Here is a 144,179-nt window from a genome sequence, read left to right on the forward strand (position 1 = left end):
TTACATATCTAATATGTAAATTTAGATATGTAATATCTTTATTTATACTGTTACCAAATTAATCTACTTTTTGTTGTCATCTTCTTGTTCAAAAATGAACATAGCTTTTTACACTTATCATATATCATAGTCAATTACTCTATATGAATCTTTTTTTGTGGCAGAGACAGAGAGAGTCAGAGAGAAGGACAGATAGGGACAGACAGACAGGAAGGGAGAGAGATGAGCAACATCAATTCTTTGTTGCAGTTCCTTAGTTGTCCATTGATTGATTTCTCATATGTGCCTTGACCAGGGGCTACAGCAGACCAAGTGACCCCTTGCTCAAGCCAGCGACCTTGGGCTCAAGCTGGTGAGCCTTGCTCAAACCCGATGAGCGCACACTCAAGCCGGCGACTGTGGGGTCTCGAACCTGGGTCCTCTGCACCCAGTCCAATGCTCTATCCACTGTGCCACCGCCTGATCAGGCTCTATATGAATCTTAAGACTTTCATATAATCTGACTTCCACTTTCTATTCTCCCACAAGACTACTTATTTAACCATATGGTCCACTAATCTTTAATTACCACCCACCCATCAAGTCTTTCAGACAGGTTTTCTTACCATTCTCTGGACAAGCCATGTTCATTCAATGTTTTGTCTTCATATTATTGCATAATCTGTTCTGCCACCTTTTCCAGAACAAAGAAACTAATGCATATTGTTAAGACCAACCACTCCAAGTCTTAAAAGTTATCCAACTACTCAAACTTATGATAATTTTACACTTCTCAGAACAGTCAACTTTTTGAAGGTATCCCACATGGGAATTTTATCTCGCAAGTAGGTTCTCCTCCCACCTCCTAATAGCGCATAAATGTTGGTTATTTAGAGGAAAGTGGAAGTTTGCAGGTCAAAATATTCACTATCCTTATAAATGCTTCTAAAGTATTGAATATTTTTTATAATTTCCAAATGTATTACTCCATTTATCTCACCTACACCCAATGGTGTATATCTACTGCTTGCCTGGTATTCATTGTAGAGACTAGGTATTGAGCACAGAAACATGTAAAAAGGTGTGACCATTGCTCTAAAGATCCTGGTAAACTGAGAGTAGAGACGGATGCAAACAGAAAGATGCTGTGTGATGAGTGAATCCACAGAGGCAACTGCAGAGTTGATGTAAAGTGTTCGACTCTGCTTTCTGGATGAGGGAAGGGACACAGTAGGAGAGACACTTGACTCAACCTTGAAAGATGAAAGGAATTCATTTGGTTTATAAGGTGAAGACTGTCACAGAGTAGAAAACAGTCATTTCTTTGCAAAAAACATACATAAGGTATTTGATTGATGCTTGTCTGGGTTCAGTACTCACTGACTTCCTTAACAGAAAAAAGGATTGAAAAGATCTTATAAAACATAAAAATAAATTTAAGTAAAAAAAAAATTGAAGGTGGGGAGGAAGACAAGGAAGATATCAAGACTAGAAAAAAGATAAAAGCTAACATGGCAAATAGGAAAAAAATACAGCTATTACATTTTACTATAAAATTTAGCATTATGTAAACTGGCAGACGGAGAAAAGAGAGAAATGTAAGAAGTTATTCAAGTCTTACAGGATAACAGTGAATACAAATATATATCTATCCCAAACTCAAAGAAAATATCTTTTATTGGAAATTATAGAGGGAGATCTGGGAGATATAATAAACAATGTTCTCACAAGTATGTTTAATAGCTAACACAAAAGCAATGTATATAAATATTTCTTACTTTTTCTTAGATATTTAACTTAAAATTTTATCTACAAAGAAAGTACATTGAATCATTGTAGAAGAAAACAAATAAGTCCCTCATTAGAAAATAAGATCAGATACAAGACTCTCTAAAAAACAGACTTTTTAGTCAGTAAAATTTCTAGTTGGATCTTTAACATTAAGTAGTCTCTTCAAAATTATTTTTAAACATCTGACATGCCCCCTAAAATAAGAAATTCCCTGGTACAAATAAACACAATTGTTTTACTTATTTTTTAAATGCATTAAGAGTACTCTCCTTTATTTTTTTTTAATAACAGTGTTTCAGATGCTTGTGAAAAGGTCTTAAATGATAGCCTCAAATGTTATTAGTTGAGTATTTTAGAAGTAAGCTTACCAATATATTCACAAATGCAATTTCTTTAGAAAGCCATCTCACAGTTCTCTTTCTGCTACAGAATTTTTTCAAATAAAATTTTGGGGGCTCTGGCAGGCTGGCTCAGTGGTAGAGCACTGGCCTGGCATGGGGATGTCCTGGGTTCGATTTCCAGTCATGGCACACAGGAGAAGTGACCATCTGCTTCTCTACCCATCCCCCTGCCCTTCTTTCTCTATTTCTCCCCTCCCACAATGATGGCTCAATTGGTTCCAGCAAGATGACTCCTGGCCTCTGCCTCAGGTGCTAAAAATAGCTTAGTTGCCAAGCAACAAAGCATCTGCCTATTATGAGGGCTTGCTGGGTGGATCCAAGTTGGGGCACATGCGGGAGCCTGTCTCTGTGCCTCCCCTACTCTCACTTAAAAAAATTGTATCTTTACTTTTTTGTGAAACTTAAGCAGAGGGCTATGCTTTTTCTGTAATGGTTTATAAACATTTACTCCCACTTGTTTACCCTTGCTTTCTTTGTTAGTTCACAGCATCTATTATGTATGAGTTACATTTTACGTAAGGAGCACAGAGCAAAAAACCAGCCCTGACACTGTGGTTTGGCCTGGTAGACTGGTTAGAACCCAAGTCCTCTGAGTGTCATTCTTTCATTTTCTATTTGTATTTATAAGAGATTGTCTTATTGGTCTTCATAAGTGCCTCTACTTAAGTCATTTAATCAAGAAAGAAAATTTGGGAAAAACATTTGGGCTGCTTTCACCATGTTCCCAGAATAAAATAAAAAAATTTTCTTAACTCTATTGTTTTCCGTTTCTATCACCTGTTTAGGGATTTTCAAGTAAGAAAAAATATCACCTTTCTTCTCTACATTTTAGTCCACTTATTATGCCAATTTTTTCTAGATTTTTGTTTAGATTTTGTTTTCTTAGTCATGAAATGTAACATAATTGTGAAAGAAATAGTAAAAAACTGAAAGTGATACTTCTGTCAGTGGAAAGCTCGTACGCATCCTGGTGTACCAGCCAGATACCAGGAAGCCAATTGTCTGAAACCAGAGAGCAGAATACCTTTCTTTAAACTATGAATGAAAAGCTTCACTTGAATAGGAGATACGGAATTTCAAAGGCCAAATTAGTGTCTAAATTACAGGAAATATTGATAGTTTTGTATTTATCCTATTTTATTTTTATAAACATTTAATTTAAAAATTTAAAATTACATTTATAAACCTTTACGAGGTAAGTATGTTCTATGGAGACAGTGGAAGTTTCAGTGACTGGATGGAAAGTTATACCAGTACATCTTAAAGATCTTTAACAATCCTAGATCCTAGGATTCTTTTTAATATATTATAAACTTTATTTGCTATATTGTTAATAATCACTATAAAATTTTAAGACAAATAATAAAAAAACATAGAGGTGCAACTTTAAAAGCTTTGATTATTAAAAATTTTTATTTTAAATATATATACAAAGCACCTACACATATACACACACACTTTTATATATTCAGTCAATAGTTATAATGGTTGGTGAAATTACCAAAGGGCCAATGTGCTAGGACTATAAATTAGTAGAAGTTTTGAGTTTCTACAGAATGTCTCTGAGAAGTCTAATTTTTATAGATTCAGAAAAAATCTGTTATGTAAGAAAAAAATCTTTTGGTATTACCATTTTTTTGTATTTGACAGGTTTCAGAATCAGTTATATAAAGCAAATATATTCATGCCTCCCATGAGAAGATTTTGTCTTAGAAGAAATCCTCTACCTGTGCTGTGCTAAAGTCCACAACACAATTTTTCACACAGACACAGCTTTTCTTTTTCTCCTTTTAGCCTATAAACTTTATTTCTAACTCACCATTAGAGCAATTATGTTTATGAGCTATTACTGAAAATGTTCTTAATTTCATAATCTGTATTTTTTTCAATAAATATCTCCTTTTAAAATGAATAACTTTTAGGTATACTTGAGAGGAGAAAGTTATGTATAAACATATGCCTCTAAGCCCTAGCTGGTTGGCTCAGTGGTAGAGTATCAGCCCGGAGTATGGAAGTCCTGGGTTCAATTCCCAGCCAGGGCACACTGAAGAAGTGCCCATCTGCTTCTCCACCCTTTCCCCTCTCCTTTCTTTCTGTCTTTCTCTTCCCCGCCCACAGCCAAAGTTCTACTGGAGCAAAGTTGGCCTGGGCACTGAGGATGGCTTCATGGCCTCTGCCTCAAGCACTAGAATAGCTCCAGTTGCAATGGAGCAATGACCCAGATGGGCAGAACATTACCCCTTGGTGAGCATGCCAGGTGGATGCCGGTCAGGCACATGAGAGAGTCTGTCTCTCTGCCTCCCTGCTTCTCACTTAAGAAAAATACAGAAATAAATGAATAAAATTTGCCTCTATTCCTTTCTTCTTGCCCCACAAAATGATTCAAAGGTTATAGACTATAGCAGAAAACTGACAAGTTTAGCTCTACTAACAAAATTGCTCTAAAAAAATCTATTGCCAGTTACCTACCAGTTCCAAGAGACTTGGGGAAAGAATGGATTTATTTTGACATTAACTTGTTCCATACTATAGACTGGTGATTTGAAGAATTATTTAGAACTTTACTCAACTGTAGAAACCAAAGAGACTTTTTGTGACTACTCTACAGCTAGTTTTTACATTCGCTTTCCATTGGCCCTACTTTCTCTGCACTTGTTAAATGCCCTGCCCTAGAATTAATTTTGAAACCTGGTGGGTATTACTCTTCTCAGGCCCTACAAAAAGGCTTGGTAGCTTTAAGCAGTGTAATTATCCAAACCAAAACTAAAAATTTCAAGAAATCTACATTTCATGTGTTATCAGAAAGAAAATTTGCAATGGCAGATGTGTTGTTCATAATTATGTTTTTAATGTTAACTTCAAAGTAAAGAAAAGCAAATCCAAAATATGAGAATTAAGAATAAAAAGCCATCTTTTGTGTTGTTTTTAATAGCTTCTTCTCCATAGCCCACAAACCAAATCTGGTTTACTTACATCTAACCCCTCTTTTACATTACAGACCTATAAATAGATAAACCAGTCCCTCATTTGTCATGGGAGTCTTTCCTCCATGTCTCACTTGATTGCTTTATTGATTATGAAGATGAATATTCCATTCTCTTTGGTGTATTAGGGTTTGGGAGTAGGCTACATTTCAACTGGGTTTTGGTCTTTCTGAATTTATCTCTACAGTTTAATGTTATTAACTGTAATCCTTGGTTACATTCCCCTTTCCATGTCTTCTTAATATACATATTGTCTTTAAATTAAAGCCTAAGTACTCTAGTGTTTTCTTATATAAAATAATTTTATGTCTCCCCTTTTCAAGTAGTTCAACTTAAATTCTTTTACTTTCTTTCCTTAAATATAACCTGAGAAGTAAATTCTTTGTTCTAGTGGAATAAATATGGGCTTTAGTTTGTAAAATGAAGAGTGTAGTCAGTGGAGAATTAGTTCCAATGAGAGAATTTGAATGCTAACCATCAAGAGATGTTGGTAAGTTTAGGAGAAATTAGGTTACATTATTCAAAACCTTGTGGAGAGAGAGAGAGAGAGAGAGAGAGAGAGAGAGAGAGAGAGAGAGAAGGGAGGGAGAGATATTGCAATTATAATATGTGTAGGTTAACTCTGTTCCATAAATTTATCACCTTTCGTGGGTCTCAGTTGTCCCTTTCCAATATTCATTCTCCTGCTTTCAGAATAAAGATTAATCTCCTTAAAATACATGGAATATATCTTTTTTTTGTCATCCATCATTATTATATAATTCATCTGTCACTTTAAATTCTTGTTCCAAATAAAATATTTTAAAGTTCAATTGAGGATTTAGGTTTTACTACAATACTTGAGTACATCAAGTCAATGAATGAATGAATCAATCAATACTGTGTGTGAGTACTACTTTAGGCAAGAGTGGATCCAGATTTGGGGGCCTTAAAAGTTATATAGTTGATGGTGGTAGTAAGACTTCTTTAAGAACAAAAATACTAAGTTATATATGAAAAATAATATTTGTTTAGAATATCAAAGTACAAATTTTTAAAATGTAAAAACAGGAAAACTCAAAACTCAGAAAAAAACAATAGTTTCATAAACTAACCTCTCTAAAACACATTTTTTACATATTTTTAGCTATAGATGCTTTAATCATCTTTGAAATGGCAATGATTTTGTTATATAGAAAGAATATAAAAATATAATCTTCTTTAATAGTCAGTGTATCTTTATATTCACCGACAGTCTTATCAATGTCTTTGCTCAGCACTGCTTTTATGAAAAACAGGATATGCCTTTTCTTTTATTCTTTTTCCTTTTATATTCCTCTGGAAAAATTTATAATATAAAGATCTAAGTGAAGGGTTTATTAGGTGTTAGTTCTGTTCTTGTAAAATCAACATTTTCAAAATAAAATGATAGAAATTAAAATATACATACATAATCTTTCATCTAACATGTTTAATAGTGATTTGTTTTATTATTGATTGTTAAAATATATAAAACATAAAACAAACATAAGTTTATTTATTGTGAGAAATATAATTATATGTTTAGGACATACAAATGCAGTCATCCTGAAAAGAATTAATTCACTTACTTTTTATTATTAAAATATCTATCTATATCTGTACCTATATAGTTTTATTAGATTCCATAAATCCATCTCTAATACTGGGTGCTAAGATACAAGGGAAAACAATTCACATACAGTAACTGCATTTCTGGGGTTTGCATTCTAAGAGGAATACCCTGAGAAACAAATACATTAAAAACTAAAGGTTGTGATTTTATCCTTTTCATGAGCAAATTCTGAAAATGTGATCTGAGGCAATTTGGGAGAGAAACTATTAAGGGGTCTATGAGGTCATATCTATTTTCTTTAATAGTATTAAGATATTTGCATTTTGTACTGTGCTGACATTTGCTTTAATGATACAAAGCAATGATAAGCAAAACTTTTGGTACCTTTGTATGAATCAAGGAACTACTCCAGTATGTTAAGATAGCTGGTCTTCATAGTTAAAAAAACAAAACAAGGCCCTGGCCGGTTGGCTCAGCGGTAGAGTGTCGGCCTGGTGTGCGGGAGTCCCAGGTTCGATTCCTGGCCAGGGCACACAGGAGAAGCGCTCATCTGCTTCTCCACCCCTCCCCCTCTCCTTCCTCTCTGTCTCTCTCTTCCCCTCCTGCAGCCAAGGCTCCATTGGAGCAAAGTTTGCCTGGGTGCTGAGGATGGCTCTGTGGCCTCTGCCTCAGGTGCTAGAATGGCTCTGATTGTGAAAGAGCAACACTCCAGATGGGCAGAGCATCGGCCCCTGGTGGGCATGCCAGGTGGATCCCAGTCGGGCTCATGTGGGAGTCTGTCTGACTGCCTCCCCATTTCCAACCTCGGGGGGAAAAAAAAAGCCAATTTCATTTAATTATGTCCTTGCTGAAGCAGTAAAACTGTTAATTTAATTAAATCTCAAGTCATGTACACATATTTTTAAATAATCTGATGCCATGAAAAGTATGCATAAAGTGATACTGTTATATACTCAAGAATAATGGGGAAATTTCTTGTGCATCTGTTCAAGTTGCAAGTTGATCTAGTCACTTTTTCATGAACATCATCTTTATTTTAAAGAGCAAATGAAAAACTAAGGTTATTGACATGGAAATTTAGAATATATTTTGTCCAAAATGCAAAAATGGGCATGTTACTTGAAGAAAACAACTAAGAATATGTTAACAATAATAACATTTAGAATTTCAGGCAAAAAAACAACAACAATTAAACATAGAAAACTTTCATCTTGCCACCATGAACTTAAAAGCTTCCCAATACTCAAAAACTTTTCTAGTGAGGTAATAATATTAACAAATTTAACTAACATTTCACACCTTTTGAATCACAAAATCATTCAACTATAAAAATCCATTCAAAGTTGAATGCCTTTAAATTTAATCTAACAGAGTATGTAAAGTTCATTGGTAATACCTCAGGTTCCACATCACAAACTTTGTATTACTACCATTTGTTAAGTTTTGTTGTAAATCAAGAGAATATATACACAACTGTCTGTAAAGTTATTAAAATACTTCTCCTTCTTCCATCTATAATTTGTGTGTTGCCCAGTTTTCTCCAAATACTTCAAAACAACATATTGCAAGAAATTGAACACGTAAGTAGATATGGAAATACAATAAACATCTATTACACCAGACATCAGTTTTTAAAAATGCAACACAATTCTCCCCTATTAGTTTTGTTTTTGAGAATATAGTATTTTTTAAAATATGTTATTTATGTAATATTTATTCTTTTTATACTTAAATAAACTAATAAACAAACATTGAAAAGTATTCAGTGTTAATTTCTAATATGTTAAATAGCAACATCTATAATGCACATTTACTAAAGTGCTTTGGAGTTCTCAAATTTTAGTAGTATAAAGGTCTCTGAAATAAAAAGTTTGCTCAATAAAACTAAAACTGATTTAAAAAGTCTAATTTTTGAAAATAGCACTGAAGAAAATTATGCTTATCCTCAAAATTGTGCTAAATGTTTCGAAGTCTCTGAAAATATTCTGAATATCAGAACCTAGTTTTATCTTTTGCTATTCCCACCATACAGTTTCAGATTAATCAAACATATAAATAATGAACTAGAGTAGCACTTGGAAGCTCTTCTACAGTTCCAGTTTTTAATATTTATTTTCAGCTAACGAGTGTTTGTTTGCAATATCATTTTTTGCAATGCATAAGACATTCCATTAAAAAAGAAAAAGAAAACAAAGAATGTAGTTTTTGATGTAGTTGTGAAATCAGTTTGCTTCTGGGGAGACAAGATGGCCATAGAGTAGGCGGATGTTCCAACTCCCACATCCCAGAACTAAAGTGGATTACAACTTAATTTTGAGAACAGTCATCTTGAAAGACCAACCTTGGACTAAACTAAGAGGATTCTATAGCCAAGGATCACCAAAGAACCCACTCTGAGACTTGTAGGAAAGGCAGAGATGCAGAAAGGGCTGCCTCACTCCTGGGAGCCAGTGGTGGGCCAGAGGGACTCTCGCCATAGGGAGGAGTGCCCAGTGAGTTGTGGGTTGTGGGTCCTCAGCCCAGAACTGGAGTCCTAGCCTAGAGCCCTGGAGCCTGGAAGGGAGAATGGAGCCTAGATAATGTTTGAGAGGAGACAGAAGTCTTGGAGCCAGGCTCTATATTAAAGGGACCACACAGAGAGCCTCACTCACAGCCACTTGCCTGGAGCTCTGGGAGCAGGGAGCCTGGGAGGACTGAAGTTGCCAGGGGAGAGTCTGGTCTTGGAGGTCAGGGGAGACACTTTGAGAGGTGGACACTGTTAGATTCAGGGAGGTGTGCTGTGGCTGCCAGGGTGTAACATTTTGGAGCAGGAACAGGGAGGTGCTGATAGGGCCCCTTTGAGGCTGAGAACAAAGAAGGTCAGAGACCCTTATCAGAAGTTTATGTTTGAAATTCGCCACTAAGCTAAACCCAGCCCCTGTTGCTATGCCGGCCCCTGTTGCTATGCTGCATGCGACCTCCCCTGTGAATAGCTAACTGCCACATCTGCTTCTGTATAATGCTTGCTCACTTAGGATATATAAGGACCTAGCTGTAAGTGCCAGGCGCGACTCTCGTTTGCAGCTCCTTGTGGGTATGGTGTCTCCGGACATCTTGGGAGTTCGCCCCTGCACAGGTTAAACTTGGCCAATAAAGTACGATCTAAGTTCCTGAAAGTCTCTGATGTTTGCTCTCGTACCCGGTGGATGCAACAGACACCCTAACCCTTGGGCTGAATCATGCTCCAAATCTAAAGTGAACATATTTCCTCAGAAAAGAGAACACCAGCAAAGAGAAGAAATTATCCTGCCCACTGGTGGCTCTCCTGCTCCAGTCAGAACAAAGAGGTGCTTAGAGGCAGGCAGCACATTAGGGACACAAGTAGTTAGTGCTGAGGTCTGAGCTACACCCCCCCAACTCTGCTGAGTGCTCACTGGGGGCGGGTGAGCCAGTGATGGCGGGGCACAGTTTCAGGAGCCAGGGAGGTCTGGGTGAGTGTGTGTGGGCCTGCCCCTGAAGGCAGAAGCCACAGCGGTTGCTGCAGAGGTTAGAGCGAGTGCGGAGGCCTGCCCGGGTGCAAGCCCAGGGGACTGCAGAAGCAGTACAAGTGAGAGTGGAGGTGAGAGTGGAGCCGGGAGCTGTGGCAGCCACGGCAGAAGTCCAAGCTTGAGCGCAATCCTGCCCACCCTTGGAGGCGGAGGTGATCTGAGCGGCTACTCACAGGCCCACCCACTGAGGCAGAGGCCACAGCAGCTGCTGCAGAGGTCCAGGCTGCTGCAGAGGTCCAACCTCGCATGCAATCACGCCTGTGTTGTGAGCCTGCCCCTGGCAGCAGCTGAGGCCTGGGCTACAGCAAAAGCGATCCAAACTGGTGAGCACCGGCTACCGCGAAGGCGGAAGCCGTGGCTGGTTGCTGCAGAGGTCCGAGCTCGCACACAATCTAGCCTGCCAGTGTGAGCCCACACTTGGTGGTGACTGGGGCCAGGGCGACCTCGGGGGCAGTCCGAGCAGGCCCACGTGGGCCCACCAGGGGTGGCAAAAGCCACAGTGGCTGCAGAAGTGGGCTGGCACTGGCAGTGCTTGAGCCCAAACACCCTAGGCTTGGGCAACAGCAGTGGCAGGGGCCAGTGGATAGACTACACATTGGGAGCACAGAGGCCATACCCACTGGACCCCTGGGACCACACCCTTCTGAGTGCTGAAAAAGAAGAAAAAAAACAAAACAAAATAAAATAAATAAAAAGTATGGATAGAAATATATCTGAGACTAAGGGGCAAGCCACACCCAGTACTATATCTAATCACTGAATTACAGTACTGAATCCAACAGGTAAGCAGCAGAAAGTGGATGTCAGGGGAACTTGAACTTTTAAAGGAATTTCCCCTACATCAAGAGTAGATAAAAGCTAGCCTAGGAGTGCAGCTGATATTTACAATGGTGTCTGGGCTAGGCAGAGGCAGCCACAAGATCTGGATCACCTGTAGCTCCAAAAGGTTGATAATAGTCAGAGGTAGTGAACCCACTGATCTATGCCAGGCTGTGGCCAGGGAGGTCCAGGGCAGGCACATCCAGTGGCCAGATATGGAGAGCATCAGTTTAGGACCTAACAACCCTTGTTAGAGTGGGAGCTTAAGAAAGGGCTCCTCACACCTGACCCAGCTAAGACACAGAAAATACCAAAACAAATAACAAAAAGAATAGTGATAGCAGATAAGTAGTCCACACCAGATTACAAGCAACAGCTGATGCCAAACCAAGAAGACCTAGAAACAACACAACTGAAAATTGGGGGCAGATAATACCAACCCTAGACTCAGCTAGCTTCACAGACAACACACTCAAAGAAAGAGTGTGTACACAGACGAAATGGGAAGGCAAAGAAATGCAATCCAAATGAATCAACAACAGAAATCACCCAAAAAAGAACTGAGTGAAATGGAAATAACCAAATTACCAGATACAGAGTTTAAAATAATTATTGGTAGGATATTCAAAGATCTTAGAGCAACAATGGATGGACATAATGAACACCTAAATAAAGAGATAAAAAGCATCAAAAAGGACATTGAAATCATAAAAAAGAACCAGACAGAAATGACAAACACAATATCAGAGATGAAGACTACACTAGAAGGAATTAAAAGTAGGCTGGATGAAGCAGAGGATCAAATCAACGACATAGGGGACAAGATAAGCAGAAGCACAGAAGCAGAACAGTAAAAAGAAAAAAGAATCAAAAAGTCTGAGGAAACTAAGAGAGATCTGTGACAACATGAAGAGAAATAATATCTGCATAATAGGGGTTCCTGAAGGAGAAGAGAAAGAACAAGGGATAGAGAACCTGATTGAAGAAATTATAGCTAAAATTTTCCCTAAATTGATGCAGAAAAGAGTCACACAGGTTTAAGAAGCCGAGAGAACCTCATTAAAAAAGAACCCAAAGAGACCTACACCAAGACACATCATAATCAAAATACCAAAGCTAAAAGATAAAGAAAGAATACTAAAAGCTTCAAGAGAAAAACAGTCAATCACCGACAAAGGAACCCCTATAAGGATGACATCCGACTTTTCAACAGAAACACTAAAGGCCAGAAGGGAATGGCAAGAAATATTCAAAGTAATGCAGAATAAGAACCTACAACCAAGACTTCTTTATCTAGCAAGGCTATCATTTAAGATTGAAGAAAAATAAAAAGCTTCCCAGACCAAAAATAAATAAATAAATAAATAAATAAATAAATAAATAAATAAAAACAATTCAAGGAATTAATCACAACCAAACCAATGCAACAAATGTTAAGGGGCCTGCTGTAGACAGAACAAAGGGAGAAAATAAATCTAGTAAAAAAGAAATGTAGATTTAAAGAAAAAAATGGCAATAAACAACTACATATCAATAATAACCTTAAATGCAAATAAATTAAATACTCCAATAGAAAGACCTAGGGTAGCTGAATAGATGAGCAAACATATGCTGTCTACAAGAGACCAATCTCAAAAGAAAAGATACATATAGACTGAAAGTAAAAGGATAAAAAAAATATTTCATGCAAATGAAAATAAAAAAAAGCTTGGGTAGCAATACTTATATCTAACAAAATAGACTTTAAAACAAAGACTATAGTAAGGGATAAAGAAGGTCACTACATAATGATAAAGGGAGCAATCCAACAGGAAGAGATAACTATTATAAATATCATGCACCTAATATAGGAGCACCTAAATCTATAAAGCAGACTTTGATGGACATAAAGGACAAGATCAACAGCAATACTATAATAGGAAGGGATTTCAATACCCCACTCACATCACTGGATAGATCCTCAAGAAAGAAAATTAACAAAGAAACAGCAGAATTAAGGGACACTCTAGATAAACTGGATTTAATAGATATCTTGAGAACCTTTCACCCTAGAGCAGCAGAATATACATTCTTTGCAAGTGTCCATGGTATATTCTCTAGAATAGACCACATATTAGGGCATAAAATGAGTCTTAACAAATTTAAGAAGATTGAAATTATATCAAGCATCTTTTCTGACCACAATGGCATGAAACTAGAAATCAACTACAACAGAAAAACTGAAAAACACTCAAACACTTGGAAACGAAACAGCATGTTATTAAATAACGAATGGGACAACAATGACATCAAGGAAGAAATCAAAAATTTCCTTGAAACAAATGAAAATGAGCATACAACAACTCAAAATCTATGGGACACAGGAGACTTGAAGATGGCAGCAGAGTAGGCAGATGCACACACTCCCAACTCACACCACTGAACTGGATTATAAACTAATTTATAAACAATCAGCGTGAAAAACCAAATCTGGACTACAAGAACAGCTTTCAAAAACCAAAAAGCAAAGAAGCCACAACAAACCTGGTAGGGAATGCCTGAATCTCCCCTGCTTACAGGAACAGAGCAGAGGGGGGTGAGGCTGGGCTCTCACTCCAAGGAAAAGAGAAGTAAATACTGCTCACAGCCACTTGCCTGGTGACCAGGGAACAAGGTGTGTTGAAAGGGCCTGCTTGTCTTCCAAAAAGAAGGAGAGAGAGAGAGACAGATAGTGAGGGGGAGAGAATACAGGTGATGATCTGAAAAGCTGACTCATTCAATGCTGGAGGCGACCATATCTGGGGGAGGGGCTGATCCTTCCACAAAGCAAAATACAAAAGTACTTCCAGGTCACAGAGATAAAGACATCTCTCCAGCTCCAATCAGCAGAACAATACACAGCTGAAAATAAGAAGTGGGGAGGAGGGGCAGTAACTCAGGTCTCCATGGAGATCTGAGATATACCTCCCCCTACTGAAGCTGAGAAAGCCACTTACTCCCAAAGAGATTAACTGGCAGAAGAGGACTTCAGAGCCTCAGGTCACACCCACTGCATTCCTGGACACAATTTCAAATAAGCCCCCTGCTGAGATCAGCAAAAAAGACAATCACATGTTAAGAAAACAAACAAATCAAGACTTCAAAGTGGCCCAAATCCGAAAGTGGATTACAAATAATAGCTGATGCCAACTCAAGAAGACCTAGAAACAACAAAAGTGAAAACTGGAGGCAGACAACACCAAGCCTACACTCAACCAGCTCTACAAAGAAAACACCCAAACACACAGACACAATGAGAAGACAAAGAAATGCAATCCAAATGAAAACACAAGAGAAACCTTCAGGAGATGAACTGAATGATACAGAAATAATCAAACTTCTGGATGCGGAGTTCAAAATAATGATTGTAAGGATGCTTAGGGATCTTAGAACAACAATGGATGGTCATCATGAACACCTAAATAAAGAAATAGCAAGTATAAAAAAGGATATTGAAATATTAAAAAAGAATCAGTCGGAGATGACAAATACAATATCAGAAATGAAGATCACAATGGAAGGAATTAAAAACAGGATGGATAGAGCTGAGGATCAAATCAGCGAGTTGGAGGACAACTGGAATGAAGGCATAAAAGCAGAGAAGAAAAAAGAAAAGAGACTCAAAAAGTCTGAGGAAACTCTTAGAGAGCTCTGTGACAACATAAAAAGAAATAACATTCGCATTATAGGGGTTCCGGAAGAAGAAGAGAAAGAACAAGGGATAGAGGTTTTTTTCAATCATATCATAGCTGAAAACTTCCCTAAATTAGTGCAGGAGAAACTCTCACAAGTTCAAGAAGCACAGAGAACTCCACTAAAGAGAAACCCAAAGAAACCTACACCAAGACACATCATAATTAAAATACCAAAGCTAAGCGATAAAGAGAAAATATTAAAAGCTGCAAGAGAAAAAAGGCTATCACCTACAAAGGAGCCCCATAAGAATGACATCCTACTTCTCAACAGAAACACTTGAGGCCAGAAGGGAATGGCAAAAAATATTCAAAGTAACACAGAACAAGAACCTAAAACCAAGACTACTTTATCCAGCAAGGCTATCATTTAAAAATGAAGGAGAAATAAAAGGTTTCCCATACAAAAAAACTTCAAGGAATTCATTACAACCAAACCAATGCTGCAGGAAATGTTAAGGGGCATGGTGTGAACAGATCAAAGTGGGAAAAGAATATAGCAAAAGAGGAATACAGCTTTAAAGAATAAAATGGCGATAAACAACTACATATCAATAATAACCTTAAATGTAAATGGATTAAATGATCCAATCAAAAGACATAGGGTGGCCCTGGCCGGTTGGCTCAGTGGTAGAGCATCGGCCTGGCGTGCAGAAGTCCCAGGATTGATTCCCGGCCAGGGTACACAGGAGAAGCGCCCATCTGATTCTCTACCCCTTCCCTTCTCCTTCCTCTCTGTCTCCCTCTTTCCCTCCCACAGCCGAGGCTCCACTAGAGCAAAGATGGCCCGGGCGCTGGGGATGGCTCCTCGGCCTCTGCCCCAGGTGCTAGAGTGGCTCTGGTCACAACAGAGCGATGCCCCGGAGGGGCAGAGCATCACCCCCTGGTGGGCAGAGCATCGCCCCCTGGTGGGCGTGCCGGGTGGATCCCGATCGGGCACATGCGGGAGTCTGTCTGACTGTCTCTTCCCGTTTCTGGCTTCAGAAAAATACAGAAAAAAAAAAGACATAGGGTAGCTGCATGGATAAGAAAACAGGATTTGTACATATGCTGTCTACAAGAGACACACCTTAAAACAGAAGATGCATATAGATTAAAGGTAAAAGGATGGAAAAAATTATTTCACACAAATGGAAATGAAAAAAAAGCTGGGGTAGCAATACTTATATCAGACAAAATGGACTTTAAAACAAAAAATATAATAAGAGATAAAGAAGGCCACTACATAATGATAAAGGGAGCAATCCAACAGGAAGATATAACTATTATAAATATCTACGCACCTAATATAGGAGCACCTAAATATATAAAGCAGACTTTGATGGAGATAAAGAGCAAGATCAACAGCAACACTATAATAGTAGGGGATTTCAATACCCCACTAACATCACTAGATAGATCCTCAAGAAAGAAAATTAACAAAGAAACAGCAGACTTAAAGGACACACTAAATCAACTTGATTTAATAGATATCTTCAGAATTTTTCACCCTAAAGCAGCAGAATATACATTCTTTTCAAGTGCTCATGGTACATTCTCTAGGATAGACCACATGTGAGGGCACAAAAGTGGTCTCAACAAATTTAAAAAGATTGAAATCATATCAAGCACTTTCTCTGATCACAATGGCATGAAACTAAAAATGAACCACAACAGAAAAGCTCAAAAATTCTCAAACACATGGAAACTAAATAGCAGGTTGTTAAATAATGAATGGATTAAGAATGAGATCAAAGAAGAAATAAAAAAATTCCTAGAAACGAATGATAATGAGCATACAACAACTCAAAATTTATGGGACACAGCAAAAGCAGTACTGAGAAGGAAGTTCATAACACTACAGTCACACTTTAAGAAACTAGAAAAAGCTCAAATAAACAACTTAACCCTGCATCTAAAAGAACTAGAAAGAGAACAGCAAGTAAAGTCCAAATGTAGTAGAAAAAAGGAAATAATAAAGATCAGAGTAGAAATAAATGACATAGAAACTAAAGAAACAATACAGAGAATCAATGAAACTAGGAGCTGGTTTTTTGAAAAGGTAAACAAGATTGATGAACCTTTAACTAGACTCACCAAGAAAAAGAGAGAGAGGACTCAAATAAATAAAATTAGAAATAAGAGTGGAGAAATAACAACTGACACAACAGAAATACAAAGGTTTGTAAGAAAATACTATGAAGAACTGTATGCCAAAAAACTAGACAACCTAGATGAAATGGACAAATTTCTTGAAACATACAATCTTCCAAAAGTCAATCTGGAAGAATCAGAAAACCTAAACAGACCAATTACACGAAATGAGATCAAAACAGTTATCAAAAAACTCCCAACAAAGAAAAGTCCTGGGCCTGATGGCTTCACAAGTGAATTCTATCACATATTCAAAGAAGAACTAATTCCTATCCTTCTCAAGCTATTTCAAAAAATTCAAGAGAAAGGAAGACTTCCAAGCTCTTTTTATGAGGCTAGCATAATTCTGATTCTAAAACCAGGCAAAGACAACACAAAGAAAAAAAATTATAGGCCAATATCCCTGATGAATATGATGCTAAAATCCTCAACAAAATATTAGCAAACCGGATCCAACAATATATAGAAAAAATTATATACCATGATCAAGTGGGATTTATTCTGGGGAGGCAAGGCTGGTACAATATTTGCAAATCTATCAATGTTATTCATCACATAAACAAAAGGAAGGAGAAAAACCACATGATAATTTCAATAGATGCAGAAAAAGCACTTGATAAAATCCAGCACCCATTCATGATCAAAACTCTCAGCAAAGTGGGAATACAGGGAACATACCTCCACATGATAAAGGCCAACTATGACAAGCCCACAGCCAACATCATACTCAATGGGCAGAAATTAAAAGCAATCCCCTGAAGATCACAAACAAGGCAGGGGTGCCCCCTTTCACCGTTCTTATTCAACATAGTCCTGAAAGTCCTAGCCATAGCAATCAGACAAGAAGAAGAAATAAAAGGCATTCAAGTTGGTAAAGAAGAAGTAAAGCTATCATTATTTGCAGATGATATAATATTGTATATAGAAAACCCAAAAGTTTCAGTCAAAAAACTACTAGACATGATAAATGAATTCAGCAAGGTGGCAGGATATAAAATTAATACTCAGAAATCAGAGGCATTTTTATACACCAACAATGAATAGTCAGAAAGAGAAATTAAGGAAACAATCTTCTTCACTATTACAACCAAAAAAATAAAGTATCTAGGAGTACATTTAACCAAGGACACTAAAGACTTGTTCTCAGAAAATTATAAAACACTGATAAAAGAAATCAAGGAAGACACAAGTGGAAGCATATACCGTGCTCATGGTTAGGAAGAATAAACATCATTAAAATGTCTATATTACCCAAAGCAATTTATAAATTCAATGCAATACCAATTAAAATTCCAATGATAGCCTGACCCGTGGTTGTGCAGTGGATAAAGCATTGACCTGGAATGCTGAGGTGGCTGGTTCAAAACGCTGGACTTGCCTGGTCAAGGCATATATGGGAGTTGATGCTTCCTGCTCCTCCCCCTGTTCTCTCTATCTCTTTCCTCTCTCTCTCTCTCTCTCCAACGAAAATGGATTAATAAAATCTTTTTAAAAATACAAATGACATACTTTAAAGATATAGATCACATATTCCAAAAATTTATATGGAACCAAAAGAGAATATGAATAGCCTCAGCAATCTTAAAAAAGAAGAATAAAGGAGGATGTATCACACTTCCTGATATCAAGTTATACTACAAGGCCATTGTACTCAAAACAGCCTGGTACTGGCATAAGAACAGGCACATAGATCAATGGAACAGAACAGAGAACCCAGAAATAAACCCACAGCTCTATGGACAACTGATATCTGACAAAGGAGGTAAGGGCATACAATGGAGTAAAGACAGCCTCTTCAATGAATGGTGTGGGGAAAATTGGACTCAACCTGCAAAAAAATGAAACTAGACCACCAACTTACACCATTCACAAAAATAAACGCAAAATGAATAAAAGACTTAAATGTAAGACGTGAAACTATGAGCATCATAGAAGAAAACATAGACAGTAAGCTCTCCAACATCTCTCTCAGAGATATATCTGCTGATTTATCTCCACGGGCAAGGGAAATAAAAGACAGGATAAACAAATGGGACTATATCAGACTAAAAAGATTTTGCACAGCCAAAGACAATAAGAACAGAATAAAAAGACAAACTACACAATAGGAGGACATATTTGACAGTACGTCTGATAAGGAGTTAATAACCAAAATTTATAAAAAACTTGTAAATCTCAACACCAGAAAGACAAACAATCCAATCAAAAAATGGGCAAAAGAAATGAATAGACACTTCTCTAAAGAGGATATACAGATGGCCAATAGGCATATGAAAAAATGCTCAATATCACTAATCATTAGAGAAATAAAAATTAAAATCACAATGAGATATCACCTCACACCAGTTAGAATGGTGCTCATCAACAAAACAACACAAAATAAATGCTGGCGAGGATGTGGAGAAAAGGGAACCCTTCTACACTGCTGGTGGGAATGCAGACTGGTGCAGCCTCTGTGGAAAATAGTATGGAGATTCCTCAAAAAATTGAAAATCGAACTGCCTTTTGACCCAGCTATCCCACTTTTAGGAATATATCTCAAGAACACCATAGAACGGTTCCAGAAGGAAAAATGCACCCTCATGTTTATAGCAGCATTGTTCATAATAGCAAAGACCTGGAAACAGTCTAAGTGTCCATCAGAGGACAAGTGGATTAAAAAGCTTTGGGACATAAATACTATGAAATACTACTCAGCCATAAGAAATGATGACATCGGATCATTTACAATAACATGGATAGACCTTGATAACATTATACGAAGTGAAATAAGTAAATCAGAAAAAACTAAGAACTATATGATTCCATACATAGATGGGACATAAAAATGAGACTCAGAGACATGGACAAGAATGTGATGGTAACAGGGAGTGGTGTGGAGGGGTGAGGAGGGGGCGAGGAAGGAGAGGGAGGGGGTATGGGGAGGGGAGGGTCACAAAGAAAACCAGATAGAAGGTGACAGAAGACAATTTGACTTTGGGTGAGGGATATGCAGCATAATCAAAGGTCAAAATAACCTGGAGATGTTTTCTCGGAACATATGTACTCTGATTTATCAATGTCACTGCATTAAAATTAATAAAAATAAGATAAAAAAATCTATAGGACACAGCAAAAGTTGTCCTGAGAAGAAAGTATATAGCTTTGCAGGCATACCTTAAGAAGGAAAAAAAAAGCTCAAAAAAACAACTTAACTCTGCAACTAAAAGAACTAGAAAAAGAACAGCAAGTAAAGCCCAGAGGAAGTAGAAGGAAGGAATTAGTAAAGGCAGAGTGAAAATAAATGACATAGAGACTAAAATAAACAATACAAAGGATCAATGAAACCAAGATCTGGTTCTTTGAAAAGATAAACAAGATTGATGAACCCTTAGCCAGACTAACCAAGAAAAAAGAGATAGGACTCAAATAAAATTAGAAATGAGAGTGGAGATGTAACAACTGACACAGAAGAAATACAAAGGATTGTAAGAAAAAACTATGAAGAACAGTATGCCAAAAATTAGACAACCTAGGTGAAATGGAAAAATTCCTTGAAACATATAATCTTTCAAAAATCAATCTGGACGAATCAGAAAACCTAAATAGACCGATTACAACAAATAATTTCAAAACAGTTATCAAAAAACTCCCAACAAACAAAAGCCTTGTGTCAGTTGGCTTCACGGGCGAATTCTACCAAACATTTAGAAAAGAATTAATTCGTATCCTTCTCAAGCTATTTCAAAAAATTTAAGAGGAGTGAACACTTCCAAGCTCCTTTTATGAGGCGAGCACAATTCTGATTAAAAAACGAGGCAAAGACAACACAAAGAAAGAAAACTATAGGCCAATATCTCTGATGAACTTACATGCTAAAATCCTCAACAAAATATTAGCAAACTGGATACAGCAGTACATGAAAGAAATTATACATCATGATCAAGTGGGATTTATTCTGGGGTGGCAAGGCTGGTACAGTATTCACAAATCAATCAATGTGATTCATCACATAAACAAAAGGAAGGAGAAAAACTATATAATAATATCAATAGATACAGAAAAAACATTTGATAAAATCCAGCACCCATTTATGATCAAAACTCTCAGCAAAGTGGGAATACATGGAACATACCTCAACATGATAAAGGCCATCTATGACAAAACCACAGCCAACATCATCATACTCAATTGGCAAAAATTAAAAGCAATTCCCTGAAGATCAGGACCAAAGTAGGGGTGCCCCCCTTTCTTCACTCTTATTCAACATAGTTCTGGAAGTTCTAGCCACAGTAATCAGACAAGAAGAAGAAATAAAAGGCATCCAAATTGGAAAAGAAGAAGTAAAACTATCATTACTTGCTGATGATATGATATTGTACATATAAAACCCTAAAGTCTCAGTCAAAAAACTACTGGACCTGAAAAATGAATTCAGCAAGGTGGCAGAATATAAAATTAATACTCAGAAATCAGTCATTTTTATACACCAACAATGATCGTTCTGAAAAAGAAATTAAGAAAACAATCCCCTTCACTATGGCAACACAAAAATAAAGTACCTAGGAGTAAATTTAACCAAGGAGGTTAAAGATTTGTACTCCAAAAATTATAAAACTTTGATAAAAGAAATCAAGGAAGATACAAATAAGTGGAAGCATATACCGTGTTCATGGTTAGTAAGAGTAAACATTATGAAAATGTCTATATTACCCAAAATAATTTATAAATTTAATGCAATACCAATTAAAATACCAATGACATACTTCAAAGGTATAGAACACATATTTCAAAAATTTATATTGAACCAAAAAGAACACGAATAGCCTCAGCAATCTTGAAAAAGAAGATATCAAGTTATACTAGAAGGCCATTGTACTCAAAACAGCTTGGTACTGGCATAGGAACAGGCATATAGATCAATGGAGCAGAACAGAGATCCCAGAAATAAACCCGCACCTTTATGGACAATTGATATTTGACACAGGTGGTGATAGCATACAATGGAATAAAGACAGTCTCTTTAACAAATAGTGTTGGGCAAATTGGACAGCTATCCGCAAAAAATTAAACTAGACCACCAACTTACACCATTCACAAAAATAAACTCAAAATGAATAAAAGACTTAAATGTAAGTTGTGAAACCATAAGCATCCTAGAGGAAAACATAGGTAATAAGCTCTCCGACATCTCTCGCAGCAATATATTTGCTGATTTATCTCCACGAGCATGTGAAATAAAGGACAGGATGAACAAATGGGACTATATGAAACTAAAAAGCTTTTGCATAGCAAAAGATACCATTAAGTAAATAAAATGACAACCCGCACAATGGGAGAATATATTCACCAATACTTCTGATGAGGGGTGAATAACCAAAATTTATAAAGAACTTGTAAAACTCAACATCAGGAAGATAAACATTCCAAATAATGGGCAAAAAAATGAATAGACACTTCTCTAAAGGGGATATACAGATAGCCAGTAGGGATATGAAAAAATGTTCAACATCACTAATCAATAGAGAAATGCAAATTAAAACCACAATGAGATATCACCTTACACCAGTCAGAATGGCGCTCAGTAACAAAACAACACATAATAAGTGCTAGTGAGGATATGGAGAAAAGGGAACCTTCCTGCACTGCTGGTGGGAATGTAGACTGATGCAACCACTGTGGGAAAAAGTATGGAGATTTTTCAATAAATTAAAAATGGAAGGCCCTGGCCGGTTGGCTCAGTGGTAGAGCATCGGTCTGGCGTGCAGAAGTCCCAGGTTCGATTCCTGGCCAGGGCACACAGGAGAAGCGCCCATCTGCTTCTCCACCCCTCCCTCTCTCCTTCCTCTCTGTCTCTCTCTTCCCCTCCCGCAGTGAGGTTCCATTGGAGCAAGATGGCCTGGGCGCTGGGGATGGCTCCTTGGCCTCTGCCCCAGGCGCTAGAGTGGCTCTGGTCACAACAGAGCAATGCCCCGGAGGGGCAGAGCATGGCCCCCTGGTGGACAGAGCGTCGCCCCCTGGTGTGCGTGCCAGGTGGATCCCGGTTGGGCGCATGCAGGAGTCTGTCTGACTGTCTCTCCCCATTTCCAGCTTCAGAAAAATACAAAAAAAAAAAAAAATGGAACTGCCTTTTTACCCAGCCATCCCCCTTTTAGGAATATATCCCAAGGACACCACATCAATGATTCAATAGGAGAAATGCACCCCCATGTTTATGACAGCATTGTTTACAATAGCCAAGATCTGGAAAGAGCCCAATGTCCATCATTGGACGAGTGAATTAAAAAGCAGTGGTACATATATACAAAGTAATACTATGGGGCTATGAAAAAGAAGGTAGTCTTACTTTTTGCAGCAACATGAATGGACCTGGAAACTATTATGTTAAGTGAAATAAGCCAGGCAGAGAAAGAAAAGTACCATATGACTTCACTCATTTGAGGAATCCAGTGAACAACATGAACTGAGAAAGAACAGAGACAGAGTTTGGATCAAAGGATCCAGAGGGAAAGGGGATGATAGGATGGGATTAGAACAGAAAAGCAAAGCCAGGGGAAGGTGTTGTGGGCAGGAGGGCAAGGGGGTTGTGGTGGGGAACACAGGGGAGGGGGGAGGCATTTGAGGGGACAGTAGAATCTATGTACACCCAATAAATTAAAAAAACAATTTGCTTGTAATATAATAAGAACATATTAACAAGTAATTATTTTATAACTGAAATTAAGTCAAGCAAGTGATGGAGGTTTTTATTATTATTTTTCTCTAAACTTATAACCATACAAAAATCATGCAATGAGACTATCTTGTTCTTAATGCACTCATTTGAGGTCTCTTCTCTTCTCCTCTCTCACTATCTTTGTTCCCTCAGTACTTTCTCCCCCATACCCAACATTTAAAGAAGGATTTTTAAAAAAACTCCCAGCTGTGGATTTCAGACTTTATTTTTATGCTGGCTTAAGTCCAGATAGTGCTATTCTTTCAGTTTGGGAATGGTGCCTAGTGGTAAAACAGAATTCAAAGTACTTTTAAATTATATTTCATTCTCTGGTTTTCAACCTTTCCATTGCTCCTGAAGAGACCTAAACTTCCAACCAACTGCTACTACTAATAGCAACAACAAGAATAATGATGATATTTGTGTAAGATGAATGTGCAACTTGACTCATTTGAAAAGACTTTGTCTATTGGTCACCAGTTTCATTTATCTTTACTTATTGCTGAAAGGATTTCATGACAGATGATACTGTAGTACTTGGAATAGCTAATTTTCTTTCTTTCTTTCTTTCTTTCTTTCTTTTTTTCTTTCTTTCTTTCTTTCTTTCTTTCTATTTTTTACATCAGTCTTGGTATCTGGAAAATCAAAGTACTTCTTCACTTAAAAATGTTAATGAGAAGATATTTATTTGAAAAAGCTAGAACCTTGGAAATTTCAGATGTCACTTGCAACACAAGACATCCTTTCCTAGTGGTAAGTACATCAAAAGTAACTTCGAAAACTACTCTGGGTCTAGGTGGTATCTTGAACACACACACTCACACACACACATACTCACACACACACGCTCTTACACACACACTCACACACAGAGTCTAAGAAGGCAAGAAGATTCTAGAATGCAGATCACCTCTCCATTGTGTATATTTACAAACAGTGTAGCTTTCTAATCTCTCTGAAATTGGAGCCTATAGTAGGAACATCATAGTTAAATAGGAAACCCTGGAGCATTTGGTTGGATAGTCACACATTCAGAGCTTAGATTTTTTCTTTTTTGGGGAGGATTGGGGTGAGGCAGCTCCTAAATCACATGTATCATTTAAATTTTTATTCAGGATTGGAATGTTATTTTGTAAATTCTCCGAAAATGATATAGTACAACCTTTGGAAGTCACTTTAGGATCCAATAACTTTGCAAACTTGTGACTCCGGACATAGGAAAACAACTTCACAGAGAAAAACTGCCACAAAGAACCAGCAGACCAAAACCCTACTTCTCGTCTACAGTCTATGATTACTGTGCTCGGAGAATCATTTGTAAAACTCCCATGCACAGAGTCTGTGGGTGATTGATGAATCTGGGGCCACCGCAGAGCACCCAGAGATTTGTCATGCTTGGATTCACGTTAGGAGGAATGAATTCCTGTCAACGCTGAGTGCAGCATCCTCCAAGTGGCCTCACAAACTCCTGGCCCTCTGGCTGCCATCGTCTCTTCACTTTTTATCATAGACTAATCATACATTCTCTTTCTTCTTCCCTTTATATTGAAAGGAAAATGCACTCCATGCAATAATAAAAAATAGCTTCACCTCCAGGTTATGCTTTCTGCCTTCTCTCCTTGATCATGTTTTCAATTCCTCTCCCATTTCTTTTATTTTTATATCTAGAATTCTCTCTCTTTGTAATGACTCACTTTCTTAGTTCTTTCTAATCTCTGTGCAGAGTCTTGTCTCTATTTCTTTAGGACTCTGAAAGTTTCCCTGTGTAACATTCTCTCCTAATTTTTCAGCCACCAAAGAACTTTCTTTCATTTCCATCATTCTCTCATTTATTTCTGTGTATATTTTATTAATTACATGCCCTACCCCTCTCACTCTGCTTTGTCCCTTCCCTCTGTTTTATATTACTTCCAAAGAAAATCCCGTCTCTAAAGCAACTGACCGTGGTCCTGGAGAAGATTTTGAAAAGAATTCAGAATGTTTTAAAATAATTCCTCTTTTTTGACAGGCATGCCAAATGGGATATTCAATTCTATCTTCGAGTTCAGCAAATTGAAATATATGTTTTCCTACATACTTACATTTGAATGGACCAGATCTCAGTAAGTTTATGACAAAATAAATATTAACTGTATGAGTTATAGGAAAACCATGAAGCAAAATATAAACATTCAGTGAAGATGAGAATAGGCTTGAGTAGGGAGACAAGAGACAACCATACCAGAATTCTGAATATACCCCTGCTTGCCAGCTGGGTACTGGAAATATCAGGAGGAATACCGTGCAAAGTGTGTAATTGTCTAACCATTATGCTGTATGCCTGAAACTAATACAAACTAATATTGAATGTAAACTATAATTTTAAAAACTTTTAAATAAAAAAAATTATATTTCCCTGATTCAACAAAAGGAGTAGGTTTTAAGTGGGCACTATATAGAGAGCCCTATTTTCTTTCTCTTTTGTTTTACATTGGAGCAACAATAGATTGTGTGTGTGTGTGTATGTGTGTGTGTGTGTGTGTGTGTGTGTGTATGTGTGTGTTTTCAGGGGTGGGGTGAGAGTATAGGAGATTTTTGGTGTGGGATTCTTCCAGAACTGTATCCTATAACCAAAACTTGTTCTTTAAAATTGAACTTTTATCATTTTAGCAACACTTATGCGTAAAATAGCAGAATAACTCTAAAACCATAACCTTAAAATCTGTTCAGTATTTACTTAGTTGAGAAGTTGATGCTGTATGCAGGATTGCTCTATATGAGAAAATGGTGGAAATGCTTAGCTGCTCTACTATTCACAGTACTTTAACTCTGTTTTAGCTCTTTCAAAAATTCCAAATCCCTCTGCTTGGATGGCAGCTCAGCAACCATGCACCCTGCTCAGTCACATCACCAGCACATTCCCAAACAAGTCACATTCAGGATTCTTTCTAACTTTTAGTAAAAAACTATTTCTCCCTGTGGCGGGCAGAATAATGGTTCTGCAGACATTCACATCCCAATTCCCAGAACCTGTGCATATGTTATGTTACATGGCAGAGGTGAATCTAGGTAACAGATGGAACCAAGGTTGCTAATTGGCTAAACTTCAAGTAGGGGGATTGTACTGAATTTTCTGTGTGGTCCAGTGTAATCACAGAGGTCCTTAAGAGTAGAAGATGGAGAAGAAGAGGTAAGAATGAGGTGATGCAAAGTAAGATGGAGAGGCTTTACTGTCAATTGCTGACTGCTAAAGGTGAATTGAGCCCCCTTCCCAAATATGGTAAAGTCCTAACTCCAGTATCCAGAATATGACCTTATTTGGAAATGGGGTCTTTAAAAAGGTAAACAAGTTAAAATGTGTTCACTAGAGTGGACTCTAATGTAATATGACTGGTGTCTTAATAAAAAGAGAATTTGGATACAGACATAGACAAAGAGAAGACTACATGAAGAGACACAGGGAGGACATCACAGGAATGTGGAGGCTTGAAATAACACATATGCAAGCCATATGTATTATTTCATAATGCCTGAAATTGCCAACAAACCATCAGAAACCAAAAGAGAGTCATGGAACTAATTCTAGCAGCTCTCAGAGGGAATCAACCCGACCAACATTTTGATTTCAGACGTCTAGCCTCCAGGACTGTAAGATGATAAAATTCTGTTATTTAAAGTCATCCTTTAGGTGGTTTTGTTATGGCAGCTCTAGAAAACTAACACACTAGTTTTCAAGAAGGAAAGAACCATAAGCCAATGAATGTGGACACCCTCTAGGTCTAGAAGCTGGAAAAGGCAAAGAAATGGATTCTCTTCTAGATACTGCAGGAAGGAATGCAGTCCTACTGACTCCTTGATTTTAACTTTGCATTATGGAATGAGTGCTAGTGTCCCTTAAACACATGTATTGAAGTTGAAACCCTCAATGTGCTGATGTTTGGAAACAAGTAGGTAATAAAGATGAAATGAGGTTATAAAAGTATAGTCATAGGGCTGGTCCCCTTATAAGAAGAAGAGATACCAGAGCTTTCTCTCTCTCCACCATGTGAGAACACTGAGATAAGGTAGCAGATTACAAGTCAAGAAGAGAACTCTCACCACAAAGCAGGCCAGAACCTTGATCTTGAACTTCTAGCCTTTATGGCTGTGAGAAAATTAATTTCTGCTGTTGAAGCCACAGAGTCTATGCTAGTTTGTAATGGCAGCCTATATTCACTTAGATACCCAGTGAGACCCATATTGAACTTCTAACCTCCAGAACTGTAAACTAATAAATTTATGTTGTTGTAAGCACAAAAATCTTGATAATTTGTTAAAACAGCAATGAGAAACTAACATATTACTTGTGTCATTAAATTTTTGTCATATCTTAGCTACCCATAGAGATTGACATTATGACAATATATTTGTTGGTTCATATTTTAAATTATCTTAGCTAAAACATCCTCAAATTAAAGGACTCATATAAACCTTGGCTCAGAAATGTAGCAAAAGGAGTGATGCCCAAGATTTATAAACATGGTACTATGTAGAACAAGCAGAGCATCACACAACCGTTATCACCTTCATTCACAAGATCAGGCTTTATTTATTTTGCTTTAAAAATTTTTAAAAAACTATTATAAAATAGTTATCTTTACTAGAACTTGTTGACTTGGTAACTTAAAATTTGTTAATAGAATGTTTCAGAAAAAATATCAAATTATATGGTAAATTGTTTGTGGAACATTTCACACCTATAATTTTATCTGAAGGCTATGAATTGTTTCCTGCTGCTTGTGAAGTATGTATAAATCATAAAATTAGCATTTCTTTAAGTTACTTTATTTTTTATTAAATTTATTGGGGTGACATTGGTTAATAAAATTATATGATTTCAGGTGTACAATTCTATAAAACATCATTTGTATACTGTACTGTATGTTTACCACTCAAGGTCAAGTCTCCTTCTGTCACCATTTATCCTCACTTTACCTTCTTCTACCTTCCCCACCCCCTATCCTTTGGTAATCACCACACTATTGTCTGCGTGTAGCAGGATTTTTTATCCTCAAACCCTTCACTCTTTTCATCCAGCCCCACAACCTTTCTCCCCTCTGACAGCTGTCAGTCCCTTCTCTATGAGTCTATTCTGTTAGTTAAAGTCCACATGTGAGTGAAATCATATGGTACTTCTCTTTTCCAACTGGCTTATTTTTCTTAGTACAATACTCTCCAGGTTCACCCATGCTATTTCAAAGAGGTAAGAGTTCCTTCTTTTTTTATAGCCCAGTAGTATTTCATTGTGTAAATGTACAACAGCTTTTTTACCCATTCATCTACTGATAGGTACTTGGGCTGCTTTTAAATCTTGGCTATTGTAAATAATGCTGCAATGAACATTAGGCACATATATTCTTTCAAATTAGTGTTTTGGGTTTCTTTGGATATATTTCAAAGAATACAGGGTCATAAGGCAGTTTCATTTTTAACTTTTTGAGGTAGCTCCATACTGCTTTCCCCAGTAGTTGCACCAGTTTGTATTCCCACCAACAGGGCATAAATGTTCCCTTTTCTCCACACCCTCTCCAACACTTTTTGTGGATTTATTAATGAAAGCAATTTTGACAGGTGTGACGTCTCATTGTGATATAAATTTTTTCCTGCTGTCCATGAAGCATGTATAAACCACAGAATTAGAATTTTGGAAAAGCAAAACCAAGATTAAAAATATACCTTGACAGAAATGAGAAAAACAAATAACTAAAGGCCTAAAATTATGTAAATCATTTTACCATCAAGTAAAAGTAACATTTTACCATCATCCAATGTTTTCTGAGGATCCAGTAAACTTAAAACTATATACCCTTGGAATTTAATCATTTATAAACTTAGAATGTCTGATGCTTAAATTTCCTCAAGTTTCTTTCATTTCTGCCAAGCAGTAACAAAGTAGTTTTAAGCAAATCTTTAACTCTTTGTTAAGTGTTAACATCTTCAAACTTTATAAGTCATAAAACTGAACACTTCTTTTTTTTAGGTAAGAAGAGGGGAGATAGTGAGGTAGACTCCTGCATGTGCCCCAACTACGATCCAGCAACCTCATTTAAGGCTGATGCTCAAGTATCGAGGTATATCAACACCTGAGGCTGATGTGCTACAACAGAGCTGGGGCCACACTTAAGCCAATCAAGCCACTGATTGAGATAGTGAAAGAAGAAAAGGGTTGAGGGTGTGGGAGGAGAAGCAGGTGGTCGCTTCTCCTGTGTTCCCTGACCAGGAATTGAACCCAGTATATCCATACGTAGAGCTGATGCTTTCAACTGAGTCACTAGCCAGGGCCGAAACTCTTCATTTTTATATTTTAATTATTAAATTTCTGTCATGTGAAAGTTTTACTTATATGTTAATTATTCCATGTAAAGTATTTAGCACCATGCTAATACAAAATGAGCTCTTTGCGTCGTAGCTACCATTATCATCATCCTAGGAGGTGGTGTCAGGTAGCTTTTGCTGCATAAAAATAACCACAAACAGGCTTAAAATTATTTTTGTTTACTCAGCATGGGATTTTGTAGGCCTTTGGGTGGTTGTTTTTAAGTTAGTTCAACTGCTTTTTCTGGGTTTGTGTCTGTTGTCAGCAGCTCCGTGACCTAGAATTGCTTATTCTCATGGTTGACAGTCTGCAGGCGAGGTGAATCGGGAGGATTGGAACAGTGGTTTATCATCTAGCAGGTCAGCCTGACCATCAGTATGTGGTGGTCAATCACAAAGATCCTAAGGGTAGCAAGCAGGCCAACCTCATTATACATATGTTTTTCAAACCTCTTCTGGCATCATGCTTGGTAACATCCCATTGGCAAATTTATGCCAGCCTAAAGTCAGTTTAGATGGGCACTACCAAAGAGAATGTACAGGGAGCATCATCTATGGTCATTTTTGCAATCAACCACAAGTTTGATATCTACGAATATGTATTATATTACTCAACATCCCCTTTGAGATGTCGCACATGCATCCCAACTTAATATATGGTATCTCAAGTTGAAATTGCTCATTTTCTAGAGGTTTATAATTTAATAATTGAAAATACTTTCCAGTAAGTTACTCATGATTACTACTAGAAGTCACATCTGCTCCTTTCCCTTCCTCTAATATCCAGGAGATTACCAATTTCATTGAAAATTTTCTGGAATTTTTTTAAATTTATCCACTCTGCATTCCCACAGTTACCACCCAAATCTATTTCTCCATCATCTCTTGCCTGGAGATGTGACTTGCCAATTGAAATAGCAAATAGGTACTTTGTCTAAATAGGTACTTTGCTTCCTTTTTCGTTCTATTCAATCTGTTCCTCATAGGACAGCTATGCGTATCTTTTAAAATGAAATTCTGATTATGTTGTATCACTGCAGAAAATTCTACACAAGACTAAGAGATTTGAAAAACCTTTAGCTTGTATGGAGATAATAGAAACAAGAAGACTAAACTTTAAGAAGATAAGCAGTGATGAAACTGAGAAACTGTGCGTGCAGGTTATTTTTGGATGAGAAGATACAACTGTATTTGAAAGTGGAAATCCTTGGAGAAAGGGAGAAGAACCAAGGGAACAAAGTCCAGTGGGAGGCAGAGAGACAGACTTGGGAGAAAGTGGGATTTCTGGGCCAGATTACATGGGCTAGTCAGTGTGTTTAGATTTCATTCAGTAAATATTAATACACTGCCTGGCATATATTTTTTAATTAAACAACTGTTAAATAAGTTAATAAAGGTTTTAATGAGGAAAATAGCATAATCCTATCCGTTTCCAAATATAAATCTGGCTTAAATAAGATATTGGAAAAATAAGAGATACGAGTTAGTGAAACTATTTGGTCACTATACATTATTTTGTATTAATAGTGACAAAAGTTTAGATTAAGGCTGGAGAAAGGGAAAAGAATGGTGTCAAGAAGACACTTTGCAGGGAGGTAGTGACCTGTAAGGTTTGGTGAACACATAGATGTAAAGCAAGCTAGAAGTATGAGTTGCATTCAGACAGGCTGCAAAATTTCTATACCAAGAGCCTTAGAATATTATGAAAAAAAAAGAAGAATAAACATATTTGGGGGTTGTTGACAAGAAGATAATCAACTATGATTTAGACCTACTGGGTTTGGAACCGGAGCAAACTCCATATTTAGATGCTTAGAAAACATCTGGGATAAGGTTTTCTTCCTTCCACATTCCTCTCCTTCCAAATTTCTCAATCTAAGAGCTCTACTCCAATTATTTAACTCTTATTCAATATTTAAGACATCTCTTAAATTGTCTTTTCTAATCTGCTTAGTCAGACAACATTTCTGATTCTCTCTGACAACTTTGACACTTTCTTTATGTCCCTCTTATACTACTTACTTTACAATGTCTTACACTATAGTGAGTTTACACATCTGCCTGTCTCATTAGACTGGAAACTACTTGGGGTTGAAGTACAGAAACTAAAAAGTCATCTCTTATTTATCTTTATGTTTCTGCAATATTTCTACAACTATCATAAAGCCTAAAATATACAATACACTTGGTAACTAAAAAGCTTGTTCAATAAATAGATGCTAGCATCATTTACAAATTTTCTCTTTTTTGTACTTGGCTCAGAAATGATAAAATATGTCATTTTTATAGGGTACAAAAGAAACAAATATACAGACAATTTAAAAGTGTACAGAAAAAAACTGTGAGGGAGTTAGAGTAATATATTTACTGTTAAGAATGCATTAAACTATTATCACTTATTTCTATGGTAAAAATTTTAAAAGCACTGAGTAGAAATCATGACACCTGATCTAATCCTAATCTCCTGCTGTTTGTCTCTATTAGTTAAATAAAGTCAATAAAACTCTTTGGGTCTCAATTTTTCTTAGTTACACAATGATATTGAATGGTCTCTAGAATATTAAGAAATTCAGCACTTACTGCAATTTTTGGCTTTGATTACTTATATGGGTAAAACAAATAAAATATCCTGATCTAAAGGGATTAGACGAAATCCAATACAGTCAAAATATACTGCAGTGAATGAAAGAGCAACATTTTGTCAGGTCCCAGGACAAATTTATGGATACTATAAATCTTCATTCAGATGAACACAGTTGCAGGTAATAATATCTGATTGTGAAAGGGCCATATCTAACATTTAGGACACTCTATAACCCATTCTCTATGACCAGCCTTACTTAACAACTGTGGAGTGGTTCTGTACATAATCTAGAGCAGGATACTATATATACCAGGGATCATCAAACTTGACTATAAAAGTCTGAGTTTGTGCACATAATGAAACTTCCTATTATGACAAGATGGTGAAGACATATCTGTCCATGGTTCTCTGCAATAAGTATAACTATAAATTCTAGAACTAAACTAAAAAAACAACAAAAGGAGAACATTGAGAATTGGTAGAGGTAGCTGACCTGATTAAGACACCAGAGCTAGAGGAATGGCAACACAAGAGCGTGTCTTATAAGGCTACAGCCACCAGAAAGAAAAAAAAAAAAGATTTTGGCTTGCTGTTCCTTGATTCCTGACCTAGCAACAAAGGACGTCTGAGATAAGCTCATTCCTACTGCAGATCAAATCGGAATACCTCTGAACACACCAGGAAAACCCCATAGAACTAGCAGGGGAAGGTCAATCAGGGGGCCTTCTGATAATAAGCAGGTTAGGGGAAACACTCTCTTTTCCCACTGGCCCTATGACACATCTCTTCCATCCAGAGACACCATGCATTCAGGGTAATGGTAAGGTGAATTCCACTACAACAAGTACCCAGTCCAGAAAGTGTTGATCTCTCCTGCTGGGCCTAAGCTTCTCTTCTTTAAAATGAAGACACATGCAAGTGGGGAGCACCAGTATAGGTATCATGCCCCTTACAAGTAGGAGAAACCAGCACCATAAGTTCTCAGTCCAAGAAGCACTGAGTTCCCTAGGCCTAAGAATCCCTTCACTCATCTAGAGGGACAAGGCAAACTCTTTCAGATTCCTCATTTGGCATCCCAGGGACCAGAATAAGCTTCAGTAACATGAGATGCACTAACCAGACCAACCCAGCACCACATAGTGTCTGAAAATTAGGCTGTGATTAAAATCACAAAAATAGATCAGGGTATGAATGCCAAGGCCAAACCTAAGCAGGTTGCCTTTAATTAAGTAGAGCCCAGAGTCTCCCAATAAAATAGCCAAAATATTTGGGATACAATAAAATAATCCTCATCAAACCTAGAACTGGGGCCCTGGCTGATTGGCTCAGTGGTAGAGCGTCGGCCTGGCGTGCAGAAATCCCGGGTTCGATTCCTGGCCAGGGCACACAGGAGAAGCGCCCATCTGCTTCTCCACCCCTCCCCCTCTCCTTCCTCTCTGTCTCTCTCTTCCCCTCCCACAGCCGAGGCTCCATTGGAGCAAAGATGGCCCGGGCGCTGGGGATGTCTCCTTGGCCTCTCCCCCAGGCGCTAGAGTGGCTCTGGTCGCAATACAGCGATGCCCCGGGAGGGGCAGAGCATCGCCCCCTGGTGGGCAGAGCGTCGCCCCCTGGTGGGCGTGCCGGGTGGATCCCGGTCGAGCGCATGCGGGAGTCTGTCTGACTGTCTCTCTCCCCGTTTCCAGCTTCAGAAAAATACAAAAAAAAAAACAAAAAAAAAACCAAACAAACAAAAAAACCTAGATCTGGGGAAATCACAACTTGAGTGAGAAAACACAAGAAGAAACAATCAACTGATGTTAACACTAAAATAATAAAATATTGAAACTACCATTTCCCCATGTATAAGATGCTCCTGTATATAAGATGCACCTTAATTTGGGGGCCTGAAATTTGAAAATGAATGTATTACTTGAGTTATTGAACTCAAGTTTTATTCATCATAAAATTCATACAACTCCTCATCTGCACAAAAAAGTGGGAAATGCAAGTAAAAATAAACTATAACCACTGTATTAGATGCACCCAATTTTAGACCCCAAATTTTTAGGAAAAAAAAATGCATCGTATACATGGGGAAATATGATAGCTCACAGGATTTTAAAGCAGCCATCATAAAAATGCCTTAACAAATAATTATGAATTCTCTTAAAATGAAAGAGAAACAGAAAATCTTAGGAAAGAATAGAAGTTTAACAATACAAATAACAAATATTTTTCAGCAAATGAGCTCAATAGTAGATAGAAGATAGACCTGAATCTGAGGTCAAAAAACGAAATTCATCCAATCTGAACAACAGAGAATATAGGCAGGAAGAAAACGAGCGGACTAATCCTCAGAAACCAGTGAGACAATAACAAAAGACCTAACATTCCTACCCCTGCAGTCCCAGTGAGAGGAGAAAGAAGAAACGAAAGAGTATTTGAAGAAATGAAGACTGGAAACTTCTCAAATTTGGCAAAAGACAAAAACTTATCGATACACAAAGGTGAGGAAGTCTGTACCAAGACACAACATAATTAACCTTCTGAAACCAAGTATAACAAAAAAAGTCTTGAAATGAGCTCAAGGCCGGAGTCTCTACTTAACTGAGTCCCTGGTGGCCATAAGAAAGTAAGACAATGTTTTCCAAGTGCTGGGAAAAAAACCAAAACTGTCGACTATGAATTCTACATCCAGTGAAACTAGCCTTCAGAAGTGAAGGGATCATAAAGACATTCTCAGGTAAAGGCCAACAGTTAGGATTTGTCACTTGCTGACTTTACCTTAAAGATTAGCCAGAGGGGCTGGAGCTGTGACACAAAGTAGAGTTTATATCAACCTGATATACAATAATCTGTTCTCTATAACTTTACAGTCCTTAAGTGGAGGTACTATTTAGATAATTTCAGTAATAAAAAGGGAAATAAAATGAGAGAGCAATTCATTGGGTATTAGAGGGCTCAGGAAGTACAGTAGGGCCAAGAGTTGGTGCCTGAAGGAGATGATACTTAAGCAGAGCTAGAACCAACTGCAGAAGCAGCTGGAGGGAGTATTTTGGGGAAGAGAAGAGACATGAAAAGTGGGAGCTAGCAACAAACAGATGTCTCTTGAACAGATAACAAAGGCTCTGGTGAAGGCAAAGCAAGGCCAGAGCAAGGCAAACTCCGGTGGTGGGGGATGGGTAGTGCTTAGGGAAGAGATTGGGTACTTTAGAGAAGATTTTACAACAGAAACTGATGTATAGAAAGGATTTCATTGCAGATCCTTTGTGAATTAACAAGGATCTGAAGGAATCACTTAATAGAAATGCAAAATGTAGGCACTAATTGATTTTAATGAAAAAAGAAAGAAAGAAAGAAAGAGAGAGAGAGAAAGAGAGGGGGGAGGGAAGGTGGGAGGGAGGGAGGGAGGAAGGAAGGAAGGGGAAGAGAGAAAGAAAGAAAGAAAGAAAGAAAGAAAGAAAGAAAGAAAGAAAGAAAGAAAGAAAGAAAGAAAGAAAGAAAGAGAAAGAAAGAAAGAAAAACTCACTTTCTCAAGCTATTGCACCTACAAGCAAAAACAAAAGGAAAATATTCAAAAGCCCCCTCTGGGTACCTTGTAATTTTCTGCAATGGGAAAGTTCTTAATTTCTTTCTATAAAAGCCTTACAGACACTTTTTTCTTAACATTGATACATTTTGAAACTTAAGAAAAAAATAAATTGAATAAATAGTTTATGATAAAGTTGTTTTCCATTATTGTGTCTGGAAGATGTGCATTCCCTTTCCTTTTTTTTGAAAAGGCAAAAAAGCATGTTAATGCTGTATAGCAAAACTTTTTTGCAATTTAGCTAACAGAGGAAGTTTATATTTTACTCTAAAAATATAAGTTATAAAATTATTTTTATGCAAAAACATTTGTTTGTCATCAAAGTGAATATGTATCCGTGGTATATACAATAAAATATAATGAAAATATAATGGTTTGTGGAATTGCTGGTATGTAATTTGTGGTGCTTGAATAGCTAACAGTGCGCACTGAGTGCTTTTGGAATCACAATACAATAAAATGCTTTCCCAAATGAGCCCATAATTTTGTTGAGGTCATGTATGTTTCCTTTGCTACACGGGGTAGAAAGAATGCCTGTCAGCTCTTGTTTTGAAGAATTCTCTTCTCCATTCCTACTCCTGAAATCACAATTTATTCCCTCTCTTTGTCTCAACTAACCAGCTTGCCACTGAACTTTTGTCACTTCTATCTCCTAAATCTAATCCTAAATCTCCCTTCTCATTGCCTTTAGTTGAATAACCATCGTATCACAGTGAATTCCTAGCTGACCCGTGGATCTCTAGTGCCATCCCTTCAAACCACCCTTACAGAACTTAAAAAGTAAGTGGTGTTTCTAAAACATGCATCTCATCACATTTGCTCTCTGTTTAAGAGTCTTCAGTGTCATAATTGTATTTAGGATAAAATACAAACCATATGGCATGGCACAGTATAGATCACTCCTGACCATTTATCTAAAGTTTTCCCCTGCTAGGCTGTCATGCCCCTCACATCTCAGATTCTACCAAACTTGACTACATATTAGCAACTTTACAATGGGGCTCTGCTTCATTATACACGCTGGCTTTCCCAGACTCTGCTCACTCTCACATGATTTCTGTGCTTCCGTCTTTTGTTGTACTGATGGATTTTGTTGTTGTTGTTGTTAAGAATTAGTGTATTAGTTTGTGTGGGCTGCCATAGCAAAGTACCACAAACCAAGTAGCTTAAACTTGACAAACTGTCTCTCATTTTTGGGAACTAGATGTCTGAGATCAAGGTGTCAGCAGGATTGGTTTCTTTTAAGGGCTGCAAAGAAGAATTTGTTGTTCTCTTCCTCTCTCCTAGCATCTTGTGATTTACTAGCATTTTTGGTGTTCCTTCTCATGGATTTCTACCTTAATTTTCAGTCATTCTCCCTGGGTCTGTGTCTGTGTCCAAATGTTCCTTTGTATTAGCATATCAGTCATAATGGATTAAGATCCAGGTTAATAACCCAATGTTAATTTAATTACCTCCACAATCTATCTCCAAAAAAGATCACATTCTAAGGTAGTGGGGTTTAGAAATTCAGCATATGAGTTTTGGTGGACACAATACAGCTCATAAAACTGAGGTCAGAGAAAACCTCCATGACATCTCCACATCTCCTATAATTTTTCTCTCACATAAAGGATCTCTTTTTTTTTTTTTTGCCTTTTTGTACTTACTGTACCTTTTAACACTTTTAAAATAACACCTAGAACTGTGAAACATAATTGCTGGTTACAAATTTTGTGTACTATGGTATATTACAATTTGTACTTTCCCCTGCTAAATTGGGAATATTTTAATTTAATTTTATTTTTTGTGACAGGGTCAGAGAGAGGGACAGGTAAGGACAGATAGACAGGAAGGGAGAGAGATGAGAAGGATCAATCACCTTAGTTGTTCACTGATTGCTTTCTCATATGTGCCCTGCGGGGGGGGGGGGGGGGAGGAGTACAACAGACTGAGTGACCCCTTGCTCAAACCAGTGACCTTGGGTTCAATCTGGTGAGCCTTGCTCAAACCAGATGACCCTGCACTCAAGCTGGCAACCTCGGGGTTTTGAACCTGGGTCCTCTGCATCCCAGTCCAGTGCTCTATCCACTGCACTATCACCTGGTCAGGTGGGAATTTCTTTTATTTTAAAAAGGACATCTTAACTTTTGTTTTTATATTCAGCACTTACCACAGTGTCTAGGTATATATTAGTTGTACAATAAATATTTTATTGGATATATAAATGAATGAGTAAATTGGTATACTGTAATCTACTCAAATTCAGAGAAAAATCTTAATTTCTAAAATTAAAATTTTTTAAGTAATATTACTAAGTTTAAAATAGACCAACTTTAAAAGCAAATAAATTATTAAATTTATTATTTGATAATATTTTATTTAATAACACATTTTAGTTAAAATGTTTTAAAATGTTTAATGTTTTAATTAAACTCAGACATCTAAGCAAGAACTGCTCGTCAATGCCAGATCTATGTGATGCTTTGTACTTTGCAAAGTGCTATCTTCCTATACAACAACTTGTTTGACCTCAAAACTACCTTATCCCATTGACATGATTATTCCTGTTGTTATAATAAGAAAATTGATATTTTGAGATGTTTTATACTTTTCTGAGAATAAGAACTAAAATCCATATCTTATATCTCTCCTGCATTAAAAAATTTAAAGTGTAATAATATATATCCATAATACCTTTTGTATTACTACTCCTTTATTAAAAAATTCATAAGTGCAAAAATATATATCCATAATACCTTTTGTATTATTACTGAACTGTATCTCTTAATAACTTCTAAAATAAAATTTAAGACAAATAAAGATGACATCATATAATTGGCTATATCCATAAATAGTCTAACATTCCATAAATTGAGTGATGAAAAACTTACTTTAGTTTTCTCCCTGAAATATACATGCTTCATGAAATTATGGCCTTTATATTCATTGAAACATAGACCTAAGTGCAGGGCAATAGGCTAAAGATAATAAATGGTGTTTTCATGAAGGGCTAGCGACAGTGTGTCACTAACAACCTGCACTAGATCAGGCAGGCTGTGGCATCAGTATGAAAGCACCAGAGACAGCTTAGATAACATTTAAATGATTTCAACAAGAGTATAATCTATTTGTTATTGTTTTCATATGAGCAGAATCTTCCAGCACTGGAAGAAAAATAAAAGAGAAATTAAAACATTTGGAAACTCTGGCCTGACCTGTGGTGGCGTAGTGGATAAAGCGTCGACCTGGAAATGCTGAGGTCACCAGTTCGAAACCCTGGGCTTGCCTGGTCAAGGCACATATGGGAGTTGATGCTTCCTGCTCCTCCCCCCTTCTCTATCTTTCTCTCTCCTCTCTCTCTCTCCTTTCTAAAATGAATAAAAAAATAAAAAATAAAAAAAAATTAAAAAAAAAAAACATTTGGAAACTCTGTTATCAGTAAACCTTTAAGGTTGTGTTTATCAAATTGGATTGTAATTAAAACATAAACCCTGAGGGTCTGGTCATGACGTTGGGCAGATACAGTCATCAGCTGGGTTTCAATGCTGGGGAAATTTCCACCAGAAACTTCCTAGTTCACTCACAAGATGATCATTCCTTCCCTAGGGCAATCAACACTTCTAAATAACAAATCAAGAGAAGATGAATTGTGTTTCAAGGTTAACTCAGAACAGTTCTCATTGATTTAACACAGAAATGTGATATATTTTTAGAGCTTAAGGTCTGAATTCGCTTCATCATTTTCAGTGTTCTCTTAATTTTATTTGCATTTAAGCACTTCTTTAAATCACATACAAATACATCCATTCAATTTCTTTCTCTCTCTCTCTCTCTCTCTCTCTCTCTCTTTTTGTGATGTTCAGCACAGTGGCAGCAAGCAAAATAGTGCTCGATGAATAAATATTGATGAATGGACAATTGTTTAGAGTTTCTGTAGTTCACTCCTTCATAGACATAATAAATGATAATTGATTCCAGAGCACTTTCCAATAGTTTATCCTATTTAAACTTTGCACCAGTGAGATGAAATAGATATTATTAAATGAATCTTTGAAAAAGTATAATAATTTCTGGCTGTTGGCCGTTTAGAAAACATAGAGCAGTCACTATCAAGGGGTGAGGGTTCTGCTTCTCAGCGTTGCCTGAGGGGACTATGGGGATTACAATTCACAGAGAACAGTTTGGCCATCCAGAGCCTTCTGCCCTTGTCCCCCAACATATAACACAGCAGACTGACTGATACTTTTAAACTTTAAGAAAAGTCATAGAACCTCTCTGCACAGACCCTCCAATGATGATGTCCATTGTCAGTTGGAGTAAAAGCTAAAGTTCTAACAGTGCTCTATGAGGCCCTGCCTACACTGACCCCAAGCACCTCTCTTCACCTGTTTCTACTTTGTCCTCATTCCACTACAAATATGTAAATCCTAGAGCTGCCAGGATTAAGAAATAAAAATACAGGACACTTTTATTATTACAATTATTGTTATTTGCATAAATATGCCTCAAGTATTGCCTGGCACATACTTATATTTTAAAATGATGTGTTGTCTAACAGAAAGTCATACTTCCTGTTTGTTCTATGGCAAATTCTAGTGTACCCCAATTGAAGCCTTTGTACTACTTGTTCCTGCTGCCTGGCTACCCATCTCTGATGTTTGTGTGATTCGCTCCCTCACCTTCAATCTTTTGCTCAAGTTTTATCTTGGGGAGGTGGACCCTAATCACATCAAAAATTATAATCTGGTTCTTCTCTTCTCTTTATTTTTCTCTAAAACTTATGTAATATTGGTCTCTCCCAACTACAATGTAAACTTCATGAGTACAGGGTTGTTTTTTGTTGTTCTGCTTTGTTGATCAGAGTATCCCTACAACCTAAAATCTTAGACACTAGTAAATCATCAATGAATGTCTGTTCAATGAATGAATGAAGAATGAATGAATAAAAAAACCTCTCAAAGCTGTTGATAGTAAAGTGGCCAACAACAAGAACAACTAATAATAATAATATTTTTTGCATTCTTTTCCATACTAAGAACTGATTACTATTTATGAGAATGATATTGCCATTGGAATAAAGCCAAAAATTAATGAATTAATTGTATGTGCTCACAAAGGGTAAAAATAGGCAAAGACATTCATTAATAATCTATCCATTTACTGTTGTGTTTGTTAATAAAAAAAATAAGCAAGAGAAATGATGCCGTAAGGAGTGATACCGATAAATCTCCCCCAAAATTCAACAAGCTCTTCAACCAGAGATAGAAAAATCTATCCTGGGAGCCTCCAGAAGTTCCACACTAAATGCGAAGGTATGATTGAATGAAAAATTGACTAAATATATAATCAACCCCGGAGGAAATAAGGAGGAAGAAACACTCCGCCTTCCTCACTAACCTAAATAAGGGCTGCTTTCACTGGGAACTGAGAGTATAGGAACTAAGGTGGGCATAGGGTGTGAATAGAACCAGACTGCGGCACAAACATCCAAACCAGGCTGTGGCATGGACATCCAAGCCGAGGAAAAACTGTGCTTGTGGCAACCCAGTAAACACAAGCTAATGCTCACGCCAAACCCAGACAAAGAAAGGCACTTGGGACAGCCATCTGCCCCGATCTCCTGGTAGGCGTGCACAGATAGTGGGTGAGAGATTCCTCCTAGAGCCCTGGGAGTGAGCACCTGTGTTACCCGACAGAGGGGCAGGGTCAGAGGCCTTTCTGTGGACCAAAACCGGAGTCTTGGGGTTGCCCCAGCACCCTGAAAAAGTGGCACATGGGGAGGGAACAGGAGCAAAATTCCCAACGCTGGAACTTTTCCGTGCGGGCAGGGCATCTCACCCGGAGTGAGAGGAGGCTGGCTTGATCTCCTGGTCGGTGAGTGCGGAGAGTGGGAGAGAAATTTCTCCCAGGACTGGGCGCCCGTGTTCCCGGACAGAGGGGCACAGTCAGAGGTCTTTGTGTGAGTCAAAGCCCCGCCTGATTAAACTAGCGGCTCTGACTGATTGAGCCTTACCCAAAGCCCTGCGCTGAGTGGGAATAGAATGGGGATTTGCCAGCTCTTTGAGCCTCTCACTCTCTAGGCAAAGGCAGCAGCAACCGCATAGCTGAATCATCAGGCTACCAATTCAGAAAGGAAAGACTAGGAGAGAGGTCCCAGAAACACAGACTCTCTCATTGGCGGAGCCTGCAAATGCTAATGAGCCTCAACTACCAACGAGACTGAAGCCCAATACATGACATCACCATAGAGAATTTTAAACTGCAAACTTCTACCTAAGCATGCCACAGGGGTAGAACCCAGGGTACAGAGTCACTAACCAGGAAGAGGGAGAGAAAAGAAAGAGCAAGAAGATAACCTCTCAAAATCAAGAATAATCCACAGACTTTATAACCTATCCCATTTTATTATATTTGTTTTGTTTGTTTCTCTTATCTTCTTGTCTTGATTATTTTCTTCCTCTTCCAATTTGGTTGTTTAATTCCTTGCTGGTCTTACTCTCTCCTCTCCTTGAACTACACTACCCATTAGTGTTACATCTCCCATTATCTTTTCTTTCTTCTTTCTTTCTCTCTATGAGGGTTGCACTCCAAAACCCTTAACTCTCTCTCTCTCTCTCCTTTTATTCTTTTTTCTCCTTTTTGTGTTTTCCTCTTTCTTTTTTTTCTCCCTCTATATTAGTTTCTTCTTTTCTCCTTTACTTTTCCTCTCATTCCGTCCTCAATCATGAACAAATTACTTTATCTGGGACTCAAATTTTTCTTTGTGGTACTTTGGGGGTTTTTTACTTTACTTTTTTAACTCACTAGCAGTGCTCCCCACCCTGGCTCTCCATTTTATTTAGTTCTTGTTCCACTAAATACAATAGTAATTTTTTAATTTTTTCCCTTTTTCCATTTTTTCTTATTCCTCTCATCATATCCCTTAGTCAACCATCACCTAAAAGCAAATCATCTTATTCTTGACCAAATTTTTTCCTTTTTTGCATTTTGTGGGTCCATACGCCCATTTTTGCCCCTTTATCACTTCTCCCCAACTCAGGCCCTCCATTATAGGTAATTTTTTTTCTATTTATCACGATATAATTCACAGTTCACCACAAGATTTTCTCAAGAAGGAGGGGAGAGGAGAGGACAGAAAATAAAAGGGGGGGAATAAGAATTTTTTTATTCTTTTTTATTTTTATTTTTTTAACTTTTTATTCTTTATTAATTCTCATTAATACTATCAACAAAACCACCCTCAGATGCCAATAAGAAAAAAAGAAATCAAATATCACAGATACAAAAGACAGAGAGGTAGCACAGATAGATGAGGAAAAATCTATGGAGAAAAAATTTAATATATTGGAAACCTTGGAGCTAAATGACAGAGAATTTAAAATAGAAATCTAAAAATACTCAGAGATATACAAGAAACACAGAAAGGCAATTTACTGAGCTCAGAAAACAACTCAATGAACACAAAGAATATATTACCAAAGAATTTGAAACTATAAAAACAAATCAATCAGAAATGAAAAACTCAATACATGAGCTGAAAAACAAGGTAACAAGCTCAGCTAATAAAACAGGACAGATAGAAGGTAGGATTAGTGAAATGGAAGACAAGAAACTTGAGGCACAACAGAGAGAAGAAGAAAGAGACTCAAAAATAAAAAAAGAAAATGACAAAGCCCTACAGGAATTGTCTGACTCCATCAAAAAGAATAAAATAAGAATAATAGATATATCAGAGGAAGAAGAGAGAGAAAATGGAATGGAGAACATATTCAAACAAATAATAGATGAGAACTTCCCAAGCCTGTGGAAAGAACTAAAGCCTCAAATTCAAGAAGCAAACAAAACTCTGAGTTTTCTTAATCCCAACAAACCTACTCCAAGGCACATCACAATGAAATTGGCACAAACCAATGACAAAGAAAAAATTCTCAAGGCAGCCAGGGAAAAGAAGAATACAACATTTAAAGGAAGGCCCATTAGATTATCATCAGATTTCTCAGCAGAAACTCTACAAGCTAGAAGAGAGTAGACCCCAATATATAAAGTCCTGAAAGAGAGGAACTTTCAGCTATGAATACTATACCCATCAAAGCTATCCTTCAAATACAAAGGAAAAATAAAACATTCACAGATACAGAAAAGTTGAGGGAATTTATCATCAGAAAACCCCCACTCCAAAATAACTAAAGGGGGTTTTCCAACCAGATACAAAGAACAAAACAAAAAAAAAACACAAGTAAAAGCTCCCCCAAGAACACAATAAAACCAAATTTAAACTGTAACAAAAACAAAAAAAAAGGGTGAGAGGATGGAGATTAACAGTAGCAAAGGATGATGGAGTGCAAAAGTACTCACAAGATAGTGAACTACAATGAAAAGGGTAGGAACCGTTTTCATTACTTAATGGTAACCACCATTGTAAAAACCACCACAAAGGATGATGTCAGAGTAATGGCGGGGTAGGAAGCAATACCGATAAATCTCCCCCAAAACTCAACAAGATCTTCAACCAGAAACAGAAAAACCTATACTTGGAGCTTCCAGATGCTTCGCAATACACCCAAAGGTATGATTGAGTGAAAAATTGGCTAAATATATAACCAAACCCCAAAGGAAATAGGGAGTAAGAAATGCTCCGCCTTCCTCACTAACCTAAACAGGGCGGCTTTCTCTGGTAACTGTGAATATAGAAACTGAGGCGGGCAAAGGGGGTGAATAGATCCAGGCCGCCGCGGCACAAACGGCCGAACCAGGCTGTGGCACACAGATCCAAGCCGAGGAAAATCTGATCCTGTGGCAACCCGGGCAATACAAGCTAACACTCGCGCCAAACCCAAACAAAGAAAGACAAGCGGAGCGGCCATTTTACCCAGTCTCCTGGTCAGTGCGCAGTTAGTGGGCGAGAATTTCTTCCTAGGCCCCGAGAGTGGGTGCCCGTGTTGCCCCACGGAGAGGCAGGGTCAGAGGCCTTTCTGTGGGCCGAGGACAGAGTCTCTGGGCAGCCCCAGCGCCCTGGGAAAGCCACGCACGGGAGGGAGTGAGAACTAATTCCAACGGTGGAGATTTTCCGTGCTGGTGAGGGTTTCACTCAGAGGGAACCGCGGCCGGCCTCATATCCTGGTTTGCTCACGCAGATAAGGAGTGAGTGATTCCTCCGAGTGCCTCGGCAGTGCGCGCCCGTGTTATCGCAGAGAGGGGCACAGTCAGGGGCCTTTGTGTGGGCCAAAGCGGAATCTCGAGCCGCCCCAGCGCCTTGCAAAAGCCGCGCACGGGGACGGAGCGAGACTCAATTCCAACGCTGCAACTTTTCCCTGTGGTTGGGGGTTTCACTCAGAGCGTGAGTCTGCTGGCTGGATATCCTGGTCGCAGACAGTGAGTGAGAGTTTCCTCCAAGCGCCCCCCAGAAGTGGGCGCCCGCTTGTGTTACCGGACAGAGTGGCAGAGCCAGTGGTCTTTGAGTGGGCGGAAAGCCCGCCTGATTATGCTAGCAGCTCTGACTGACTGAGCCTTACCCAGAGCCCTGTGCTGAGTGGAAATAGAGTGGGGAGTTGCCAGCTCTTTGAGCCTCTTACTATCCAGGCAGAGGCAGCAGCAACCCCATAGCTGGATTATCAGGCTACTAATTGAGGAAGGAAAGACTAGGAGAAAGGCTCCAGGAACACGGACTCTCTCACTGTCGGAGCCTATAAATGCTAATGAGCCTCAACTCCCACGAGACTAAAGCACAATACATGACATTGCCATAGAGACTTATCAACTGCAAGCCTCTACCTGAGCGTGCCAAAGGGGCAGAACCCGGGGTACAGAGTCACCGACCAGGAAGAGGGAGAGAAAAGAAAAAGCAAGAAGATAACCTCTCAAAATCAAGAATAATCTGCAGACTTTATAACCTATCCCATTTTATTATATTTGTTCATTTGTTTCTCTTATCTTCATTCTTGATACTTTTTTTTCCTCCTCCAATTTGGCCGATTAACTCTCTACTGGTCTTACTCTCTCCTCTCCTTGAACTACACTACCCATAAGTGTTACATCTCCCATTATCTTTTCTCTTCTCTATCTTTCTCTCTATGAGGGTTGCACTCCAAAACCCTTAACTCTCTCTCTCTCCTTTCTTTTTTCTTCTTTTAGTGGTTCCCTCTTTTTTTTCTCTCTCTCTCTTTCTTTTCTCCTTCTATATTAGTTTCTTCCTTTCTCCTTTACATCTCCTCTCATTCAAACCTCAATAACAAACAAATTATCTTATCTGGGACTCAAACCTATGTTTGTGGCATTTTGGGGGGTTTTTACTTCACCTTTTTAACTCACTAGCAGTGCTCCCATCCCTGGCTCTCCATATTATCTAGTTCTTGTTCCACTAAATACAATAGTAAGTTTTTAATTTGTCCCCCCATTTTTCCATTTTCCTCTTATTCCTCTCATCATAACTCTTAGACAACCAACACCTAAAAGCAAATCATTTTATTCTTGACCCAAATTTTTTCCTTATTTGCTTTTTGTGGGTCCATACACTCTTTTTTTTTTCTTTTTTCTTTTTTTTTTTTTTTCCTTTTTTTCTTTTTTGCCCCTTTATTACTTTTCCCCAATTCAGGCCCTCCATCACAGGCATTGTTTGTTATAACTCACAGTCCACCACAAGATTTTCTCAAGAAAGAGGGGAGAGGACAGGAGAGGAAAAAAGGAGGGGGGGGGATAAATTCCTTTTTTTAAAAATTTTTATTTTATTTTTCTTTATTTCATTATTAATTTTTTTAAAAAAAACAACTCTTTTCGATTTTTTATTTTTTTTATTTTTTTTAACTTTTTATTCTTTATTAAATCTCATTAATACTATCAACAAAACCACCCTCAGATGCCATTAAGGAAGAGAAAATCGAATATCATGGATACAAAAGAAAGAGAGGTAACACAGCTAGATGAGGAAAAATCTATGGAGAAAAAATTTAATATATTGGAAACCTTGGAGCTAAATGACAGAGAATTCAAGATAGAAATACTAAAAATCCTCCGAGATATACAAGAAAACACAGAAAGGCAATATAGGGAGCTCAGAAAACAACTCCATGAACACAAAGAATATATGTCCAAGGAAATTGAAACTATAAAAACAAATCAAACAGAGATGAAAAACTCAATTCACGAGCTGAAAAACGAAGTAACAAGCTTAGCTAATAGAACAGGTCAGATAGAAGAGAGGATTAGTGAAATAGAAGACAAGCAACTTGAGGCACAACAGAGAGAAGAAGAAAGAGACTCAAAAATTAAAAAAAATGAGATAGCCCTACAAGAATTATCTGACTCCATCAAAAAGAATAACATAAGAATAATAGGTATATCAGAGGGAGAAGAGAGAGAAAATGGAATGGAGAACATACTCAAACAAATAATAGATGAGAACTTCCCAAGCCTGTGGAAAGAACTAAAGCCTCAAATTCAAGAAGCAAACAGAACTCCAAGTTTTCTTAACCCCAACAAACCTACTCCAAGGCATATCATAATGAAATTGACACAAACCAACAGCAAAGAAAAAATTCTCAAGGCAGCCAGGGAAAAGAAGAATACAACATATAAAGGAAGGCCCATTAGATTATCATCAGATTTCTCAGCAGAAACTCTACAAGCTAGAAGAGAGTGGAACCCAATATTTAAAGTCCTGAAAGAGAGGAACGTTCAGCCATGAATACTATACCCATCAAAGCTATCCTTCAAATACGAAGGAGAAATAAAAACATTCACAGATACAGAAAAGATGAAGGAATTTATCATCAGAAAACCCCCACTCCAGGAATTACTAAAGGGGGTTCTCCAATCAGATACAAAGAAGAAAAAAAAAACCGAGCCACAAGTAAAAGCTCCAAGAAGAACACAATAAAACCAAATTTAAACTGTGACAACAACAAAAAGAAAGAGGGGGAGAAGATGAAGATTAACAGTAGTAAAGGACGATGGAGTGCAAAAGTACTCACAAAATAGTTCACTACAATGAACAGGGTAGGGACCCTTTTCATTACTCAAAGGTAACCACAATTGAAAAAACCACCAGAGAAGCACATGAGATAAAAAAGATAGCAACAGAGAAAAGATGTATGGAATACAACCAAATAAAAACAAAAGATAGAAAAACGAAAGAGAAGGATCAAACAAGACACAAAACTAACAGAAAGCAAGATATAAAATGGCAATAGGGAACTCACAAGTATCAATAATTACACTAAATGTAAACGGATTAAACTCACCAATAAAAAGGCACAGAGTAGCAGAATGGATTAAAAAAGAAAATCCAACTGTATCCTGCCTACAGGAAACTCATCTAAGTAACAAGGATAAAAACAAATTCAAAGTGAAAGGCTGGAAAACAATACTCCAAGCAAATAACATCCAAAAAAAAGCAGGTGTAGCAATACTCATATCGGATAATGCTGACTACAAGACAGGAAAAGTACTCAGAGACAAAAATGGCCATTTCATAATGGCTAAGGGGACACTGAATCAAGAAGACATAACAATTCTTAATATATATGCACCAAACCAAGGAGCACCAAAATATATAAGACAGCTACTTATTGATCTTAAAACAAAAACTGACAAAAATACAATCATACTTGGAGACCTCAGTACACCGCTGACGGCTCTAGATCGGTCATCCAAACAGAGAATCAACAAAGACATAGTGGCCTTAAACAAAACACTAGAGCACCTGGATATGATAGACATCTACAGGACATTTCATCCCAAAGTGACTGAGTATATATTTTTCTCCAGTGTACATGGATCATTCTCAAGAATTGACCATATGTTGGGCCAAAAAAACAACATCAGCAAATTCAGAAAAATCAAAGTTGTACCAAGCATATTTTCTGATCATAAAGCCTTGAAACTAGAATTCAACTGCAAAAAAGAGGAAAAAAATCCCACAAAAATGTGGAAACTAAACAACATACTTTTAAAAAATGAATGGGTCAAAGAAGAAATAAGTGCAGAGATCAAAAGATATATACAGACTATTGAAAATGACAATACGACATATCAGAATCTATGGGATGCAGCAAAAGCAGTGATAAGAGGGAAGTTCATATCGCTTCAGGCATATATGAACAAACAAGAGAGAGCCCAAGTGAACCACTTAACTTCACACCTTAAGGAACTAGAAAAAGAAGAACAAAGACAACCCAAAACCAGCCGAAGAAAGGAAGTAATAAAAATCAGAGCAGAAATAAATGAATTAGAGAACAGAAAAACTATAGAAAATATTAATAGAACAAGGAGCTGGTTCTTTGAAAAGATCAACAAAATTGACAAACCCTTGGCAAGACTTACCAAGGAAAAAAGAGAAAGAACTCATATAAACAAAATCCAAAATGAAAGAGGAGAAATCACCACGGACACTGTAGATATATAAAGAATTATTGTAGAATACTATGAAAAACTTTATGCCACTAAATTCAACAACCTAGAAGAAATGGATAAATTTCTAGAAAAATACAACCTTCCTAGACTGAGTCAAGAAGAAGCAGAAAGCCTAAACAGACCTATCAGTAGAGAAGAAATAGAAAAAACCATTAAAAACCTCCCCAAAAATAAAAGTCCAGGCCCTGACGGCTATACCAGCGAATTTTATCAAACATTCAAAGAAGACTTGGTTCCTATTCTACTCAAAGTCTTCCAAAAAATTGAAGAAGAAGCAATACTTCCAAACACATTTTATGAGGCCAACATAACCCTCATACCAAAACCAGGCAAGGATGGCACAAAAAAAGAAAACTACAGACCAATATCTCTAATGAATACAGATGCTAAAATACTAAACAAAATACTAGCAAATCGAATACAACAACATATTAAAAAAATAATACATCATGATCAAGTGGTATTCATCCCAGAATCTCAAGGATGGTTCAACATGCGTAAAAACGGTTAATGTAATACACCATATCAACAAAACAAAGAACAAAAACCACATGATCTTATCAATAGACGCAGAAAAGGCTTTCGATAAAATACAACACAATTTTATGTTTAAGACTCTCAACAAAATGGGTATAGAAGAAAAATATCTCAACATGATAAAGGCCATATAAGATAAACCATCAGCTAACATCATATTAAATGGCACTAAACTGAAGGCTTTCCCCCTTAAATCAGGAACAAGACAGGGTTGTCCACTGTCTCCACTCTTATTTTATGTGGTACTAGAGGTTCTAGCCAGAGCAATCAGACAAGACAAAGAAATAAAAGGCATCCATATCGGAAAAGAAGAAGTAAAGGTATCACTTTTTGCAGATGATATGATCCTATACATTGGAAACCCCAAAGAATCCACAAAAAGACTACTAGAAACAATAAGCCAATACAGTAAGGTCGCAGGATACAAAATTAACATACAGAAGTCAATAGCCTTTCTATATGCCAACAATGGAACATTTGAGAACGAACTCAAAAGGATAATCCCCTTCACGATTGCAACAAAAAAAATAAATAAAATACTTAGGAATAAACATAACACAGAATGTAAAGGACTTATATAATGAAAACTATAAACCATTGTTAAGGGAAATCGAAAAAGATATAATGAAATGGAAGAATATTCCTTGCTCTTGGATAGGAAGAATAAATATAATCAAGATGGCTATATTACACAAAGCAATATACAAATTTAATACAACTCCTGTCAAAATTCCAATGACATTTTTTAAAGAAATGGAGCAAAAAATCATCAGATTTATATGGAATTATAAAAAGCCCCGAATAGCCAAAGCAATCCTAAAGAAAAAGAACAAAGTTGGGGGCATTACAATACCTGACTTCAAACTATATTATAGAGCCATGACAGTCAAAACAGCATGGTATTGGCAGAAAAATAGACACTCAGACCAATGGAACAGAATAGAAAGTCCAGAAATAAAACCACATATATATATTCAAATAATTTTTGATAAAGGGGCCAACAACACACAATGGAGAAAAGAAAGCCTCTTCAATAAATGGTGCTGGGAAAACTGGAAAGCCACATGCAAAAGAATGAAACTGGACTACAGTCTCTCTCCCTGTACAAAAATTAACTCAAAATGGATCAAAGATCTAAACATAAGACCTGAAACAATAAAGTACATAGAAGAAGACATAGGTTCTAAACTCATGGACCTTGGTTTTAAAGAGCATTTTATGAATTTGACTCCAAAGACAAGAGAAGTGAAGGCAAAAATAAATGAATGGGACTACATCAGACTAAAGTTTTTGCTCAGCAAGAGAAACTGACAACAAAATAAACAAACAGCCAACTAAATGGGAAATGATATTTTCAAACAACAGCTCAGATAAGGGCCTAATATCCAAAATATACAAAGAACTCATAAAACTCAACAACAAATAAACAAACAATCCAATAAAATAATGGGAAGAGGACAGGAAGAGACACTTCTCTCAAGAAGAAATACAAATGGCCAACAGATATATGAAAAGATGTTCATCTTCATTAGTTATTAGAGAAATGCAAATCAAAACTACAATGAGATACCACCTCACACTTGTTAGATTAGCTATTATGAACAAGACAGGTAATAGTAAGTGTTGGAGAGGCTGTGGAGAAAAAGGAACCCTCATTCACTGTTGGTGGGAATGTAAATTAGTACAACCATTATGGAAGAAAGTATGGTAGTTCCTCAAAAAACTGAAAATAGAACTACCTTATGACCCAGCAATCCCTCTACTGGGTATATATCCCCAAAACTCAGAAACATTGATATGTAAAGACACATGCAGCCCCATGTTCCTTGCAGCATTGTTCACAGTGGTCAAGACATGGAAACAACCAAAAAGCCCTTCAATGGAAGACTGGATAAAGAAGATGTGGCACATATACACTATGGAATACTACTCAGCCATAAGAAATGATGACATCGGATCATTTACAACAAAATGGTGGGATCTTGATAACATTATACCAAGTGAAATAAGTAAAATAGAAAAAAACAAGAACTGCATTATTCCATAAGTAGGTGGGACATAAAAACGAGACTAAGAGACATTGATAAGAGTGTGGTGGTGATGGAGGGGGGGGAGGGGAAAAGGGGGAGGGGGAGGGGCAGAAAGAAAACTTGATAGAAGGTGACAGAGGACAATCTGACTTTGGGTGATGGGTATGCAACATAATTGATTGACAAGATAACCTGGACATGTTTTCTTTGAACATATGTACCCTGATTTATTGATGTATCCTAGTAAAATTAATGAAAATAAATAAATAAATAAATAATCAAACAAAAATAACTTAAGTGGGAACAGAATATGAGAATATGTCATCCCAAGATGCACCCCTTTGACATGTGGATTGCTTTGAGCTGAAGGCGATTTAGATTGAGCAGACTCAGAAATTTTCTACCTTTCTCTTAACCATCTAAAAGAATTGAGACAAGGGTCTGTAAAGAAGAGAGCTATTACCAGAGAAAAATTTTTATATCAGAAAGACTTATCTGCATGATGTGGCAAACATTTATTCACCAAACATTTGCTCTACTCATCTTCCTGTGAATTGTCTTCACCCATTTGAAGTCCCAGACCCCTTCTCCTGAGCTCAGGACTGCCTTTGAGTTTCATGTCTTTGTAGAGTTCCTGTAGTGTGTATTTATTTATTATTTCTGTTAATCTGTCTTAAGTCAAGGTATTATGTTAGTTAAGAACCTAAAAGGGAAGAAGGAACAAGTTTTCCTCAGCTACATATGCTTTCCCTCTCCAAATCAGTTACTAATGATAGAATTGAAAACACTGCAACCTGTGTTTTGAATATTCTAATGATAGAAAATGATGAAATGTCATTAGCAAGCATTTTTGCCCAAATAGAAGGTGACTGAATATATCCCTTTTTTAAGAGATCTTGGTAGAGAACAAAAAATAAATAATATTTTAGTATATATGTGGCTAAACAATGAGAATTTATTAAATATTTATATGCTGTAAAACCAAGGTAAGTATTTGCATATCTCTGGCTATATTTTCTAAACAGGCTGTACTGGGGACAGTCAGTTTGCTTCTGATTGGTAAAGAAAGACCTCAGGAATCATCCAGGCAATGTGAGAGGAAGCTTTGGTATATTTGGATGAGGAAAGTGACACTGGCAATGAACTTAAGGAGTAAACATAGTTTTTTATTATTTTACTCTCAAAGGTTTATTTTTTCCTTTTTTGATTCTTCAATTAGTTAAAATGTAATACTACTGTATATTAGTTTCATGTGTACAGCATAGTGGATAGAGATTCATATAATTTACAAAATGAACTCCCCATGAATCTAGTATCCACTGGGCACCATACATAGTTATATAATATTATTGACTATATTCCTTATGCTGTACTTTACATCCCTGTGACTATTCTGTAACTATCAATTTGTACTTTTTTTAACTGATTTTATTGGGTGACACTGGTTAACATATTTATACAGGTTTCAAATGCCCAATTCTACAACACTGAATTGTATGTTCACCTACCCCATCCCATTTTGTACTTCTTAATCCCTTTACCTTTTTCACCCAGTCCCCAACCCCCCACCCATCTTGCCACCATCAGTTTGTTCACTGTCTGCTTCTGTTTTTTGTCTGTTTATATTGTTCTTTAGATTCTACATGTGAGTGAAATCATATGGTATATGTGTTTCTTTGTCTGACTTATTTCACTTAGCATAATACACTCTAGATTCATTCATGTTATCTCCAATGGTATAACTTTGTTCACTATTATGACTGAATAATACTCCATTATATATATATATACCACATCATCCTTATCTAATGCTATATGGCCAGTGGAGATGCTTGATATGATTTTAATCTTTTTAAATTTATTGAGGTTTGTTCTGTGTCCTAACATGTGGTCTATCCTGGAAAATGTTCCAGGTGCTCTTTAAAATGATATTTAATCTGCTGCTCTGGGGTAAGATGTTCTAAAAAAATATCAATTGAATAAATTTGGTCTAATGTGTTATTCAAGATTACTGTTCCCTTGTTGGTTTTCTGTCTAGAAGATTTAATCATTGATAAGCATGAAGTACTAATTTCCCCTAGTAGGATAGTATTACTGCCCATCACTCCCTTTATGGGATTTGTTTTATACATTTAGGCACTCCTAAATTAGATGCATAAATGTTTACAAGGGACATATCATATTTCTTCATGTACAAGATGCTCCCATGTATAAGACACACCTTAATTTTGGGGCCCTAAATTTGATTAAAAATATATTACATAAAGTTATTAAACTCAAGTTTTATTTATCAAAAAATTTATACAACTCCTTATCTGCATGAAAAAGCTAAATATAAGTAAAATAAAAAACTACAACCACTGCATAATATGCACCCAGTGTTTAGACCCCAAATTTTTTTAAAATGTGTGTCTTATACATGGGGAAATACTGTATCATCATGTTTGATTGATCCCTTTATCATTATGAAATGTCTTTCTTTGTTTCTTATTATAGCCTTTGTTTTAAAGTCTATTTTGTGGCCATGACCACAGGGTTTGAGCAGCTGTGCAGGGGCTGACTTCACAGAGTGGAGTTTGCCCCTCCAGGCTCTAGTGCCTATGGAGCTAATCCGGTATGCTGCTTGTGGAGTTTACTGGGTGGTGCTCTGTAGTGGTCTGAAGCCAGCCACTGAGTATGTTGGTTCTGGGACCACTTGGGAGGGGCTCCAGTGCAGGCCAAGGTCAGCTGCTGCTTGAGATTAGACAAGGGCTACCTGATAGGAGCTACAAAGCACTCTGCAGTTGGTAGCCACATGTTCTGGACCTGGAGATGCATGGGAGAGGCCACCCTATGAATCAAAGCAGGCTGCCACCAGTACCAGGCCTGGTACCGCTTAGCAGAAGGGTACTTCGAGGCTTGCCTCTGCCTACCAGCTGCCTGTAAGATTCAGTCATTGAAAGAGCCTTGGGTGTATGTTAGTCAGGTGAGGCAGTGAGTGTCTCAGAGAGTCACAAGGGTAGGGTGAGTGGTGTTTACCAGGTTAATATAGATTCAGATTTGGCCATATAGAAAGGAGAGCTCACCATAGGGATAATAGCAGCTCTCCTTCCAGTCCTTGCCTTGAAGCCACACAGCTCAGTTTCTCCCAGTATGTTTCTGGAGCTCCTTAAGTTGCTATCTCTCCATCAGAGCCCAAGCTGAGTGCCTGTGAGAGAGCAAGTCTGTGTGTGAGCCCTTTAAGAGGATACCTGAGTTTACAGTAGATTTCTAACTCATGCAGACAGATGGGATCTCCACTGATTTTTACAGTCAGATATTGGGTGCTTTGGACTGGGGAGCCCGATATGGGGCTGGGACCCCTCACTTTTAAGGGGGGTTCTCTACAGCAGATTTTAAATTTTCAACTACATACATGGGTATAGAGCCAGCCTATTATTCTTTGTCTCTGCCCCTTCTACCAGTCTCAACTGGCTTCTTTATATCCATAGTTATAAGACTTCTTTTCAACTAGATTTCAGATGGTTCTTAAAGTTGGCTGTTCTATGATTTAGTTATGATTTTAAAGAGGTCATGGGAAGACATGAGCACAATGTTTACCTACTCCATCATCTTGACTGGAACTCCCTGGACATAGTTTTAACCTAAATTTCCCACACACCAAAATTTTTACCTTGGAAAAGCATGATCTAATACAGTGGCTCCAATGGAGCCTCGGCTGCGGGAGGGGAAGAGAGAGACAGAGAGGAAGGAGAGGGGGAGGGGTGAAGAAGCAGATGGGCACCTCTCCTGTGTGCCCTGGCCAGGAATCGAACCCGGGACTTCTGCATGCCAGGCCAACGCTCTACCACTGAGCCAACCAGCCAGGGCTAATACAGTGGTTTTTAACTGATGGTCCACAGACAGGTGCCAGTCCACCAGAAATTTCATGCCAGTGTGACAAAGAGTTAAGTGCGCTGATGTTGCATGAAAAACAGGGTGGTTAACTCAAGGATGGGCATGCCATTTCTGGAAGACTGGTGGTTGAAAACCACTGATCTAATCTACCATGGATATGTAAAGTTTGCCTCAAGTTTCCCAAAGAATGTTTAAAAAGTCTTATAATATGTAATAAAATGACAACATAATAAAGAAAATAATACATGGGTAGTAGAGTGGGGTGACTGGGAGTGGATGTAAGCAGTCCTGCATAATTAAACTTAGAAACAGTTGTCAGGCTTGTTTTCCAAATGTGATAATGTGTTTGTATTGAGTCAGAGACATTATTTCCATGAGGGGAATGGTTTAAGGACTCATCAGTTCTTTTCTCTGTAACTGAAGGCCTTAAATTCTGTAAAGTACAGAATCTAAGGAGAAATGTGCTAAATATGCAATCCCAGATCAGTATGTATAAAAGTGAGTTACATCGTCAAATTTATGGTTACAGGCACAGATAGAATTGTGATCTTTTTAAAGGAAGTCTGTGTTTTTTTGCTTATGTTTTGAAAAATGCCTTAGATACATAACTTTTGTACTTAAATTTAAGGATAACAGACGTTTTATGTGATCTAAATATTCATGAAATCATCACAGCCCCTATTGTTATACAATATTCTACTCATATTTCAGAAAATAGAACTGAGAAATAATGAATTAAATGGTTTGACTTAAAGTAAAATAATAGCTAGTATTTCTTGAGCCTTTATTATGTGCCACCATAGTGCTAAATACTTCAAATACATTATCTCTTTCATATTCAGAACAACCCAGTGACATTGGTATTATATTCATTCATATTATATAGTCCAGAAACACATAGAGAGATTCAAACACTTGATAAATAACTGAATGTAATTTGCATGAGCATATGAGTTTTTGTGCACTTTGTCCATTTTCCTACTACATTGTAAAAGATTCTAAGGTGTTGGCTTATGATTTGTTGGATAAAATAATAATAATGATACCTGTTGGGAAAATTGGACAGCTACCTGCAAAAAAATGAAACTAGACCACCAACTTATACCATTCACAAAAATAAACTCAAAATGGATAAAAGACTTGAATGTAGGCCGTGAAACCATAAGCCTCTTAGAAGAAAACATAGGCAGTAAGCTCTCTGACATCTCTTGCAGCAAAATATTTGCCGATTTATCTCCACAGGCAAGTGAAATAAAAGACAGAATAAACAAATGGGACTATATCAAACTAAAAAGCTTTTGCGCAGCTAAAGACAATAAGAACAGAATAAAAAGACAAACTACACAATGGGAGAACATAGTTGACAATACATCTGATAAGGGGTTAATAACCAAAATTTATAAAGAACATGTAAACTCAACACCAGGAAGACAAACAATCTAATCAAAAAATGGGCGAAAGAAATGAATAGACATTTCTCCAAAGAGGACATACAGATGGCCAATAGGCATATGAAAAAATGCTCAACATCACTAATCATTAGAGAAATGCAAATTAAAACCACAATGAGATATCACCTCACACCAGTCAGAATGGCGCGCATCAATAAAACAACACAGAATAAGTGCTGGCGAGGATGTGGAGAAAAGGGAACCCTCCTGCCCTGCTGGTGGGAATGCAGACTGGTGCAGCCACTGTGGAAAACAGTATGGAAATTCCTCAAAAAATTAAAAATCGAACTGCCTTTTGACCCAGCTATCCCACTTTTAGGAATATACCCCAAGAAAACCATCGCACTGTTTCAAAAGGAGAAATGCACCACCATGTTTATGGCAGCATTGTTCACAATAGCAAAGATCTGGAAACAGCTCATGTATCCATCAATGGACAAGTGGATTAAAAAGCTTTGGTACATATATACTATGGAATACTACTCAGCCATAAGAAATGATGACATCAGATCATTTACAACAGCGGTTCTCAACCTGTGGGTTATGACCCCGGCGAGGGTCAAACGACCAAAACACAGGGGTCGCCTAAAGCCATTGGAAATACATATTTTATTTAAAAATGTATTGTATAATAAATATGTATTTTCCGATGGCTTTAGGCGACCCCTGTGTTTTGGTCATTCGACCCTTGCTGGGGTCGCGACCCACAGGTTGAGAAACGCTGATTTACAACAACGTGGATGGACCTTGATAACATTATACTGAGCAAAATAAGTAAATCAGAAAAAACTAAGTATATGATTCCATACATAGATGGGACATAAAAATGAGACTGAGAGACATGGACAAGAGTGTGGTGGTTATGGGGTGGGGGGAGAAAAGAGAGGGTTGGGGAAGGGGAGAGGCACAAAGAAAACCAGTTAGAAGGTGATGAAAGACAATTGGACTTTGGGTGATGGGAATGCAGCATAATCAAATGTCAAAATAACCTAGAGATGTTTTCCCTGAACATATGTACCCTGATTTATCAATGTCACCCCATTAAAATTAATAATAAAAATAATAATAATGATACCTTAAATGTGTAGAAGCTATTTTATAAATTTACAGAATCATTTCCATGAAATATAAAGCCTTGCTATGGTCAACTAATTTGGTCTTTAGCTTTTAATACCAGCATTTCTCAGTATATGTGAGGACCATCAGCCACTTGCTTCAAAATAACCTGAAGCATTCTAAAAAGTATAGTTTCTGGGGAAAGGGCTCTTAAATCAAGCATCTAGTTTTACATGATTTAACATTTAATTTTTTTTCTTTAAAAGAAAAGTAGGGTCTTCTACTTTATTTTATTTTATAGGAAATGTTCAATTTGTTTAGCCTCTCAAGTTGCAGCCATTGTTGTTCAAATTACTTCAGTTTAATACATAGAAAGCCATATTTATGGATCATGGCTTTCAACCTGTGGGTTGCGATGTTCTGATGTTGAAAATTTGGAAACATTTTTTATTAAAAAATAAGTTCTTGTGCCACTTGCTTCAGAAGAACCTGGCATATTTGAGCCATGTAGATCCTGGGTCCCTAGTCAAGTATTTGCATTTCTGATGGTGGGGCATAGAAATTGCTTTATGTGTACAAATTAGTGGTTTTTATTGACACTAAAATCAGAATAAACTGCTTATTTCTTTGCTGTTGGGCCTAGATCTGTGACTGGATAGAGCAATAGCATCCTAGTGGGGAGCCAGTAATTCGACAGTGAATGAGTGTTTCCTAAGACAGTGCAGTCCTGGACACAGGAAAAAAAAAAACCCTCTGCATCTTTGCTAGGTTCCCTCCTCGTCTAAACTCCCTTCTACTGCACATCCCTAGGGGGCAAAATTCTGGAAGGGGCATGCGCCAGATGGGGCTATGAAATAAATAAAAAGCATAACATATACCTTGAAAACAGACAATTGCTTTACTTAATTACTGCCTGGTGTCACCCTGGGTTATGAGTATTAATGTTTCTAGAGTGGTGAGTAAGCAGAAATTTCTAATTAATTGAACAAAAAACCTTTTGTGTATCTATTTTTGTCAATAAAGAGAAACTTAAGACCTTGTCTGGGTCAACCAGTGTCATTAAACAAAATGTAATGATTATTATTAAGTAGATGTATAGGCAGGAAAACCATACACTTCATTAGTATGGGATGTTTCTGACATAAGCCTGTTCTCCTGGTTAAATTGTAATAGCACCTTCTTTCATTTTCTAGTGTCCTAGTTTGGATGATAAATTATGTGGTCATCTAGTATATAAATATATCTCTAGAAGATTGAGCAGATTATGATACATCATTGAAGTTGTGTTTATATTTTTTAAAAAATTGTATAAACTTGTTTCACAAAAGCATAATTGTCAGAAAAATGCTAATTATCTGAGGTTTCCAGTAACTTGAATTCTGATCTCTTGAAATTTCCTTATGCTATTATATATAATGTCCCTTGTCTTTGAATATATTAAACATTCCAGTGACTATGACTCAGAACCAGCTTATAACTTGTTGGGCAAATAAATTTGTAAAATTTGTGTTACCTGGTTTTGCTCACTTTTATTGTCAAAAATGGTGCTGACCATGTGAATAGCTATCACCTAGGTGATACAGCTAATTACCTTCATGCTTGAGAAGGGCCTTGGTTATACTAATTGTGCTGGAGGAGGGGTTGTCCTGCTGAAAAGTTTTAAAAGAGGAGCTAGGAGGCCATTTTGTCAGAAAGGCCACATGGAGGTTGGAGAGAAAGCAGCAAGATGGAGGCATGCAGATGGGGAAAAAGAGGTGGCTAGGCTAAAGAGGCCTTTGATTCTAGGAAAACTTGGGAAAGAGTCTCCTAGCTGTGGTACTGGAGAATGTGTGAATGGGTTTTGGTGCCGGTGTGTTTGTTTTTACTCGTTTGTTGAGTGTGAGGCTAGAAATAAAGAAAATGTTCCACCAGTTCTTGGCTCCGTTGTTTTATTCCTGTCTGTCCAAATCAAATGCAAACCTGCCTGAGCCAGGTGGCTGTGATGGTGGCCACGACTACTGGCCTTACGTGACTCCTGTCTGCCAGGCACTGAGCTAGAAAAGCAGGATGCCTTTTCCATAGTTGGGAACTAAAGTAGTTTTGATTGTACTTGAAAACTAGATGAGGCTAAGCACTCCAAAAGTAGATGATAGAAAGCAGCCTGACAACAAAGGGCAGACGAAAAAGTAAGTAAAATGATGGTCAGAGAAGACATTTAGCACTTTCTATTTCAAAGGCTCCTTTTACTATTAATTAGTTCATCCTAACAGCCTCCTGGTAGAATGCATCAGCATTATAATCCCTTGCTGCAGATGAAAAATTTAAAATACTTGAAGATTGAGGGGCTGTAGCAAAAATTGAAAAGCTAATGAATGGCACAGTAAGAATTAGAACTGAGTCTCTTTTGGGCAATTGTATTCGGAGTCTAACAGGCCAGAGTCTCTGTGGTGTAGCCAACACACCGCTCAATGATTACAGAAGAGCACCCCGAGGAGTGCCCAGTTCTGATAAGAAAAGATCAGCTGAAAGCTACTTTAAAAGCTAAGTGGAATATGTGAGTTCATGAGGCACTGAGATGCTATCTTTGCCTCAGACTTCTATGGAGAGAAAGACATGGTTCAATTCACTGTGAAAGGAGACATACACTAAGGAATATCAGCAATTAGCTTTAGTAACAGATTTTACATTGTATCATAACAAAGAGGGTCGAAGTGAACCAAAACTTACTTCTCAAGAAGTGTTTTGAAACAAATCATTGATTGGGATCATTTATCAGAAGAAAAAGTCACTGCGATATTCTTAAACTCAGATCAAAAACTGAGAAGGGGCCCTGGCCGGTTGGCTCAGCGGTAGAGCGTCGGCCTGGCGTACGGGGACCCAGGTTCGATTCCCGGCCAGGGCACATAGGAGAAGTGCCCATTTGCTTCTCCACCCCCACCCCCTCCTTCCTCTCTGTCTCTCTCTTCCCCTCTCGCAGCCAAGGCTCCATTGGAGCAAAGATGGCCCGGGCACTGGGGATGGCTCCTTGGCCTCTGCCCCAGGCGCTAGAGTGGCTCTGGTCGCGGCAGAGCGACGCCCCGGAGGGGAAGAGCGTCGCCCCTGGTGGGCGTGCCGGGTGGATCCCCGTGGGGCGCATGCGGGAGTCTGTCTGACTCTCTCTCCCCATTTCCAGCTTCAGAAAAAAAAAAAAACCCACAAAACTGAGAAGAAACTGGTTAATATGATAAAAGGTCAGAATTACTGAACCACCCTGGCTCTGCTACCTCACACTGAGCCATCAATGTTCAGTCAATTCACTGGCAAAACACAATGATAAAATAACATGAAGTGGTTTAAGACTTTTTCCAAAATTTTCAGTCTTTACTATTAAGAATTTCACGAACAATCAACACATTTTTCTACTTTATGTTATCTTAGGAAATGGAGTACCTTAGGAAAAAAGAAAAAGACTCCTAATTTATACTTACATCAAAGCAAATACCAGATATATTACAAATTTAAATGAAAAAAGAAAAGTATGAAAAGAAAATACATATAACTGTAAATAATTTTGAATGGAAAATATTTATTTAATGTTGTCACACAGGTAGAAACATATAGAAAAAAGATGTTTTCTATGTAAACCTAAAAAACACTGTATCAAAAGTTAAGAGAAAGAGTAAGTAGGATATGTGATGGCATAGAGGTTTCAGCTAATGCTGTGGTGGTAATGGGTTTTGTGGTATACTGTATAAATGTATTAGATCAATATGTTGTACCTTAGACTTACACAATATTATATGTCAATTATATCTCAAACTGGGAAAATTAGTTGAAAAAGACAAAAAAGTAAATAATTTGGAGAAGTATTCGCAGTGTATCATTAATGAATTAACATAATTAATATAACAAATCTTTTAAAAACAATAAGATAGATAAATATCTAATAGAAAGATTGGCAAATAAAATAAATCACAAAAGAAGAAATCCAATTGGCTAGTAAATTTTTAAATGTCTAACCTCACTAGTAATGAAAGAAAATTTTATTAAAAATACATAATATGTATATATAAGATAATAATTAAATTTACAAAAAAGAAAAATAGTATTATTAACTAGTATTAGCAAGCACATAAAAGAGACACCTTAAAATTTGAATAATTTAATTAGTAACAGATGTCTAGGGCACAATTTAACAATATATATCAAAACTTTAAGAAATATATATGCCTTTTGGCACAGAGATGCTATTTAAAGAAATATATCTTGAGGGAAATATTATCAAATATCTAAGTATAAGAATGCTTGGATGGGATAAACCTGAAGGAAAGGGGGGAGGGCGCTGTAGGGAGGGGGCAAGGGAGATGTTGAGGGGAATGGGGGAATGCATTCAGGGTGACCTTAAAATCTATGTAAACACAATTAATTAAATAAAAAAATTTTTAAAAGAATGCTTAACCCCTGGCTGGTTACCTTAGTTGGTTGTGGGTTCAATCTCTGGTCAGAGCACATATAAGAATCAACCAATGAATGAAGAGTGAAATAACAGTTGATGGTCCTCTCTCTCTTTCTCTCTCTCCAAAATCAATTAAAAAAAAAAAAAAAAGAGTGGTCAACACAGCAATGTTCATAATGTCCCAGATATGGGAACAATAGTGAACTGATTGACAAAATTATTATACATTGTGTAAGTACTATATAACCTTTAAGATAAAAGAAGACAACCATTAGATTAGTTTTACAAGGGGTTCTGAGTCAATTCTCAGGAAGCTCTGTAAAATGGCAGAATCTCCATAGGCCTGACAACCTAGGTGTTTTGTTTGTCTACTCCACGAGCATGCTTTGGGAAGCAGATTTTGGACAGAGCTTAAAAAGCTGCTTTTTGGGGGTGACATCCTATTTTAGTTCCTTTGGCTGCCCTAAGGACTTAAAGCAAGCTAACCATGAAAAAAGTTATCTAAAAACAACTGGTGAGCTAATTTATCATTTGAATGGAAATAATTTTTATTGAATGAACAATATGTTAAAATTGTATTCAGTAGGTTCCAACAGATACAACCAGGCTTTTAGTCTTGCTTTAAAGTAGTAAATTATATAGGCATCCATTTATTTTGAATTATACAGGGTGGGACAAAAGTAGGTTTATAGTTGTTCATATGGAAAAATAAAACAAGAATGAATAAAATAACACAAGAATGAACTCTGTTTTGTATACTCACAACTATAAATCTGCTTTGGCCCCACCCTGTATATACATGTGAATTCTAAACCTACCTTCTCCAGATCAAGAGAAGGGCAAGATTCCCATAGAAACATTTATTAACCTACAAAAGACATTCAATATGACACCATATGGGATGCATTATCTGGCTTTTTGAAACTTAATTTCAGCTTCTCTTATTTAGGAAGAGAATTTTGGAACACAGCATGGATTCAGATATACCTGTGGTTCTCACATTTGAGCTGGCATTAGAATCACTGAAGAAACTGTTATGACAGATTTCTGGGTCCCAACCCCCAGAGTAGAGTTCCTGACTTGGTAGGTGTGGGGTAGGGTTCTATTATGTACTTCCAGGTTTTCAGCGGATGCTGATGCTGCTGGACTGGGCACTGCACTTTGAGAACTATTGGCCTCAAGAATAAGCCTTAAATATGTAGTCTGCAAATGTTTCTAACAGCATGCAGGCATCTTTAAAACAGACATCCAGAAAGTGTATTTTCCTTACAATTTACATGAGTACAAATCTATTGATTTATGATATGGTAATAGATGTTGCAACAAATGAAATTCCTTATAGCATTCTTGCAGATTTTATACTTTAAAATAATAAGGGCATGAATTGCAAAGTTTAGAATAGAATTAAGTCATTTATTTAATCTAAGATTATAATTAAGCCAACTCATCCTTCAGTTCAGCATTATTCAACCTTATTTTTAGAAATTAGCTGGCCGGTGGTACAAGTGAGAGTAATGAAATCAGATATTACTTGTTAATTCTTATGTCATTATTGGACAATTCTTAAGATTAAAAAGACTTCTATTATTAAACTGTACATTGAATAGGAAGTTCTGATGAAGAGGAGGGCATAAGGGGGTTTAGCCAGCGATGGGCATGTATTTAATATATATATATATATATTTCTAAACTATAATGGATACTCAAGGAAGTCACAGACTTTACATAGGCAGCACAGCTTGAAAAACAGAAAATGTCACTCCGGGGACCACTGCACGCACTTCTAGTTCCAGAGTACTGTAGCTAAGTGGTTGCCATTGATTTCTTTTCATTTAACTTCTAGAATCAACCATTCAATCACTACTGCAGGCAATTAGTTATATAGTTGAAGCATAGTGAGCTTGCAGAATTTACAGAATTTTGTTACTATTAAGAATAATAATGATTACATTGTGTAGTTCAGAGTTAGGCAGGTAAAATCAGTATATATAAATGTGTATGTGAGATATATAGAGAGAGAGGGAGAGAAAGAAAGAAAAAGAAACGGTCCATAATCGGGACACAATTTTAATCTCTAGAACTGTATTATTAACATACTCATTAACGGTTTCTTTAAGGATACAACTATTTAACAAAAGTGTTTACCATGATTTTCTTTTTTGTGATAATTGACATTAAACTTTGTGTTTTTGCCCATACATTCCTAAGAATTCTTTGTAAATGCTTTTTATTTCCATATCACCAAAACCTTAGCTCATTATACAGTTCCTAGTTACACCCACCTAATCCTCCCTCATCCGTTTACCCAATTAGACATTTAATTTCTTAGCATGCTGTAACTGATGCCTTCTTGTTCTATTTCAGAGATCATTTCTTTCATCATTCACTAGCTTAAAAGTCTTCTGTTAGAGCAACCATTTTTTTCCCTCCTGCTGGTTTCCTAGAGAAAGAATTTTGATACCCTTTTGGCCTTTCTCTGCCCCTTTACTCAACCTGCTTCTGCTTGAATTAACTGGAGCTATGTTTCTGTTTGGAAACATCTGGACAAAGTATCTGTTCTATCTATATTTCTCTAGGGAGCAAGATGCCTGCAGTGAGTGTTAGTTTTGCTGCTATACCCGGAGGAAAAAAGATTATTCTCTGGGGAATATTCTGCAGCCCATGTTCCCTTGATTGAGTGGTTAAATCTAGAGAATTTTGGAGTTCATGTTTAGCAAACCCTCTTTCTTAACAGCCTAAAAGCCATATCTTCTAATTTAACCTCTACTAGCAATACAAAAAGCAATTTTGCCTCATTATAGAGATGCTATTGATTGTGCTCACCACAGACTCTAATACCAAGTGCAAATTTTATCCTAATTTGTATGCCTATGGGTGTTTATGAATTTTATATTATTTATAAAACGCTTGCCATAACGGTCATGAGTTTTCTTGTTTCTCTTGCAATATATATATATATATATATATATATATATATATATGCATGTTATCTATATGATATCATGTAGACATATACATATAACCTTTTTTGTCCAGCTCCCTTTGGATACTGCTTTCTTTATCAAATCTCTGTGGTTCATAGCTTTTATTTCTTCTACCTTCAATGGCAACTTCATACTTAAGACCATTCCTTATTGACCTTGCCAATGAAGATACCTGCTTCCTCTACTTAGCTATGGACTCCTATGCAAAATCAGTGCTTGGTGTTAATACAAACAGAAGAGTCATTAATAAATAAGAGACAAAAAAGCATCAAAAATTAATAAAGACATGATTTTAATATACTAATAAATATATTACTCAATAAGTAGATTGAATCACCTGAGTAGACATCTGAATAAGAAAATAAGTTGGATTTCAGCTCTGAATGATTAACTCAGTCAATTAGAGCATCGCCCTAAAACAGCCAGACTGCAGGTTTGATCACTGGTCAAGATATTCTGGAAGCAACCGATGAATGCACAACTGAGTGGAACAACAAATAAATGCTTCTGTCTCTCTCAAATCAAATAATAAAACAAAAGTAATTTGGATTCCTACATTATACTTTACAAAAAATAAATACCAGGTAGACTGAACAGTTACAATAATAAATTAATAATAACTATAATAAAAAATAAAACATCAAAATTCTAGAAAGAAATGAGAGGCTTACAATCTTGAACTGAAAAAACAAATCCTATGTATAACACAAAGCTCAGAAGCCATAAAACAAAAGATAGTGTAAATTTAATTATTACAAAATAATTTTTAAATTTTACACATCAAGAAGTCTTAATTGATAGCAATTTCTTAGAATGACAAATGCCCATACTCTTTTTGTACACCAGCAATTCTAGTCCCAGGATTCTTTCCACAGATATACTGGCTCGTGTAAGAAATGATACATTTTTTAAATGTCATTCATTTAAATATGCCATTAAATGTAAATATTCACTTTAATATGATTTATAAATACAAAATACTGGCAAGTATAACTGTCCTTCAATAAAGAACCAAGTAGATGGGATTAGAAGATGGCAGCAGAGTAGGTGGATGCACAGATGCCCAGCTTTCACCACCAAACTGGAATACAAATCAATTTAGGAAAAATCAGCGTGAAAAACCAACTCTGGACTCAAGAACAGCTCTCAAAAACCAAGGAGCAAAGAAGAAGCCACAAAAAACCTAGTAGGGAGCACCTGGATCTCCCCTGCTTACAGGAACAGAGGGAAGGGGGAGGCTGAGAGCCTAGAGGGGATCTAAACCCAGGGAAAAGAGCAGAAAATACCGCTCACAGCCGCTTGCCTGGTGACCAGGGAGCGCGGTGTGTTGAAAAGACCACTTTACCTCCCAAGTGGAAAGGACAAAGAGAGGGACAGACTGTGAGGGGCTAGGAATGCAGGAGATGAACTAAAAAAGCTGACTCATCCATGCTGGAGGTGGCCATAGCTGGGGGAGGGACTGAACTTTCCACAAAACAGTACTGAATTGTTTCCAGATCAGAGATCTCCGGACATCTCTCCAGCTCCAATCAGCGCAACAAGACACAGCTGAAAACAAGAAGTGGGGAGGAGGGGCAGTAACTCAAGTCTCCATGGAGATCTGAGATACACCTCCCTCTACTGAAGCTGAGAAAACACCCTGCCCCCAGAGATATTAGTTGGCTGAAGAGGCCTTCAGAGTCTCAGGTTACACCCATCGCATTCCTGGATACAGTTTCAAGGAAGCCACCTACTGAGATCAATAAACAAGACAATCACCTGTTAAGAAAACAAACAAATCAAGACTTCAAAGCTGCCCAAATCTGAAAGTGGATTACAAATAATAGCTGATACAAACCCAAGAAGACCTAGAAATAACAAAACTGGAAACTGGAGGCAGACAACACCAAGCCTACACTCAACCAACTCTATAAATAAAACACCCAAACACAATGAGAAGACAAAAAAGTGCAATCCAAATGAAACCACAAGAGATACCTTCAGGAGATGAACTGAGTAATATGGAAATAATCAAACTTCCAGATGCGGAGTTCAAAATAATGATTGTAAGGATACTTAGGGATCTTAGAACAACAATGGATGGTCATTATGAACACTTAAATAAAGAAATAGCAAGTATAAAAAAGAATCAGTCAGAGATGACAAATACAATATCAGAAATAAAGACTACAATGGAAGGAATTAAAAACAGGATAAATAGAGCTGAGGATCGAATCAGCGAGTTGAAGGACAACTGGAATGAAGGCATGAAAGCAGAGAAGAAAAAAGAAAAGAGACTCAAAAAGTCTGAGGAAACTCTTAGAGAACTCTGTGACAACATGAACAGAAATAACATCTGCATCATGGGGGTTCCTGAAGAAGAAGAAATAGAACAAGGGATAGAGACTTTGTTCAATCATATCATAGCTGAAAACTTCCCTAAATTAATGCAGGAGAAACTCTCACAAGTTCAAGAAGCACAGAGGACTCCATTTTAAGAGAAACCCAAAGAAACCTACACCAAAACACATCATAATTAAAATACCAAAGCTAAGCGATAAAGAGAAAATATTAAAAGCTGCAAGAGAAAAAAAAGTTATCACCTACAAAGGAGCACCCATAAGGATGACATCCGACTTCTCAACAGAAACACTTGAGGCCTGAAGGGAATGGCAAGAAATATTCAAAGTATTGAAGAACAAGAACCTACAACCAAGACTACTTTATCCAGCAAGGATATCATTTAAAATCAAAGGAGAAATAAAAAGCTTCCCAGACAAAAAACAACTCAAAGAATTCATTACAACCAAACCAATGCTGCAGGAAATGTTAAGGGGCCTGTTGTAAACAGATCAAACTGGGAAAAGAACATAGCAAAAAGGAATACAGCTTTAAAGAATAAAATGGCAATAAACAACTACATATCAATACTAACTATAAATGTAAATGGATTAAATGATCCAATCAAAAGACATAGGGTAGCTGCATGGATAAGAAAACAGGACCTGTACATATGCTGTCTACAAGAGACACACCTTAGAACATAGATTGAAGGTAAAAGGATGGAAAAAAACATTTCATGCATATGGAAATGAAAAAAAAGCTGGGGTAACAATACTTATATCAGACAAATTGTACTTTAAAACAAAGGATATACTAAGAGATAAAGAAAGCCACTAAATAATGATAAAGGGAGTAATCCTACAGTTAGATATAACTATTATAAATATCTATGCACCTAATATAGGAGCACCTAAATATATAAAGCAGACTTTGATTAACTTAAAGGGCGAGATCAACAGCAATACTATAATAGTAGGGGATTTCAATACTCCACTAACATCACTAGATAGCTCCTCAAGAAAGAAAATTAACAAAGAAACAGCAGACTTATTGGACACACTAGATCAACTCGATTTAATAGATATCTTCAGAACCTTTCACCCTAAAGCAGCAGAATATATATTCTTTTCAAGTGCTCATGGTACATTCTCTAGGATAGACCACATGTTAGGGCACAAAAGTGGTCTCAACAAATTTAAGAAGATTGAAATCATATCAAGAATTTTCTCACATCACAACGACATGTAACTAGAAATCAACCACAACAGAAAAGCTCAAAAATTCTCAAACACATGGAAACTAAATAGCAGGCTGTTAAATAACAAATGGATTAAGAATGAGATCAAAGAAGAAATAAACAAATTCCCAGAAATGAATGATAATGAGCATACAACAACTCAAAATTTGTGGGACACAGCAAAAGCAGTAATGAGAGGGAAGTTCATAGCACTACAGGCACACTTTCAGAAGCTAGAAAAAGCTCAAATAAACAATTTACCTTGCATCTAAAAGAACTAGAAAAAGAAGAGCAAATAAAAACCAAATGTAGTAGAAAGAAGGAAATAATAAAGATCAGAGCAGAAATAAATGATATGAAACTAAAGAAATAATACAGAGGATCAATAAAACTAGGAGCTGTTTTTTTGAAAAGGTAAACAAGATTGATGAACATTCAATTAGACTCACCAAGAAAAAGAGAGAGAGGAGTCAAATAAATAAAATTAGAAATGAGAGTGAAGAAATAACAATTGACACAACAGAAATACAAAGGTTTGTAAGAAAAAACTATGAAGAACTATACGCCAATAAACTAGACAACCTAGATGAAATGGACAAATTTCTTGAAACATACAATCTTCCAAAAATCAATCTGGAAGAATCAGAAAACCTAAACAGACCGATTACAACAAATGAGATCGAAACAGTTATCAAAAAACTCCCAACAAAGAAAAGTCCGGGGCCTGATGGCTTCACAAATAAATTCTACCAAATGTTCAAGGAAGAACTAACTCTTATCCTTCTCAAACTATTTCAAAAAATTCAACAGGAAGGAATACTTCCACGCTCCTTTTATGAGGCGAGCATAATTCTGATTCCAAAACCAGGCAAAGACAACACAAAGAAAGAAAATTATAGGCCAATATCTCTGATGAATATAGATGCTAAAATCTTCAACAAAATATTAGCAAACCGGATCCAACAATATATGGAAAAAAATCATACACCATGATCAAGTGGGATTTATTCTGGGGAGGCAAGGCTGGTACAATATTCGTAAATCAATCAATGTGATTCATCACATAAACAAAAAGAAGGAGAAAAACCATATGATAATTTCAATAGATGCAGAAAAAGCATTTGATAAAATCCAGCACCCATTCATTATCAAAACTCTCAGCAAAGTGGGAATACAGGGAACATACCTCAACATGATAAAAGCCATTTATGAGAAACCCACAGCCAACATCATACTCAATGGGCAAAAATTAAAAGCAATACCCTTAAGATCAGGAACAAGGCAGGGGTGCCCCCTCTCACCACTCTTATTTAACATAGTCTTGGAAGTTCTAGCCACAGCAATCAGACAAGAAGAAGAAATAAAAGGCATTCAAGTTGGAAAAGATAAAGTAAAACTATCATTATTTGCAGAGGATATGATATTGTATATAGAAAACCCTAAAGTCTCAGTCAAAAAACTACTGTACCTGATAAATGAATTCAGCAAAGTGGCAGGATATAAAATCAATACTCAGAAATCAGAGGCATTTTTATACGCCAACAATGAACAGTCAGAAAGAGAAATTAAGAAAACAATCCCCTTCACAATTACAACCAAAAAAATAAAGTACCTAGGAGTAAACTTAACCAAGGAGACTAAAGACTTGTACTTGGAAAATTATAAAACATTGATAAAAGAAATCAAGGAAGATACAAACAAGTGGAAGTATATACCGTGCTCATGGTTAGGAAGAATAAACATCATTAAAATGTCTATATTACCCAAAGCAATTTATAAATTCAATGCAATACCAATTAAAATACCAATGACAAACTTCAAAGTGGGAGGTATCACACTTCCTGATATCAAGTTAAACTACAAGGCCATTGTACTCAAAACAGCCTAGTACTGGCATAAGAACAGGCATATAGCTCAATGGAACAGAACAGAGAACCCAGAAATAAACCCACAGCTCTATGGACAACTGATATTTGACAAAGGAGGTAAGGAAGTACAATGGAGTAAAGACAGTCTCTTTAACAAATGGTGTTGGGAAAATTGGACAGCTACATGCAAAAAAATGAAACTGGATCACCAGCTTACACCACTCACAAAAATAAACTCAAAATGGATAAAAGACTTAAATGTAGGCCGTGAAACCATAAGCATCTTAGAAAAAAACATAGGCAGTAAGCTCTCTGATATCTCTCGGAGCAATATATTCAATATTTGCTGATTTATCTCCACGTGGAAGTGAAATAAAAGACAGGATAAACAAATGGGACTATATCAAACTAAAAAGCTTTTGCACAGCTAAAGACAACAAGAACAGAATAAAAAGACAAACTACACAATGGGAGAACATAGTTGACAATACATCTGATAAGGGGTTAATAATCAAAATTTATAAAGAACTTGTGAATCTCAACACCAGAAAGACAAACAATCCAATCAAAAAATGGGAAAAAGAAATGAATAGACACTTCTCCAAAGAGGACATACAGATGGCCAATAGGCATATGAAAAAATGCTCAACATCACTGATCATTAGAGAAATGCAAATTAAAACCACAATGAGATATCACCTCACACCAGCCAGAATGGCGCTCATCAACAAAATAACACAGAATAAGTGCTGGCGAGGATGTGGAGAAAAGGGAACCCTCCTGCACTGCTGGTGGGAATGCAGACTGGTGCAGCCACTGTGGAAAACAATATGGAGATTCCTCAAAAAACTAAAAATCAAACTGCCTTTTGACCCAGCTATCCCACTTTTAGGAATATACCCCAAGAACACCATAGAACAGCTCCAAAAGGAGAAATGCACCCCCATGTTTGTGGCAGCATTGTTCACAATAGCGAAGATCTGGAAACAGCCCAAGTGTTCGTCAGAGGACGAGTGGATAAAAAAGCTTTGGTACACATATATACTATGGAATACTACTCAGCCATAAGAAATGATGACATCGGATCATTTACAATAACATGGATGGACCTTGATAACATTATACGGAGTGAAATAAGTAAATCAGAAAAAAACTAAGAACTATATGAATCCATACATAGATGGGACATAAAAATGAGACTCAGAGACATGAACAAGAATGTGATGGCAACGGGGGTGGGGGGGTGGGGGGGAGAGGGGATGGGGCGAGGAAGGAGAGAGGGGTTGGGGGAGGGGAGGGGCACAAAAAAAACCAAATAGAAGGTGACAGAAGACAATTTGACTTTGGGGAAGGGGTATACAGCACAATCAAAGGTCAAAATAATCTGGAGATGTTTTCTCTCAACAAATGTATCCTGGTTTATCAAATATCACTGCATTAAATTTAATAAATTTAAAAATAAAATAAAAACTATTATGAAAAATTCAACAAAAAAAAAAGAACCAAGTCAATTTTGGTATATAAATTGAGATAAGGATAGCAGTTGAAAAAAAGAGGCCACAAGTTGTTTACTAACAGACTGATTCACATCAAATCATTTATTATAACCTGTGAATAACTTTTTAAGTAAGAAAAGTAGGGTGCAGAACAGGAGAGGTAGTAGGTTACCTCTTAAATATAAAAGAAAAATGAAGATGGAAACAAAGAAAAACCTATCTATAATTCCATAAAAATAAGAAGTCAGTAACTGTGGTTCACCCAGTGAGAGAAATTAGTGAAACGGAACTGATGGAAGCCATACTTTTCATTACATACTGTAATTTTTGGAACTATTAATTTTATATGTTATACATATATTACCTGTCAAAAGAAATATTTAAAAGGACATTTAAAGGATATTTAAAAATCTATATCTATAAATTTCCTCTGAAAATTATATAAAATTTTAAGCTTACTTCTACTTATCATAATTATGTTCTTCCACTTCCCAGGATTTGTTGACAGTGTCAAAATTTTAAGTCTAGAATATTATTAACTTTAAATTCAAACCCTGAGTTTAAGATTAGTAAGAGCTATATAATAAAATTTGTAAAATGTTAGGTCTATAACTAAAGTGTGTGTCTATGAAACATACTAATGCAGGCTTCACCCTGACTGCATTGCCACTACAAGTACAAGAGCAGCCCTGTCTGGACATAAGGACATGGGTAGCATGTGATCTATAATTATCCTAGAGATGGGTTGAGGGAGATAAAATTTAAGGAGATGAGGCTTAAAGATCACCTTGGTAAACGTGCCAGAGTATTAATCATTACTTCCCATTCTACACAGTCTGGATTGGAGAGAAAGCTCCGGGATAACCATACAGTCTGTTATGAACTACTCTGAACTCATATACTTTATGTCCCTTTCTTTCTGTGCCACTTCCAGAAGCATCTTGGCTTCCTTTTTTTTTCTCCCCTTTTACAAGGTATCTCCACAATGCAGTCTGTATCACCTGCCATGCTAGATTGCAACAACGACAACAAGCACAATAATTTCAGCCTTACCCCATCAAAAGTTGGAGTCTACTTCCTCGTCTGTTATATCCGGAGACACTTTGTGATTTCTTTGATTGATAGCATTGGGGGGCAGTGGTGTTATGCAAGTTCGCAGCCTATACCTCAAGAGACCTTTCTCTCCTGCTGCTAATGAAACCCTACATGACCAAACTCAGACTAGCCGCCTGGATGATGAGGCTGATGAGCCTTTGCCAGCCCAGCAACAGTTGTTTAAAACTGAGGAAGAGAGCCATCTAATTGACCAGCAGCTGAATGCAGACACAAGCGGAGGCTAGCCAAATCTGTAGAATCATTCACTCAGCTGCACCTCGCACAAATTTTTAAACTACAGAGTCATGATCTAATTAAATAAATATTCTTCTAAACCACTGAGTTTATGGGTGGCTGTTATGCAGCAATAGATACATTTACTGGAATAATGCCCTCACTTGTTCTCACCTCCAATGTCAGTAACTAATATCATCCTGATGAAAAATAACCTTTTCCAATACTTTTCAGAGATACATATATCATAGTTTCTAAACTTGAGTTTTGACATCATGAATAATTACTTTTTAAAAAATATTATTCCTTTCACTGAAATTCCCAGCCTCTAGACACAAGTTTGTCTCACCTAATTCTCTGCTCCCTTCCGCACTATTTCCTTTCTACCCACGCCTCCCCCTGCCAAGATTACCTCCTCCAGTCTCTTCTGACAAATCTCCTCTCTCAGCATCACTTCTCCCCAGTTACTCACCCACTGTGCAGATTACTAAACTGTCTTGCTGCTGACATGTCGTGTGTAACAGTTTTCTAGGCCAGGTTTAATGTAAGACTGGGGTCTGAGGAGCAGTAACTGACCCTTGAGACACTAATTATTCTTCAGGAAAAAAAAGGAGTAGTTTTGATCCAATATATCTGGGATATACTGGGGTAAGCAATAACAAATTCTTTTGGTTTCTGTTTATTTTTAACAGATTAAATTCTTTTCTTCAGAACATTATATAAATTGTTAACAACTGGTTCCAAATTAACTTAGGACCATTAACTTTTTACTAAACATATATTAGAAACTGTTATCTTACTAATAATACCTTAAGCTTAAACACATGAAACAAATCAAAACATCTGTTAAACAAAACCTTCAGTCCTTAAATGCCTATATGAGAAAAAACAAACAAACAAACAAACAAAAAAAAACAACCTCATTGGTGATATGGAAATCAAAGAAGCTTTTGTACTTTCCTTAAAATTCAGTACCACTAATTTTTAGACTTATAAGAACTCCTTTAGCTCTTAGATCATCCATATTTTATACTTATGCATGTTTTTGTAATATTTGCCTTTGTGGCTGAAATAGATATCTTAATAAGATATTGGTTTATCTCTAGATCATCTCAATAACTTCCATATTTACTAGAATATATGTATAAACATAACCATAGTTTTGTAAAAAAGTGAATATTATGTGTGACAGACTGAAGTAGAGCTGCCCGGTTGGGCGCTTGACACAGTGCTCTCATTTAACCTGAATTGATTATAGGTCAACCAATTTATTAATCCCTGAGGCTTCACAGAGTGCTGAGCTGCCTGGGTTCCAGAGAAATGCCTTCTATTCATGTCAGCACTTGATCTATTTACTTAATATGTTGTACAAAGAAAATCATGTTCTACAATATATGTGCTATGAGAAACAACCTCTTGGAAGCAATAATGGTCAAATTTTAGTGTGCATAAGACTCACCTGGGAAACTTGCTGAAACAGAGACTCTGAGGCCTCATTCCCAGAGTTTCTTATTCAAGTAGTGGAATCAGGAATCTGTATTACTAATCATTCCTCATATTTCAGAAGTAGATGGTGTGAGGAATTCCTTTTGAAGAAAACATTGGTTGACCAGTAGTCAGTATGTGCTAACAGGAGAAAGGAAAACATACATTTGGCATAACTGAGGGAGTGTCCCAGGGGTTCCCTCTTGGACTTCTGTCTTACTCCCCAGGTGATCTACTCTAGTTTTATTATTTAAACGCTACCTCTATGCTGATAACATCAAAGTTTATAACTTCTGTCAAGTCCTCTCCAGAGAACCTTGAAGTTTTTTCATTTTTCTACTTGTCATCTCCATATGAATTTATTACAAGTAGCTGAAATTTGACATATCCAAAGCTGAATTCTAACATTTATTCCCAAATCTTCTCTTCCGCACTTTAATTAATGGCATCACTAATCTACATTCTCAGTTGCTCCAGCCAACAAACAGTCTTGGTATCATTTTTGACATCATTCTTCATTCTTCTCACTCACCTTCAAACTGTCAGTATAACTCTCTTAGCTTTACCTTCTGAATCTTTCCAGAATTGTGAATGTCTCATCATTACCATCGCTACCCTCTCTAAGTGACCCTGCTTTCTCACCTACACTACTGCAGTTTCTTCCTCCTTCAATTACTGCTCTACTTGCAATTTATTCTTTACATAGCATCCATAGTGAGTTCTATAGTCTGAATGTTAGTGTCTAGTCAAAATTATTATATTGAAATCTTAACGCCTAATGTAATAGTATTAGGATGTGGAGCGTTTGGGAGATGATTAGGACATGAGAGCATGCCCTCATAAATAGGATTAATGTCCTTTTAAAAAGAGACTCCAGAGATCTCCTTTCCCCCTTCCATCATGTGAATTCAAAGCAAAAGGATAGCTGTTTATGAACCAGGAAACAAGTCCCACCACTAGACACTTAATCTGCTTGCACCTTGATCTTTTTAGTTTCCATCAATTCTGTTTGTAACTTACTCGGTCAATGGTATTTTCGTTATAGCAGGCAGAACAGCATAAGACAATGAATCCTTTATTTTATGCATTTAATTTCTATTGATTTGAGAAAGAGAGAGAGAGAGAGACAGGGAGAGTGAGAGGTAGAGACAGGGAAAAAAATATCATTTTGTTGTTTCATTTAGTTGTGCATTCATCAGTTACTCTTTGTATGTGATGAACCCATGACCTTGGCATATTGGTGTGATGCTCTGACAACCTGAACTACCTGGCCAGGGTGACAGTCAGGCTTTTAAAATATAAGATCACATTAGTTATCCTCTCAAATCTCCTAAGAGCTGCCATCTCACTCAGAATGTGACCAAAAGACTTCATCATGCCCTTTGAAGCCTTCTAATTTTTTTTCTTTTTCATCATCTCCACCATTCTCCCTCTTGCTCACACCCCTCTAGACACATTGTTTTCTTTATTGTTTATTGAACAAACCAAGCAGGCACCCATCTGAGGAGCCTGGAACTTGATATTTCCTCTTCATGGCTTATTCATCATTTCTTTCATATCTCTAGACATATTTCATCTTATTAGAAGCCTCTTTTTCTGGCCAAACCCCTACCACTCTCTGGTCTCATAATTTTTTTCCTTATTGAATTTATTGGGGTGACACTGATTAATAAAATAATATAGGTTCAGGTGTACAATTATACAAACATCTTCAGTACACTGTATTGTGGGTTCACCACCTCAAGTCGAATTTCCATCTAACAACTTTTTATTAGTAGTAGTAGTAGTTAGAGGTGGGGGGGCAGAGAGACAGACTCCCACATACACCCTGACTAAGATCTACCCTGCAAGCCCCCTACCAGACAATGCTCTGCCCATCTGGAGACATAACTCTGTTGCTCAGAAACCGAGCTATTTTAGTGCCTGAAACACAGCCATGGAGTCACCCTCAGTGCCCAAGGCAAACTTGCTCAAATAGTTTAAGTCATGGTTGTGGGAGGAGAAGAGAGAGAGAAAGAGAGTAAGAGAGAGAGAAGGGGAAGGGGAAGAGTGGATGAGTAGATGATCTCCTCTCCTGTGTGCCATGACCAGAAATCAAACCCAGGACTTCCACATGTCAGGCGATGCTCTACCACTGAACCAAGCAGCCAGGGCCTCCATCTATCAACTTTTATCCTTCCATACCCTCCTTCATCTCCCCCACCTTTACCCCCTGGAAATCACCACACTGTTTGTTGTTCATGTCCATGAGTATTTTCTCTTTTGTTTGTCTTTTTTTTTTTCAATCTCTCCACCCCCAACCCAGTCCCTAACCTACCCCTCATGACAGCTGTCAGCTAGCTCTCTATCTAGCAGTCTGTCTCTATTTTGCTTGTTAGTTCATTTTGTTCATTACATTTCTCATATGAGTGAAATCATGAGGTAACTGTCTTTCTCTGACTGGCTTATTTCACTTAGCATAATGCTCTCCAGGTCCATCCATGATGTCACAAAGGGTAAGATTTCCTTCTTTTTTATAGTCAAGTAGTAGTCCATTGTGTAATTGTACCACAGCTTTTTTATCCACTCATCCACTGATAGGTCACTGAGGTGCTTGCAAATCTTGACTACTGCCAATAATGCAGCAATGAACATAGTGGGGGACATATATTCTTTCAAGTGTTTTGGGATTTTTGGGATAAATTTTCAGAAGTGGAATCCCTGGGTTAAAAGGCAGGTCCATTTCTAATTTTTAAAGACAATTCCATACTATTTTAATTTGCATTTCTCTGATGAGTAGTAACATTGAGCCTCTTTTTATATGTCTATCGCCATCTGCATGTCCCCTTTGGAGAAGTATCTACTCAAGCTCTTGTCCATTGTTTAATTGGATTGTTTATTTTTTTTGTATTGAGTTCTTTATGAATTTTTCATAGTAATCCCTTATCAGATGTATTTTTGTTTACAGCTATTTCTCACTTGACATATTATTCTTTTCTTGCCTGTCTTTCTTTAAAGTCATTTTTATGAGAATTGAAAATCCATCAGTATTATTCATTGTCATATCCCACCATGGAAACTGCATTTGAATCAAAATAGAAACCCAGTGTTTCAATTAAATAAGTGTATATATGATAATATAATATAAGCTATATGTTCAGTGACTATTATAGCAGCACTAATTCATTTATTTAAATATAATCCCACACACACACCAAGAATGATATACATGGATTGAACAAATATTAAGGTAAATGAATAACTGTTAATACTTTATTTCTCTGCATTCTAGTAATAATAAGAGTAACTACTGAATATTATTATCCAGGGTTTACACAGAGTTCTTCCCTGTACCAGCCGGTTCTCACTACTACACAGACAGGTATGATTAATATCCCTTTTTATAGATGAGGAAATGTTGCCAGAGAGTTAATGTTTCTCACCCTTGCTCAAACAGAAATTATGGGGCAAGATAAGAGAAGGTGAGATTTATTGTGCTTTCAAGATGTGCCTGGCTCTGCATAAGTGCTTTTCAGGCATCAGGTCAATGAATCCCACAAGAACCGTCTGGGGAAACTGCTTATCTGGTCTGTGAATGGAAACAAAAACTTAGGTGAAGTTTACAGAGTTAGCTAACTTGGGATTCAAAACTGGAACGTCTGACCCTTGAGCATGTACTTGTCACCTGTCATTCCACTGCTTTCCACAGGCCCCAGGCATCTCTGCCCTGCTCTCTGGCACTTTCGCTAGCTCACCACAGAGGGTGTGGGTAGGCTAACCTGCATCTGTCAGATACATTCAGAATGCACTCTTGAGTAGAAGGTAGATATTGCATTCCACGTGATAGACAAAAAATGACTGTCAGGTGTTAGGTTAAATATCAAAAGCATTAAGTCATTCAGCATTTAAAGTTATTGCCCACGAACCAATTTTTCAAATACGTAAAAGAACAAGGCTCCATAAAACAGTTTAATATTCAAACATTTGACATGGCAGAAGTATTGTTGCTGTGAATAGTTTTTTTCTTAGTCCTACCTTTGACACAATTTCTTTATTTTATTTACTTAATTATTTTTATATTTGGAAACTCAGCACTGAGCAGTCTTATTCTGAATGATTCCATCATCTATTGTACAAAACTTGTATGGCTCTGTAAACTAAACTATTCCAAAGTCATTCTGCAATAAAATTACATCATTACAGTAAGATCATCTAAATACTGTCACTTCTTGAATTGGGCACATGCTTGTTCTTTTACAGCATTAAAAAGTTAGGTGGGAGGCCCTGGCTGGTTGGCTCAGCGGTAGAGCGTCGGCCTAGCGTGCGGAGGACCCAGGTTCGATTCCCAGCCAGGGCACATAGGAGAAGCGCCCATTTGCTTCTCCACCCCTCCGCCGTGCTTTCCTCTCTGTCTCTCTCTTCCCCTCCCGCAGCCAAGGCTCCATTGGAGCAAAGATGGCCCGGGCGCTGAGGATGGCTCTGTGGCCTCTGCCTCAGGCGCTAGAGTGGCTCTGGTCGCAGCATGGCGACGCCCAGGATGGGCAGAGCATCGCCCCCTGGTGGGCAGAGCATCGCCCCTGGTGGGCGTGCCGGGTGGATCCCGGTCGGGCGCATGCGGGAGTCTGTCTGACTTGTCTCTCCCTGTTTCCAGCTTCAGAAAAATGCAAAAAAAAAAAAAAAAAGAAAAAAAAAAAAAGTTAGGTGGGAGGATTAGACTTGCTGTACTATACTAATGAGAATTTCTGGATTGCAATTACTCCTCGGCAGTGGTTTGTGTTTTGTTTTTAAGGTGATAAATTACTACACATATGCTGTGTGACTTGAGTTGTTTGGTGAAGATGGTTAGATTGATGAGCCCAGATGGGTCTTTGCAATGAAGACAGAAGCCCAAGATGGTACAAGTTTTAATTAGGTCTGCTAATGAAATGTGTGTAGGAAAAAGGTTGATATAGGAAGTACATAAATTTCTGATAAATCACTCATTCATTTACCAGTGTCATGTGTCAATGTGTGTGAGGCCACATATTGAAACATTAGAGACCCAGTGATGATTACATAGTCTGGCCCTCAAGGAACTTACATTCTAATTGTACGCAGGGCTTTTAAACATTGATGCTTACTTTAATGAAGTTTCAGTACCTCCTATAGCACAGGGCAGAGCACATGGTGATGGCATACGCAATGTTGTTCCTGGCCTGTTATGTCTTAGACTAAACATTTATAATTGCATGGGTGACAAGTGAGCAGCAATCAATACAGTCTTATGCTGGATTTCCTGTCAACCCTCAAATATGTTTATCCTATGATATAGTTAACATAGTTAAATGTTCAGCTAAATTATGGGTTAGAGTGGCTTTTACAATTTTTTACAGATTATTTTTAAACTATATCACCATAAACAATTACTAAAACCATTGACAAATATCAGAGTAATTAAACATAGAGATACTAAACTCTTGAAGAAACACTATTGTTGAAGCACAGAAACTATTGTTGAAGACAGACTAGGTATATATAATTAAACTGTAAAAATGTTAAACTTTTATTAAATAAAAGAATTTTTGTGAGTCTGATTCTTAAAACTTATCTTTCTGAAAATATACCATAGTGTTAATTCTGAAGTTCTACTTGGAAGTCTTATAAAACTAAATACTCATTAAGAAAATAAATTAATGAAAAAGAATCCTAGCATAGGTAGTCTGTCATGTATAGAGATTTTAAAACAATAATGTTTGAGAATTTGTGCATTGGCTATGAAAAATATCTTTAGTAATAATGTAATGGCAAGCATAAAATTTTCCTATATTTTAGGATGGAAGCTAATGCTAATTCATAAATTGTTTTTATTCCATACATGGGTCAAACTACAGCACACAAAATGGTTGATTCTATTAAATAAATAAACATTTTAAAGTAGCTCACTAGTTTAAAAAAACATCCATTAAGCATTATTTTGGGAAGAGAGGATTGGTAAACAAAATCAAAGGTCACACATATTGTTTCTGTCTTTGTAAGTGATTTTTAGTCTCACTGCTTTGATGAGGGTCAACCCTTCTGACTTTTCCTTCAGTCTCTCACTCCAAAGCAAGGTGAATGGCATTATTTCTGGTTTCATGAGTAAAATAAAAGCCATCAGAAATCAGTGCTTTTATTTGCATCCAGAGACAACCATTCTATTTCAGTTTCTTTACATAGAAGAAAATAATAATAATAATAATAATAACAACAATAACAATGACTAATAGGAATTAAATAAATCTTAGAGGCCAGATTTTGTTAAGTGCTTTATTAACAAGCATATTATCTGTTATAGTAATTAAATATATAGAAATAAAAAAGTGGGAGATATATAAAAGTAATTAAGATATAATTTTAAAATTAATTAAAGAAATTAAATAAAGTTATGCCGTCTGGATAGGAATTAATATAGTGTGTGCAGATGTGATAAACAGACTCTGACTTTTGAGCAGGGCCCAGTTAGTGTGTGTGTGTGAAGTTATACATAGATAAGAAGTGGCTTGAAGCCCTGGCCGGTTGGCTCAGCAGTAGAGCGTCGGCCTGGCGTGTGGGGGATCCGGGTTCGATTCCCAGCCAGGGCACATAGGAGAAGCGCTCATTTGCTTCTCCACCCCCCCTTCCTCTCTGTCTCTCTCTTCCCCTCCTGCAGCCAAGGCTCCATTGGAGCAAAGATGGCCTGGCGCTGGGGATGGCTCCTTGGCCTCTGCCCCAGGCGCTAGAGTGGCTCTGGTTGCGGCAGAGCGATGCCCCGGAGGGGCAGAGCATCGCCCCCTGATGGGCGTGCCGGGTGGATCCCGGTCCGGCACATGCGGGAGTCTGTCTGACTGTCTCTCTTCGTTTCCAGCTTCAGAAAAATACAAAAAAAAAAAAAAAAAAAAAAAAAAAAGAAGTGGCTTGATGTCATAACTTTGTAAGTTAACATAAATAAGAAGCTTCCCTAGGAAAATTTTAAAAAGTAGTTTGATGTAACATTTCAGTAGATTAATATAAAAGGGGCTCCCTGTGAAGAATTCCCAAAAAGGTGGTTTGAGGTGATAATCCCAGGCGTCCCCAAACTATGGCCCGCGGGCCACATGCAGCCCCCTCAGGCCATTTATCCGGTCCCCCTAAGCACTTCTGGAAGGGGCACCTCTTTCATTGGTGGTCAGTGAGAGGAGCACTGTATGTGGCAGCTCTCCAACGGTCTGAGGGACAGTGAACTGGCCCCCTGTGTAAAAAGTTTGGGGACCCCTGCACAGACACCTGTTAGAAGGCATTGGCAGAAAAGGTACTAAAGCTGAGGGGCCCCCTGCTGAGGTAGTCACCCAGACTCCAGTGTGAACATGGACAGTCTCCATGCTGCTCTGAGCTCTGACCAAGGACAGCCGAGAGGAGCACACCGATGGGGCCCCCTTAAGCTGTACTCAGGCACGCCAAAAGGATTTGTGAGTAATAAACTGCCTGTGTGATTCTTGCAACTAACTCTGTGTGTCAGTCTCGAGCTTTTCCTCTGGAGGCAGTCAGTGTCAGCACTGATTAGTAGCATCCTCATAGCTGCCTCAAGAGTAGTCTCGAAAAGGCTGTCAGCCCTGCTGATAAGCAGGAGTGTCCACTGTGTGGGGAAGTCGAATCAGGGACACCTGATTGACGTAAAGCTTGGGCTCTGCTGGGATGCTATCTTAAGTAATCTCTTATTATTTCCACTTTTCAAATGATAAAATCAACAGCTCAAAAAGTAAAGGAACCTGCCCAAGGTCACAGGGCTAATAATAAATGATGGAGCTGGTGTGTGAATCTAGACGAGTGTGGCCTAGTGCTGAGTCCTGTCCTGAGCCTGCAGGGTATCTCCCACCCTGTTCTAGATCTCAGGCCTCCTGCTCCTCCGGAGGCTGTGATATAGGTTATAATTTTGGCTTCTGAGCACTCACTCTTTCTACATGGGCTCCCTCCTGTTCACATGCAAGAATATGCTTTCAGCAGACTAGATGAGAGGAACAAGGTCGTAGAGGTGAAAATATTATGTATATAACAGTGGTCTCCAACCTTTTTTGGGTCGCGGACCGGTTTAATGTCAGAAAATATTTTCATGGACTGGCCTTTAGGGTGGGACGGATAAATGTATCACGTAACCGAGACAAGCGTCAAGAGTGAGTCTTAGATGGATGTAACAGAGGGAATCTGGTCATTTTTTAAAAATAAAACATCATTCAGACTTAAATATAAATAAAACGGAAATAATGTAAGTTATTTATTCTTTCTCTGTGGACCGGTACCAAATGGCCCACCCACCAGTACCGGTCCACGGCCCGGGGTTTGGGGACCACTGGTCTAACTGAATCACTTACTTGCATTGCCAATTTTTTATCCACAAGAACAAGACAATTTTGTGGTAAAAAGAATAATACTTTAAAAAATGATGCTTGATAACTGGATAGCTACATGAAAAGAAAGAAATTAGACTGGCACCTTCTACCACACTCAAAAAAATAACTCAAAATTGATCACAGACTACATGTAATTGCTAAAAAATTAAAATCCTTAGAAGACATAAGAAAATCATTGCAATTTTTCATTAGGAGGTGTCTTAGATATGTTATAAGTAATAAAAGAAAATAAATATATAAATTGAATTGATCAAAACAGAAATTTTTAGACCTAATTTTTATGCACCAATAATGAACTGTCATAAAGGGAACTAAAAAATATTTACAATGGCATGAAAAAAATCTTAGATTAAATTTAAACAAGGATGTAAAAACTGTATTTGAAAAATTATAAGACACTGAAAAAGAAGTTGGAGAAGTAGAAATAAGTGAAAGAATATACCGTTTTATGGCTAGGAATAATTAACATGATTAAATTGTTCATACTTCCCAAAGTCACATTCAATGCAATTTCTATCAAAAAGGAAATGGCATATTTTACACAACTAGAACAAATTCACCACAAATTTATAGGGAATCACCAAAGACCGCAAATAGCCGCAGCAATCTTGAGAAAGAACAAAGTTGAGGGTATAACCCTACCTGATATCAAACTATAGTAATCAAAACAGCATGGTGTCACATAAAAACAAACATACAGATCAATGGAACAGTATAAACCTACTTTTGTCTATATGATCAATTAATATTTGACAAAGGTGGGTAGGACATACACAGGGTTACAGACGTTGTATTCAATAAATGGTGTTGAGAAAACTGGACAGGCACATGCAAAAGAAGAAATCTAGGCTACTTCCGTACACCATACACAAGAATTAACTCAAAATGGATTAAAGTCTTAATTGTAAGACTTGAAACCATAAATTTCTAGATGAAAACATAGGCAGTACAATCGCAGGTATTTGTCTCAGTAATGTATTTTTTCTGAAATATTTTTTGCTGCTTGGTGTAGTGAGGTCAGGAAGTGAATTCATGCATGACCAGGCAGTGGAGCAGTGCATAGAAGGTCAGACGGGGTCGCAAAGGACCCAGGTTCGAAACCCCGAGGTTTCCAGCTTGAGCTTTGCTCATCTGGATTGAGCAAGGCTCAGCAGCTTGAGCAAGGGGTCACTCAGTCTGCTGTAGCTCCCATGTCAAGGCACATATAAGAAGTCAATCAATGAACAAGTAAGGTACTGCAGCAAAGATTGATGCTTCTCATCTCTCTTCCTTTCTGTCTGTCTGTCTCTATCTGTCCCTCTCTTTGTCTCAGTCACCAAAAAAAAAGAAGAAGAAGAAGGGAAGGAAGGGAATTCACTGCTCTTGTTTGAAAAAACCTTCTGGGTAGAAGACCCAGGGTTGATCTCATAATCTGACAATAGAGCCGAACTCAACTTGGACCCTGGTAAACAAGCAACAACATTATAAAACAGCCCCTTCCCAGCTAACTTCACTGGACACATTGGCAGAGACTAGATGTTCTCATGTTTTTTTTCAGCATCAGGAGGCCACAGCCTCAAAAGAGACAGAAGTGATAGTATGTTTTCCCAAGGCTGCCGATGGTCTGGGCTCAGGCCAGACACCTGGGGCCCTTTTCAGGGCGGGACCAAGGTAACACAAGGGGGCCCAGGGTGGTTTTGTTCAGGCTGAGCCACCACTCTGATCCCATCTGAGCAGCCCTATGTCGTGTGTGTGTTTGTGTGTGTGTGTGTGTGTGTGTCTGTGCACGTGCGCGCGCACTCTAAAGGTTCATGTGGGGAAGTTCTTCCCCAATCAGAAATAGGCTGAGGAGAGATCAGCAGGTGGGTCTGTCACATTCAAACCCCAGGTCAGGGCTTGCTGGGTTGACTTAGAATGGGTGGTGCCCTCTGCCAGAAGTTCATCCTGAGCCCTGAAGGAGAATCTTATTTATTTATTTATTTATTTATTTATTTATTTATTTTTTACAGAGACAGAGAGAGAGAGTCAGAGAGATGGATAGATAGGGATAGACAGACAGGAACGGAGAGAAACGAGAAGTATCAATCATCAGTTTTTTGTTGCAACACCTTAGTTGTTCATTGATTGCTTTCTCATATGTGCCTTGACAGTGGGCCTTCAGCAGACTGAGTGACCCCTTGCTTGACCAGCGACCTTGGGTACAAGCTGGTGAGCTTTGCTCAAACCAGATGAGCCTGCGCTCAAGCTGGTGAGCTCAGAGTCTCGAACCTGGGTCCTCCGCATCCCAGTTTGATGCTCTATCCACTGCGTCACTACCTGGTGAAGCTGGAGGAGAATCTTATTTCATCTGGGAGATGATCTGTGCAGACACAGGCCTGGGCATTATCCAGGAGCAGAAGGTCCACTGGGCAGAAGCAGCAGTGGCTACAACAGGGCAAGGCTTGGTGTCTCCAGACTCACTGCTGATCATTGCAGAGTTCAACCCACAACATGGAAGAGCGGCAGGCTGCTGGTGGAAAGCCCCACCCATTTCCACCAGTTACAGGCAACTGAGCCACAGCACCAAGCTCCAGAGCAGGCACAAAGTGAGTGTGGCCACTTGGGGGTTTGGGGATCTAGGGCCCCTGGATGGCCAGAGAAGTACTTCTCCCCGGAAGCAACACAGTATCCCACAGCAGCACATAATTTCAGACATGATATTGGGAGCACAATGCCCAAGTCCAGAAACTGGCCAGGAGGACCTGGTGGCCAAGGAGGCAGAACCCACGGGTGTGACTGTGGGGGAGGTGGAGTGTGGTGGGGGGTGCGGATGTATGTGAACTGATGAGGAGGGTTTACCAGACACACAGGGAGCACCCCACGAGGCTGGCCAGGAGCAGACAGGACTCAGACCGCCCTTCTGCAGGACTGTGGGCCGGTAGGACATCCTGTGGTGGGTCCCGTGCTGTGGCTTCTGAAGAAGGCTCTGGCTGTGTTGTCTTTCGGGGGCACATGGGAATGCACGTGGGGGATCTTTTCTCCTCTCACTGCTCCAGCACCAGCTCAGGAGACAGAGCCGGCAGCTTCCACATCTTCACTCGAAGAGCCAGACAGAGGGGAGGGCCTATAGGCCGCTCCAGACCTGGAGGGGTGTCGCCTCCAGGAGTCACTCCAGCTGCAGCTCTGGAGTCAGGTGGCCTGTGCAGCATCTGCCGAGTTACCCGAGGCCCCGCCACCGCCGACTGAAGAGCCCTCTGCAGAACCTGCCCTGGTTCCTGCCACAGAGCACCTGCTTCTGACCACACACCAGGGCCAGCTCTAGAGCCGTCTGCTCTCGAACCTGCACTACTCTCATCAGAAGAATTGGTTTTATCCCCACTCTGTGACCATTCTCTTCACTTTTCTTTCATTATGATGTTTTCCTTTTCTCCTCGGATATAGGAACTGCACCCAATATTTTAAAATCCTGTACAAATTAGAACAAGAAAAGTGAAAAATGAGTAATGATCCGGGTTCCACCACAGGGAGCTTTGGAAATTCTGATGTGGAGTCACAGAAAATGCCAACAACTCTGACTGGCAGTGTCCACACCGAGAGAAATAAGGATTTGGAAGAGCACATGCCCAGGAATCCTACCTGCCAGACACCCACAGCTGCACACGCTCACACATGTGAACACACAGAGGCACCCACCAATGCACACATGGGTGCGAGAAAACAGAAGCACACACGTGCACATGCCAACACTATGTGCAAAATCCTGGAAAGAACAGGCATGGTGAGCCCCCCGTATCAGGGCTCTCCTCCCGGGAAGGACTTTGTTCTTTATTTGTTTCTGAATTCCTTTAGAATTCAATATGGTACTACAACAAACCTTTATTTTCCTTATCATAAATTCTTTAACAATAAAAACTAAATAATGTACTTTATAGATGAGTGATACACAGATAACACTGGACAGATAACTTTAATATATAATTTAGAACTGTCACAGTCACACATGCATTTTACCAAATTAGACATCACATCAAGGAGAAGGTCAGAGATTGATGTCTCCACCCCACAGGTGAGCATCATGAGTGGCTTGGTTGGTATCTCTCAGGGTCCGCCCTTCTCACTCGGTTTGTTTTGTCTGTGTTACACTCAGACTGATTTTCATATATGACTCTCTGCCAGCTGAAATCACATGGTCGTGCTCTAAGAAGTGGGATCATGGATTCAGATGTTGGGCCACATGTCTCATGTGAGAGGACACCTGAGCTCTTTTTCTGTCAACACGTGGAGACCCCTGCCCCAACTCTAGCTGCTGTCCAGCTTCCATCATCCATGTGGACCAGGATGGTGGTTCCCATCACTGTCCATGGACAGTTTTGTTTTTCTCAATTCCTGGCTATATCATCAGGGCTCTGATGGGCAGTCTTGAATATAGATCTTTGAGAAGTTGTGCAAGAATTTCTTTGGGATAATATCCTAGGGCAGTGGTCTTCAACCTGGTCCCTACCGCCCACTAGTGGGCATTCCAGCTTTCATGGTGGGCAGTAGTGGAGCAACCAAAGTATATATAGAAAGATAGATTTAACTATAGTAAGTTGTTTTATAAAGATTTATCCTGCCAAAATTAGCGAAAATCCGAAATAAATTACTTGGTAAGTAATTATTATATGCTTTAACTTGCTGTAACTATGCTTTATAAATTTTATAAAGTAAAGTTACTTCCCTACTTTATAAATCACCATTACTGTGGAACCAATGGGCAGTTAGAAAATTTTACTACTAAAGAGATACTAAAGTGGGTGGTAGATATAAAAAGGTTGACGACCCCTGCCCTAGGGTGAGCACTGCCAGGTGAAATTGAGCACCTGTGGAATTTGATGGGTCTTACACACTATTCCCCCAGAAGAGGGGCCTTTCCTACTTCTTTTCAGGGAGCTGTTGGTGCCTCTCCATCCTCACATTGTCCTCTGGGATGGTCACCACCAGACCAGAAGCCTTTCAGTCTGATGGGGACAGGGCTCGCCCACTGGCATTTACAGTGCATGTGTCCTCATCAGGGTGGGGGGCCATCATCTGACTTGCACTGGCATGTGCACTGCCTCTTATTGAAAGTGCAGGTGTTTGCCCTCTGTCCCTTTCAAAGACACCAACTTGGCCCTGACCAGTTGCCTCAGCAGGACAGCATCATCAGCCTGGTGTGTGGATGTCCCGGGTTTGGTTCTCAGTCAGGGTACACAGGAGAAGCGCCCATCTGCTTCTGCACCCTTCACCTTCTCCTTCCTCTCTGTCTCTTTCCTCCCCTCCTGCAGCCAAGGCTCCATTGAAGCAAAGTTGGCTCAGGCGCTGAGGACAGCTCCATTTACTCTGCCTCAGGCACTAGAATGGCTCTGGTTGCAACGAAGCAATACCCCAGATGGGCAGAGCATCGCCCCCTGGTGGGTATGCTGGGTGGATCTCCGTCAGGTGCATGTGGGAGTCTGTATGACTACCTCCCCGCTTCTAACTTTGGAAAAATACAAACAAAGAGAGAGAGAGAAAGAAAGAAAACACCAATTTTCAGGAAGTTCATGCACTGCAGGAATGTAAACCACTCTCTGGCCTTGCCTTATAAGGAATGCTTTCCAGCTTCTGGTTTGTCTTTGCAGATTTCTGCATTATTCTCATGTTTGTTTTATGCCCAGGAAGGTCAAGCTGTCACCTGACTACGTTCTGGCCCTGGGATCATACTTAGCAGAGTGGTCACTACCCATAGATAAAGCACAGACTTACTAAAAAAGTTTTCTTTTTATATCTGTCTCTCTATTCGACCTGGGATTTCCATTTTTAGTGGAAAAAATTTTATTTAGATAAAAACAGAATAAGTATGGGAGCACATTGAACACAGCACTATGGTACGATTCCATTGATAGAAAATGTCTAGAATAGGTAAAGGAGCAGAGACAGGAAGCAGGTGAGGTTTTGCAGGGATAGGAGGAGTGAGTCTTTTAGGTGCAGGGTTTCTATTCAGGGTGATGGAACATTTTTCAACAAGTTAGAGGTGATGCTTGCACAGCATCATTAAGGGATTTCATGCTGAGGAATGGCACAAATTAAAATCTAAATAATCACTTTTATTTTATTACTTATAATGAATTACTCTATACAGAAAAAACATGTTAACAGAAAAAGAAAAATAACAAAATAAAAGAAAACAAAACAAATCCAAAAAAAATTAATAAAGTAGAATATTCTATAAGGCCAAGGTGAAAATGGAAATATGACAATAACAGAAAATAAAAGAAAATAATCAAAAAGAGGTGGGAAAATAGATCCCTCAGATGGGCTAGGGACCGCTGATGGGACAGGAGGCTCCTCAGCTGGCCCTGAGGTGGTGTGCAGGCACAGCTCTTCCTGTGTGGGCGGAGTCAAGGCAGGTTGGTAGGAGGCTTCTTCAGGCAGCAGATTTCCCTCCTCAGTGTGGGCAGGAGGCGCAGTGGAGGCCGGCCCCACCTCCATAGCTGCACCTGGAAGAACTTCATAAGGTGAAAAGGCCACTGGAGTCAGGCACCCCTCCAGCTCTGAGTCGGCCTCCAGGTCTGCCTGTGCAGCCGGCTCTTCCAGATGTTCCTCAGGTGGAGCAGGAGCCGGTTCTGCCTCCTGGGCTGGTGCTGGAGCTTCGAGAGGAGAAAAGATTACCCCTGTGCCTGCATTTCCATGTTTTCTCCAAAGACAGAGCACAGCCGAAGGCCAGGACCCACCACAGGACGTCCTCCCCGCCAGCCATCCTGCACGTGGGTGGTCTGAAGCCAGTCTTTGCTCCTGGCCAGCCTCTAGGAGTGCTCCCTGTGTGTCTGACACCGACCCTTCCCAATTATCTCACATTCCCCTCCAACCCTCCCAACCATGCCACCATGTCCTCAACCACCTTCTCACCCTTTAGTTCTGCTTCCTTGGGCTCCAGGTGGTTTGGTTCAGTTTGATTAGCACGGGCCCCCTGCTGCAGGCTGGATTCAGACATGGTGAGCCTGGGAGGCTTTGGGGAAGGAGTCCTCTGGACCCTGGGTAGCATCAGGGGAGGAATCCTCGGGAAATTGGGTGTTGTAAAAAGAAGAGACCTCCTGAGCCTGTATGGCGTTGGGGGACGAGACCTCCTCCAGACCCTGGGTGGCTCCAGGAGAGGAGACCTACTGAGGTCATCCACGGGCCCCAGGTCCCCGGACGCCCAGGTGGCCACGCTTTCTGCAGGCCTGTATGGAACATCACTACTATGGTGCACCTGGGCCACAGTTGTGGAGATGATGTGAGGGTCTCCTTCCTCCAGCTGCTGCTCCTGGGTGCTTTTGACTGAGCTCTGCAATGACATGACCAGCAGCGGGTCAGGATGCCTCAAGCCCAGCCTGGCCCTCGACGCTGCTGCTTTTGCCCAATACACCTTCTGCTCCCAAATCAGACCCAAGGATGTTTCTGCAGAGACTCCCTCCCAGTAGAAATGAAATTCACCTCCAGGACTCAAGATAAACCTGGGGCAGTGGGTGCCACCCACACTTCCAATCCAAACAGGCAGCAGTGTGAATGTGCTGGTTTACAAGGCTTCTGACCCACGTGCTCAGCCCGTTCTTCCTAACGGCAGGCTCCTCTGACATGAAACCCTCTTACACATATACATACACTCACACCAAAACTCACACACACACACACACACACACACACACACACACACACGTAGGGGACATAGACCTGCTCAGATGAAATCACAGTGCTGTCCTGCTCTGGAACCACTGCCTCTGAGCCTCCATGGGTTATTTCTCGGTTCCTCCGAGAAAAGGGCCACAGGCGCCTGGGCCGAGTCTGGACCCAGAGGCGTCCACGGCAGAAAAAACCATCAGTGCTGTTTCTTTGGTTCCCACGGCCTTGGGACCGGGGAAGACAACACAAGGACATGTTGACTCAACTAAAGTCTCTGGCCAACTGAGCTGGCTAGCGGTTGCTCTAGAATGTGGTTCCCTGGTTACCAGGGTTCTGAGTTCTGTTGCTCTCTCTCATCAGTTAGTGAGGACGCTGTGTGGTGAGGTCATTTTCTGGCCAGGTAGTGATGTCACTGCTCTTGTCTGAGGAGATGCTTGGGGTAGGGGACCAGAGGTGAGCCGGCTCCTGCTCACCTGAGGGACACCTGGAGGAGCCGGCTGCACGGGCAGACCTGGAGGCCGACCTAGACCTGGAGGGGCGCCCGACTCCAGCGGCCGTGCTTCCTCCAGCAGCCACTCCAGCTGCAGCTCTGGAGCGGGGCCGCCTGTGCAGCGTCTCCGGACCACACTGAGGCCCCACCACTGCTGTTTCAAGAATGCCCTGCAAAACCTGCCCTGGTTGCAGCCAGACAAAAGGGGTTGCCTCTGGGCAGCGATCAGGGCCAGCTCCAGAGCTGCTTGTTCTTCATCCAGCTGTCCCCAGCATATCAGAAGAATCTGATTTACCACCTAACTCTCCTTGACAGTTTTCTTTTATTTTCTTTTAACGTTATGGGGTTTTTTCTCTGTGATGTGATTCATGTTTTTATTAATTTAATTTTATTTGGAATTGTTCTGTATTTTTATTTTATTTTGTTATTGTTCTTTTTCTCTGTTTTTCCATAGCATGATTCATTATAAGTAAAAAATAAAGGTGACTGCTTATTTTTAAAGTTGTGCCATTTCTCATTGTGAAGTCTCTTCACAATGCTCTGCAAACATCACCACTATCTTCTTGCAAAATGTCCCATCACCCCAAATGGAAACCCTGAACCAAAATGACACTCCCCACTCCTCTCGCCCTGGCAACCCCTCATCTGCTCTGTGTCTCCTCTCCAATACCTATTCTGGACTTTTCCTATCCATGAAGTATTACAATAGGTGTGTTTTGGGGTGTACTGCCATACTTTTTCTGTGTATTTATTTGAAATTCCATTTTTGTTTAAAGGGAAATCCCCGGTGAAATACAGACCAGATAGGAAAGAAAAGAAAAAAAAAGCTCTTTTAGTAAATGTGTGCCTAGGCAGTGATTTTCAACCTTTTTTGAGCCGTGGCATATTTTTTACATTTACAAAATCCTGGGGCACACCACCTACCAAAATGACACAAAATGATACTCTAACACAGTACATATTATACATATAGTTAATAATATAGTTTCTAAATGTATTTATACTTACTTAGTGTGAAACCTGGACCTGTTTTGATGAACACAAAAGGGATATCCTGGCAGGAATGGTAGAAAGACACACACGAAGCTCTTTCTCAACAGTTCTCAGTCTCTCTCTGTTTTTAGTTTTTTATCGCAGTCAAGCTTGAGAAGCTCAGCTCACATAGATATGTGGTTGAAAACGGGAGCAATGTCAAAATAGCTTTGTTGGCCAGAATGGGGAACTCCTTGGCAACAGATAACCAAAAACTGTCCAAAGGAAGATCAGCAAACTTTAGCTTTAAAGTTAGATAACATTGTGATGCATTGTGATGCATTGTATATCACCCTCTGCGGGGGCCTCTTTTAAAAAGAAAAAGGTCAAATATCTATATACACCATCAGGATAGACATAACCAGCTGAGGCCGAGGCTTCATCTAGTGGTGTCAACATTTACCTCTAGTCCTGACCAGGATTAGAAATCGGGACCATGGGGAGGAGTAGCAGCTTCAACTACTTGCTGTGGCCACACAATGACAAGTGCGCAGCAGCCCAAGCGGGGACCTTCCTGGGTGTGGATGAGAGGTGGCCTACTATTGGTTCATTGCTAGTGGTTGAGATGAATCCTAGAAGGTGATTGGTCAGTGAGCGTTCCCTGTGCCTCCACTCTTCCTGTCACTGATAGCTGGAGGGATTGTGAGGGGAATGTTTATGTTCGGATGGAGGCGGCTGGCGGCAGGCTGGATAAATAGCCTCCGTGGGCCGTATCGAGCATGTGGGCCATAGTTTGGGGACCCATGTTTAATTTCCCCATGGCACACCTGACTATGGCACACTAGTGTGCCGCGGCACACTGGTTGAAAAACACTGGTATATAACAACCACACACATTTCAGACTGATTGAAATATATGCTCCAATGATATGTCTTATTTAATCCTCTTAACAGGCAGTGTTCTGGAATTCAAATGTTCTTTCTCGTGAGACTGAAAGAATGAATATGTTCTGCTAGGTCAGAACAGGCAGTGGCACCAGGACCGCAGCCTGAGTCTCCCTAATCCCCAAGCCCATGTTCTTTGCACAATAAACACTTATCTAAAATACGTCTATTTGAATTTTTCTGCTGAGTATTGGCAATTCTGATTAGAAAATTCTATATTATGTGTTCATAGACTCCTGAGCAAACTGGGATCTGAAAGAAAAGAATCTCTGTCACCTTCCAGGCTGTTCCCAATGAAAGAATCATCATTATATTTATTTCTTGGTGACCAGAATCTGTCTCCTCCACCTGAATGTACCCTGAAGGACCAATATAGGCTATTGCTCTTTCCCTTTCTCTGAAAGGTTGATATCTCAATACTTATTTATAAATAAATGTTTCTTTTGGAGTTATTGACCCTTTTAGAACTTAATTCTCACCTCATTTTAAATGCTGCAAATTTATAAGATATTTTTTAAAACAACCATGTAAGTGACAGATCTGCACTGCTTTCGATCAATAAAGAATAATTAATTTGTCTTGTCATCAGTGAACAATGTTTGTTCTTAAATTTCAATATGTAGAATTCCATTCAAAAATAAAAATATAGTATTATCTTCACCACTGGGGGCAGTGCCATATGACCATATTTTAAAGGTGGATGCATAGCAAGAAACTGGCTAGTGGCTATTTGGGTTGGAAATTCTAAATGTTACTTATAGTTTTAGGACACAAAAATGTTTCTTACATGTCTCCTTCGGGCATAATAACTCCTCTCTTGATTTGAAGAAAAGCTTGAGCCAGTGATACCTTAGACAAACTGCTTGATTTCCCAATGCTTTGAATCTGACAAAAGCAATGATTTAATGTAATCACTTGTTAGTATATACTTAAAAGGTTATGGAATGATGCTATAAAATGGATTGATAGTCAAGGTCCTTAGAGGTCCCCATTAGTTTTATATATGAGACCTTAAAGAGTATGCACTCAAAAAGAAGCCCTTCACAATTTGTTGCCAAATTTAGATGCTAATAAATATTTCTATAGTAGTAAACCATGGTTACTAGGTGCTACACATTCTTGCAGGTGTAGCTCTTGTTTTTACATTCACCATGCACCCATCTCCAAAGCAGAATCAGGCTTTTGATCAGTTGCATCATTTGATCATTGGTCTTCCTTTCACATTCACATGGGAGGTTTCCAACAGTAACACCAAAGCACATTTTCCAAGCAGCAGCTTTTATAAAAAGAAAGCAAGAGAATATCTTCTTGCTGATATTGGCAACATTTAAAATTTAATATGTTTTGAATGTCATGACTTAGAAATATTCTGGGGATATAAATAGGTCAGTAACACAGTGGCAATATTTATATTCACTCAGAAGTTCCCAACACATCACCAGTTCATAAAAAAGGGAGAAGAGATAAAAGAGAACGTAAGTAACCCGTGCTGTTCTGAGTGAGCAGGCAGACGTTATTTCCACGACCTTTGTCTCATTTTGCCTTACACTTTTCCTAGTCTTTTAGCGGCCATCATTTTCCTGCTCAGAAACAGTGGTAAAGAAAGCTGGTATGAGGTATTTGGGGTAGTTGTTAGTTTGTTTTTCTTTAAATAAATAACCAGATTTATTCTGGTTAGAATAAAAGGGGGGAAACAAGTTACATAGTCTCCTTCCTGGGCTGGTAATGAAAACAATCTTCAAAATGTAATTGGAAGCGTGGTGGCGAAAGGCTAATCTTCCAGATATAGTTGGAACACAGGACTCCCAAGCCTCCCTAGACCTAATTATGGCTAAATTGGCAAAAGTAGCTGGAATTACTTTGGATAGTACTTTGTCCTGTGATTTTGATATGCTACAGATCAATGTAATTTTATTTGTTCTGGGTGTTAGAGCTACACATATCCCATGTTGTTTCTCTGCATTATAACAAAATTTCAAAAACTGCATTATCAAAAGCTGACAAGAATAGAAATACATAGTACTAAGGGAAAAGCAGATTTGCCACTAATCCAAGGGACCTCTGAAGTCAGACGGATCATGCCCCTGACCCTGATTTTGCCTTCTAGCAGTGATGTATCCTTGGGCAAGTTATTTGATGTCTATTAATTCTTCAAGAAAGTCGAGCTAATATTGACTACCTTGTGTAACTTTACCCCAGTGGGGGTAAGTTTATCTCTAAAATATGTTTCCCATTCATCCTCCCTTTACTGTCCATCATCACTGCTACTTGTCACCTATTTCTGGGATTACTTAATAACAATCTACCAGGTTTCACAGTCAACAGGCATTTTCTCCATCGTTTTTCAAGTTTACCAGATCCCCCTACCCATAAAAAGTTTAGATTGTATCACTCAATGTCTCAAAATTTTTCATATCTTCCCACTCCCCATCTACTGAATCAGATACAAACCCCGTTGCCCGGCACACCACACAGCATCAGCCAGATTTACTTTTCTGGCTTATACTTCATTATTCCCCTACAGTATCCTTAAATGCTCATATTTTATATCAAACTATTTCATTAGAAATCAACTCTACATGTTTTTGTTTAATCACTTGGTTTCATACCTTTGCTTAGGTAGTTTCTCTATCTAAAATGCTCTTTCTCCCAATTTTATCCCTTAAAAATTAAGTATGCTTCCATAACATTTTACTCATGAGATCTTTTTAATCTTCTGTCTTGAAATTTATCGTTTTGTTTTCAACTACCATAGAACTACAAATCACTAACAATGATGATATTATTTAATACATCTGTGCAATATTTTGCTGCTTCTAGGTATGCTTATATATATTTTATTAATAATATAATGTTTATTCTATTCTGTGTTGCTTATTTGCATATTAATTAGTATTCCCAGTGGTGATGCTATTGTCCTCAAAAGCATTTTTTCTCTTTATGTTATTGAAGTTTTATGAGAAGAGTTTAACCCATTACTTAGAGCTAGTTATAAATTAGAGAAAACTGTAAAAGCAGAAGATACAGATTCTCAGTATTTAACAAATTTTAACACACGTGCATACATACCTGTTCTAAGATCTGTTCTGTACTAAATGCTAATTATATTTTAAAAGTATAAAAGAAATAGTTATACAAATAATAATTTATTTTAGCTGTGATGAATGCTAATATTGGAACTGAGTATAATGAAGACACCATGGTAATTACAGTGCTAGAATCAAGAGTAGACCAGAAAAGAATTGTTTTAGAAGATTGATAGACAAAAAAATTTTGAATAAAAAAGAGAACTTGCGAAAGAGAGTAATATTCTCACAATAAAAGTTTTAAAATTCCTACAAAACTATGGAGATAAAATGTGATACAGAAAGAGTAGTCAAGAATAATTTTAAAATTTTATGTCTATAGAGAGATGAAACAATAAACAAAATGTGGTATATACATAAAATGGAATATTATTTATCCTTAACAAGGAAGGAAATCCTGTTGTATGCCACAACATGGATGGAACTTGAGAACATTATATTAAGTTAATAAGCTAGTCACAAAAGATAAATATCATGATTCCACTTAGATGAGGTATATAAAGATGTCAAATCATAGAAATGAAAAATAGAATGGTTTTTAACAGGGGCTGCAGGAAGGAGAAGAAAAGGAGAATTATTTAATGGGTCTATAGTTTATGATTCATAAGATAAAAAAATTCTGAAGATGTTTCATAACCATGTAAATACACTTAATTAATACTGAATTGTACATGTGTTTCATCTATAGCTAAGATGATAAATTTTGTTATGTGTTTTTTTTACCACAATTTTTAAAAAAGAATAAAAGTTTCTGCTTTGTTCATTATACCCAGTGTTACCTCTGTGGTATTATTTCTTACCAATCTCTCCCTTGCACACTTCGTAACAACTACACTGGAATTTTTTTCTTCAAACACACTTAGTATACTCTTGCCTTAGGGCCTTTGCACTGACTCTTCTGCTCTTCCCATTTTATTTGTACTAATGGCTCCCTAGTTCAAGCCCTGGTCAAATGTTATCTCCTCAGAGAGCCTTTTTCTGATGACCTAGAATGCAATCTAAATCATTTCCTGTCCTTTTACACTGGTTCATTTCTCTTTGTGGCATTTACCAAGACCGACATAGAGATTTATTTGTTAATTTTTTGTTTTCCCTGTGAGAATGTAACTGTCATCACAATCAGGGCTTTGTTAGGCTTTTTATAAATTATTTTTATTGATTTTCAAGGTAAAGGAAGGGGGAGAAAGAGAGAGAGAGGAACATACATCTGTTCCTGTCTATGCCCTGGCTGGGGACTGAATTGGCAACCTCTGCACCCTAGGACAATGATCTCACCAACTAACCTATCCAGACAGGGCTTTGTTTATTTTACTGATGGTTCCTTGCTTTAGACCCCAGTTTGGTAACAGAGCCTGATACATGAGAGACATTTATTGAATATTTGCTAACTAAAGAAATTAACAAAAGATAAGTCATTTGAACAAGAACAAGAGAAAATAACTGATACTCTGGTTTACCTTCAGATATATAAATCTCTCACCTTTTAAGAGAAAATAACTGAGCCTTACAATTTAAAATGCTGTTCAGCCTGACCAGGCGGTGGTGCAGTGGATAGAGCGTCAGTCTGAGATGTGGAGGACCCAGGTCGCCAGCTTGAGCATGGGCTCATCTGGTTTGAGCAAGGCTCACCAGCTTGAGCCCAAGGTCGCTAGCTTGAGCAAGAGGTTACTCGGTCTGCTGAAGGCCCACAGTCAAGGCACATATGAGAAAGCAATCAATGAACAACTAAGGTGTCACAGTGAAAAACTAATGATTGATGCTTCTCATCTCTCTTCGTTCCTGTTTGTCCCTATCTATCCCTCTCTCTGACTCTGTCTCTGTCTCTGTAAAAAAAAATAATAATAATAAAATAAAATGAAATGCTGTTCATAGTTATTATGAATGTTTTAAATTCCATGTAACCTGCTCTCATATTCTACTGGTGTGTACAAACTACTACGAGACTCTCCATAGTGCAATATGGCACCCACCTAGCTTTGCCAACAAATCAGTTGCCTAAAAACAGGAGTGACCTGATACATAGGTAATGGATTATGTCCACTATGAGAAATGATTTCAAATATCATATATTTTTCTGGCTCCCCATCTTTACCACCTCTTCTCAAAAAATACCCTCCAAAGGGACCAATCCTTGATCTTAAATTTGAAAGCAAGATTGAACCTTGGAACAGTTATAGACCTTACCTTACATTCACAAAAAGGAATATAAAATAAGATCATGCTGAATAGGTTTTGATGGCAATAGGCAACTCGAACTTAAGAGTTTTATATACAATAAAGAAAGGTTACTTTGGGAACAAAAAAAATTTTTTAATTTGATTATTTTACAATTTCTAATCATTTCTTTCATACAGAAATCTACCCTGATAGCGTAACTTTCTTCTTAATATTCTTCATAATTTAAGTTGACATTAACATTCACATTATAATAATAATATTTTAAATTCAAAAAATTGATATAATTCTAAACTGAATGATTTTGGATGTATTTTTCAGGAATAAATGTTTGCTTTTTATTCGGACTCAGATAGTTCAATTCACTTTGCAAACCTCTCATGTTTCCAGTTCTCGGCTCTACACATTCTACCCTCCACAGATGGCGGATGTCATTTGATCCTGGCCCTTTCTAGCAAATTCACATATGTCAGCAAATGAGTCTAAAACAACTCCAGGTTTCAAATGCAAAACATTTGTAAATTGCCCTGATTGGTAATCAGGACAACATAATAAACTACAATCTAGTTATTCTCAGTGGGCCTTATTCAGCAGAGAAAAGCCATAGAATAGAAGCCAAGAGAGGATGTTGAGCTTGGCTCTTCCAGTACTAGGCCTTTGGAAATTCGATTACTTGCCTCTGGAAAGTACTGGAATGATAGCCTTGAAGAATAAAATCCCTCATCATTTCAGAACAGAGAATAAAAGGCCCACCAAGAAACTGAATTCACAGGAACCTCCATTGTTCAGCTTGAATTAGACACATTCAAAGCCAACTAGTAATATCCTCTACTGATCCATCACCCCCACCCAGCTTGTATTAGATATTAATGTAATTTCAATTACCATTTATATTCTAGTGTCAATCAGTTTGAATTGTTACATTATAGGAATATATAAAGGCAGAACATTTCTAATGCTATAGTTATTCTTAAGTATAAGATTATTTTTTCTTACATATTGAAGGAAGAGAGTGAGCCTAAAGTCACATAACCCAGAGCCAAGACAGCATTTTAAGTGAGTTACTGCAACTCAGGTCTCAACAGGGGTCTTGTCAAGAAAAAGTCTCTGAAAGAAAAAGAGCGGGAATAATGCACATGCGAAGCATCAAATAGAATAAAATACTTAGGAAAAGAAAAGTACCTGAATTTCTTGATATTGTCTGTAACATTTTTGTATTTTCAAAGAAAAATTCTGCTGTTTCCCTTCTGAAGAAACAAATGGTCAATCCATTCTACCATTTGTGCCCTTCTGAGAATTTAATCAGATAAAACTAAGAATTTAATTGGCTAAAAAGAGCCAACAACCCACTGAACATATCTGACTAATTTGAACCACATAGAGTTAGACAATCTCAGGTTGCTATTTCCAAGACTGAACAACTCAAAAATCGTCACAGTCACCAGTGGTCTGCAAACAAAGGACGTAAGGCTGTGAGTAAACATCTTACCACAAAAGTGTTATACTTTTCTAAATCCTAAATACCCAAGACTGTTCAATCTCAGAACTCAGTGACTATGAAAGATGAGTTATCCCTCTCCTTTGGTAGGTAAGGCAAATCTAACATCCTGAAACCCTGGGTCATCTTCTGCATAGTCTGTCAATTACTGCATGATTTTTACACTCCTCAGTGCACGTGCAAATGTAGCACAGCTGCAAATATTAAACTCTGAGCATTTCCATCAAAATTTTTTTCTTCAGTTCTTAGAAAAAGCTCTCTCTGAAAATTTTATAGTGGGTTGACATGTGAAGAACAGAAAAAATAAATTTCCTTAGTGTGAAAATATAAACCTTTACATTTTTGCATTGCTCCTTTTTATCCACTCATGTAAAAGTGTTTCTTTTCTACTTGAAATAAATTCAAAATTATTCAAATTTGATATTATTACTTAAGGTATGGGTTTTCTAATTACTGCCAGAAATAAGGAACCACAAGTAAAATAAATTATCTAAATAATGTCAGTTTAAATTGATGAAATTGGGTAAATGTTGCATTGTGATATTCTGATTGTTTTATATTTTAGATGATTTATTTATACACAGTCTTATTCTGGATAATTTGAGACAGCCTACAAAGATACAAGCAACCTAAAAAGATAACTTTTTATTAAAAAGGACAAAAAACTAAAAGAAAAATAAGAGCAGAGAAATAAAATGAATCCCAGAATGTAAGCCACAAGTCATAGTGGCCTTGGAACCCTCTCCATTCGTGAGAGACGGGACACAGCACTGATTAGTGTTCAATGCTTTCCAGCAGGTGAAAGAACTGGGAAACAGAGAATCTATAAGGTAAAAGCAAACTAGCTGATTAGGACAAGCACCAGTATTCCTATAATGAGACAGGAGAGAAGTTATTCTCTGTGTCCCTGTGGAGAGATTTTGTAAGATTTATTTAACAAACACCCTTTTTACCATCCTTCGAATCAACACAGTGATGTACGTAATTGTATTGCTTCTCTATAATATACCTTAATGTAAAGTGATGACATTACATCAAAGCACAGTTTGCTAAAAATCATTTCACTCAGAGATATTGCGGTTCACACAGAGTTAACTGTAAGGTTGATTCAGAAGTGGGTTTGATTGCAAAGGTAATACATAGAAAATAAGTATACATTTCTTGGTACTTTCTCTTTTTAGAACTTAATGCATGTGGTATAATAAGCCATTTATGTCGTTCTAGACAAAGTTTTTATTTATTTATTTTTTTTACAGAGACAGAGAGAGAGTCAGAGAGAGGGATAGATAGGGACAGACAGACAGGAACGGAGAGAAATGAGAAGCATCAATCATCAGTTTTTCATTGCAACACCTTAGTTGTTTGTTTATTGCTTTCTCATATGTGCCTTTACTGTGTGGCTACAGCAGACCGAGTAACCCCTTGCTCGAGCCAGTGACCTCAGGTCCAAGCTGGTGAGCTTTTGCTCAAACCAGATGAGCCCATGCTCAAGCTGGTGACCTTGGGGCTTCAAACCCAGGTCCTCTGCATCCCAGTCTGACGCTCTATCCACTGCGCCACCGCCTGGTCAGGCTAGGCTATAAACTTGATGAGAACAGAAACAGCACTGTATCCTCAGCTCCAAGCAAAGCATCTGACACACAGTGGGCACATGAACATTTGCACAACATTGAGTAAATACATACTATCAGGAATTACCACAAATACTGTTCCCTTCACTCTAGCATTTGAGGATATTTTCCCTGACAAGAACCTGGAGGGCAGGTAATGGATATAATAGATCCTTGTGGAAGTCTATGATTAAGGCCATCAGTTGGACTCACTTGAACTTCTCACTAATGCTGCTAGTTGTTCTAAGTACATTGTTTGAAATTAGTTAATGCTAGACTTATATGGGAACAAATGATTACTGTTTATTAAAACTGTAAGCTACTGAGCCAGCACAAGTTTTGTTATTGAGCCTAATCACACTGGGGAACTCGGGGAGAAGGCATTTAGCTCTATCTCACTCAATGGGTGAGGGAACAGAGGTTTTTACACACAAATAACTTCCATCAGTTCCCGTTGGGCGGTTCCTCCCAGCGAGGTGATAATTCCCTGGCATTTCTGGCCTGTCCTATTTGAGGAAAGAGTGGTGGGTGGGAGCCAAAGAAAGTTCTCTAAATTGATAAGGCCTGTGGGAATAGAGGGGAGACATTACAGTATCTCCTACAATAACAAGTTTAAAGAGACATTGCGTATATTTTAAAAAGAAAGATTAGGTAAACTGACAACTTCCTCAAATAATATTCTATCATTAGAGTTCTAAACTTTCAAGCATAAAAAAAGGTGAAAAAAATAATAGTGTATTCATTCATTCATTCATTCATTCATTCATTCTCTTTGTCCTCCTCCCTTCCTTAGAAGGATGGTAAAGTACAGACCCATACCTGATTAGCATAAAGCTCAAAGCAGAAGACTTTTCTATCACGTGATTGATACTTTGATTTTACCCATTTGCCATTTAATTACCTTATTATTTGTATTAAACATCTTTTCTCTCTCTCTTGTTGGAAATTTTCAATGATTTACTCAGCAACTGTAGCTGAGAACAAGCTACACAACTTAAGCACAAATATGCATTTTCTTGTATCCAAAAATAGTCTCAATCAAATAAGGTTAGAATAATGGTTCCCAAGCAGCTTGCAAAAGCAAGGACATCCAACTTTCCAGCTTACGGTTAGAGAAGTTGCTGAGGAAAAACAAAATATGTTTCATTGTTAAGCAAACACTCCTTACTGAGAGTGAGGCAACAAAGTTGTGAGCAGCTTATCTGCACATACAACTAGCAAAATTTGAGCTACAGAATATTAAAGCTGAAAGCCAAGTCAATTAATTAAAAATATAAGTGGAAAATAAGAAAAAATATGGGAACTTTGGTCTAAAAAGCTGTTTCTAAATTAAGACAGTTTCGTTGATATACATACACTCCTGGGTGGTGGGGGAAAGCTGGTTAACTCTTCAAGGTTCAAAAATGACACATGAAAAGGCGATTTTATCACTTAAGATTAGGTTTGGCTGTAACAGGAATAAATATTGAGGTTCAAGGGAAATAGAAGGCTGTTATTTTCTCTATTTAGAAGAGGTTCGAAGATGGGCAGTTAGGGCCGATGTGGCAGCTTCATGCTGTCATCAGGAATTCTAATGCCTCTTTATCGTTTTCAGTACCTAACATGTCTGCTCTTTCCAAGGTTTTCTTAGGTTTCAAAGCGACTGCCAAAGCTCCAGCCATCACTTTGGCACTGCAGACCAGCTACAAGACAAAAGATAGAGCAAGAATATCTCCTTCCTAAATAATTTCAATCTATAAACAGTTTTCTTAGTTTTCTTAAAACCTTATGTACTTTTGGGCCCTGGCCGGTTGGCTCAGTGGTAGAGTGTCGGCCTGGTGTGCAGAAGTCCCGGGTTCAATTCCTGGCCAGGGCACACAGGAGAAGCGCCCATCTGCTTCTCCACCCCTCCCCCTCTCCTTCCTCTCTGTCTCTCTCTTCCCCTCCCACAGCGAGGCTCCATTGGAGCAAAGATGGCCCGGGCGCTGGGGATGGCTCCTTGGCCACTGCGCCAGGCGCTAGAGTGGCTCTGGTCACAACAGAGCAATGCCCCGAGGGGCAGAGCATCGCCCCCTGGTGGGCGTGCCGGGTGGATCCCGGTCGGGCGCATGCGGGACTCTGTCTGACTGTCTCTCCCTGTTTCCAGCTTCAGAAAAATACAAAAAACAAAACAAAACAAAAAAAAAAACTTTATGTACTTTTGTATATTTCCACTGTGGTCAGCACAACTTATCACATGGCCGTAGTGAGCCACAAGGGAATCTGGAAATGTCGTTTTTTGTTTTTGGTTTGTTTGTTTAATATCACTGGCAATGACTGGGATGTTTTGTAACCAAACCTTATATATATACCATATTCACTTAATTTAGAAGCAACTCTTTATAACCTTAAATTTCATTAATTAAAATAATTTCCACTTTATAATTTTCTCTTTTTTTTATTAATTTTTTAGAGAGGAGAGAGAGTGAGAGAGAGACAGTAAGCATTAACTCCCATATGTGCCTTGACCAGGCAAGCCCAGGGTTTTGAACCGGTGACCTCAGCGTTTCCAGGTCAACGCTTTATCTACTGCACCACCACAGGTCAGGCCAATAATTTCCACTTTATATTACAAGTTATTAACTCGGTTTTTGGCTTTAATGTTCTGTTAGTATTCAATTTTCTGTCATTGTAGTAGAAAGAGAGAGCAATTTTTGTTCTCGGCAATTCGAAGTATTGACTCTGAAGGCACGTGAAAGTAAGACCCCAAACAAAACAACACAAAACACCTGTGTGTTGCCTTTAGCTTAGAAATAAGCAGAGGAAAAGAGAATGGGCTGGATAGTACCATTCCTTAAAAGAATGGATAGTACCATTCCTTAAAAATTTTGACCAGCGAATCAGTGGAGATTCTCTTTCAGTCATCATCACAACTCCAGAAAGTGCATCCAGTTCAGTGCTGCGTTTTAATAGCCAGGGTTGGCGGTGGGGTGACTCTATGCCAAATCCGTTGCTACCTGATTAAAGTACCCCTTGAACCAACCATGTGCCATAAGTGCCACTTTGTCCATTTTACAGATGAGGAAGGGAGTAAAATGCCAAGGACATAGAGTTAGAAAGTGGTAATACTACAACGTAGGCCCAAACATTTAGACTCTAAGCCTTATTTTATACCACCATGCTCTATTCTGTTTCCTTTTTATATCTTTAACAGAGCCAGGATTTGGGAGTGGTGGGACAGATATATGTGCTGGGCACAAAATTCAAAGGGGTGTCAAAAAACTCAATAGTCAAAATGAACAATATTTTGAAGAAATATTTTGAAAATAAATATAAATGTAAAAATCCATGATACATAATATATCAAATTTTTAAATAAAGATGAAAATGTTTGAGATAGGAAAATGTCCTAGGACTTTTTACTCTGTGACATCTGACAAGAGAATGACTGGCCCCAATTTATTTCAAATTATCACATTTTCTGGGGCAAGGATTTTGAATAGTGCCACTATTGACATTTTGGGCTGGAAAATATTTGTAGAGGCTGTACATTGTCCTGTGCATGGCAGGGCGTTTAGCAATGTCCCTCATTCTAGTCATTGGATGCCATAAGCACCTCCCTCCATTGTGCCAACCAAAAAATGTCTCTAGACATTGCCAGATGTCCCATAAGAAACAAAGTCAACCCTGTGATAACCACTGACTTAGATGCAGCCGACTTATTTTTGAATTGTTAAAAAAAAAATTAAATCTCTTTAAAACTGAACAATATTTTCATAATATATTCAGCTCAGAAATGTGGTACATGACTTGATTACAGATAGGTTTGTTTTGTACAGACAAACCAAGCCTATGGGATAAATCCATTGCAATTTAAAAAGTCCTTTGCTCGTTGTAATTTAAAGTCTTCTGTAGCTTGACTGTTTACTATTTAAAGAGGAGAGAAGAGCTCAGGTGAGTTGAAACTAAATGTTTCATAATGCTACCATTACAGCTTTAGATAGCAATTAATTTTTACATCTTTCTTGTAAATATTCTTGTAAAACATAGCTAAGATCGCAAGTCTTCATTAAATAAACAAACAAATAAAATAAATAAAAAGAAGAAGGATGTGAAGGAGAAGGAAGAGGAGGAGGAAAAAGGAGAGGCAGAGGAAAAAGAAGAGAAGGAAGAAGGGCAGTGGAGAAAAAGAAAGAAGGGAGAGGTCCATGTCAGTGGGCAGGAGGAAGTGGAAAGGAAGGATGGGGAAGAGGAGGAGAAAGAAAAGGGAGAAAGGGAGAAAAAGGGGCCTGAAGAGGCCAGGCTGGTGCACAGACACCCATGATCATTCTGGCTGGTGAAATTGAAAGAATCTGCATGGGGTTCTGAAACTCGTTGACTTTGCTTTGAATCCTGACTCTTTTTCTTAATGGTGTGATTTTGGCTGAGCTACTAACTTCTCTGTTAAGTGTGCTCAGTAAAGTGTCTAGAACTGTGCCAGACACAGATAAGCAATACACATTACTTTCCATTATCCTTTTCTGTTCATGTTCAAGTGACTTCTTTCCTCACGAGGTTTATAACAAATTCTCAGCCACTCCTGAAGTCTAGGAAAGAGATGCAGGACATTACTTTCTATGCAAAATTTCAGTGTGACTAAATAATGAATATGCTCATGAATGGATCTCATGTCTGCTTGGTTGATCCTTGTGTTACTCTGTAACTCATCAATTGCAGACTAGGACAGCTGTCCTGTTCTCTAGGCCAGTGGTCCCCAACCTTTTTTGGGCCACAGACCAGTTTAATTTCAGAAAATATTTTCACAGACCAGCCTTTAGGGTGGGACGGATAAATGTATGACGTGACCGAGACAAGCGTCAAGAGTGAGTCTTAGACAAATGTAACAGAAGGAATCTGGTCATTTTTTAAAAATAAAACATCATTCAGACTTAAATATAAATAAAAAGGAAATAATGTAAGTTATCTATTCTTTCTCTGCGGACTGGTACCAAATGGCCCACGGGCCAGTATTGGTCCACGGCCCAGGGGTTGGGGACCACTGCTTTAGGCCACATAGGTACATAGACCTGGTACCAGAATATTAGATAAGATTTCCAGTAATTGAAGGCTGTGGGGAGTGGGAAGTAGCCTCAATATTAGTGTCCACATTAAAAAAAAAAAACTACTCCTAATTTAAGTAATTAATCCTCAGTTTGTATTTTTTCATTTGTTATGTAAATATTATTTTAGGAATATTTGTCTAATGTTTTCCATAATGAATGTTTCAATGGCCTGTTGCTTTTTTTTCTCATATTGAGATATTATGAAGTTAAATATAATCTGAAGTGTTCTTCAGAGATTTTCAATAAGGAAATATCTCTTTTATTTACAGTCTGTCCTTTTGCAGTTTATGTTTACATACTTTTAATTTAATGTCAAATATTGTAAGCTAAATTTATTCAAAAATGTCTATCACTATCCTTATTTTCATATTTTAATTTGATCTCTTTTTTTTTTTTAACTAAAAATGAAACAGTTGGCCCTGGCTGGTTGGCTCAGTGGTAGAGAGTCGGCCTGGCGTGCAGAAGTCCTGGGTTCGATTCCTGGCCAGGGCACACAGGAGAAGTGCCCATCTGCTTCTCCACCCCTCCCCCTCTCCTTCCTCTCTGTCTCTCTCTTCCCCTCCCACAGTGGAGGCTCCATTGGAGCAAAGATGGCCCGGGCGTTGGGGATGGCTCCTTGGCCTCTGCCCCAGGTGCTAGAGTGGCTCTGGTCGCAACAGAGCGACGCCCTGGAGGGGCAGAGCATCGCCCCATGGTGGGCAGAGCGTCGCCCCCTGGTGGGCGTGCCGGGTGGTTCCTGGTCGGGCGCATGCGGGAGTCTGTCTGACTGTCTCTCCCCGTTTCCAGCTTCTGTAAAAACATACAATAAAGAAAAAAATGGAACAGTTGCAAGATTTTCTATTTAATGATGTGCTTTTTAAAGGTAAAAAATTATGTGCTTAAAATTATATTGTTTCCGTGAATAAAGAGACTTTATAAAGCCAGCTAAACATCAAGCAGTTGAAATAATATAATCTTTAATAGCATTCAATGTCCTGTTAAATAACCTACCTGTCAAACCCTTTCCAATTAACTGGGATTATTTACAAACACTGAATTTTTAAAAATACATTTATCTGAGGAAGCCATAAATAACAAGTTCAACTTCCTTCAATAGTTCATGCATTTAGTAAATCTGTAAAGTGTAGATAATCTGTTTTACTAGGATTTATGCTGCATAGAAGAAAAACACTATAAAATGCAGCATCAGAAAACTATTTCCCAAGCACAATCAGAGGGATTTTATTATTGGAGATCAGAAAGCACCCTGTCCTAGAACCTTAGATGAGTAATGCATGACCCAGTAACAGAGGAGAGGTATTACATCTGTCTGCTGCAGGTTAGGCAATTAGGGAAGTGTATTATACCCTGGAGATCAGCATGGAAGAGGATTATTAGGGAGTGCTTCTGAGATCAGCATCTTCAGAAGGGAAGGAAGCAGAATTGGGCAGAAGAAGATGGAGGATTATGAAGCAATCACAAGGGAGGCCTTAGCCAACCATATGGGGAGCTTTAAACCAAGGATGACCCTTCTTAGTTTTCTTTTTTCATTTTTTTTTATTGATTTGAGACAGAGAGAAAGGGAGAAGGGGTGGGGGAAATGGAAAAAGAAGAGAGAGAAGCATTAACTTGTTATTATACTTAGTTGTTCCACATATTTGTGTACTCATTGACTGTTTCTCTTACATGTCCTAACTGGCGGTTGAACCCACAACCTTAGTGTGGCTAGATGACTCTCTAACCACTGAGAAACCTGACCAGGGCTGTCACTTCATAGTGTAGAATTAGGGTAGGGAGGCTGAGCCTTTACATCTCCATGTCAAGGGGACATGACTTTGGGCAAGGTGGCTCTTCCCAGCTGAAGATAACTGATTTATAACTGGGAGCTGGACAGTGCTATTATACCCAGCAGCTGAAACAATATGCCTTCCTTCCTGAAGGAGATTCTAGGAGGCACAACAATCACCTATGACTACTGTACTCCATTTCTCTTCATATTTTTGTCAAAGCGACTTCTAAAATAAACACCATTCTGTAAGCCCTTAAAAACCATCCTTAATATCTCCACGAAAGAAATGATAAAATAAGCTGTTTGAAAAATAAAGCCACAGCCTAGAATTATAATATTGAAGGCACCAGTGACTATATCTATGGCCCAGCTGACACATTTATCAGATGGAGAAACCGAGGTCTCGGGCAGTAAAGGGTGGTGTACTGAGTCACAGGGCTGGTTAGTGCAGAGGTAGGCCTTTATGCTCCACCATCCTATACCCTGTAATATCCTGCATATATCATTTCCTTTTTTCTCTAAAACAAATCTATTTCCTAGAAATCCTAAATTAAAATGATCTATAGATTAAATGTTGGGGGGAAATAACAAGCATATATACAAAATCTATAAATGTTTGGAGGATAGAATGGCCATTTTTTTCATGATCAAATCCTAACAAATTCCCAACCTTTCTAAGAATACTATAGTTATATCCACTCCTCCCTTCATCCTCCTCAATAAAGAGGGACATGATGTGTTATTGGGGAAATGGGAAATTACCTCTTTTGTTTGACCCGAGGTGTCAGAGTCAAGAAAATTGCTAGACCTATATTTTTAAGTCCTTGTACAGTGCCCCAGTCTCAGTAAATCCACTGGGTAGCTATGCTGGGACTCTATTTACTGGGATTTGTAGACATAGAAGAAAACAGTACAGTTGGTCACTCTTATTCCCTATGGATTGTAGTCTTCCATACATTTTACCCCAGGAGTTGTTTCCTGGTGTTCCATAACCTGGATTACCTGGGACGCCAAAGGTTCTCTGCTAAAGCATCCTTATCCCAGCCTAAGCAGTAAATTTAGTTCTACAATACATCTGGCATCAGTCTCTGAAATCAAAAGCTCAGGAAAAGAAATGGAGGTGTGATAATTATGGCTAGTCTAACTTCCTCTCCAAAGAGAAACCAAAAAGTGAACACAATTGCAGATTCTCCTGAAAGTATGAAATGTGATCAGTACTATATTCAGCAAATACTGGCTGCCGTAAGTTTTAGGGTGAACCAGAGGTGGAGGTGGAATGTTCATGAACTTGCATTCTTGCCACCTGAACCGAGTACCGCCAGCCATATTGAACTTGCCAGCCCACATCTCCACTGCTGAATCAAGTAATGATGCACGCTGACAACCAGAAGGTCAGCAACACTGCTGCCTCTGCTGCACACTGCAGTAGCCATATGCCTTTTCACATACATGCATGCTGTCAGTGACGGTGATGTTGGGCCTGATGCATCCACCACAGATGACACTAGCCAAGGTGCATCCAGGACCCATTCACACCGGAGGGCTTGACCTGTTGCAACATACAGAGCCATTGGGGGAAGTAAGTAAAGTGTGAGTCGCTAACTTCTGTTTTTCCCCCTTACAAACATGAGTGCCATAAGTCTCTGGCAATGATTAGTTTTTTAAAAACTTTGCCATGCATATATTCTGAGTCATTTTGCTCAAGAAAATTTAAAGTTGGTGTGGAAAATGTGAGTTAAAGTGCTTCCCCAGTCAAAACTCATTTAGAAACGAGGCTCATGGTTAGTTCTAAGGCAGGAGTTAGCCAACCAAAATGGATAGGTCAATCAGATTTTTCAAATTGAATGATGAGCTAATTTTTATGCTGCCCTCCTAGGTCAAAGACTAATAGGTGAGATGCCCATGCTGTGTACTGAGGTTGACAGACTGCACACACAGAAATTATTTAAATTGTAGCTCCAAAAATTCAATCACTTCTACTAATTGAACTGCAAGGTCTTCTTGGTAGATGATAGTGTTACACGCACTCACCATAATTCAGTACATTTTATGAATTCTATTTCTATCTAGTTAGGTTTGTTTCTGGAGGTAAGAGAGAAGTTAAAGTCAAGTTCATCTTTCTGACATTGCTTACCCCTAGAGACCCTTCCCACAAGCCAGAATCAAGTTGGCCCTAAACTCTTGAGTTTCATCACATTAATTCAGCAGGTATACTGGCTAATTAATTTTTAGAATGAGGGTGAAAAAGGTGAGTCTCCAAACTGGTCCCTAATATTTCCCAGCCATCTCACTGGCAGCTGTATTAGGAAAGATTTTAGTCAATTTCTATTCCTTCAAGTTCTTAAGTTCAACATGTTTGATATAATTGAAGCATGAGTTGAAGGAAATAAGCATTTTAATACTGACAACTTGATTCCCCAAAAGAAAGCCTAACATTCACTCTAAATTCTAACATTCCACCTCTAATTTGAGGCAGCCTGTTGCTGTGGAAATACAAACCAGAATATTAAAACCCTGACTTCTCTGCTACAGTGCTTCAGAAAATGTGCATGTCTGATTCAGTTCTTCATAAGGTTAAAACATAAATATTAGGATACCTTTAGAATTGTAAAATAAGCACAAGCAAGATTCTATGTTCTAGATTTTATTTCCAGTTCTGCCTCCAAACCCTTGAGTGACCTGGGAAACTTGTTTTTCATCTGTAAAACAGGGTAGTGGATTTTAAGATAACACAGGACCCCCGACCTCTAAGACTCAACAATTCTACATTTATATCTACAAAGGTAACAATTATAAGATAAGATAAAGTCATACATCTTGCTGATACCAGCTTTTCCATTTATGTTCTTCTTTCTTACCTGGTTGCCACCAGCTAAGTCTTTATCATCTCTTGTTTAAATTACTGTGTTGGGCAGATAAAAATATATTATGCTCACTTTGTTAAAGATGGCGCTGCCCACGTGGAAACCCATCGCCCAGGTGATATTAATGTGTGTTGGGGGCCGGCTGTGGGCAGGCAGGATCCTTGTATCCTGGGGCTTGGTTTTACGATTAAGCCTTTCCCACCCTTTTTGATGTGCGGTGGTACAATTCCATCATGCCTCAGATAAGTGAATTTGTATTAGAGACTTCCCTATTTTGTATATTGGATTAAAGGTTTTGATTTCTACACTATAAAATGGGGCAGAACGGGAGCTTGCTTTCTCTCAGTTCCTGAGATTAGCATTAGAGAGCAGAGCAGAGAAAGGCCACGTGCAAGAGGCCAGGAGAAGCAGCCAAGACGATGGAATGCTGAGGGAGAAGCCAGTTTGTGCAGAGTTTGTACAGGGAGAAGAAAGGAGATGGGGAACAGAGGTGAATAAGTCTGGTGAGCTAGAAACCTTTGATTCTAGGAAACTCGGATAAGTCAGTAGCTTTGTGAGCACTGAATGTGAGTGGGTTTTGGAGCCCAGTGTGTGTTTTTACTTGCCCTCCGGGTACAAGCTAGGATTAAGATGATGGCCCACCAGTTCTTGTCTCCATTGTTTCTTTATCGGCTGTTCGAATCCAATGAGAACCTGCATGGGCCAGGCGGCTGTGATAGTGGCCATGGATACTGGCTTTACATACTGCAAGAAATTTCTTACTGCTTTCAGAAGGTTTATAATTACTGTTTCAGTATCTTATCTTTTGCTTTATAGCATTTATCCCAAAACTAATGGGATATAGTTGGTGGGATTATTTGTTATATATATGTCTTCCTCAAAGGTTGCTTGTTTTGAAAACTTCTCTGTACCCTGAGTCTGGAATAATATCTAGCACAAAGGAAGTGTTTGAAAACAGTTAAGGTTGTTAAAATGTCTAATACCCTGGTATAATCTAATTTTGTTTGCCTCTTTGCTATCCCTTTTACTTTTCATATTGATACAGTGACTATAGATAAAAGAAAAATGAACATGTTGTTACCCATCATGTAATATTTAAATTGTTGACAGAGCTCTTTATCTTTGAAAAATACCCTGTTTCAAATATTCTCAATATTCATGACTCAGAACATATGCAAGAACCATGTTTAGTGATGGGTACACAATATAATTAAGAGTTCAAATGCTATAGAAATTTTTATCTGAAACCCAAGTACTCTTATTGATTAGTGTCACCCTGTTAAATTTAATTTTCTAAATAAAAATTATTTTAAAGAGAAGTCATGTTTGATACTGTAAAGCCAGTAGCCACGGCCACCATCACAGCCGCGTGGCCCATGCAGGTTCACATTAGATTCGGACATTGGTAATAAAACAATGGAGACAAGAACGATGGGCCATCATCTTTAATCCTAGCTTGCGCCCGGCAGGCAAGTAAAAACACACACTGGGCTCCAAAACCCACTCACATTCAGTGCTCACAAAGCTACTGACTTATCCGAGTTTCCTAGAATCAAAGGTTTCTAGCTCACCAGACTTATTCACCTCTGTTCCCCATCTCCTTCCTTCTCCCTGCACAAACTCTGCTCAAACTGGCTTCTCCCTCAGCACTCCACCATCTTGGCTGCTTCTCCTGGCCTCCTCCGCGTGGCCTTTCTCTGCTCTCCTCTCTAATACTAATCTCAGAAACCAAGAGCGAGCAAGCTCCTGGTCTGCCCCACCTTTAATCCCATATACAAACAAGTAAGTCTCTGATACAAAGTCACTTATCTGAGGCTCTCATGAGGTTCCCTCATGAGAGTGCACCACCCACATCAAAAAGGGTGGGAAAGGATTAGTCTCAAAACTAAGCCTTAGGCTATAAGGATCATGCCTGCTTACAGCCTGGCCCCCCACATCCAATGCAAACTATAAGTGAACAAACATATACATCATATTCATAAAACCATTTGACCAACAGATACCCTTTGCAAAGTATCTCTACTTAATTAGCATCTACACATGGTATGGTTTCAGGCAACTACTTAGAAAGCAGGAAGCTGAAAAACAATCTCTGCCAATCAAACATTCAACTGGACCACAAATAATTACCCTTGAAAGAGATCCCATGAACTAATGTCTCAATAAAAGAAAAGGCAAAATATGTTTCTGAAATAAACAAAAAATACAGAAATGAAGCAGCAATGAAGGTTTATCTAGAGACATATAAAGCATTACTACTAGATTTACAAAAATAATTTTTGTATGTATCAAGTAATGCAAAAAAAATGTGGCCTTTCTGAATCTAAAATAAATGAAAAACTGAAATATAAAAATATATTTCTTATTCAAATATATTATAGGGTTCCTTATTCTGAAGTGCAGATGCTTACTCATACCAGGATTTTCTCCTTTGGAGGATCTGAAAGGATAATCCTAGTTTATCACTGTCATTTCAGGCTTTCAGGTAGAAGCAAAAAGAGGAAGTCAAAAAAATTCAATTCTTATTCTCCTCTTTCTCCAATTCCTATTTCTTCCTCCATTTCTTCTTTTTTACTCTACCCCAACAGGAAAAAGAAATAGGGTAAATTGGGTTGGTGAGATGAGCAATGGAAACAGAAAAAAGAGAGTGCAGAGTAGCTATAGAAGGTATTCAGAAACTATGCTCACCTTTTCACAAGAATGAAGTCAAACTAAATAAAAGCCAAAAACACTGGAACACTATTCTTCCTTGTTCCATGCTACCTAGATGTTTTCATATATGGAAAGCTAAAGCCAACAGAGTAAATACTGAAATAACGTCAAAGAGGGCTTGACATAGTTTCTTGCAAGCACTTCTGTTGTTCTGTCTTCATGCTATCTAATATGGTCCTTTATTCTACCTTGCTGCTATTGAAACAAAATGCTTATGAAAAATAAGTAAATAGGCATCTCCAAAACAAGACAAAGTGCAAAACTATCTGTAACATTAAACTGAATAAGAGGATAAATGAAGGAAGCATTGTGTGAGGGTCTATTCATGCACATTAAGTAAACAACGATTATGGTGAGTGGAGCTTTCTCAGGCACTCCCTGATACCATGCTTATTATCATAATTGAAGTGAAAGTCTATGTTTCTGTTTTTAAGTGGTATCTGATAATAGACCTGCACTACAAGCTCCCCCAGTTTTTATTGGAAATTCATATATGCATACAATGACAACAATAATATCAATACAAACATACACACACACACACACACACCACTGTTAGGATTTTCATGCAATGTATCATAATACTAAAAGAATTTCTACTGACAACAAGGTAAATTTAAACTGACTGACATGTTCAAAGAGTAAATTATCCCTTATATGCTGCCAGAAACATAAATCACTATTCATGTAAAAGTAATAGATACATCCCACATCTTTTATCCACTCAAAAACATGCTAATCAAAACACTGGTCAGCTATGCTACTACTATTAGTGCTGTTTTAGAGATTCCAGCTTCTTTGGATAGCCTCATCTGTATCTCCCATCAGTACTTCCCATCAGTCATAGCATTCAGATAATGAATTCTGGTATGAAGTCAAGTACTATAGGGAAAAGTAGAAGCAAGAAGGCAAGAGAGTTTCAGGTTAATTAAACTTTTTCATGTGCACCATAAATTCATCATGACAAAGAAGCAAATCATGACCATAAGAGAAGCTCTCTTGTAAGATATAACAGATATCCCCTGAGGTGAAAACCACACACACACACACACACACACACACACACACACACACACAAACAAAACTGCTTTACAGTGGGAATGTTGGAACTGTGAACATCAATTTATCTTAGGATTTAAAGTGACTGTCTTTTAAGTAAATGGAGAGTAGGGCCCAAAACAATCTATGGTTTCTGTCTACTGGCAATGCCAGTCTAAATGGAATTCTACTTATTTAAGTATACATAGAGAAAGAGAATAAAATGAAGCCTGTAAAAAATGTCTGGAGTAAAAGGAAAGAAAACCTGTCCTTTAGAATTACAATCAATTTAGGGGAAAAAAGCCTCCAATTAATAGCTCCATCACTTAGAAGAATAAAAGCTATAGAGTTTGAAATCTACATCAGAAAGGAAATAGCATTATTTCAATGCAGTATGAATAGAAAGTTATATGTAAATAAGCTGAAATGCAAATATGGGATTTAAAAGGAGAAGGGTAGGATAAGGAAGAATCAAAAGGAAACTAATAATACAATATTAAATTTAAATTTGCAATGGCATCACAGAAAACCAAATACTAACATCAGAGGAACAACTTGAAAACCTATTACCAAACGCAAATTAAAAGGACAGAGGGAAAAGTTGAAAATTATCACACTTCTGAGAATTGGGAAGAATATCTGTTTTAATAGAACAGATATTAAAAATCATAGCCAAAGGAAAAATATCTAAGTTTGAAAAATTTAAGGAATCTAAAATAGGATCATAGTGTTCCAGGTGAAATAACTAAAAAGAGACAATACTTTAATAATATAAATATATTTATATATTCAAAAATTTATATATTCAATTTATATATTCAAAAATTATATATACAATTTATATATTCAAAAATTTAGGCAGGCAAACAGATTCTTTCATAAATCAAACCTCAGACTTTTCCATACCATAAAGATTGATTAGAAAACTAATCAATCAACTTAATTAATGAAATATCTTCTTAACAAGTCCCAAAGTGGATCTTCTTCCATCAAAAATATCCTTTTTATAACTATCCTTTACATCAGAATATAAAAGGTGATGTCAATATATGTAGGAAAAAATAAATTTAGAAAACATATTCAAACTTTAAGAGGCTAGATCTTTTCATAAAGTTCTAAATTATTTCTCCTACCTGTGTTTTTCAAATTTTATAGCTTTTCCTCTTAATTCCTGTACACTTATGCATGTAATATGTAGGCACAGCTATGTAAAAGTAATACATAGAAATACTGAAAAGAAAGGTAACAATGTTTATTACTGCATGGTGAAACTATAGAAGTATTTTTTAAAATATGTTTTCTGAATTTCCTTATTTTTATAATGGTTATTTAAAAGAAATAATTATAGCCTATCATCATAAAAATTTATGATAGTAGGTCATTTATGCATAGTAGGTAGAAGAGACCTCACACAAGTCCACACTCAGAAACTGCTAAAGCTCTGCCCTCTGTCGTGGGCAGCTGTTGGGTTTGCTTCCACTTTTCTGTGCTTTACCCAGACTATAAACATTTCATAGTATCAAGCCTTCTATTACACTAAACTACAATAGGAAATTCTCAAGGGGTTTTAAACCTCAAATGTGTCATCTTTTAACTAAAGCCTATGTAAATAATCTTTCTCACACATAATCTTAAGATTTTTACAAAGAAAATAATTTATTAAAGCAGATAGTGAATATTATATATTTATTTCCATAATTACCATATGTTTAAATATTAAACTTTACTGGAGTAAAGCAGCTCATATAAAGTTTATATCATTTAGTCTGAGAAATTTACTCAATCCATAGTGACAAATAAATATAGCTTTATTTGAGCTTTTAAGATTAAAATAATTTAACAAATATTTTTAAAGGAACACTTATTTGCCAGAATTCTATTAAGTGTACAAAAAGCCTCATTCTTCTTTAATATTTATGAATATGAATGAAGGAGTACACATAAATATTCTAAACAATTGTAGATGCTAAAAGGCTATTTATTGAGCCGTGGCCAGATGGCTCGGTTGGTTAAATCATCATACTGAAGCGCAGAGGTTGCCAGTTCAATCCCTGGTCAGGGCACATACAGGAGCAGACTGGTGGTCCTGTCTCTCTCTCTCACACACACATTCGCTCCCTTCTTCTCTAAAATTAGTAAAATAAACATGAAGAAATAGAATCTAAAAACAATAATAATAAAATGTTATTTATGGAGAAAATTCCAGAAAGAATATTTGAATATTTGTGTTAAGAAAATATTGGTTTCTCCTTCTTTATTGTACCTTCCAATCATCACTTATTAACTAAGAAGTAATAGCTGAAAGGATAGTATTCTATAATCCAGTCTTTAGTGAACAGTTTGGGATTAAATAGAAATCTTGAGATGAAGAATCATCTAAATTTAGTTTCAAAGACAATGCAAATCCAAGTATAATGATCATTAGTACTCAAGCACTTGTCATGAGATTGCCTTAGATATTGTGAACGGTCTCACACATTACATAGAGTCTGTGGATAAGGAAATCTACATAATTTCATTCTAACATAAAGCAAGATAAAAATTAACGCATTGAGATTTTAAGACTAGATTAGGCCTTGAATCTTAATGTTGAATTTGGACATTAGAAAAGAAAAGAAAGTTGGGGGAGAGAGAACAGGGTAAAAGAGGTAGTGGTCTGGTACCATGAATAAGATTTATTTGTTGTGACCATTTATTTGTCCATTTAAAATATTCTTGAAGAATCTAGTATGCCTTAGGGACTGAGGATGTAAAGATAAGTTAAGACAGCCAGGCTTCCAGTACTGATGCAATTCAAAATTTTCTACCTAGCAGATATAAAGATTTAATTCCTGACCCTAATTCCTTTTACCCCAAACTAGAAATTAACAGTTAAAGGTAGGAAAGGATAGCAAGTTCTTTTGAGATGTACATAAAACCATGGTTCTTCAAAAGAATTACTGTAAGCAAATTAAGAAAAATTTTACTTTAGTTACTAACTAGAACACAGACCTTTTAAAAGAAAATTATTCCAAAAATTGACAGATGGTAGAAGGAAACTTTTGGAAGAGATGAATAAATGTATGGCATTAATAGGGATAATGGTTTCATGGGTATATAATTTTCTCCAAATGCATCAGGTCATACACATTAAACATTTACATTTTTTTTGTATGTTGATCATACATCAATAAAATAGTTAAAAAAAGAAAAAAATTAAATTATTCTGACACTCGTGCAACTCAAAGATTTTTAACTATGTTAAAATGTTTTGGTTTTATTCTCTGGAAGTAATGGTCTATTTACTTGTTCCAAATTCTTCCTTTAGCTCATTCTCTCTGTTGTGAAAACCAGGCTTATCTGCTGAACTAGCATGCCTGATAATAATGTTATCTTTTAAGACCATTCAAAATCATGTACTACATTCAAATCCATTTATTTTCTATTTACTTTTGAACTTGTGCATCCTAAACATTTCATGTGTGTGTGCTCCTTGCTCTTCCCAAGCCCTTCCTGCTCCTGTTCACCTGTGGTCCTTGCACAAATGTTATATTCCTCTGATGTTATTTTTTTCGGTCTTCATCTATCAGTCTTATTATGCTAGAGCCACCTTCTTCAAGAACTCTTCTCTGAGCCACTAAACAAAATAAATTCCTACTCATAATTTCCTTGAACATAATTTGTCCCTTCCTTCCTTCTTTCTTTTGTCCCTTTCCTAAAATTCCATTTCAGTTTTAATAAATCCAAATTCCTTTCCACGACTTATATGATTGAGCCTTATGGCAGAAACACACTAATGTGGTAGCAAGTGAGCCAGGCACGTACAATCCTCTCTCTTTGAGTGAGAAGGAAACTATGACTTGCCTCTAGCTATGGAATCTGGTTAAATAAAATAGCATGATAGTCACTCCATAATTACAATGTCTCAAAACTCAGTCATAGCAGTATGGAGTGAGAGATACTGTTGGTGGTCTTGAAGAAGTCAGATGCCATGTTATCAGAGGGCCTGTGTGAGGGCCATGTGGCAAGTACATTTTGGTGATATCTAGGAGCTGAGATTCCCTGGCAACAAGAAAATGGGGTCCTCAGTCTTACAAGTACAAGAAACTTCTGAAATCTGCTCACAGCCCCATGAGCTGAGCTCCAGAAGAAATGCACTGGCCAACATCACAAGTGCTGCCTTGTAAAACTAAGACCCTAAGCTGAGGACGCAGTTAAGCCATGTCTAGACGTCTGATCCACAGAAACTGTGAAGCAGATAATAAATGTTTGTTGTTTTATAAGCCACTGATTTATTAGTCAGCAATAAAAAACTAATACAAGTCCTTACCCTTTTCTCTACTTTTCCTGACTCATTCTCCTTATATTTCTTTGAGCTGGACACAAGGGCCCTCTTCTGGTCCTCACTCCTGGGATTTAGCACAGACCCGTCTGCCGGGAACATTTTTCTCTGCTATCCCTGTGGCAAGCTCTACCTCCATCTACTTCTTTTCATCTTAAGTGCCCCCTTATCAGCTTGTGTGGCTACCCTGTCTCAAATGGATGCTTTCTTCTCCCCTTATGGTTCAGAACTAAATTTGTTTCATTTGTTTCAAATGTATAATTTTTAGTTATTTACTAATATGCTTATTTTTAGATCCTGCACTAGAATATAAGATTGTTGAAAGAAGCGTATGTGTCATACACACTATAGTATATCCAGCATCTAGCCTGGTATACACTGGGTTCGCAATAAATATGTGCTAATTTGAAGAGTAACAGAAGAGGTACGATTATGCAGACTCTTACAGTAATGGCAATAAGTGCATTTAAGCTGAGATGAACTGTACTTTTTAGAATATCTACTCTGGTGTTCTGAGGAGTTAAATTGCCATAATGGTGACACGTTTAAGATTTACTATATTGGAGATAGAATTAATGAGACATGATGATGGGTTAAATATGGAGAATAAAGGAACAAAAAAATTATTTATGTATGACTGTAAGTTGATAGGTGCGTAGTTGTAGTTGATAGTAGGTAGGCACAAGATGTTAAGGAACAGCAGAGATGAATGGTAGAGAATAGAGTTCACTAAAATTGGTGGCTGTTTTTGAAGGAGAAAATGGGAGGAATTAGTAAAATGATCCTCCAGGCTGATTACTTGGGTCCCTAGATGGTTAAGGGTACCATTCACTAAAATTTAGAATTCAGAAAGGATGAATCATTGTCTTTCTGACTGTACAAAGATATTTATGTATATATCTTTTCAAACATTATGTGGTTGTTAGTTGTAATTGTTAGCACCTAGAACAGTGCTTTGTAAACAATAAATATCAAATAAGTGCTCTTTAATTTGAAATGTTGAATTAACTTTAGGTCTGATTTACCTTTAAATGTTTTAATATACTGCATTATTAAAAATAAGTATTTTATTAGAATTAAGAACAATACTTGGCAGGAAAGAGAATTCTGGAAGAAAATAAGAATAGCAAGTTTTGTCTAGTGCCAGAATGTCTTTGATTGCAATATAATATTTCTATAATGTCTCTTGCATCCTACATTGCCTCATTTTTCAACTAGATCCCCTTCCTTGGTATTTATGTCTCCACATTTTTCTCATTTTATTAAAATTACTGAAATATAAGCACTAGAGGTAAAACTAGGATTTATAAGGACCATGATAGATTGAGATTGAAAGTAAAATGTTTCATAAATTACCTTGTGGATAGACATCTTCCAAAAATACAATTGAAACAGAGCCAAATGGATGTGGTACAATTTGATCTCTCACTCAGGGGCATGCTGATCTAACTAAAATGGACAGCAGTCAGCTTTACACTGCCCTCTGATAATTATCAGTTCACAGTCAATAAAACCAACTGCAATATGGTGATACCCTAAGATATATGTGTGTGTGTATATATAAATATATACCCAAAATATACACCAAAAATGGAAATATATATGTGTGTATATTTGATACATATCATATATATTTCTATCACTCACAGGGAATAGATGATGATAGATAAATAGATAGATAGATGTACTACAATATGCAAAGAATTGTGTTAGTGAGATTTCTATGGATTATCAAGGAGTTTGGGTCTTATTTTAAAGTCAATGCAGAACTTGTAAAGTTTGCATTGTATAAAAATGACTGACATGATAAAAATTGTTATCAATAACTGGAAATAGGGTACAGAATATTTTAGAGCATCTTATTACTCAACTATTCTGCCAGAACAACACCCAGTGAAGTAAAATGATCAATTCTGAGATATAATTTTAGTAAACATTTCATTTTAATTAATTGCAGCAGTCAGTGTTGTTAACATACTAATGTGATCTTCCTACTCTTGTGTTATGATGTTCTTTCACTGAAGACAAATGAAGGTCCAGGCATTGCACATGAGACCTGCAAGTGAGGAAAGAATGGAGTTGAGCAATTTTGGAGAGATTGTATAGGTGGAATTGACAGAAATTGGTGAGAATAAAGTTTAAGGATGGAGGAGCTATCAAAGATGGTAACAGAGTTTCCAGGTTGGGAGACTGAGTAATGGTAATTAGTGAACTGATAAATTGAGATAGAGAGTAAATAATATTACATTTGGGGGGAGTATGAGAAAATGAGCTCAATTTAAGTCATAATAAATTGCCAAGATTTTATTGCTAGGGTACCAACACTCTCATTTGAAATGTTTTCACTGGTTGGCCCCTAAGAGTAGCAGTGCATAAAGGCTTTAATATATATACTTGTGTATTTGAGCAGAAAATCTTCTTGTAAAAAAAACCAAAAAAACAACAAAAGATAAGGAAAAAAATCATACATATTTCAATCTACTCTACTACTACTTATTATGTAAATTTTAAAGGACCAAGAAACTACATTACTTAAACAATTTACAATGCACAGATCTTACACTCAATATACTAGACCCCCAGGGACATTTTACTTCAATAAAATCAGTGCGGTACAGACATTGTCTAATAATCCATAGCTACTATCAGATTGTGATTAGCCTCAGGCTGAACCCACAAATGCAAAATAATGTCAAGAATTGTAAATGCAAAATATAAGTCTAAGGAAAACAAATCCCAAACATCTTGCCTCAATTATAAACTATTTCATACAAAAGTAGAGGTATAATAATATTCTTGACTGTCTCCCACAGTCCATTGGCATATAGATGACACTCTTGAAATACCTACTGGATTTATTTATGAATCATCTAGGTAACTATTCTCATAGTTATGTTGCCTGTGTGAAGTGTAGGTTATTAAAGTATTTTTGTGTGTATGTCTAAACTGTAGCACATTTTCACGTGTCCTCACCGCTGTCGTGCACACATCTGTGATTCTACAGCCACAAATGACAACTAAAGCTGGTACAGAAACCTTTCCTTTTCTTGGCCCAAAGGGAAAAATGATTCAGTGTAAAGGATCTAATATGTTGAAAGAAATTTTTTTAAAACTTGCTCAATATAATTTATTACTTTTGGTATAACCAGACTTGGTTAATCTAAATCAGTTAGCAAATTTCATCTTGTACATTAAAATGTGTCTAAAAATTTTAAATGGAATGGAATATTATTTTTAACTTTCTAGTTACTATTTCAATACAACAGGCAAGAAAATAGAAAAACGTGAAAATAGAAAAACCATGAAAATAGAAAAACAAGTAAGCAGAAATTAACACAGTTGATTTAATTCTTCTTATCTATTAAAATAAATGCTTTATTGTTTTCAAATGAACATTTTGCTCTGAAATGATACTCTGTGAATTTTGATATTTACTGTGAAGGGGTCTCCATTTTATAGCTTTCACTGTAAGAAGCCCATAATGTATGAAGCATTACAGATACAGTGAGGTTTACCTCAAGGTCACTTTCACACAGATAGAGTGCTCATTGCTGATAGCAGATCAGTGACTCATAAAAGTGCTCTGCCGGTGTTCACTTGATAATCTAACAGTGATGCACCTACCTTGTTTTCATGTTCAGTAATGATACTAATACAGAGTGTGACAATCCTCTAACGAGACCTGAAGAAATGATTACCTTCCGTAATAATGTATGACCATGCCATTAATAATATATTGAAAGCTTTAATGGAGCCTTGGAATTCTGCCCTATAAATAGCCAGGTTGCCACTCATTTACTGAAGGAAAGTGGATAAAAGGCAATCTTTGACAAGAATATACAAAATACAGCCTACTCCTTTCAGAAGTTAAATGTATTTGTCCTTGAACTCCAGCTAGTTCATAAATATTGCCTTTGACAGATATTTTTTATTTTCACATATTTTTCTGTTTGTGGTTAATAGTGTAAAACTTTCACTTTTTTAAATATCAAATTATGATTTTTATTCATACTTTCTGACAATTGCTACTTTCTAAATATATTATTTAGAGTTATTTGCAGAGTGTTGCAAAACTGTATAGTCACTATTGTATTAAAACTTTTAAACAAAGATATATTTCCTTAAATCAATTTTTTTCTCAGTATGAGATACTGTATTATAACATGCTGCTAGAAGATTATTATAAAATGTCAAAAATCTATAGGGTCTATATTGCTTTTCATAATAATACATATTTGTTAAACACCTACTGTGAGTGCTGCAATGTATTGTATACTATAGCAGTATATAAAGTGCAGAGAAAACAAGTTCCTAACCTTGAAGTGCCTATCACCAATCCTGGCTGGATAAAGGCATGTTTGTACTTAAAAAAAGATAAATATGATGTAAAGGAATATAAACAGCAGTTATTACATTGAAAAAAATATTATTACGATACTACATTCTCTAATGCCTGAAGGTAAGAAAGGACCGTGTATCTTTACTTTTCTAAAATTAGTCAGGATGTAGTCTTTATTTTTCTAACTTAAAATAAATGTAGATCCATGTCCAATAATGTGTCTATTGGGAAATTGAAGCAAATCTCTATACAAATAATTTTAGTGGAAAATTCAGCTTACCAAAAGTAACCCTGGTAAGGCCGGGAAGATTTAAACAGATATATTTTTATAGAAGGAATAAAGTTGTAAGGGCACTGCTGCTAAAAAATAGTATCAGATACAAATGGTTTCACCAAATAATTCTACCATATATTTAAAACCATTTAGCATGTAAATTATTAAAAACACTCAAATTCATTTTATTAAGCAAGAATAATACAGGTGTATAACCTGATCAAAATAGTGACCAAAAGGAGATGTTACATACTAATATTACTTATAAGCAATATCAAAATAAAATAGTAATCAGTAGATTCCAATACCACCAATAATATACCATGTCTGTTACGGACTGAATGCTGTGTCCCCCTCAATACCTCATATGTTGAAGTTCTAATTTCCAATGTAATGGTATTTGGGGATGGGGCTGTTATGGAAGTAATTAAGGTTAAATGAAGTCATAAGGGTGGGTTCCTGATCTAATAGGATTAGTGTTCTTACAAGAAGAGACATTAGAGAACTCCTTTGCTCTCTGTCCAGATTTAGTAAACTTTCCACCACTTAGAAAGTTTTCTTTCTTTCTTTTTATAAGGGGCCACCTCAACAAATATACATGCAATAGTTGATATATGAATTAACACATGAAGAATGAGTACTGGACAAGACAAGCAGAGCTTATCTGACAGGAGTGTTGTTCTACCCCCAAAAAGTATAGGAGTAGAACCACTAGCAAGAAGATGTTTGTATAGAGTCAAAAGCTAGAGGAGCAGTGAAGGATACTTGGAGGACAGTTGGTAAACATTGCCAAAGAAGATACACTCATGTTTGTCAATAAAACTGCAGGTCAGGGATCTCTGAAGTGTTCAGTAGAATTCCCTATAAAGAGAGCAACAATCTGTCTTTGAACTAGCTCAAATAAGAAAATATGAATTAGAGTAGAACCTATAAATACAGCCGATGGTTTTCTCTAGCAGAGTTTATTAAATGTTTTGCATCACCAACAGCAACCTCATCTTTTGAACCCATTACCTTTGAACCTCGGAATCATTGTTTTTTCATTCTTTACATACAATGCATTATTAAGTTTGAGAATGCCATCTTTCCACATTACTGTGATAGGTTCTAACTCCAACCTGCCTCGTTTCTACTGCACCTTGCTTGGCTGATCTGTGGGGCAAATGCAGAACTGCATTCTTGGTAATTTAGATTCTAAAACTGCCAAATGAACTTCTAAGGACTATGTGTATTATCAAATACTTAAGCTTTTTCTGTTATAGTAAATAGTTTGACTATATGTGATAAATTGCACAACTTTACCTTTGTTTCATTAATTGACTTAATCTAGACTCTTATTCAGTAACTTCTCCTCATGAAGGTATGGCTATTTTTTAAACTGATGATGTTGTAAATATTTGTGAGTCAGGAAAAAAATGTCCTACATAAACTTCATTCATCCATTCATTTAGTCATTTAGTTATTCAACAAATATCTTCTTGAGCATCAGCCATGTGCCAGGCAGTGTGCTAAAAACACTGTGGTAGAAAAGAGAAGTCTTTGTCTTCATGTAACTTACGTTCTTGTGAAGAAAGACAGGAAAGAAACAAATAATTAAACAAGGCAATATTGACTCAGGATAAAAGCAGTGAAATAAATGACACAGGGTAATTCAATAGAGCAAGATTGAGTGGAAATGGCTACTTTTGATTGGATGATCTAAAAAAGACCTCTCTGACAGAGCAGAGATGAGCTTAGATCTGATAATTAGGAATAAAACTTGTGACAGAGAATTGCAAATGCAAATGCCGAAAAGTAGGAGAAATTTGGGTTAAGACAGAACAGAATGATGACATATGCATAAGCAAGATCAAATTATAATGTTCCTTTTGATTTTCTGTATCCTGGATTTTGATGGCCAGCAAGGTTGTGGTATGTATGTATGTTTGGTTCCTTTAATACTGGGTAGGACAAGTCTGAGAACTAAGAAGTCCTACAGAAGAATCATGAAGAATTTGCTTCGGGAGGATATATAAATATTGTGTAAGATGTAAAAATGTATTATAGAAATGAACAGACTCCCGGTTTTGCCCCAGTGAACACTCTTGTATCCAATTAAGCCACCTGGGTGTTTTTGTCACTATGTAATCAGTCAGCACACATTTGAAACAGTAGAAGTTCCCAAATTACTACACACCTTCACTTGAAATTAGTGCTTATTTTAAACTGAAGCTCAGTGCTAGAAAAGGCTCACTTAATCTCTATCAGACAAAATTAAGGGAGACAGTGTTTAAAAAAGTAAAAGAAAGCAGGGAGCTTGTTTTATCCAGGGAATTCAGTTAACATAAAGATCTAATCTCAGTAATTTATATAGAAAGCCCAATTCCTTAAATTATATGTTTTATTGTCAAATTCTTCACTTGTCTTTGCAGATGCAATAAGCAATCTATAGTCATTTACACTGGAAATCTATAGATGTTTCTTCATAGTGTCAAATAGTTCATGGATCTTAGAAAGCTTGATAGGCCCTGGCCAGGTGACATAGTGGATAAAGCATTGATCCAGTGCATCAGAGGTCACAGTTGGACCCCTTGTCAGGGCACATAGGAGAAGCAGTCAATGAGCACACAACTAAATGGAACAACTAAGCAAAACAACAAGTTGATGCCTCTGTCTCTCTCCCACTCCTCTCAAATCAAAGGAAAAAAATTTAAACTTTGAAAGAAATATAAATAGACTTATACATGTTTTGCCAAATAATAAAATGTTTAGAAATATATCAGTGACAAGCTGTAGTTTTAGATTTAATTTATACATCTGACAGTCTGTACTTATAATTTCAGTGCCTTAAAGAAATAAAATAATGGTAGAATGACTGAGAAGTTAGAATCATACACAAACTGCTAGTTATCCCCATAGGAGCTGTTACTAAACCACAAAATGACACTACAAGCTAAATGAGTACTGCATTTATATAATGTTTTGAAACTTTCCTAAAGAAAATACTTTTAAAACCTACTTGGATAAGATTTATTTCATATTAACAATTGAGTTTTCTTTTCTTCCATTGGATCTATAGGTCATAAAGTTGTTTAATAACTTTTCTTTTTAATTTTCAAGCATAATGGAGTATATTAAGAATTTAAAAGTAGAAAGAATAGTAAAATGAAACTCTTCCCCAGTTTCCACAAAAAAACAACACCTGGCAAAATTTGTTCCATGTATATGGAACACAGACAGAACCCTCACACCCTTCACTGAGTTCCTTTGAAATGTATACCAGGAACTACATAATTGCATCCATAAATTTATCATTTTTCTTAAATTCCTGAAAGATACCACAGAGGGGGCCACTGCAACAAGTTGCAGAAATTTTTCCCCTGAGACCCTTTGAGCTTTGTTCCCTTAGTGAACAAGGCTGGATCAGACTTCAGTAAGACTCATTCGACTCACAAATCCATTTCCCTTTTTCTTAAATATTAGTCCAAAATTCCTCCCAGGTCATTCTTGTCCCTTAGATCTTTAGGAATAAAAATATTTTCCAAACCCTAGTGAGATAACTCAGTTGGTTAGAACATCATCCTAATATGCAAAGGTGGGTTTGATCTCTGGTCAGGGCACATACAGGAACAGATCCATGCTTCTGTTTCTTTCTCTTCAAAATCAATCAATAAATTTTAAAAACATTTAAAAATATATAAGTATTTTTCAATTATAAGACACAGGCAGCCCTAGTGCCCCAACAGGATAAGAGAAAAGAGAAAGAAGAGAAATGTGACAACATTTCTCTTCCATATTTCAAAAAATTAAAAGGATTTGACCCCTTAGTATAGTTTAGCTTTATAATTTCTCTATATCCCCAATCAAAGCCCCACTATCCGACACTATAAATTTGGAACTATGAGAGGAGAATGGGGTGTGTTACCCTCTGCCAGTGGTTATAGAGGATGAGAAAATTATTGTTTCTCTTCTCAATCTTTTCATTTCTCTGAGATCATTTTAAATTTGTCTCCACTATATTTTCTGATTCAGGTTAAGAGCATTCTCTCTGCAGAAATTTCAGTTGGCAATAGGGGAACTGGGAGGTGGGGGAGAGAAGAGAAAGGTGAGCAGCCAACATGAGCTTCCAAACCAATGATCACACTTGTGCACAATTGGATTTTTAACCACCACTGAAAATATAAATGAAGGGATTCATGTTGTGACATACAGAATGTACTTATCAGAGTCTTATTTATCATTAATAAGAAGCATTTAAGCCAGAAGCTGATTTACTGAAATAATTTTGTTTTTAGATTACCATGTGGTACAGGTACATTTATATAAAAATCAATTGTCCCCTTGGTAGTTACAAAATAGTCACAGGGATGTAAACTACAGCACAGGGATTATAGTCAATAATACGGTAATAACAATGTATAGTACCAGATGGATACTTGAAACATCAGGTGGATCACTTCATAATCATATTACTGTATAACCACTGTGCTATAAACCCAAAACTAATGCACACTAATATTGAATGGCAACTGTAATTGAAAAATAAAATCAATTGTCCTTGTTTTAAATCTTGTATTCTCCAGGGCCTATAAAACATGTTCACCCAAATGGGACATAATTCTCTCAATGTCATTTATATTGACCTTCAGTGCCCCTCTTAGCTACAACCCCTGTACCTTTTCTTTCTTTTTCTTTCTTTTATTCTAGATTAACTCTTTGACTTAAGCCAAATCTACTGATATAGTTCTACCACATAAATAACATATAAGTATCTTTCCTGAATCTGTTATCTGCCATTATATAGTTTATAAGCATTTATACAGAGCTAATCTCATTTTAGCATCTCAGTGAGTCCAATCAGGAAGGCAGAGGAGTTAGTCTTTTCTTATAAATAATATGATATATATTTTTTATAAAACAAAAGAAAAGTTATAGGAAGCATATTAGGAAAACAGAGAGGTATGCCCTCAAGAATTTGAAAACATAAGAAACAATGTCATTCTAAAATTTTAAAAAGTCACCATACGATGGATAAGAGGAGAGAAGTGCAGTCATTGAAGAGCCAGCTTGTGGTGAGTCACAGCAGGTTGATCCCTGCCTGAAGGCGCCTACAGAAGAAATAAGAGCTGCTTCACTCAGAGGGCAGTTCACCACAAAGGCCAGCAAGGTAAGCATTGTCTAAGTCCACCCTTCACTGGCCAAGGAGACAGCGTTTTCTCAGGATGGTCTGGTTCACCTGGAGCAGAAATGACATTCCTAACCCTGAGGAGCAAACTGAGGTCATATGACCTACCTCAGACATACTGCTATATTACCAGAGCAGATCTGAATCCTTTCATCCCATGTCTCTATCTAAATAGTTGGCTCAACTTGTGGTGCCCAGATCTACAACCTCTGCATCTCCTGGGAACTGGTTAGAAAAGCAGAGTCTCTATCCCAGATCTACTGAATCAGACACTCAGCATGGGGGGCCAGCAATGAGTGTTCTAACAAGTCTTCCAGGTGATTCTGATGCACTTCAAATTTGAGAACCACTATTGTAGGACAGAGCACAAGGTCTGCACAAAGTAGATACCCAAGATGTAATGACTAAAACATTATCAGGGGATGCACTTTCTCTCACACTCTCCGGGATGGAGGTTGAGATAGGGATAAAGACAAAAATGTAGGGTGGGGCCAAAGTAGGTTTACAATTGTGAGTATATAAAACAGTTCATTCTTGTATTATTATATATTTATTATAATATTATTTTCCATATGAATCCCCCCCCGAATTTGTTAAATATCCTTTTCTCAGTTTGGTGTAGTATAAAGAGAAAACCTAAAATGGGTTCACCTTGCAGATTACTCCAGCATTACAACTTGTATTTTAATTAAAATTCCACTGATAAGTAATCAAAGTATATTCTAGCACAATGCTTCTGTGGAGGAAATGAAGTTTCACTGTTGATAAATTGCTATGTAGGCAATCCATTGCTGATAATTAACATTAATTGTAGTTAAGGAAACAGTGATGAGAATTGTTAATACGCATCTATTAAGGTATTGCATTGGATTTAAATGTTGCTCTAAAAAACTTTTTCTAATTAATTGATATGTGCTTAATAATTCTTGATGCTACTCTTTTCAGAGTGCAATTACGCAATAATGTTACATCTATATAGATTTTTATTATTTCTCATTAATTTTCTCCCCAAAAGTTCAAAGCAACCTTATGAAGGAGCTCAAGGTGACAAAAGGACTTTCCAGAAGTCACATAGCTGGTAGGTGGAAGAGCTTGTGCAAACCAACATACACAGGCATAATTTAGAGGTCTCCTCCCAAATTCAATATCATACCTATGCTTTTTTAAAAAGGAACCCAACACTGATGTTTCACTGTTGCCCAGGGATCTGAGTTTTCTGAGCTGGTTGCCATGATTGTGTGTGGTGCTGTCCTTGAGAGAAACAATTCACAAAACCCACTGCTCCGAAAGAAATACAGATTCATTTTCAAATTTCGCAGATTGGTTTTTATTATCACTTTCTTTTGTGGGACACCAAAGTCAGAGCCGCCTGTGTGGAAGCTAGTTTTTTATTTAGTTATTTGAACTAACACAAATTCCAGATTTTAAACATAGACTTAGTGAGAGAATGCAGAAACAATTATTAACTTTCTGTAACAACCTTGACTAGAAATGGCCACTGTAAAGTTACCTCTTCATCAAATTTCTGTTCCACATTGCAGACCAAAAATGTCTTCCTACCAAATGTTAATATTTTACTTTCACTGGTCTGTTCCCCTATCATCTTTAATTTTAGCAACATGAGTGTTTTGAAAAATCATTGCTGTGTTAGTCCTTAAGTGTTTTAAAATGTTTTGAAAACCAATACTGTGAAATCCAGTTATGAGTTTGCAATTGAATGTTCTAGACCACTGCTTCAGAAGCCTGTAACTATTGCACAATCATTCTAAAATAACCTATAGTAACACATAAGCTCATGAGGTTTTCCTCTATTTTACTTTAGTTTCAATAATATTCCTCATTTTAATGAGCCTTTCTGCCACTGGAAGCCATTAAAAAATTGCATTCCAGTGCATGAGCATGCAAACACACATACATACATATATTTCAATGGCACCTGAAATAAATATCCAAAATAACTCCAAAGTTTATAAAAATACTAGTTGGGACTTGAATAAAAATAAGACATATTTTCTATTTCATATACTACAAAAGACCTGCAATGACATGGCCAGCCTACAACTCTAGATAAGCAAAAGATCACTATTCCTTGATTTTGATAAGTATGACATGAATTTTTTAAAAGATAGCCTCCTTAGATTAATATTAGAATTAGTTGGCATTCCCTGTTACACACATCAACTGACAGCACAGAAACTTTTTAAGGAGCATTCAGGGTACCTGGAAGAAGGCAAACTTAGATTCTAAAAATAGGGACACGTAATCCACCAAGAGTCATGAAAATACAATATAGAGTAGCAAAAGGCTGCAGGGATTATGAGCACTGCTGTTTCCATTTATAGACAGCTGAACTAAGGTGCATTAAAGTAGATAACTTGCCCAAGGTCACAGATAACTCTTTAAAACTTCTTGGGTCATATTTAAAAAAAAAAACCAATGTCTCTATGACCTTGGACAAGTAATCCAGTTTAATATCATAATGTATTTTAGTATTATAGGAAAGACTCAAATCTATCATTCTCAATGCTCAGGAAAAAAAATGAGGCTCAAAATTTATTCACTATTTACTGTACGCCATGAATTGTTTTCTACCATTATTTATGTTCTCAGTTCTGTCCTTTCAATTCATTTTCATTTATTAACAAGAAAATCATACCAATAGGAACAGCCTTTTATTGAGTACCTGTTATCCACTATCCATTCTATATACATTATTTCAGGTTTTTGCTAAAATATTAGATATATCTGTTAATAACCTATAGTCAAGCATGAGATATATCAAGGTAAAAGGGTCAGCAAGGGAAATGCCATAGTATGAAAAGAATGTCAGTATAATTAAATCTATAAAAGTTCAGAAATGATGCCAGTTATTAGGTATATCTTAGTTATAGGAAAGAATGTAAATATTATAAACTTTGACCCTTTAAAAATAATAATATGATCAATATAAAGTATGAGAAAGATGGGAAAACCATAGAAGTGAAAGTGAGTTTATTATATAACTTTTTGTATTATATTTTAGAGAAAATAAGATGAGTTGGCTTCTTCATATTTCATATTTGAGAGGCAATAGATCCCAAATAATATTCATAAATCAAAAAATAGAAATGTAGGTATGTTATTCAAATTCATCTATATTATTGAAAGCTATGCATACTATTGGAAGCAAGAAAGTATACCAGCTGATGGATATGGTGGACTGGCTTGCTCCATAGAGATATATATTTTAAATATATCTCTACATTACAAATAACAGACAGCTAAGCTCTACATTTCCCAGAGTTCTCTGAGCTGTGGCTCCAGATGTGTTTTAATATCTAACCGACATATGCATTCCCTGAGATTGGAAATGAGAAAGAGAAAATGGAGTACAAAGCATTCATTTATTATCATTCTGAATTATTCCAATAGAGATCACTGTGGCAGCAACGTGGCCCAGGAAGCACAGTAAAAATAGCAAGTTTCCTGACTGCAACAAACTGAGTGCCATGGTCACATCTTTCTGTTTCCATGGTTTCCTGTAGACATTACCTGAGGTTTCTCAACCACAGTCATGCTGAGCAGTGCAAACCTAAGAGAAAGGAGCACTGACCAGAGCCTGTTCTCCTGGCCTTTCTGACAACTTCACAAACCACTGAAGTACCTGGTAGTAAATCCTCTTCTGCTTAAGCTATCTACAGTCGTTTCTGCTGTCTAGAGTTGGATCCTAACACACACACAAACACCCACACACTCTCTCTTTTCTCTTCCCCACCCCTTTCATTTCTCTCTCTCTGTCATACACACATGCACACATTCACACACACATTCATTCATTTGACCAAAAAATAGATATGAAGAAAACTATAAAATAAAATGATAATTTAAGATTAAGCACAGTAATTATAGCAATATAGGCAAGTGGAGTAATTCATCTTTATCACCTTAAATTAAAAAAAAATGTTGTAGAAAGAGATGCAATAAAACAAGGTGACTCTATAACAACAGGTAAAGAAAGACAATTTGTGAGAGGCAAACAAAGAGATATCAGTTGATAATAGAGATACCAGACAAATTTAATTGCAAAACATAAATAATTTAGACAAATAGTGGCACTTCAAAATGATAAAAATTTAGTGCCGCAACGTATCTTTAAGCATCAGGTAATATAGAACCAACATACAAGTACTAAAAAAGTACAAAAATAAATTCATAAGGAAAATAGTGATAAAAAATAAAAAACCTTAATTTTGGCTCTGGCTCATTAGCTCCATCAGTGAAGAACATCATCCCAAAATAAGATTGTAGGTTCGATCCCTAGTCAGGGTACACACAGGAAGCAACAAAAGAATGCACAACTAACAACAAATGAATGTTTCTATACCCCCTCCCCATTCTCTCCCTTCCTCTCTCTGTCTCTCTAAAATTCAGATAAGGGCCTAATATCCAAAATTTACAAAGAACTCATAAAACTCAACAACAAACAAACAAACAATCCAATAAAAAAAATGGGAAGAGGACATGAACAGACACTTCTCCCAGGAAGAAATACAAATGGCCAACAGATATATGAAAAGATGCTCGACTTCATTAGTTATTAGAGAAATGCAAATCAAAACTGCAATGAGATACCACCTCACACCTGTTAGATTAGCTATTATCAACAAGACAGGTAATAGTAAGTGTTGGAGAGGTTGTGGAGAAAAAGGGACCCTCATTCACTGTTGGTGGGAATGTAAAATAGTACAACCAAAATGAAAGAAAGTATGGTGGTTCCTCAAAAAACTGAAAATAGAACTACCTTATGACCCAGCAATCTCCCTACTGGGTATATACCCCCAAAACTCAGAAACATTGATACTTAAAGACACATGCAGCCCCATGTTCACTGCAGCATTGTTCACAATGGCCAAGACATGGAAACAACCAAAAAGCCCTTCAATAGAAGACTGGATAAAGAAGATGTGGCACATATACACTATGGAATACTACTCAGCCATAAGAAATGATGACATTGGATCATTTACAACAAAATGGTGGGATCTTGATAACATTATACCAAGTGAAATAAGTAAATCAGAAAAAACCAGGAACTGCATTATTCCATATGTATGTGGGACATAAAAACGAGACTAAGAGTCATTGATAAGAGTGTGGTGATTGGGGGAGGGGAGAGGGAAAGTGGGAGGGGGAGGGGCACAAAGAAAACTAGATAGAAGGTGACGGAGGACAATCTGACTTTGGGTGATGGGTATGCAACATAATTGATTGACAAGATAACCTGGACATGGTTTCTTTGAACATATGTACCCAGATTTATTGATGTCCCCCTAGTAAAATTAATAAAAAATAAAATTCAATAAAAATTAAGCCCAGGCTATATCCACTTTGTTGGAGCATTGACCCAGACTGCGGTGATTGCCGGTTAGATCCCTGGTCAGGGCACATACAGGAGCAGCTTGATGTTCCTGTCTGTCTTTCTGCCTCTTAAAAAAAATAATAAAAAGAAAAAACAAATAAACTTAATTTTGCCCCTTTTAGACGAGGCATTGACAAACTTTTTTCTGTAAAGGGTCAAATATTGTATATATATTGATGAGTTGAGAGGAGGGGAGATAGTGAGGTAGACTCTCATATATGCCCCAACTGGGGTCCACCTGGCAACCCCATCTGGGGCCAATGCTCGAGTACCGAGCTATCTTTAGCATCTGAGGCTGACACACTCCAACCAACCAAGCTGTCCTCAGCACCTGGGGCCTTCCTTAAATCAATTGAGCTACTGGCTGTGGGAAGGGAAGAGAGAGAGGAGTGGGATAAGCAGATAGTCACTTCTCCTGTGTGCCTTGACTGGGAATTGAACCCAGGACATCCATAGGCCAGGCCAATGCTCTATTGACTGAGCCACCAGCCAGGGCCCAAATAGTAAATATTTTAGGCTTTGAAGACCATACAGTTTCTGGTGTAAATCTGCAAATCTTCCAGAGACAGCCTGTAAATAAACAGGTGTGACTGTGGTCCAATAGTTCTTTGTTTACAAAACAGGCTGCAGCTGGGTTTGCCCACTGTCTGTAATTTGCCAGCTCCTGCTCTAGAACACACTGATCAACTAAGTAAGCATTAAGATCTGAAAAATACAGTGATTGCTTTAATTGATATAAATGGACCACAATTCCATATAAACAGATAATACACTTTCTTTAAAGTTCTGGGGAACATGTACAAAAATTGACTCTGCAGTAGTAGATTCCATTTATCAAGTACTTTCTATGTGTTTGGTACCAGGAAATTTACATCCATCAGCTTGTACTCGTACTCTCATAAAGTAGGTACAATTATTTTTATGTCCATTTTATAGATTTTTTTAAAAACCCTACGGTAGGTTTAAAAATAATATTCCTACAGTCTCTGCCACTACTTTGCTTGCTCCTTACAGTCCACCAACCACGTCTTGAACATGCAGGTTTTCTGCTTCTGTACCTTTACCCTTGTTGTTCATTTTAGTGCCCTCTTTGGCATTTCCACCATCAAATTTCACCCCTTCTCCAAGGTCCAGCTCAACAAGACTTCTTCTAAACTTTAACCTAAAGCAAACTGTAATGCCAGTGGCCGAGGCCAGGCTGGTCCACATTGGATTCAGGCAGACAGTAGAGAAACTGTGGAGCCAAAGAGCATTAGGCCATTCCTGTTTAATAGATTCTCGCAACAGCGGATAAGCCGACCGGCAGGGTAAACCACTTCTCAGGCAAACAGACAGCAAAAATGGCCCCTCACAGTGGTGGGCAGGCAATCGGCCATCTGTTACCTATCATCTTTCCTCACCATGAACACTCATAGCCTTACATTGGCCATGCACATGTGCCTCTGCCACATGCTCATGCACTAATCAAGCAAAGTGCTTGCAGCCAGTAAACCAGTGAGCAAGCCTAACACAACTGTTTTCCAAACATTCTACCCCTTTAGGGTTGGTTGCTTCACAATCTACATGACAGGTATCTCCTGCAATGGTTTCTGTGTGAGGAGTGAGATACTTTACATAAACATGAACAGTGCAGTCTACAGCAACCAAATTACAAAGACATATACTATTACCGAAAATGACAATTACAAAGGTGCTCGTCATACCTGAGCACTTTGCCCAGGAAGTTAACTGGAGGCCCACCTCTAACTCCCTACCCCATGGTAGGTGGGGAGCCTGTATAGTCCAGGGCTATGTCCATTGAAACCACAAAGTGTCTTTGGTGTATCTCTGCAACTGGATGGGAGCCGCCTCCTGGTGCAGGAGGGCCTCCACAGGTGCCACGCCTATCCCATCAGGGTCTCTTATAGTACTGTCCATCAGCAGCATGTCCATCCAGCAAGGGAGATGGTGACTCCCTCTGGTTGCAGTCCAAGAGTCTATTACACTGTTGAATGATCATTCCACTATAGACAGCCCAGCTGTCTGTGCAAATCACAAAGGTAAAGGTCCATTACAGGCCCTTTCCACAAGCCCCATGCAAACCCCTCAGAGGTCTAAGCTCACAGGGCCTGGTGGGGTCAAACACATTCAACAGCTATGCTGTCTTAACAGTTCTCTTATTGCTGTTGTTCCTGCTGAAAAAAACAACAACAACAAAAAAAAAACAAACACCTATTACCTTCTAATGCCAACACTTGCTGCACAGTAGAAAGGGACCTGTGGGCCTGATCATGTGGTGGCGCAGTGGAGAGAGCATCAAACTGGGATGCAGAGGATACAGGTTCAAAACCCTGAGGTCACCAGCTTGAGTTCAGGCTCATCTGGCTTGAGCGTGGGCTAACCAGCTTAAGCTCAAAGTTTCTGGCTTGAGCAAGGTTTCACTCACTCTGTTATAGCCCCCCTGGTCAAGGCACATATGAGAAATCAATCAATGAACAACTAAGGTGCCACAACAAGAATTTATGCTTCTTATCCCTCTCCCTTCCTGTCTGTCTGTCCCTACTTGTCCTGCTCTCTGACTCTCTGTCTTTGTCAAAAATAAGGGGACCAGTGGATTGCCAATTTCACATGGGGCCTCCAGCCCCCTCCTTCCCCACTGGAGAAGTCCCCCTATTCAAACTGGGATAACGGGTCTTAGTGATCCTCTTCTTCTTACACAGCTGTTTCCAATAAGTAATCTTGTAACCATGCAACCAGAATGCCAGCCATTTTCTTGGAAGCTTCTGGGGATACTTGCTTCCCCCACTTTTTCAGCAGCTGGAACTTCTGTTCCAACTCAAGCTGCCACCAAAGTTCTAACAGAACTTTATTAGGCTTGCCATCTAATTTCTCCTTATCTGCCCCAGCCATGATCAAATCTGACCACCTCTGTGTTTGGGTAACCTCTGCAGGCCCATTTCTCTTATTAGTCATAGAGGCAGCATGAGCAGCAGTCCTCACAACTCTACAATTCCGTGCTGCCTCCAGTTCCACCAAATCTGCTACCATCTGTGTAACAGCATTGATGAGCTGTCCTACATAGGGGTCCAGGATACCTACTAGTGACCCAAAAAAAGCAGCTAGGGCACTGCAGAGGATAAGATCCCTCATCTCTGCCATAAACACTTTCACATCAGGCCCACAGGCCCTCAGGTTGAAAGCAGCTTTCTTTGTACCTAGTTCCCAAAGAACCTGGGGCAGTTCACTGTAGCACTGCCACTGACTCACTCCCCCAGCAAGCCTCTAGCATTCTGCCAGACTGTACAAATGGGCAGCCATTACCCATTCTAATAGGATATGTTTTAGTGGGTTGTCATGGCAGTTCTAAAGATGCTGCCTTAAGGAGACATGCGTGGTAATGGCGGCAATTTTCTCCATCTCTGTCCCAGAAAGCATGATGCTATCTGCCCCCCTATGTCCCACAACTGCAGCAACCAGGCTGCCAAGGACTTGGTGGGTTTTTGTCTGAATTTCACCCCCAACTCCACCAGCTCTGCTTGAGTATATGGCCAGACCACAGAGTGCTCCACTACCTGTGGAAGGGACTGTGTCTGCCCCTGAGGAACGCTTGGCTGCTGGGTTTTTACCTCCTTGGCAACCACTATCTGGGAACTGAGTCTCAGACAACAATTGGAGCTTGAACTTGCTCCTCACAGGAGGAGGAACAGTTGGAAATACCTGCTCCTGCTGACTCAGAGCCACTCCACTGGCATGAATGCAGCTCCATCTTCTGCACCCACTTTAGCTCCTCTGGCTGCCAGCTCTCAGCCTGAAGCTGAAACTCAAGCTCTTGAACCCACAGTTATTTCTCCAACAGCTGTCACTGCTAATGTTCAGCTTCCAGAGCAAATAGCAACTCACAAACCCGTAATTCATTCTCTCAAGATCGCTTCAGTTTCTGGCACAGTTGGTGCTCAGCCTGCATCTCACACTGCAACTCTTGAACCTGGTCAGCCTCCCTCTCCAGTGATTGCTCCAATTTACTCCATTTCTGGTTCTCAGCCTGTAGTCTTACCTGCAGTTATTTTTCCAGTGACTATTCCAACTCATGCTGTTGTTGCCACTCAGTCTGCAACTCACCCTGAAGCTTTTGACCTCAGGCAGCTTCTCACATAGAGCTCTTGGTTTCTTCTCACAGGGCTATAATAAACACCAGCCCATAGCCCCCAAAAGGACAGCCAAGGGGAACTATAAGCTAAAGAACAATGACCGCCTGACCTGTGGTGGCGCAGTGGGTAAAACGTCGACCTGGAAATGCTGAGGTCGCCGGTTCGAAAACCTGGGCTTGCCTGGTCAAGGCACATATGGGAGTTGATGCTTCCAGCTCCTCCCCCCCTTCTCTCTCTCTCTCTGTCTCTCTCTCTGTCTTCTCTAAAAATGAATAAATAAATTAAAAAAAATTAAATAACAATGACCACTTTTCTACCCCACCCTTCAAGGGTATCAGCTGCTCCATACCTATCTGATCTGAATTCTGCTCCCTGTATCTGATGTAATGCAGGTGGCTGAGGCCAGGCAGATCCACATTGGGTTTGGGCAGATGATAAAGAAACTGCTAAGCCAAAAAGCATTGGGCCATTCCTGTTTAATAGATTTTCACAATGGCAGATGAGCCAACAGGCAGAGGAAACTGCTTCTCAGGCAAACAAACAGCAAAAATGGCCCCTCATAGTGGCAGGCAGGCAATCTGCCACCTGAAATCTACCATCTTCCCTGAGCCCAAACACCCATAGCCTTGCATAGGCTATGCATACATGCCTCTGCCACGTGCTCATGCACTAATCAAGCAAAGTGTTTGCAGCTGGTAAACCAGCGAGCAAGCTAACACAGCTGTTTTTCCAACACAAACTCTGTCCTCCACCTATGTGCTAAGAGGGCTTGGTTCTTCTCTGGCTGCAGTTATATTATCCTCTAGTCAGGGGTCCCCAAACTTTTTACACAGGGGACCAGTTCACTGTCCCTCAGACCGTTGGAGGGCCGCCACATACAGTGCTCCTCTTACTGACCACCAACAAAAGAGCTGCCCCTTCCGGAAGTGTGGCGGGGGCCGGATAAATGGCCACAGAGGGCCACAGTTAGGGATGCCTGCATTGTTAGTTATACACATTGTTCTTCCACTGCCTTTGTTTGAAAACTGGTAGCTATGTGAACTACTACTTGCAAACCAGTAGCTATGTGTGCTAATTTTTAAAGCATTCATAACAGAAATAACATGTGCCAGATAAACATATGAATTAGATTTACCAGGATTCTTTTTTTTACTTTTCAAAATGAGTTAAGTATATTCTATCAACTTTTTATTTTGTCAGATAGTTATTTTAGGGACATTATTAGAGTTCACTCAAAAGTGGGTAAGATTGAGTTATCTATCAATTGATTGACAGACAGATGTATACATACATATATGAATATGATGTAATTATTATACATAATGGATGGTACATGTATGCTTGTGTATTATGCTTCTACAAATATAATTATTACTATGACAAAGGATAATACTAGGGATAAGAAAAATTATAGCTAAGGGTAATCTTTCCTCTGGAAATGTTTGAATCGTTTATTATAATATTACAATACTCTTGACAGTGAAGTGATTGTGTATGTAATTTTCACATTTGGAAGAGGAAATATGGTCAAAGAGGGATGCACAGAAGAGAGACATAACAGCTACCTGTAACTCAGCTGAATTAAGTAGTACAGGGAGACATTCTTAGGTTGCCTCTGTCTTGGACCAGAATTCCCTCTGAAAAGTCTTCCCATCAGAGAATCCAGTGGCAAACCACAGAGCCACGATGATAACAGAGTGAGTTAGTGCTGTTATGGCATTAACAAACTATAACTAATTCTCCACATAGTTTGTGAGGTAGGCATTCCAAAAACAAAGCAAAAAAAAAAAACTCTCTGCAAACAATTTTAGCAGTCATGGGGAAGTCACAATACATTGTATTATAGATATGCCCACTAAATTTAATTTAAGGGAAGAATGGGGATTCATGAAATTCAGAATAGCTTATGACTAAATGACAGAGTTCTAAAAAGCTACCCAAAGTTCCTTCAATAGAAGTTTCCCTCAGCAGAGGATAGCACTTTATAAACACTAGCTCATTAATTGCCACAACACCTCCATGACACAGATTTGATGAAAGAAACCTATATCTTTTCTGATGCTAGAGGAAGATGGAATCCAAGCATTTCTTTTCCACCAGGAAAACTGTCCTGACCATTCTGGTCCCAGAGGGAACTGGGAGTCTCAGGATCTATGAAAACAGAAGCAGAGCTTTTTATGTTTTCCAGTAGGGTATAATAGCTCTGAGGTAGAGACAGCTGTGACCTTTACCCTTAGTTCTGCAGCACACTGACTAACAAAAACTATCCAGGCAGTTTGAGAGAGAGGATTGCACTAAAAAATATTTTAGCAGAATCCACTGAACAGTTGTGAGTAGAAGCCAATGGATCCATCAGGACCGAGGACAAATTCTTCACTGTGTTTTTCATTTGCAGAAGAGCAATTGATAAAACAGGAAGGCATTGGAAGTCACCCCAGGAAGACCAGTAGGCCATACCTTATATTACTAACTCTGAGTGGTAGATACTTACTGCTCTGAAAAGGTGTGACAAGGACTCCAGGCTACAACCAACCTCAAGAGGAATGGCAATGCTGCCATTGGAAAAGGAGAGTGGAGCCAGCACATAAAAGCTGTCCTTGATTTTCCTGAATGCTTATTGTAAAGACAGATGAAGGAGCTTCCCCAGGTCATGTGGCTGGTAAAATCTAGGTCTTCTGGTTCCTAAGGTAGCATTCTTCCAAATCATCACCTTGAAAGTAAAAAACCTGTATGTAAAAAGAAAATAATAATAATGAGTTAACTATGTTTACAAACATAATATTGTACATCCATAGACAGAATTTAATAAAACACAAGGAAGGGCTTGCTCTCTTTTACCATTGAGAATGACAGGAGCTGGGTAATAATAATAATGATAGTAAAAAAATTGCACTATTAATCACTTAGAACAACAGAGCAACTAATAGTGACATTAATAACTAACAACCATAAGCAACTTTTACTAGGCATGTGTTTCCATGAAGAATTCTAAGTATGTTACATATATTATTGCAATAAATAAAGCAAATAAATAAAATATTTAGTATGTTCTGTGCTGAGCAGAAAAATCAAGCAAGTATGGGACAGTGCTAGGTGTGTATGTGTTGAATGTTTTCAATTTAGAAATGGTTGTCTAGGCAGGACTATATTTATAATTTTGAAATGAGCAATTTTTGAGACTATTACAAGCAAGATATTAACACTGAAAGGATGATGAAACCATATGCCTATTCTCAAGATCCCTTTCATATAAAAAACCAAGAGACTCACATCATAATCATAACCTGATGTGGAAAGTGCTAGATGAAGCATTTACAAAGTGCAGCTGGGAGCAGACAGGACAGAGCATTTAACTGCAGGAGTGAGGATGAGAGAGAAGGTTGGAAGAAGGTTTTGAAGTAAAAGATAGATTTTGACTCAGAACTGAGAAATGCACAAGGAAGCAGAAAGTCATTGCTAGCAGAGAGAACAGCATGTGAGCATGAAAAGAACTGGGTTTTCTGGAAAAAGAAAAAAGGGCAACAGATGTGTAACTTACCTAGGAGAAAATTTATACAAGTTGGTGCCTATCAGAGAAAGGCATGATGCCATTTTCAGATCCAAAGGAGACTCCACAATTCTCAAGAGGTAATTTAAATGTAATGTTTAAATATTAAATTCTGAGTATGCACACACAAATGAAAAAGAGAGAGAGAGAGAGGAAAAAACCCAGAGTGGCACAGAGAGTGTTCTGAGTGCACTGGTTTTCAAAGCACAAGTACCAAAGACAAAAAGAAATCCACATCCAGGAACTAATAGATCAAAGTAGAATAATACTGTGAGCTGAGTCTGAGGAATGTTACAACACAGAATGAACCAAGACTGAAATAGAATAGCAGAGACCTAAAAGGACTTTATTTTAACTATATTTTGGGCAAGAAGAATTGTAAAAAAGAGCCTCTGTGTTAGGAACAGAGAGTCTAATGCTAATAGATGATAAAGAAAAGACAAAATAATTCTACTGTTCTCTACCTAAGAGAAAAATCTAGACTGGAAATGACAAACCAAATAAAATACAGTGGTGAAGAGAACAGTTGAATGACAAGGCTATCTAGATATTTTAGATGAATTTATATCAATAAGATAATTACATTTAAAACTTTATCTATTGGCGATATTAAATTACTGTATTTTTCGCTCCATAAGATGCACCTGACCATAAAATGTACCTAGGGTTTTAAGGAGGAAAATAAGAAAAAAATATTCTGAACCAAATGGTGTGATAAAATATTTAATAAGATATACCACAATAATATTTCAACAATGTAAACCCAACAGCAGTATTAACCATTAGCACTGTTACTAACAAATGAGAAGAGACTTTAATGTTCAAATACTCTTCTAGTTGTCTGGGAACCCCAGGAACTCATCATCGCTAGTGTCAGAATTTAAGAAACTCAGTTGCTCACAATCACTGGTATCACTTTCTTTGCTATTTTCATATACGATACCATCTTCAGTGCCATCTAAGGCATTGCTAATGTCACATTTTTTAATGACCGTACCATGGTTTTTTTTTTTTTTTAATAAATTTTTATTAATGGTAATGGGATGACATTAATAAATCAGGGTACATATATTCAAAGAAAACATGTCTAGGTTATTTTGTCATCAAATTATGTTGCAAACCCCTCGCCCAAAGTCAGATTGTCCTCCGTCACCCTCTATCTAGTTCTCTGTGCCCTCCCCCTCCCCCTAACTCTCTCCCTCCCTCCCTCCCATGTCCTCCCTCCCCCCCCACCCTTGGTAACC

The sequence above is a fragment of the Saccopteryx bilineata genome, chromosome 6 (assembly GCF_036850765.1).
Source record: "Saccopteryx bilineata isolate mSacBil1 chromosome 6, mSacBil1_pri_phased_curated, whole genome shotgun sequence".
Taxonomy (NCBI): Eukaryota; Metazoa; Chordata; class Mammalia; order Chiroptera; family Emballonuridae; genus Saccopteryx; species Saccopteryx bilineata.